A 144,179-nucleotide genomic window follows, 5' to 3' on the forward strand; every position below is an offset into this window, starting at 1 on the left:
GATCCTCTTGGCTAGTATTTTGGTGAGGATTTTTGCATCGATGTTCATCAAGGATATGGGTCTGTAATTCTCCTTTTTGACGGGATCTTTGTCTGGTTTGGGGATCAAGGTAACGGTGGCCTCGTAAAATGAGTTTGGAAGTTTTCCTTGCCTTTCTACCTTTGGGAACCGTTTCAGGAGACTAGGTATTATTTCTTCTTTAAATGTCTGATAGAATTCCCCTGGGAAGCCACCTGGCCCTGGGCTTTGGTTTCTTGGGAGATTTTTGATGACTGCTTCAATTGCCTTCGTGGTTATAGGACACTTTAGGTTTTCTATTTCTTCCTGGGTCAGTTTTGGTAGTTGACACATCTCTAGGAAGGCACCCATTTCTTCCAGGTAATCTAATTTGCTGCCATAGGGTTGCTCATATTATGTTCTTATCATTGTTTGTATTTCTTTGGTGTTGGTTGTGATCTCTCCTCTTTCATTCCTGATTTTGTTGATTTGGGTCATTTCTCTTTTCTTTTTGATCAGCCTGGCCAGGGGTTTATCAACCTTGTGAATTCTTTCAAAGAACCAGCTCCTAGTTCCGTTGATCTGTTCTCCTGTTCTTTTGGGTTCTAGTTCATTGATTTCTGCTCTGATCTTCATGATTTCTCTTCTCCTGCTGGGTTTAGGCTTTCTTTGCCGTTCTTTCTCCAGCTCCTTTAGGTGTAGGGTTAGGTTGTGTATTTGAGACCTTTCTTGTTTCTTGACAAAGCCTTGTATTGATATGTACTTTCCTCGCAGGACTGCCGTGGGTGTATCCCAACGATTTTGGGCAGTTGTGTTTTCATTTTCATTGGTTTCCATGAGTTTTTTAAAATCTTCTTTAATTTCCTGGTTGACCCATTCATTCTTTAGTAGGAGGCTCTTTAGCCTCCATTATTTGAGGTCTTTCCGACTTTCCTCTTGTGATTGAGTTCTAGTTTCAAACCATTGTGGTCTGAAAATGTGCAGGGAATGATGCCAATCTTTTGGTACCGGTTGAGACCTGATTTGGGACCTAGGATGTGATCCATTCTGGAGAATGTTCCATGGGCACTAGAGAAGAAAGTGTATTCCGTTGCTTTGGGATGGAACGTTCTGCATATGTCTGTGAAGTCCATTTGCTCCAGTGTGTCATTGCAAGTCTTTATTTCCTTGTTGATCTTTTGCTTAGATGATCTGGCCATTTCAGTCAGGGGGGTGTTAAAGTGCCCCACTATTATTGTATGGTTGTCAATGTGTTTCTTTGCTTTTCTTATTAATTGCCTTATATAATTGGATGCTCCCATGTTCGGGGCATAGATATTTACAATTGTTAGATCTTCTTGTTGGATAGACCCTTTAAGTAGGACATAGTGTCCTTCTTCATCTCTTATTACAGTCTTTGATTTTTATTGCTTTGTTAATCACCATGTACTACATCATTTGTTTTGGTGTAGTGTTCCATGATTCATTGTTTGTTCCTAACACACAGTGCTCCATGCGGAATGTGCCCTCTTTAATACCCATCACCAGGCTAACCCATCCCCCTACCCACCTCCCGTCTTGAAACCTCAGTTTGTTTTTCAGAGTCCATCATCTCTCCTGGTTCGTCTCCCCCTCTGACTAACTCCCCTTCATTCTTCCTCTCCTGCTATCTTCTCCTTTTTCTTTATTCTTAAAATATGTTGCGTTATTTGTTTCAGAAGTACAGATCTGTGATTCAACAGTCTTACACAATTCACAGCGCTCACCGTAGCTCATACCCTCCCCAATGTCTATCACCCAGCCACCCCATCCCTCCCACCCCCGACCACTCCAGCAACCCTCAGTTTGTTCCTGACATGAAGAATTCCTCATGTCAGTGAGGTCATATGATACATGTCTTTCTCTGATTGACGTATTTCACTAATCATCGGACCCTCCTGTTCCATCCACGTCGTTGCACATGGCAAGATCTCATTCCTTTGGATGGCTGCATAATATTCCATTGTGTATATGTATACCACCTCTTCTTTATCCATTCCTCTGTCGATGGACATCTTGGCTCTTTCCACAGTTTGGCTACTGTGGACATTGCTGCTATAAACAATGGGGTGCACGTACCGCTTCGGGTCCCTACCTTTGTATTTTTCGGGTAAATACCCAGGAGTGCCATTGCTGGATCGAATGGTAGCTCTAATTTCAACTGTTTGAGGAACCTCCATACTGTTTTCCAGAGGGGTTGCGCCAGCTTGCATTCCCACCAACACTGTAGGAGGGTTCCCCTTTCTCCACATCCCCGCCAACATCTGTCGTTCCCTGACTTGTTAATTTTAGCCCTTCTGACGGGTGTGAGGTGGTATCTCATTGAGGATTTGATTTGGAATTCCCTGATGCCGAGCCGTGTTGAGCACTTTTTCATGTGCCTGTTGGCCTTTTGGATGTCTTCTTTGGAAAAATGTCTGTTCATGGCTTCTGCCCATTTGTTGATTGGGTTATTTGTTCTTTGGCTTTGAGTTCGATAAGTTCTTTATAGATTTTGGATAGTAGCCCTTTATCTGATATGTCATTTGCAAATATTTTCTCCCATTGTGTCGGGTGTCTTTTGGTTTTGTGGACTGTTTCTTTTGCTGTGCCAAAGCTTTTTATCTTGATGAAATCCCAATAGTTCATTTTGGCCCTGGCTTCCCGTGCCTTTGGTGATGTTTCTAGGAAGAAGTTGCTGCGGCTGACGTCGAAGAGCTTGCTACCTGTGTTCTCCTTTAGGATTTTGATGGACTCCTGTCTCACAGTGAGGTCTTTCACGCATTTGGAGCCTATTTTTGTGTGTGGTGTATGGAAATGGTCCAGTGTCATTCTTCTGCCTGTGGCTGTCCAATTTTCCCAACACCCGTTGTTGAAGAGGCTGTCTTTTTGCCATTGGACATTCTTTCCTGCTTTGTCAAAGGTAAGTTGACCATAGAGTTGAGGGTCCATTTCTGGGCTCTCAGTTCTGTTCCATGGATCTATGTGTCTGTTTTTGTGCCAGTACCATACTGTCTTGACGAGGACAGCTTTGTCATAGCGCTCGAAGTCCAGAATTCTGATGCCGCCAGCTTTGCTCTTCTTTTTCAATATTCCTCTGGCTATTCGGGGTCTCTTCTGGTTCCATTCAAAATTTAGGATTATTTGTTCCATTCCTTTGAAAAAAGTGGATGGTATTTTGATGGGGATTGCATTGAATGTGTAGATTGCTCTAGGGAGCATTGACCTCTTCACAATGTTGGTTCTCCCAATCCATGAGCATGGAACGTTTTTCCATTTCTTTGTGTCTTCTTCAATTTCATTCCTGAGTATTCTGTAGATTTCTGAGTACAGATCCTTTGCCTCTTTGGTTCAATTTATTCCTAGGTATCTTCTGGTTTTGGGTGCAATTGTGAATGGGATCGACTCCTTGATTTGTCTCTCTTCTGTCTTGTTGTTGGTGTAGAGGAATGCCACTGATTTCTGTGCATTGATTTTATAGCCTGCTCCTTGACTGAATTCCTGTGTGAGTTCTAGCAGTTTTGGGGTGGAGTCTTTGGGGTTTTCCACATAAAGTATCATATCATCTGCAAAGAGTGAGAGTTTGACTTCCTCTCTGCCGATTGGGATGCCTTTGATTTCTTTTTGTTGTCTGATTGCTGTGGCTAGGACTTCGAATACTATGTTGAGTAGCAGTGGTGAGAGTGGCTCTCCCTGCCGCGTTCCTGACCTTAGGGGAAAAGCTCTCAGCTTTTCCCCATTGAGAATGGTATTCGCTGTAGGTTTTTCGTAGATGGCTTTTATGATATTGAGGTATGTACCCTCTGTCCCTATACTCTGAAGAGTTTTGATCAAGAAAGGGTGCTGTACTTTGTCAAATGCTTTTTCTGCATCTATTGAGAGGATCCTATGATTCTTGTTCTTTCTTTTGTGAATGTATTTTATCACGATGATTGATTTGCGGATGTTGAACCAGCCTTGCGGCCCAGGGATAAATCCCACTTGGTCGTGGTGAATAGTCCTTTTAATGTACTGTTGGATCCTCTTGGCTAGTATTTTGGTGAGGATTTTTGCATCGATGTTCTTCAAGGATATGGGTCTGTAATTCTCCTTTTTGATGGGATCTTTGTCTGGTTTGGGGATCAAGGTAACGGTGGCCTCGTAAAATGAGTTTGGAAGTTTTCCTTGCCTTTCTACCTTTGGGAACCGTTTCAGGAGACTAGGTATTATTTCTTCTTTAAATGTCTGATAGAATTCCCCTGGGAAGCCACCTGGCCCTGGGCTTTGGTTTCTTGGGAGATTTTTGATGACTGCTTCAATTGCCTTCGTGGTTATAGGACACTTTAGGTTTTCTATTTCTTCCTGGGTCAGTTTTGGTAGTTGACACATCTCTAGGAAGGCACCCATTTCTTCCAGGTAATCTAATTTGCTGCCATAGGGTTGCTCATATTATGTTCTTATCATTGTTTGTATTTCTTTGGTGTTGGTTGTGATCTCTCCTCTTTCATTCCTGATTTTGTTGATTTGGGTCATTTCTCTTTTCTTTTTGATCAGCCTGGCCAGGGGTTTATCAACCTTGTGAATTCTTTCAAAGAACCAGCTCCTAGTTCCGTTGATCTGTTCTCCTGTTCTTTTGGGTTCTAGTTCATTGATTTCTGCTCTGATCTTCATGATTTCTCTTCTCCTGCTGGGTTTAGGCTTTCTTTGCCGTTCTTTCTCCAGCTCCTTTAGGTGTAGGGTTAGGTTGTGTATTTGAGACCTTTCTTGTTTCTTGACAAAGCCTTGTATTGATATGTACTTTCCTCGCAGGACTGCCGTGGGTGTATCCCAACGATTTTGGGCAGTTGTGTTTTCATTTTCATTGGTTTCCATGAGTTTTTTAAAATCTTCTTTAATTTCCTGGTTGACCCATTCATTCTTTAGTAGGAGGCTCTTTAGCCTCCATTATTTGAGGTCTTTCCGACTTTCCTCTTGTGATTGAGTTCTAGTTTCAAACCATTGTGGTCTGAAAATGTGCAGGGAATGATGCCAATCTTTTGGTACCGGTTGAGACCTGATTTGGGACCTAGGATGTGATCCATTCTGGAGAATGTTCCATGGGCACTAGAGAAGAAAGTGTATTCCGTTGCTTTGGGATGGAACGTTCTGCATATGTCTGTGAAGTCCATTTGCTCCAGTGTGTCATTGCAAGTCTTTATTTCCTTGTTGATCTTTTGCTTAGATGATCTGGCCATTTCAGTCAGGGGGGTGTTAAAGTGCCCCACTATTATTGTATGGTTGTCAATGTGTTTCTTTGCTTTTCTTATTAATTGCCTTATATAATTGGATGCTCCCATGTTCGGGGCATAGATATTTACAATTGTTAGATCTTCTTGTTGGATAGACCCTTTAAGTAGGACATAGTGTCCTTCTTCATCTCTTATTACAGTCTTTGATTTTTATTGCTTTGTTAATCACCATGTACTACATCATTTGTTTTGGTGTAGTGTTCCATGATTCATTGTTTGTTCCTAACACACAGTGCTCCATGCGGAATGTGCCCTCTTTAATACCCATCACCAGGCTAACCCATCCCCCTACCCACCTCCCGTCTTGAAACCTCAGTTTGTTTTTCAGAGTCCATCATCTCTCCTGGTTCGTCTCCCCCTCTGACTAACTCCCCTTCATTCTTCCTCTCCTGCTATCTTCTCCTTTTTCTTTATTCTTAAAATATGTTGCGTTATTTGTTTCAGAAGTACAGATCTCTGATTCAACAGTCTTACACAATTCACAGCGCTCACCGTAGCTCATACCCTCCCCAATGTCTATCACCCAGCCACCCCATCCCTCCCACCCCCGACCATTCCAGCAACCCTCAGTTTGTTCCTGACATGAAGAATTCCTCATGTCAGTGAGGTCATATGATACATGTCTTTCTCTGATTGACGTATTTCACTAATCATCGGACCCTCCTGTTCCATCCACGTCGTTGCACATGGCAAGATCTCATTCCTTTGGATGGCTGCATAATATTCCATTGTGTATATGTATACCACCTCTTCTTTATCCATTCCTCTGTCGATGGACATCTTGGCTATTTCCACAGTTTGGCTACTGTGGACATTGCTGCTATAAACAATGGGGGGCACGTACCGCTTCGGGTCCCTACCTTTGTATCTTTCGGGTAAATACCCAGGAGTGCCATTGCTGGATCGAATGGTAGCTCTAATTTCAACTGTTTGAGGAACCTCCATACTGTTTTCCAGAGGGGTTGCGCCAGCTTGCATTCCCACCAACACTGTAGGAGGGTTCCCCTTTCTCCACATCCCCGCCAACATCTGTCGTTCCCTGACTTGTTAATTTTAGCCCTTCTGACGGGTGTGAGGTGGTATCTCATTGAGGATTTGATTTGGAATTCCCTGATGCCGAGCCGTGTTGAGCACTTTTTCATGTGCCTGTTGGCCTTTTGGATGTCTTCTTTGGAAAAATGTCTGTTCATGGCTTCTGCCCATTTGTTGATTGGGTTATTTGTTCTTTGGCTTTGAGTTCGATAAGTTCTTTATAGATTTTGGATAGTAGCCCTTTATCTGATATGTCATTTGCAAATATTTTCTCCCATTGTGTCGGGTGTCTTTTGGTTTTGTGGACTGTTTCTTTTGCTGTGCCAAAGCTTTTTATCTTGATGAAATCCCAATAGTTCATTTTGGCCCTGGCTTCCCGTGCCTTTGGTGATGTTTCTAGGAAGAAGTTGCTGCGGCTGACGTCGAAGAGCTTGCTACCTGTGTTCTCCTTTAGGATTTTGATGGACTCCTGTCTCACAGTGAGGTCTTTCACGCATTTGGAGTCTATTTTTGTGTGTGGTGTATGGAAATGGTCCAGTGTCATTCTTCTGCCTGTGGCTGTCCAATTTTCCCAACACCCGTTGTTGAAGAGGCTGTCTTTTTGCCATTGGATATTCTTTCCTGCTTTGTCAAAGGTAAGTTGACCATAGAGTTGAGGGTCCATTTCTGGGCTCTCAGTTCTGTTCCATGGATCTATGTGTCTGTTTTTGTGCCAGTACCATACTGTCTTGACGAGGACAGCTTTGTCATAGCCCTCGAAGTCCAGAATTCTGATGCCGCCAGCTTTGCTCTTCTTTTTCAATATTCCTCTGGCTATTCGGGGTCTCTTCTGGTTCCATTCAAAATTTAGGATTATTTGTTCCATTCCTTTGAAAAAAGTGGATGGTATTTTGATGGGGATTGCATTGAATGTGTAGATTGCTCTAGGGAGCATTGACCTCTTCACAATGTTGGTTCTCCCAATCCATGAGCATGGAACGTTTTTCCATTTCTTTGTGTCTTCTTCAATTTCATTCCTGAGTATTCTGTAGATTTCTGAGTACAGATCCTTTGCCTCTTTGGTTCAATTTATTCCTAGGTATCTTCTGGTTTTGGGTGCAATTGTGAATGGGATCGACTCCTTGATTTGTCTCTCTTCTGTCTTGTTGTTGGTGTAGAGGAATGCCACTGATTTCTGTGCATTGATTTTATAGCCTGCTCCTTGACTGAATTCCTGTGTGAGTTCTAGCAGTTTTGGGGTGGAGTCTTTGGGGTTTTCCACATAAAGTATCATATCATCTGCAAAGAGTGAGAGTTTGACTTCCTCTCTGCCGATTGGGATGCCTTTGATTTCTTTTTGTTGTCTGATTGCTGTGGCTAGGACTTCGAATACTATGTTGAGTAGCAGTGGTGAGAGTGGCTCTCCCTGCCGCGTTCCTGACCTTAGGGGAAAAGCTCTCAGCTTTTCCCCATTGAGAATGGTATTCGCTGTAGGTTTTTCGTAGATGGCTTTTATGATATTGAGGTATGTACCCTCTGTCCCTATACTCTGAAGAGTTTTGATCAAGAAAGGGTGCTGTACTTTGTCAAATGCTTTTTCTGCATCTATTGAGAGGATCCTATGATTCTTGTTCTTTCTTTTGTGAATGTATTTTATCACGATGATTGATTTGCGGATGTTGAACCAGCCTTGCGGCCCAGGGATAAATCCCACTTGGTCGTGGTGAATAGTCCTTTTAATGTACTGTTGGATCCTCTTGGCTAGTATTTTGGTGAGGATTTTTGCATCGATGTTCATCAAGGATATGGGTCTGTAATTCTCCTTTTTGATGGGATCTTTGTCTGGTTTGGGGATCAAGGTAACGGTGGCCTCGTAAAATGAGTTTGGAAGTTTTCCTTGCCTTTCTACCTTTGGGAACCGTTTCAGGAGACTAGGTATTATTTCTTCTTTAAATGTCTGATAGAATTCCCCTGGGAAGCCACCTGGCCCTGGGCTTTGGTTTCTTGGGAGATTTTTGATGACTGCTTCAATTGCCTTCGTGGTTATAGGACACTTTAGGTTTTCTATTTCTTCCTGGGTCAGTTTTGGTAGTTGACACATCTCTAGGAAGGCACCCATTTCTTCCAGGTAATCTAATTTGCTGCCATAGGGTTGCTCATATTATGTTCTTATCATTGTTTGTATTTCTTTGGTGTTGGTTGTGATCTCTCCTCTTTCATTCCTGATTTTGTTGATTTGGGTCATTTCTCTTTTCTTTTTGATCAGCCTGGCCAGGGGTTTATCAACCTTGTGAATTCTTTCAAAGAACCAGCTCCTAGTTCCGTTGATCTGTTCTCCTGTTCTTTTGGGTTCTAGTTCATTGATTTCTGCTCTGATCTTCATGATTTCTCTTCTCCTGCTGGGTTTAGGCTTTCTTTGCCGTTCTTTCTCCAGCTCCTTTAGGTGTAGGGTTAGGTTGTGTATTTGAGACCTTTCTTGTTTCTTGACAAAGCCTTGTATTGATATGTACTTTCCTCGCAGGACTGCCGTGGGTGTATCCCAACGATTTTGGGCAGTTGTGTTTTCATTTTCATTGGTTTCCATGAGTTTTTTAAAATCTTCTTTAATTTCCTGGTTGACCCATTCATTCTTTAGTAGGAGGCTCTTTAGCCTCCATTATTTGAGGTCTTTCCGACTTTCCTCTTGTGATTGAGTTCTAGTTTCAAACCATTGTGGTCTGAAAATGTGCAGGGAATGATGCCAATCTTTTGGTACCGGTTGAGACCTGATTTGGGACCTAGGATGTGATCCATTCTGGAGAATGTTCCATGGGCACTAGAGAAGAAAGTGTATTCCGTTGCTTTGGGATGGAACGTTCTGCATATGTCTGTGAAGTCCATTTGCTCCAGTGTGTCATTGCAAGTCTTTATTTCCTTGTTGATCTTTTGCTTAGATGATCTGGCCATTTCAGTCAGGGGGGTGTTAAAGTGCCCCACTATTATTGTATGGTTGTCAATGTGTTTCTTTGCTTTTCTTATTAATTGCCTTATATAATTGGATGCTCCCATGTTCGGGGCATAGATATTTACAATTGTTAGATCTTCTTGTTGGATAGACCCTTTAAGTAGGACATAGTGTCCTTCTTCATCTCTTATTACAGTCTTTGATTTTTATTGCTTTGTTAATCACCATGTACTACATCATTTGTTTTGGTGTAGTGTTCCATGATTCATTGTTTGTTCCTAACACACAGTGCTCCATGCGGAATGTGCCCTCTTTAATACCCATCACCAGGCTAACCCATCCCCCTACCCACCTCCCGTCTTGAAACCTCAGTTTGTTTTTCAGAGTCCATCATCTCTCCTGGTTCGTCTCCCCCTCTGACTAACTCCCCTTCATTCTTCCTCTCCTGCTATCTTCTCCTTTTTCTTTATTCTTAAAATATGTTGCGTTATTTGTTTCAGAAGTACAGATCTCTGATTCAACAGTCTTACACAATTCACAGCGCTCACCGTAGCTCATACCCTCCCCAATGTCTATCACCCAGCCACCCCATCCCTCCCACCCCCGACCATTCCAGCAACCCTCAGTTTGTTCCTGACATGAAGAATTCCTCATGTCAGTGAGGTCATATGATACATGTCTTTCTCTGATTGACGTATTTCACTAATCATCGGACCCTCCTGTTCCATCCACGTCGTTGCACATGGCAAGATCTCATTCCTTTGGATGGCTGCATAATATTCCATTGTGTATATGTATACCACCTCTTCTTTATCCATTCCTCTGTCGATGGACATCTTGGCTATTTCCACAGTTTGGCTACTGTGGACATTGCTGCTATAAACAATGGGGTGCACGTACCGCTTCGGGTCCCTACCTTTGTATCTTTCGGGTAAATACCCAGGAGTGCCATTGCTGGATCGAATGGTAGCTCTAATTTCAACTGTTTGAGGAACCTCCATACTGTTTTCCAGAGGGGTTGCGCCAGCTTGCATTCCCACCAACACTGTAGGAGGGTTCCCCTTTCTCCACATCCCCGCCAACATCTGTCGTTCCCTGACTTGTTAATTTTAGCCCTTCTGACGGGTGTGAGGTGGTATCTCATTGAGGATTTGATTTGGAATTCCCTGATGCCGAGCCGTGTTGAGCACTTTTTCATGTGCCTGTTGGCCTTTTGGATGTCTTCTTTGGAAAAATGTCTGTTCATGGCTTCTGCCCATTTGTTGATTGGGTTATTTGTTCTTTGGCTTTGAGTTCGATAAGTTCTTTATAGATTTTGGATAGTAGCCCTTTATCTGATATGTCATTTGCAAATATTTTCTCCCATTGTGTCGGGTGTCTTTTGGTTTTGTGGACTGTTTCTTTTGCTGTGCCAAAGCTTTTTATCTTGATGAAATCCCAATAGTTCATTTTGGCCCTGGCTTCCCGTGCCTTTGGTGATGTTTCTAGGAAGAAGTTGCTGCGGCTGACGTCGAAGAGCTTGCTACCTGTGTTCTCCTTTAGGATTTTGATGGACTCCTGTCTCACAGTGAGGTCTTTCACGCATTTGGAGTCTATTTTTGTGTGTGGTGTATGGAAATGGTCCAGTGTCATTCTTCTGCCTGTGGCTGTCCAATTTTCCCAACACCCGTTGTTGAAGAGGCTGTCTTTTTGCCATTGGATATTCTTTCCTGCTTTGTCAAAGGTAAGTTGACCATAGAGTTGAGGGTCCATTTCTGGGCTCTCAGTTCTGTTCCATGGATCTATGTGTCTGTTTTTGTGCCAGTACCATACTGTCTTGACGAGGACAGCTTTGTCATAGCCCTCGAAGTCCAGAATTCTGATGCCGCCAGCTTTGCTCTTCTTTTTCAATATTCCTCTGGCTATTCGGGGTCTCTTCTGGTTCCATTCAAAATTTAGGATTATTTGTTCCATTCCTTTGAAAAAAGTGGATGGTATTTTGATGGGGATTGCATTGAATGTGTAGATTGCTCTAGGGAGCATTGACCTCTTCACAATGTTGGTTCTCCCAATCCATGAGCATGGAACGTTTTTCCATTTCTTTGTGTCTTCTTCAATTTCATTCCTGAGTATTCTGTAGATTTCTGAGTACAGATCCTTTGCCTCTTTGGTTCAATTTATTCCTAGGTATCTTCTGGTTTTGGGTGCAATTGTGAATGGGATCGACTCCTTGATTTGTCTCTCTTCTGTCTTGTTGTTGGTGTAGAGGAATGCCACTGATTTCTGTGCATTGATTTTATAGCCTGCTCCTTGACTGAATTCCTGTGTGAGTTCTAGCAGTTTTGGGGTGGAGTCTTTGGGGTTTTCCACATAAAGTATCATATCATCTGCAAAGAGTGAGAGTTTGACTTCCTCTCTGCCGATTGGGATGCCTTTGATTTCTTTTTGTTGTCTGATTGCTGTGGCTAGGACTTCGAATACTATGTTGAGTAGCAGTGGTGAGAGTGGCTCTCCCTGCCGCGTTCCTGACCTTAGGGGAAAAGCTCTCAGCTTTTCCCCATTGAGAATGGTATTCGCTGTAGGTTTTTCGTAGATGGCTTTTATGATATTGAGGTATGTACCCTCTGTCCCTATACTCTGAAGAGTTTTGATCAAGAAAGGGTGCTGTACTTTGTCAAATGCTTTTTCTGCATCTATTGAGAGGATCCTATGATTCTTGTTCTTTCTTTTGTGAATGTATTTTATCACGTTGATTGATTTGCGGATGTTGAACCAGCCTTGCGGCCCAGGGATAAATCCCACTTGGTCGTGGTGAATAGTCCTTTTAATGTACTGTTGGATCCTCTTGGCTAGTATTTTGGTGAGGATTTTTGCATCGATGTTCATCAAGGATATGGGTCTGTAATTCTCCTTTTTGATGGGATCTTTGTCTGGTTTGGGGATCAAGGTAACGGTGGCCTCATAAAATGAGTTTGGAAGTTTTCCTTGCCTTTCTACCTTTGGGAACCGTTTCAGGAGACTAGGTATTATTTCTTCTTTAAATGTCTGATAGAATTCCCCTGGGAAGCCACCTGGCCCTGGGCTTTGGTTTCTTGGGAGATTTTTGATGACTGCTTCAATTGCCTTCGTGGTTATAGGACACTTTAGGTTTTCTATTTCTTCCTGGGTCAGTTTTGGTAGTTGACACATCTCTAGGAAGGCACCCATTTCTTCCAGGTTACCTAATTTGCTGCCATAGGGTTGCTCATATTATGTTCTTATCATTGTTTGTATTTCTTTGGTGTTGGTTGTGATCTCTCCTCTTTTATTCCTGATTTTGTTGATTTGGGTCATTTCTCTTTTCTTTTTGATCAGCCTGGCCAGGGGTTTATCAACCTTGTGAATTCTTTCAAAGAACCAGCTCCTAGTTCCGTTGATCTGTTCTCCTGTTCTTTTGGGTTCTAGTTCATTGATTTCTGCTCTGATCTTCATGATTTCTCTTCTCCTGCTGGGTTTAGGCTTTCTTTACCGTTCTTTCTCCAGCTCCTTTAGGTGTAGGGTTAGGTTGTGTATTTGAGACCTTTCTTGTTTCTTGACAAAGGCTTGTATTGCTATCTACTTTCCTCGCAGGACTGCCGTGGGTGTATCCCAACGATTTTGGGCAGTTGTGTTTTCATTTTCATTGGTTTCCATGAGTTTTTTAAAATCTTCTTTAATTTCCTGGTTGACCCATTCATTCCTTAGTAGGAGGCTCTTTAGCCTCCATGTATTTGAGGTCTTTCCGACTTTCCTCTTGTGATTGAGTTCTAGTTTCAAAGCATTGTGGTCTGAAAATGTGCAGGGAATGATCCCAATCTTTTGGTACCGGTTGAGACCTGATTTGGGACCTAGGATGTGATCCATTCTGGAGAATGTTCCATGGGCACTAGAGAAGAAAGTGTATTCCGTTGCTTTGGGATGGAACGTTCTGCATATGTCTGTGAAGTCCATTTGCTCCAGTGTGTCATTGCAAGTCTTTATTTCCTTGTTGATCTTTTGCTTAGATGATCTGGCCATTTCAGTCAGGGGGGTGTTAAAGTGCCCCACTATTATTGTATTGTTGTCAATGTGTTTCTTTGCTTTTCTTATTAATTGCCTTATATAATTGGATGCTCCCATGTTCGGGGCATAGATATTTACAATTGTTAGATCTTCTTGTTGGATAGACCCTTTAAGTAGGACATAGTGTCCTTCTTCATCTCCTATTACAGTCTTTGTTTTTTATTGCTTTGTTAATCACCATGTACTACATCATTTGTTTTGGTGTAGTGTTCCTTGATTCATTGTTTGTTCCTAACACACAGTGCTCCATGCGGAATGTGCCCTCTTTAATACCCATCACCAGGCTAACCCATCCCCCTACCCACCTCCCGTCTTGAAACCTCAGTTTGTTTTTCAGAGTCCATCATCTCTCCTGGTTCGTCTCCCCCTCTGACTAACTCCCCTTCATTCTTCCTCTCCTGCTATCTTCTCCTTTTTCTTTATTCTTAAAATATGTTGCGTTATTTGTTTCAGAAGTACAGATCTGTGATTCAACAGTCTTACACAATTCACAGCGCTCACCGTAGCTCATACCCTCCCCAATGTCTATCACCCAGCCACCCCATCCCTCCCACCCCCGACCACTCCAGCAACCCTCAGTTTGTTCCTGACATGAAGAATTCCTCATGTCAGTGAGGTCATATGATACATGTCTTTCTCTGATTGACGTATTTCACTAATCATCGGACCCTCCTGTTCCATCCACGTCGTTGCACATGGCAAGATCTCATTCCTTTGGATGGCTGCATAATATTCCATTGTGTATCTGTATACCACCTCTTCTTTATCCATTCCTCTGTCGATGGACATCTTGGCTCTTTCCACAGTTTGGCTATTGTGGACATTGCGGCTATAAACAATGGGGTGCACGTACCGCTTCGGGTCCCTACCTTTGTATCTTTGGGGTAAATACCCAGGAGTGCCATTGCTGGATCGAATGGTAGCTCTAATTTCAACTGTTTGAGGAACCTCCATACTGTTTTCCAGAGGGGTTGCGCCAGCTTGCATTCCCACCAACACTGTAGGAGGGTTCCCCTTTCTCCACATCCCCGCCAACATCTGTCGTTCCCTGACTTCTTAATTTTAGCCCTTCTGACGGGTGTGAGGTGGTATCTCATTGAGGATTTGATTTGGATTTCCCTGATGCCGAGCCGTGTTGAGCACTTTTTCATGTGCCTGTTGGCCATTTGGATGTCTTCTTTGGAAAAATGTCTGTTCATGGCTTCTGCCCATTTGTTGATTGGGTTATTTGTTCTTTGGCTGTTGAGTTCGATAAGTTCTTTATAGATTTTGGATAGTAGCCCTTTATCTGATATGTCATTTGCAAATATTTTCTCCCATTGTGTCGGGTGTCTTTTGGTTTTGTGGACTGTTTCTTTTGCTGTGCCAAAGCTTTTTATCTTGATGAAATCCCAATAGTTCATTTTGGCCCTGGCTTCCCGTGCCTTTGGTGATGTTTCTAGGAAGAAGTTGCTGCGGCTGACGTCGAAGAGCTTGCTACCTGTGTTCTCCTTTAGGATTTTGATGGACTCCTGTCTCACAGTGAGGTCTTTCACGCATTTGGAGTCTATTTTTGTGTGTGGTGTATGGAAATGGTCCAGTGTCATTCTTCTGCATGTGGCTGTCCAATTTTCCCAACACCCGTTGTTGAAGAGGCTGTCTTTTTGCCATTGGACATTCTTTCCTGCTTTGTCAAAGGTAAGTTGACCATAGAGTTGAGGGTCCATTTCTGGGCTCTCGGTTCTGTTCCATGGATCTATGTGTCTGTTTTTGTGCCAGTACCATACTGTCTTGACGAGGACAGCTTTGTCATAGCGCTCGAAGTCCAGAATTGTGATGCCGCCCGCTTTGCTCTTCTTTTTCAATACTCCTCTGGCTATTCGGGGTCTCTTCTGGTTCCATTCAAAATTTAGGATTATTTGTTCCATTCCTTTGAAAAAAGTGGATGGTATTTTGATGGGGATTGCATTGAATGTTTAGATTGCTCTAGGGAGCATTGACCTCTTCACAATGTTGGTTCTCCCAATCCATGAGCATGGAACGTTTTTCCATTTCTTTGTGTCTTCTTTAATTTCATTCCTGAGTATTCTGTAGATTTCTGAGTACAGATCCTTTGCCTCTTTGGTTCAATTTATTCCTAGGTATCTTCTGGTTTTGGGTGCAATTTTGAATGGGATCGACTCCTTGATTTGTCTCTCTTCTGTCTTGTTGTTGGTGTAGAGGAATGCCACTGATTTCTGTGCATTGATTTTATAGCCTGCTCCTTGACTGAATTCCTGTGTGAGTTCTAGCAGTTTTGGGGTGGAGTCTTTGGGGTTTTCCACATAAAGTATCATATCATCTGCAAAGAGTGAGAGTTTGACTTCCTCTCTGCCGATTGGGATGCCTTTGATTTCTTTTTGTTGTCTGATTGCTGTGGCTAGGACTTCGAATACTATGTTGAGTAGCAGTGGTGAGAGTGGCTCTCCCTGCCGCGTTCCTGACCTTAGGGGAAAAGCTCTCAGCTTTTCCCCATTGAGAATGGTATTCGCTGTAGGTTTTTCGTAGATGGCTTTTATGATATTGAGGTATGTACCCTCTGTCCCTATACTCTGAAGAGTTTTGATCAAGAAAGGGTGCTGTACTTTGTCAAATGCTTTTTCTGCATCTATTGAGAGGATCCTATGATTCTTGTTCTTTCTTTTGTGAATGTATTTTATCACGTTGATTGATTTGCGGATGTTGAACCAGCCTTGCGGCCCAGGGATAAATCCCACTTGGTCGTGGTGAATAGTCCTTTTAATGTACTGTTGGATCCTCTTGGCTAGTATTTTGGTGAGGATTTTTGCATCGATGTTCATCAAGGATATGGGTCTGTAATTCTCCTTTTTGATGGGATCTTTGTCTGGTTTGGGGATCAAGGTAACGGTGGCCTCCTAAAATGAGTTTGGAAGTTTTCCTTGCCTTTCTACCTTTGGGAACCGTTTCAGGAGACTAGGTATTATTTCTTCTTTAAATGTCTGATAGAATTCCCCTGGGAAGCCACCTGGCCCTGGGCTTTGGTTTCTTGGGAGATCTTTGATGACTGCTTCAATTGCCTTCGTGGTTATAGGACTCTTTAGGTTTTCTATTTCTTCCTGGGTCAGTTTTGGTAGTTGACACATCTCTAGGAAGGCACCCATTTCTTCCAGGTTATCTAATTTGCTGCCATAGGGTTGCTCAAATTATGTTCTTATCATTGTTTGTATTTCTTTGGTGTTGGTTGTGATCTCTCCTCTTTCATTCCTGATTTTGTTGATTTGGGTCATTTCTCTTTTCTTTTTGATCAGCCTGGCCAGGGGTTTATCAACCTTGTGAATTCTTTCAAAGAACCAGCTCCTAGTTCCGTTGATCTGTTCTCCTGTTCTTTTGGGTTCTAGTTCATTGATTTCTGCTCTGATCTTCATGATTTCTCTTCTCCTGCTGGGTTTAGGCTTTCTTTGCCGTTCTTTCTCCAGCTCCTTTAGGTGTAGGGTTAGGTTGTGTATTTGAGACCTTTCTTGTTTCTTGACAAAGGCTTCTATTGATATGTACTTTCCTCGCAGGACTGCCGTGGGTGTATCCCAACGATTTTGGGCAGTTGTGTTTTCATTTTCATTGGTTTCCATGAGTTTTTTAAAATCTTCTTTAATTTCCTGGTTGACCCATTCATTCTTTAGTAGGAGGCTCTTTAGCCTCCATGTATTTGAGGTCTTTCCGACTTTCCTCTTGTGATTGAGTTCTAGTTTCAAACCATTGTGGTCTGAAAATGTGCAGGGAATGATGCCAATCTTTTGGTACCGGTTGAGACCTGATTTGGGACCTAGGATGTGATCCATTCTGGAGAATGTTCCATGGGCACTAGAGAAGAAAGTGTATTCCGTTGCTTTGGGATGGAACGTTCTGCATATGTCTGTGAAGTCCATTTGCTCCAGTGTGTCATTGCAAGTCTTTATGTCCTTGTTGATCTTTTGCTTAGATGATCTGGCCATTTCAGTCAGGGGGGTGTTAAAGTGCCCCACTATTATTGTATGGTTGTCAATGTGTTTCTTTGCTTTTCTTATTAATTGCCTTATATAATTGGATGCTCCCATGTTCGGGGCAGAGATATTTACAATTGTTAGATCTTCTTGTTGGATAGACCCTTTAAGTAGGACATAGTGTCCTTCTTCATCTCTAATTACAGACTTTGATTTTTATTGCTTTGTTAATCACCATGTACTACATCATTTGTTTTGGTGTAGTGTTCCATGATTCATTGTTTGTTCCTAACACACAGTGCTCCATGCGGAATGTGCCCTCTTTAATACCCATCTCCAGGCTAACCCATCCCCCTACCCACCTCCCGTCTTGAAACCTCAGTTTGTTTTTCAGAGTCCATCATCTCTCCTGGTTCGTCTCCCCCTCTGACTAACTCCCCTTCATTCTTCCTCTCCTGCTATCTTCTCCTTTTTCTTTATTCTTAAAATATGTTGCGTTATTTGTTTCAGAAGTACAGATCTGTGATTCAACAGTCTTACACAATTCACAGCGCTCACCGTAGCTCATACCCTCCCCAATGTCTATCACCCAGCCACCCCATCCCTCCCACCCCCGACCACTCCAGCAACCCTCAGTTTGTTCCTGACATTAAGAATTCCTCATGTCAGTGAGGTCATATGATACATGTCTTTCTCTGATTGACGTATTTCACTAATCATCGGACCCTCCTGTTCCATCCACGTCGTTGCACATGGCAAGATCTCATTCCTTTGGATGGCTGCATAATATTCCATTGTGTATATGTATACCACCTCTTCTTTATCCATTCCTCTGTCGATGGACATCTTGGCTCTTTCCACAGTTTGGCTACTGTGGACATTGCTGCTATAAACAATGGGGTGCACGTACCGCTTCGGGTCCCTACCTTTGTATCTTTGGGGTAAATACCCAGGAGTGCCATTGCTGGATCGAATGGTAGCTCTAATTTCAACTGTTTGAGGAACCTCCATACTCTTTTCCAGAGGGGTTGCGCCAGCTTGCATTCCCACCAACACTGTAGGAGGGTTCCCCTTTCTCCACATCCCCGCCAACATCTGTCGTTCCCTGACTTCTTAATTTTAGCCCTTCTGACGGGTGTGAGGTGGTATCTCATTGAGGATTTGATTTGGATTTCCCTGATGCCGAGCCGTGTTGAGCACTTTTTCATGTGCCTGTTGGCCATTTGGATGTCTTCTTTGGAAAAATGTCTGTTCATGGCTTCTGCCCATTTTTTGATTGGGTTATTTGTTCTTTGGCTGTTGAGTTCGATAAGTTCTTTATAGATTTTGGATAGTAGCCCTTTATCTGATATGTCATTTGCAAATATTTTCTCCCATTGTGTCGGGTGTCTTTTGGTTTTGTGGACTGTTTCTTTTGCTGTGCCAAAGCTTTTTATCTTGATGAAATCCCAATAGTTCATTTTGGCCCTGGCTTCCCGTGCCTTTGGTGATGTTTCTAGGAAGAAGTTGCTGCGGCTGACGTCGAAGAGCTTGCTACCTGTGTTCTCCTTTAGGATTTTGATGGACTCCTGTCTCACAGTGAGGTCTTTCACGCATTTGGAGTCTATTTTTGTGTGTGGTGTATGGAAATTGTCCAGTGTCATTCTTCTGCATGTGGCTGTCCAATTTTCCCAACACCCGTTGTTGAAGAGGCTGTCTTTTTGCCATTGGACATTCTTTCCTGCTTTGTCAAAGGTAAGTTGACCATAGAGTTGAGGGTCCATTTCTGGGCTCTCGGTTCTGTTCCATGGATCTATGTGTCTGTTTTTGTGCCAGTACCATACTGTCTTGACGAGGACAGCTTTGTCATAGCCCTCGAAGTCCAGAATTCTGATGCCGCCAGCTTTGCTCTTCTTTTTCAATATTCCTCTGGCTATTCGGGGTCTCTTCTGGTTCCATTCAAAATTTAGGATTATTTGTTCCATTCCTTTGAAAAAAGTGGATGGTATTTTGATGGGGATTGCATTGAATGTGTAGATTGCTCTAGGGAGCATTGACCTCTTCACAATGTTGGTTCTCCCAATCCATGAGCATGGAACGTTTTTCCATTTCTTTGTGTCTTCTTCAATTTCATTCCTGAGTATTCTGTAGATTTCTGAGTACAGATCCTTTGCCTCTTTGGTTCAATTTATTCCTAGGTATCTTCTGGTTTTGGGTGCAATTGTGAATGGGATCGACTCCTTGATTTGTCTCTCTTCTGTCTTGTTGTTGGTGTAGAGGAATGCCACTGATTTCTGTGCATTGATTTTATAGCCTGCTCCTTGACTGAATTCCTGTGTGAGTTCTAGCAGTTTTGGGGTGGAGTCTTTGGGGTTTTCCACATAAAGTATCATATCATCTGCAAAGAGTGAGAGTTTGACTTCCTCTCTGCCGATTGGGATGCCTTTGATTTCTTTTTGTTGTCTGATTGCTGTGGCTAGGACTTCGAATACTATGTTGAGTAGCAGTGGTGAGAGTGGCTCTCCCTGCCGCGTTCCTGACCTTAGGGGAAAAGCTCTCAGCTTTTCCCCATTGAGAATGGTATTCGCTGTAGGTTTTTCGTAGATGGCTTTTATGATATTGAGGTATGTACCCTCTGTCCCTATACTCTGAAGAGTTTTGATCAAGAAAGGGTGCTGTACTTTGTCAAATGCTTTTTCTGCATCTATTGAGAGGATCCTATGATTCTTGTTCTTTCTTTTGTGAATGTATTTTATCACGTTGATTGATTTGCGGATGTTGAACCAGCCTTGCGGCCCAGGGATAAATCCCACTTGGTCGTGGTGAATAGTCCTTTTAATGTACTGTTGGATCCTCTTGGCTAGTATTTTGGTGAGGATTTTTGCATCGATGTTCATCAAGGATATGGGTCTGTAATTCTCCTTTTTGATGGGATCTTTGTCTGGTTTGGGGATCAAGGTAACGGTGGCCTCATAAAATGAGTTTGGAAGTTTTCCTTGCCTTTCTACCTTTGGGAACCGTTTCAGGAGACTAGGTATTATTTCTTCTTTAAATGTCTGATAGAATTCCCCTGGGAAGCCACCTGGCCCTGGGCTTTGGTTTCTTGGGAGATTTTTGATGACTGCTTCAATTGCCTTCGTGGTTATAGGACACTTTAGGTTTTCTATTTCTTCCTGGGTCAGTTTTGGTAGTTGACACATCTCTAGGAAGGCACCCATTTCTTCCAGGTTACCTAATTTGCTGCCATAGGGTTGCTCATATTATGTTCTTATCATTGTTTGTATTTCTTTGGGGTTGGTTGTGATCTCTCCTCTTTCATTCCTGATTTTGTTGATTTGGGTCATTTCTCTTTTCTTTTTGATCAGCCTGGCCAGGGGTTTATCAACCTTGTGAATTCTTTCAAAGAACCAGCTCCTAGTTCCGTTGATCTGTTCTCCTGTTCTTTTGGGTTCTAGTTCATTGATTTCTGCTCTGATCTTCATGATTTCTCTTCTCCTGCTGGGTTTAGGCTTTCTTTACCGTTCTTTCTCCAGCTCCTTTAGGTGTAGGGTTAGGTTGTGTATTTGAGACCTTTCTTGTTTCTTGACAAAGGCTTGTATTGCTATCTACTTTCCTCGCAGGACTGCCGTGGGTGTATCCCAACGATTTTGGGCAGTTGTGTTTTCATTTTCATTGGTTTCCATGAGTTTTTTAAAATCTTCTTTAATTTCCTGGTTGACCCATTCATTCCTTAGTAGGAGGCTCTTTAGCCTCCATGTATTTGAGGTCTTTCCGACTTTCCTCTTGTGATTGAGTTCTAGTTTCAAAGCATTGTGGTCTGAAAATGTGCAGGGAATGATCCCAATCTTTTGGTACCGGTTGAGACCTGATTTGGGACCTAGGATGTGATCCATTCTGGAGAATGTTCCATGGGCACTAGAGAAGAAAGTGTATTCCGTTGCTTTGGGATGGAACGTTCTGCATATGTCTGTGAAGTCCATTTGCTCCAGTGTGTCATTGCAAGTCTTTATTTCCTTGTTGATCTTTTGCTTAGATGATCTGGCCATTTCAGTCAGGGGGGTGTTAAAGTGCCCCACTATTATTGTATTGTTGTCAATGTGTTTCTTTGCTTTTCTTATTAATTGCCTTATATAATTGGATGCTCCCATGTTCGGGGCATAGATATTTACAATTATTAGATCTTCTTGTTGGATAGACCCTTTAAGTAGGACATAGTGTCCTTCTTCATCTCCTATTACAGTCTTTGTTTTTTATTGCTTTGTTAATCACCATGTACTACATCATTTGTTTTGGTGTAGTGTTCCTTGATTCATTGTTTGTTCCTAACACACAGTGCTCCATGCGGAATGTGCCCTCTTTAATACCCATCACCAGGCTAACCCATCCCCCTACCCACCTCCCGTCTTGAAACCTCAGTTTGTTTTTCAGAGTCCATCATCTCTCCTGGTTCGTCTCCCCCTCTGACTAACTCCCCTTCATTCTTCCTCTCCTGCTATCTTCTCCTTTTTCTTTATTCTTAAAATATGTTGCGTTATTTGTTTCAGAAGTACAGATCTGTGATTCAACAGTCTTACACAATTCACAGCGCTCACCGTAGCTCATACCCTCCCCAATGTCTATCACCCAGCCACCCCATCCCTCCCACCCCCGACCACTCCAGCAACCCTCAGTTTGTTCCTGACATGAAGAATTCCTCATGTCAGTGAGGTCATATGATACATGTCTTTCTCTGATTGACGTATTTCACTAATCATCGGACCCTCCTGTTCCATCCACGTCGTTGCACATGGCAAGATCTCATTCCTTTGGATGGCTGCATAATATTCCATTGTGTATCTGTATACCACCTCTTCTTTATCCATTCCTCTGTCGATGGACATCTTGGCTCTTTCCACAGTTTGGCTATTGTGGACATTGCGGCTATAAACAATGGGGTGCACGTACCGCTTCGGGTCCCTACCTTTGTATCTTTGGGGTAAATACCCAGGAGTGCCATTGCTGGATCGAATGGTAGCTCTAATTTCAACTGTTTGAGGAACCTCCATACTGTTTTCCAGAGGGGTTGCGCCAGCTTGCATTCCCACCAACACTGTAGGAGGGTTCCCCTTTCTCCACATCCCCGCCAACATCTGTCGTTCCCTGACTTCTTAATTTTAGCCCTTCTGACGGGTGTGAGGTGGTATCTCATTGAGGATTTGATTTGGATTTCCCTGATGCCGAGCCGTGTTGAGCACTTTTTCATGTGCCTGTTGGCCATTTGGATGTCTTCTTTGGAAAAATGTCTGTTCATGGCTTCTGCCCATTTGTTGATTGGGTTATTTGTTCTTTGGCTGTTGAGTTCGATAAGTTCTTTATAGATTTTGGATAGTAGCCCTTTATCTGATATGTCATTTGCAAATATTTTCTCCCATTGTGTCGGGTGTCTTTTGGTTTTGTGGACTGTTTCTTTTGCTGTGCCAAAGCTTTTTATCTTGATGAAATCCCAATAGTTCATTTTGGCCCTGGCTTCCCGTGCCTTTGGTGATGTTTCTAGGAAGAAGTTGCTGCGGCTGACGTCGAAGAGCTTGCTACCTGTGTTCTCCTTTAGGATTTTGATGGACTCCTGTCTCACAGTGAGGTCTTTCACGCATTTGGAGTCTATTTTTGTGTGTGGTGTATGGAAATGGTCCAGTGTCATTCTTCTGCATGTGGCTGTCCAATTTTCCCAACACCCGTTGTTGAAGAGGCTGTCTTTTTGCCATTGGACATTCTTTCCTGCTTTGTCAAAGGTAAGTTGACCATAGAGTTGAGGGTCCATTTCTGGGCTCTCGATTCTGTTCCATGGATCTATGTGTCTGTTTTTGTGCCAGTACCATACAGTCTTGATGAGGACAGCTTTGTCATAGCGCTCGAAGTCCAGAATTGTGATGCCGCCCGCTTTGCTCTTCTTTTTCAATACTCCTCTGGCTATTCGGGGTCTCTTCTGGTTCCATTCAAAATTTAGGATTATTTGTTCCATTCCTTTGAAAAAAGTGGATGGTATTTTGATGGGGATTGCATTGAATGTTTAGATTGCTCTAGGGAGCATTGACCTCTTCACAATGTTGGTTCTCCCAATCCATGAGCATGGAACGTTTTTCCATTTCTTTGTGTCTTCTTTAATTTCATTCCTGAGTATTCTGTAGATTTCTGAGTACAGATCCTTTGCCTCTTTGGTTCAATTTATTCCTAGGTATCTTATGGTTTTGGGTGCAATTGTGAATGGGATCGACTCCTTGATTTGTCTCTCTTCTGTCTTGTTGTTGGTGTAGAGGAATGCCACTGATTTCTGTGCATTGATTTTATAGCCTGCTCCTTGACTGAATTCCTGTGTGAGTTCTAGCAGTTTTGGGGTGGAGTCTTTGGGGTTTTCCACATAAAGTATCATATCATCTGCAAAGAGTGAGAGTTTGACTTCCTCTCTGCCGATTGGGATGCCTTTGATTTCTTTTTGTTGTCTGATTGCTGTGGCTAGGACTTCGAATACTATGTTGAGTAGCAGTGGTGAGAGTGGCTCTCCCTGCCGCGTTCCTGACCTTAGGGGAAAAGCTCTCAGCTTTTCCCCATTGAGAATGGTATTCGCTGTAGGTTTTTCGTAGATGGCTTTTATGATATTGAGGTATGTACCCTCTGTCCCTATACTCTGAAGAGTTTTGATCAAGAAAGGGTGCTGTACTTTGTCAAATGCTTTTTCTGCATCTATTGAGAGGATCCTATGATTCTTGTTCTTTCTTTTGTGAATGTATTTTATCACGTTGATTGATTTGCGGATGTTGAACCAGCCTTGCGGCCCAGGGATAAATCCCACTTGGTCGTGGTGAATAGTCCTTTTAATGTACTGTTGGATCCTCTTGGCTAGTATTTTGGTGAGGATTTTTGCATCGATGTTCATCAAGGATATGGGTCTGTAATTCTCCTTTTTGATGGGATCTTTGTCTGGTTTGGGGATCAAGGTAACGGTGGCCTCCTAAAATGAGTTTGGAAGTTTTCCTTGCCTTTCTACCTTTGGGAACCGTTTCAGGAGACTAGGTATTATTTCTTCTTTAAATGTCTGATAGAATTCCCCTGGGAAGCCACCTGGCCCTGGGCTTTGGTTTCTTGGGAGATCTTTGATGACTGCTTCAATTGCCTTCGTGGTTATAGGACTCTTTAGGTTTTCTATTTCTTCCTGGGTCAGTTTTGGTAGTTGACACATCTCTAGGAAGGCACCCATTTCTTCCAGGTTATCTAATTTGCTGCCATAGGGTTGCTCAAATTATGTTCTTATCATTGTTTGTATTTCTTTGGTGTTGGTTGTGATCTCTCCTCTTTCATTCCTGATTTTGTTGATTTGGGTCATTTCTCTTTTCTTTTTGATCAGCCTGGCCAGGGGTTTATCAACCTTGTGAATTCTTTCAAAGAACCAGCTCCTAGTTCCGTTGATCTGTTCTCCTGTTCTTTTGGGTTCTAGTTCATTGATTTCTGCTCTGATCTTCATGATTTCTCTTCTCCTGCTGGGTTTAGACTTTCTTTGCCGTTCTTTCTCCAGCTCCTTTAGGTGTAGGGTTAGGTTGTGTATTTGAGACCTTTCTTGTTTCTTGACAAAGGCTTCTATTGATATGTACTTTCCTCGCAGGACTGCCGTGGGTGTATCCCAACGATTTTGGGCAGTTGTGTTTTCATTTTCATTGGTTTCCATGAGTTTTTTAAAATCTTCTTTAATTTCCTGGTTGACCCATTCATTCTTTAGTAGGAGGCTCTTTAGCCTCCATGTATTTGAGGTCTTTCCGACTTTCCTCTTGTGATTGAGTTCTAGTTTCAAACCATTGTGGTCTGAAAATGTGCAGGGAATGATGCCAATCTTTTGGTACCGGTTGAGACCTGATTTGGGACCTAGGATGTGATCCATTCTGGAGAATGTTCCATGGGCACTAGAGAAGAAAGTGTATTCCGTTGCTTTGGGATGGAACGTTCTGCATATGTCTGTGAAGTCCATTTGCTCCAGTGTGTCATTGCAAGTCTTTATGTCCTTGTTGATCTTTTGCTTAGATGATCTGGCCATTTCAGTCAGGGGGGTGTTAAAGTGCCCCACTATTATTGTATGGTTGTCAATGTGTTTCTTTGCTTTTCTTATTAATTGCCTTATATAATTGGATGCTCCCATGTTCGGGGCAGAGATATTTACAATTGTTAGATCTTCTTGTTGGATAGACCCTTTAAGTAGGACATAGTGTCCTTCTTCATCTCTAATTACAGACTTTGATTTTTATTGCTTTGTTAATCACCATGTACTACATCATTTGTTTTGGTGTAGTGTTCCATGATTCATTGTTTGTTCCTAACACACAGTGCTCCATGCGGAATGTGCCCTCTTTAATACCCATCTCCAGGCTAACCCATCCCCCTACCCACCTCCCGTCTTGAAACCTCAGTTTGTTTTTCAGAGTCCATCATCTCTCCTGGTTCGTCTCCCCCTCTGACTAACTCCCCTTCATTCTTCCTCTCCTGCTATCTTCTCCTTTTTCTTTATTCTTAAAATATGTTGCGTTATTTGTTTCAGAAGTACAGATCTGTGATTCAACAGTCTTACACAATTCACAGCGCTCACCGTAGCTCATACCCTCCCCAATGTCTATCACCCAGCCACCCCATCCCTCCCACCCCCGACCACTCCAGCAACCCTCAGTTTGTTCCTGACATTAAGAATTCCTCATGTCAGTGAGGTCATATGATACATGTCTTTCTCTGATTGACGTATTTCACTAATCATCGGACCCTCCTCTTCCATCCACGTCGTTGCACATGGCAAGATCTCATTCCTTTGGATGGCTGCATAATATTCCATTGTGTATATGTATACCACCTCTTCTTTATCCATTCCTCTGTCGATGGACATCTTGGCTCTTTCCACAGTTTGGCTACTGTGGACATTGCTGCTATAAACAATGGGGTGCACGTACCGCTTCGGGTCCCTACCTTTGTATCTTTGGGGTAAATACCCAGGAGTGCCATTGCTGAATCGAATGGTAGCTCTAATTTCAACTGTTTGAGGAACCTCCATACTGTTTTCCAGAGGGGTTGCGCCAGCTTGCATTCCCACCAACACTGTAGGAGGGTTCCCCTTTCTCCACATCCCCGCCAACATCTGTCGTTCCCTGACTTCTTAATTTTAGCCCTTCTGACGGGTGTGAGGTGGTATCTCATTGAGGATTTGATTTGGATTTCCCTGATGCCGAGCCGTGTTGAGCACTTTTTCATGTGCCTGTTGGCCATTTGGATGTCTTCTTTGGAAAAATGTCTGTTCATGGCTTCTGCCCATTTGTTGATTGGGTTATTTGTTCTTTGGCTGTTGAGTTCGATAAGTTCTTTATAGATTTTGGATAGTAGCCCTTTATCTGATATGTCATTTGCAAATATTTTCTCCCATTGTGTCGGGTGTCTTTTGGTTTTGTGGACTGTTTCTTTTGCTGTGCCAAAGCTTTTTATCTTGATGAAATCCCAATAGTTCATTTTGGCCCTGGCTTCCCGTGCCTTTGGTGATGTTTCTAGGAAGAAGTTGCTGCGGCTGACGTCGAAGAGCTTGCTACCTGTGTTCTCCTTTAGGATTTTGATGGACTCCTGTCTCACAGTGAGGTCTTTCACGCATTTGGAGTCTATTTTTGTGTGTGGTGTATGGAAATGGTCCAGTGTCATTCTTCTGCATGTGGCTGTCCAATTTTCCCAACACCCGTTGTTGAAGAGGCTGTCTTTTTGCCATTGGACATTCTTTCCTGCTTTGTCAAAGGTAAGTTGACCATAGAGTTGAGGGTCCATTTCTGGGCTCTCGGTTCTGTTCCATGGATCTATGTGTCTGTTTTTGTGCCAGTACCATACTGTCTTGACGAGGACAGCTTTGTCATAGCGCTCGAAGTCCAGAATTGTGATGCCGCCCGCTTTGCTCTTCTTTTTCAATACTCCTCTGGCTATTCGGGGTCTCTTCTGGTTCCATTCAAAATTTAGGATTATTTGTTCCATTCCTTTGAAAAAAGTGGATGGTATTTTGATGGGGATTGCATTGAATGTTTAGATTGCTCTAGGGAGAATTGACCTCTTCACAATGTTGGTTCTCCCAATCCATGAGCATGGAACGTTTTTCCATTTCTTTGTGTCTTCTTTAATTTCATTCCTGAGTATTCTGTAGATTTCTGAGTACAGATCCTTTGCCTCTTTGGTTCAATTTATTCCTAGGTATCTTATGGTTTTGGGTGCAATTGTGAATGGGATCGACTCCTTGATTTGTCTCTCTTCTGTCTTGTTGTTGGTGTAGAGGAATGCCACTGATTTCTGTGCATTGATTTTATAGCCTGCTCCTTGACTGAATTCCTGTGTGAGTTCTAGCAGTTTTGGGGTGGAGTCTTTGGGGTTTTCCACATAAAGTATCATATCATCTGCAAAGAGTGAGAGTTTGACTTCCTCTCTGCCGATTGGGATGCCTTTGATTTCTTTTTGTTGTCTGATTGCTGTGGCTAGGACTTCGAATACTATGTTGAGTAGCAGTGGTGAGAGTGGCTCTCCCTGCCGCGTTCCTGACCTTAGGGGAAAAGCTCTCAGCTTTTCCCCATTGAGAATGGTATTCGCTGTAGGTTTTTCGTAGATGGCTTTTATGATATTGAGGTATGTACCCTCTGTCCCTATACTCTGAAGAGTTTTGATCAAGAAAGGGTGCTGTACTTTGTCAAATGCTTTTTCTGCATCTATTGAGAGGATCCTATGATTCTTGTTCTTTCTTTTGTGAATGTATTTTATCACGTTGATTGATTTGCGGATGTTGAACCAGCCTTGCGGCCCAGGGATAAATCCCACTTGGTCGTGGTGAATAGTCCTTTTAATGTACTGTTGGATCCTCTTGGCTAGTATTTTGGTGAGGATTTTTGCATCGATGTTCATCAAGGATATGGGTCTGTAATTCTCCTTTTTGATGGGATCTTTGTCTGGTTTGGGGATCAAGGTAACGGTGGCCTCCTAAAATGAGTTTGGAAGTTTTCCTTGCCTTTCTACCTTTGGGAACCGTTTCAGGAGACTAGGTATTATTTCTTCTTTAAATGTCTGATAGAATTCCCCTGGGAAGCCACCTGGCCCTGGGCTTTGGTTTCTTGGGAGATCTTTGATGACTGCTTCAATTGCCTTCGTGGTTATAGGACTCTTTAGGTTTTCTATTTCTTCCTGGGTCAGTTTTGGTAGTTGACACATCTCTAGGAAGGCACCCATTTCTTCCAGGTTATCTAATTTGCTGCCATAGGGTTGCTCAAATTATGTTCTTATCATTGTTTGTATTTCTTTGGTGTTGGTTGTGATCTCTCCTCTTTCATTCCTGATTTTGTTGATTTGGGTCATTTCTCTTTTCTTTTTGATCAGCCTGGCCAGGGGTTTATCAACCTTGTGAATTCTTTCAAAGAACCAGCTCCTAGTTCCGTTGATCTGTTCTCCTGTTCTTTTGGGTTCTAGTTCATTGATTTCTGCTCTGATCTTCATGATTTCTCTTCTCCTGCTGGGTTTAGGCTTTCTTTACCGTTCTTTCTCCAGCTCCTTTAGGTGTAGGGTTAGGTTGTGTATTTGAGACCTTTCTTGTTTCTTGACAAAGGCTTGTATTGCTATCTACTTTCCTCGCAGGACTGCCGTGGGTGTATCCCAACGATTTTGGGCAGTTGTGTTTTCATTTTCATTGGTTTCCATGAGTTTTTTAAAATCTTCTTTAATTTCCTGGTTGACCCATTCATTCCTTAGTAGGAGGCTCTTTAGCCTCCATGTTTTGAGGTCTTTCCGACTTTCCTCTTGTGATTGAGTTCTAGTTTCAAAGCATTGTGGTCTGAAAATGTGCAGGGAATGATCCCAATCTTTTGGTACCGGTTGAGACCTGATTTGGGACCTAGGATGTGATCCATTCTGGAGAATGTTCCATGGGCACTAGAGAAGAAAGTGTATTCCGTTGCTTTGGGATGGAACGTTCTGCATATGTCTGTGAAGTCCATTTGCTCCAGTGTGTCATTGCAAGTCTTTATTTCCTTGTTGATCTTTTGCTTAGATGATCTGGCCATTTCAGTCAGGGGGGTGTTAAAGTGCCCCACTATTATTGTATTGTTGTCAATGTGTTTCTTTGCTTTTCTTATTAATTGCCTTATATAATTGGATGCTCCCATGTTCGGGGCATAGATATTTACAATTGTTAGATCTTCTTGTTGGATAGACCCTTTAAGTAGGACATAGTGTCCTTCTTCATCTCCTATTACAGTCTTTGTTTTTTATTGCTTTGTTAATCACCATGTACTACATCATTTGTTTTGGTGTAGTGTTCCTTGATTCATTGTTTGTTCCTAACACACAGTGCTCCATGCGGAATGTGCCCTCTTTAATACCCATCACCAGGCTAACCCATCCCCCTACCCACCTCCCGTCTTGAAACCTCAGTTTGTTTTTCAGAGTCCATCATCTCTCCTGGTTCGTCTCCCCCTCTGACTAACTCCCCTTCATTCTTCCTCTCCTGCTATCTTCTCCTTTTTCTTTATTCTTAAAATATGTTGCGTTATTTGTTTCAGAAGTACAGATCTGTGATTCAACAGTCTTACACAATTCACAGCGCTCACCGTAGCTCATACCCTCCCCAATGTCTATCACCCAGCCACCCCATCCCTCCCACCCCCGACCACTCCAGCAACCCTCAGTTTGTTCCTGACATGAAGAATTCCTCATGTCAGTGAGGTCATATGATACATGTCTTTCTCTGATTGACGTATTTCACTAATCATCGGACCCTCCTGTTCCATCCACGTCGTTGCACATGGCAAGATCTCATTCCTTTGGATGGCTGCATAATATTCCATTGTGTATCTGTATACCACCTCTTCTTTATCCATTCCTCTGTCGATGGACATCTTGGCTCTTTCCACAGTTTGGCTATTGTGGACATTGCGGCTATAAACAATGGGGTGCACGTACCGCTTCGGGTCCCTACCTTTGTATCTTTGGGGTAAATACCCAGGAGTGCCATTGCTGGATCGAATGGTAGCTCTAATTTCAACTGTTTGAGGAACCTCCATACTGTTTTCCAGAGGGGTTGCGCCAGCTTGCATTCCCACCGACACTGTAGGAGGGTTCCCCTTTCTCCACATCCCCGCCAACATCTGTCGTTCCCTGACATGTTAATTTTAGCCCTTCTGACGTGTGTGAGGTGGTGTCTCATTGAGGATTTGATTTGGATTTCCCTGATGCCGAGCCGTGTTGAGCACTTTTTCATGTGCCTGTTGGCCATTTGGATGTCTTCTTTGGAAAAATGTCTGTTCATGGCTTCTGCCCATTTGTTGATTGGGTTATTTGTTCTTTGGCTGTTGAGTTCGATAAGTTCTTTATAGATTTTGGATAGTAGCCCTTTATCTGATATGTCATTTGCAAATATTTTCTCCCATTGTGTCGGGAGTCTTTTGGTTTTGTGGACTGTTTCTTTTGCTGTGCCAAAGCTTATTATCTTGATGAAATCCCAATAGTTCATTTTGGCCCTGGCTTCCCGTGCCTTTGGTGATGTGTCTAGGAAGAAGTTGCTGCGGCTGACTTCGAAGAGCTTGCTACCTGTGTTCTCCTTTAGGATTTTGATGGACTCCTGTCTCACAGTGAGGTCTTTCACGCATTTGGAGCCTATTTTTGTGTGTGGTGTATGGAAATGGTCCAGTGTCATTCTTCTGCATGTGGCTGTCCAATTTTCCCAACACCCGTTGTTGAAGAGGCTGTCTTTTTGCCATTGGACATTCTTTCCTGCTTTGTCAAAGGTAAGTTGACCATAGAGTTGAGGGTCCATTTCTGGGCTCTCGATTCTGTTCCATGGATCTATGTGTCTGTTTTTGTGCCAGTACCATACTGTCTTGATGAGGACAGCTTTGTCATAGCGCTCGAAGTCCAGAATTGTGATGCCGCCCGCTTTGCTCTTCTTTTTCAATATTCCTCTGGCTCTTCGGGGTCTCTTCTGGTTCCATTCAAAATTTAGGATTATTTGTTCCATTCCTTTGAAAAAAGTGGATGGTGTTTTGATGGGGATTGCATTGAATGTGTAGATTGCTCTAGGGAGCATTGACCTCTTCACAATGTTGGTTCTCCCAATCCATGAGCATGGAACGTTTTTCCATTTCTTTGTGTCTTCTTCAATTTCATTCCTGAGTATTCTGTAGATTTCTGAGTACTGATCCTTTGCCTCCTTGGTTCAATTTATTCCTAGGTATCTTATGGTTTTGGGTGCAATTGTGAATGGGATCGACTCCTTGATTTGTCTCTCTTCTGTCTTGTTGTTGGTGTAGAGGAATGCCACTGATTTCTGTGCATTGATTTTATAGCCTGCTCCTTGACTGAATTCCTGTGTGAGTTCTAGCAGTTTTGGGGTGGAGTCTTTGGGGTTTTCCACATAAAGTATCATATCATCTGCAAAGAGTGAGAGTTTGACTTCCTCTCTGCCGATTGGGATGCCTTTGATTTCTTTTTGTTGTCTGAATGCTGTGGCTAGGACTTCGAATACTATGTTGAGTAGCAGTGGTGAGAGTGGCTCTCCCTGCCGCGTTCCTGACCTTAGGGGAAAAGCTCTCAGCTTTTCCCCATTGAGAATGATATTCGCTGTAGGTTTTTCGTAGATGGCTTTTATGATATTGAGGTATGTACCCTCTGTCCCTATACTCTGAAGAGTTTTGATCAAGAAAGGGTGCTGTACTTTGTCAAATGCTTTTTCTGCATCTATTGAGAGGATCCTATGATTCTTGTTCTTTCTTTTGTGAATGTATTTTATCACGTTGATTGATTTGCGGATGTTGAACCAGCCTTGCGGCCCAGGGATAAATCCCACTTGGTCGTGGTGAATAGTCCTTTTAATGTACTGTTGGATCCTCTTGGCTAGTATTTTGGTGAGGATTTTTGCATCGATGTTCATCAAGGATATGGGTCTGTAATTCTCCTTTTTGATGGGATCTTTGTCTGGTTTGGGGATCAAGGTAACGGTGGCCTCGTAAAATGAGTTTGGAAGTTTTCCTTTCCTTTCTACCTTTGGGAACCGTTTCAGGAGACTAGGTATTATTTCTTCTTTAAATGTCTGATAGAATTCCCCTGGGAAGCCACCTGGCCCTGGGCTTTGGTTTCTTGGGAGATTTTTGATGACTGCTTCAATTGCCTTCGTGGTTATAGGACACTTTAGGTTTTCTATTTCTTCCTGGGTCAGTTTTGGTAGTTGACACATCTCTAGGAAGGCACCCATTTCTTCCAGGTTATCTAATTTGCTGCCATAGGGTTGCTCATATTATGTTCTTATCATTGTTTGTATTTCTTTGGTGTTGGTTGTGATCTCTCCTCTTTTATTCCTGATTTTGTTGATTTGGGTCATTTCTCTTTTCTTTTTGATCAGCCTGGCCAGGGGTTTATCAACCTTGTGAATTCTTTCAAAGACCCAGCTCCTAGTTCCGTTGATCTGTTCTCCTGTTCTTTTGGGTTCTAGTTCATTGATTTCTGCTCTGATCTTCATGATTTCTCTTCTCCTGCTGGGTTTAGGCTTTCTTTACCGTTCTTTCTCCAGCTCCTTTAGGTGTAGGGTTAGGTTGTGTATTTGAGACCTTTCTTGTTTCTTGACAAAGGCTTGTATTGGTATGTACTTTCCTCGCAGGACTGCCGTGGGTGTATCCCAACGATTTTGGGCAGTTGTGTTTTCATTTTCATTGGTTTCCATGAGTTTTTTAAAATCTTCTTTAATTTCCTGGTTGACCCATTCATTCTTTAGTAGGAGGCTCTTTAGCCTCCATGTATTTGAGGTCTTTCCGACTTTCCTCTTGTGATTGAGTTCTAGTTTCAAAGCATTGTGGTCTGAAAATGTGCAGGGATGATCCCAATCTTCTGCTACCGGTTGAGACCTGATTTGGGACCTAGGATGTGATCCATTCTGGAGAATGTTCCATGGGCACTAGAGAAGAAAGTGTATTCCGTTGCTTTGGGATGGAACGTTCTGCATATGTCTGTGAAGTCCATTTGCTCCAGTGTGTCATTGCAAGTCTTTATTTCCTTGTTGATCTTTTGCTTAGATGATCTGGCCATTTCAGTCAGGGGGGTGTTAAAGTGCCCCACTATTATTGTATTGTTGTCAATGTGTTTCTTTGTTTTTCTTATTAATTGCCTTATATAATTGGATGCTCCCATGTTCGGGGCAGAGATATTTACAATTGTTAGATCTTCTTGTTGGATAGACCCTTTAAGTAGGAAATAGTGTCCTTCTTCATCTCTTATTACAGTCTTTGATTTTTATTGCTTTGTTAATCACAATGTACTACATCATTTGTTTTGGTGTAGTGTTCCATGATTCATTGTTTGTTCCTAACACACAGTGCTCCATGCGGAATGTGCCCTCTTTAATACCCATCACCAGTCTAACCCATCCCCCTACCCACCTCCCGTCTTGAAACCTCAGTTTGTTTTTCAGAGTCCATCATCTCTCCTGGTTCGTCTCCCCCTCTGACTAACTCCCCTTCATTCTTCCTCTCCTGCTATCTTCTCCTTTTTCTTTATTCTTAAAATATGTTGCGTTATTTGTTTCAGAAGTACAGATCTGTGATTCAACAGTCTTACACAATTCACAGCGCTCACCGTAGCTCATACACTCCCCAATGTCTATCACCCAGCTACCCCATCCCTCCCACCCCCGACCACTCCAGCAACCCTCAGTTTGTTCCTGACATTAAGAATTCCTCATGTCAGTGAGGTCATATGATACATGTCTTTCTCTGATTGACGTATTTCACTAATCATCGGACCCTCCTGTTCCATCCACGTCGTTGCACATGGCAAGATCTCATTCCTTTGGATGGCTGCATAATATTCCATTGTGTATATGTATACCACCTCTTCTTTATCCATTCCTCTGTCGATGGACATCTTGGCTCTTTCCACAGTTTGGCTACTGTGGACATTGCTGCTATAAACAATGGGGTGCACGTACCGCTTCGGGTCCCTACCTTTGTATCTTTGGGGTAAATACCCAGGAGTGCCATTGCTGGATCGAATGGTAGCTCTAATTTCAACTGTTTGAGGAACCTCCATACTGTTTTCCAGAGGGGTTGCGCCAGCTTGCATTCCCACCAACACTGTAGGAGGGTTCCCCTTTCTCCACATCCCCGCCAACATCTGTCGTTCCCTGACTTCTTAATTTTAGCCCTTCTGACGGGTGTGAGGTGGTATCTCATTGAGGATTTGATTTGGAATTCCCTGATGCCGAGCCGTGTTGAGCACTTTTTCATGTGCCTGTTGGCCATTTGGATGTCTTCTTTGGAAAAATGTCTGTTCATGGCTTCTGCCCATTTGTTGATTGGGTTATTTGTTCTTTGGCTGTTGAGTTCGATAAGTTCTTTATAGATTTTGGATAGTAGCCCTTTATCTGATATGTCATTTGCAAATATTTTCTCCCATTGTGTCGGGTGTCTTTTGGTTTTGTGGACTGTTTCTTTTGCTGTGCCAAAGCTTTTTATCTTGATGAAATCCCAATAGTTCATTTTGGCCCTGGCTTCCCGTGCCTTTGGTGATGTTTCTAGGAAGAAGTTGCTGCGGCTGACGTCGAAGAGCTTGCTACCTATGTTCTCCTTTAGGATTTTGATGGACTCCTGTCTCACAGTGAGGTCTTTCACGCATTTGGAGTCTATTTTTGTGTGTGGTGTATGGAAATGGTCCAGTGTCATTCTTCTGCATGTGGCTGTCCAATTTTCCCAACACCCGTTGTTGAAGAGGCTGTCTTTTTGCCATTGGACATTCTTTCCTGCTTTGTCAAAGGTAAGTTGACCATAGAGTTGAGGGTCCATGTCTGGGCTCTCGGTTCTGTTCCATGGATCTATGTGTCTGTTTTTGTGCCAGTACCATACTGTCTTGACGAGGACAGCTTTGTCATAGCGCTCGAAGTCCAGAATTGTGATGCCGCCCGCTTTGCTCTTCTTTTTCAATACTCCTCTGGCTATTCGGGGTCTCTTCTGGTTCCATTCAAAATTTAGGATTATTTGTTCCATTCCTTTGAAAAAAGTGGATGGTATTTTGATGGGGATTGCATTGAATGTGTAGATTGCTCTAGGGAGCATTGACCTCTTCACAATGTTGGTTCTCCCAATCCATGAGCATGGAACGTTTTTCCATTTCTTTGTGTCTTCTTTAATTTCATTCCTGAGTATTCTGTAGATTTCTGAGTACAGATCCTTTGCCTCTTTGGTTCAATTTATTCCTAGGTATCTTATGGTTTTGGGTGCAATTGTGAATGGGATCGACTCCTTGATTTGTCTCTCTTCTGTCTTGTTGTTGGTGTAGAGGAATGCCACTGATTTCTGTGCATTGATTTTATAGCCTGCTCCTTGACTGAATTCCTGTGTGAGTTCTAGCAGTTTTGGGGTGGAGTCTTTGGGGTTTTCCACATAAAGTATCATATAGTCTGCAAAGAGTGAGAGTTTGACTTCCTCTCTGCCGATTGGGATGCCTTTGATTTCTTTTTGTTGTCTGATTGCTGTGGCTAGGACTTCGAATACTATGTTGAGTAGCAGTGGTGAGAGTGGCTCTCCCTGCCGCGTTCCTGACCTTAGGGGAAAAGCTCTCAGCTTTTCCCCATTGAGAATGGTATTCGCTGTAGGTTTTTCGTAGATGGCTTTTATGATATTGAGGTATGTACCCTCTGTCCCTATACTCTGAAGAGTTTTGATCAAGAAAGGGTGCTGTACTTTGTCAAATGCTTTTTCTGCATCTATTGAGAGGATCCTATGATTCTTGTTCTTTCTTTTGTGAATGTATTTTATCACGTTGATTGATTTGCGGATGTTGAACCAGCCTTGCGGCCCAGGGATAAATCCCACTTGGTCGTGGTGAATAGTCCTTTTAATGTACTGTTGGATCCTCTTGGCTAGTATTTTGGTGAGGATTTTTGCATCGATGTTCATCAAGGATATGGGTCTGTAATTCTCCTTTTTGATGGGATCTTTGTCTGGTTTGGGGATCAAGGTAACGGTGGCCTCCTAAAATGAGTTTGGAAGTTTTCCTTGCCTTTCTACCTTTGGGAACCGTTTCAGGAGACTAGGTATTATTTCTTCTTTAAATGTCTGATAGAATTCCCCTGGGAAGCCACCTGGCCCTGGGCTTTGGTTTCTTGGGAGATCTTTGATGACTGCTTCAATTGCCTTCGTGGTTATAGGACTCTTTAGGTTTTCTATTTCTTCCTGGGTCAGTTTTGGTAGTTGACACATCTCTAGGAAGGCACCCATTTCTTCCAGGTTATCTAATTTGCTGCCATAGGGTTGCTCAAATTATGTTCTTATCATTGTTTGTATTTCTTTGGTGTTGGTTGTGATCTCTCCTCTTTCATTCCTGATTTTGTTGATTTGGGTCATTTCTCTTTTCTTTTTGATCAGCCTGGCCAGGGGTTTATCAACCTTGTGAATTCTTTCAAAGAACCAGCTCCTAGTTCCGTTGATCTGTTCTCCTGTTCTTTTGGGTTCTAGTTCATTGATTTCTGCTCTGATCTTCATGATTTCTCTTCTCCTGCTGGGTTTAGGCTTTCTTTGCCGTTCTTTCTCCAGCTCCTTTAGGTGTAGGGTTAGGTTGTGTATTTGAGACCTTTCTTGTTTCTTGACAAAGGCTTGTATTGATATGTACTTTCCTCGCAGGACTGCCGTGGGTGTATCCCAACGATTTTGGGCAGTTGTGTTTTCAGTTTCATTGGTTTCCATGAGTTTTTTAAAATCTTCTTTAATTTCCTGGTTGACCCATTCATTCTTTAGTAGGAGGCTCTTTAGCCTCCATGTATTTGAGGTCTTTCCGACTTTCCTCTTGTGATTGAGTTCTAGTTTCAAAGCATTGTGGTCTGAAAATGTGCAGGGAATGATGCCAATCTTTTGGTACCGGTTGAGACCTGATTTGGGACCTAGGATGTGATCCATTCTGGAGAATGTTCCATGGGCACTAGAGAAGAAAGTGTATTCCGTTGCTTTGGGATGGAACGTTCTGCATATGTCTGTGAAGTCCATTTGCTCCAGTGTGTCATTGCAAGTCTTTATTTCCTTGTTGATCTTTTGCTTAGATGATCTGGCCATTTCAGTCAGGGGGGTGTTAAAGTGCCCCACTATTATTGTATGGTTGTCAATGTGTTTCTTTGCTTTTCTTATTAATTGCCTTATATAATTGGATGCTCCCATGTTCGGGGCAGAGATATTTACAATTGTTAGATCTTCTTGTTGGATAGACCCTTTAAGTAGGACATAGTGTCCTTCTTCATCTCTTATTACAGTCTTTGATTTTTATTGCTTTGTTAATCACCATGTACTACATCATTTGTTTTTGTGTAGTGTTCCATGATTCATTGTTTGTTCCTAACACACAGTGCTCCATGCGGAATGTGCCCTCTTTAATACCCATCACCAGGCTAACCCATCCCCCTACCCACCTCCCGTCTTGAAACCTCAGTTTGTTTTTCAGAGTCCATCATCTCTCCTGGTTCGTCTCCCCCTCTGACTAACTCCCCTTCATTCTTCCTCTCCTGCTATCGTCTCCTTTTTCTTTATTCTTAAAATATGTTGCGTTATTTGTTTCAGTAGTACAGATCTGTGATTCAACAGTCTTACACAATTCACAGCGCTCACCGTAGCTCATACCCTCCCCAATGTCTATCACCCAGCCACCCCATCCCTCCCACCCCCGACCACTCCAGCAACCCTCCGTTTGTTCCTGACATTAAGAATTCCTCATGTCAGTGAGGTCATATGATACATGTCTTTCTCTGATTGACGTATTTCACTAATCATCGGACCCTCCTGTTCCATCCACGTCGTTGCACATGGCAAGATCTCATTCCTTTGGATGGCTGCATAATATTCCATTGTGTATATGTATACCACCTCTTCTTTATCCATTCCTCTGTCGATGGACATCTTGGCTCTTTCCACAGTTTGGCTATTGTGGACATTCCTGCTATAAACAATGGGGTGCACGTACCGCTTCGGGTCCCTACCTTTGTACCTTTCGGGTAAATACCCAGGAGTGCCATTGCTGGATCGAATGGTAGCTCTAATTTCAACTGTTTGAGGAACCTCCATACTGTTTTCCAGAGGGGTTGCGCCAGCTTGCATTCCCACCGACACTGTAGGAGGGTTCCCCCTTCTCCACATCCCCGCCAACATCTGTCGTTCCCTGACTTGTTAATTTTAGCCCTTCTGACGGGTGTGAGGTGGTATCTCATTGAGGATTTGATTTGGAATTCCCTGATGCCGAGCCGTGTTGAGCACTTTTTCATGTGCCTCTTGGCCTTTTGGATGTCTTCTTTGGAAAAATGTCTGTTCATGGCTTCTGCCCATTTGTTGATTGGGTTATTTGTTCTTTGGCTGTTGAGTTCGATAAGTTCTTTATAGATTTTGGATAGTAGCCCTTTATCTGATATGTCATTTGCAAATATTTTCTCCCATTGTGTCGGGTGTCTTTTGGTTTTGTGGACTGTTTCTTTTGCTGTGCCAAAGCTTTTTATCTTGATGAAATCCCAATAGTTCATTTTGGCCCTGGCTTCCCGTGCCTTTGGTGATGTTTCTAGGAAGAAGTTGCTGCGGCTGACGTCGAAGAGCTTGCTACCTGTGTTCTCCTTTAGGATTTTGATGGACTCCTGTCTCACAGTGAGGTCTTTCACGCATTTGGAGTCTATTTTTGTGTGTGGTGTATGGAAATGGTCCAGTGTCATTCTTCTGCATGTGGCTGTCCAATTTTCCCAACACCCGTTGTTGAAGAGGCTGTCTTTTTGCCATTGGACATTCTTTCCTGCTTTGTCAAAGGTAAGTTGACCATAGAGTTGAGGGTCCATTTCTGGGCTCTCGGTTCTGTTCCATGGATCTATGTGTCTGTTTTTGTGCCAGTACCATACTGTCTTGACGAGGACAGCTTTGTCATAGCGCTCGAAGTCCAGAATTCTGATGCCGCCCGCTTTGCTCTTCTTTTTCAATATTCCTCTGGCTATTCGGGGTCTCTTCTGGTTCCATTCAAAATTTAGGATTATTTGTTCCATTCCTTTGAAAAAAGTGGATGGTATTTTGATGGGGATTGCATTGAATGTGTAGATTGCTCTAGGGAGCATTGACCTCTTCACAATGTTGGTTCTCCCAATCCATGAGCATGGAACGTTTTTCCATTTCTTTGTGTCTTCTTCAATTTCATTCCTGAGTATTCTGTAGATTTCTGAGTACAGATCCTTTGCCTCTTTGGTTCAATTTATTCCTAGGTATCTTCTGGTTTTGGGTGCAATTGTGAATGGGATCGACTCCTTCATTTGTCTCTCTTCTGTCTTGTTGTTGGTGTAGAGGAATGCCACTGATTTCTGTGCATTGATTTTATAGCCTGCTCCTTGACTGAATTCCTGTGTGAGTTCTAGCAGTTTTGGGGTGGAGTCTTTGGGGTTTTCCACATAAAGTATCATATCATCTGCAAAGAGTGAGAGTTTGACTTCCTCTCTGCCGATTGGGATGCCTTTGATTTCTTTTTGTTGTCTGATTGCTGTGGCTAGGACTTCGAATACTATGTTGAGTAGCAGTGGTGAGAGTGGCTCTCCCTGCCGCGTTCCTGACCTTAGGGGAAAAGCTCTCAGGTTTTCCCCATTGAGAATGATATTCGGTGTAGGTTTTTCGTAGATGGCTTTTATGATATTGAGGTATGTACCCTCTGTCCCTATACTCTGAAGAGTTTTGATCAAGAAAGGGTGCTGTACTTTGTCAAATGCTTTTTCTGCATCTATTGAGAGGATCCTATGATTCTTGTTCTTTCTTTTGTGAATGTATTTTATCACGTTGATTGATTTGCGGATGTTGAACCAGCCTTGCGGCCCAGGGATAAATCCCACTTGGTCGTGGTGAATAGTCCTTTTAATGTACTGTTGGATCCTCTTGGCTAGTATTTTGGTGAGGATTTTTGCATCGATGTTCATCAAGGATATGGGTCTGTAATTCTCCTTTTTGATGGGATCTTTGTCTGGTTTGGGGATCAAGGTAACGGTGGCCTCCTAAAATGAGTTTGGAAGTTTTCCTTGCCTTTCTACCTTTGGGAACCGTTTCAGGAGACTAGGTATTATTTCTTCTTTAAATGTCTGATAGAATTCCCCTGGGAAGCCACCTGGCCCTGGGCTTTGGTTTCTTGGGAGATCTTTGATGACTGCTTCAATTGCCTTCGTGGTTATAGGACTCTTTAGGTTTTCTATTTCTTCCTGGGTCAGTTTTGGTAGTTGACACATCTCTAGGAAGGCACCCATTTCTTCCAGGTTATCTAATTTGCTGCCATAGGGTTGCTCAAATTATGTTCTTATCATTGTTTGTATTTCTTTGGTGTTGGTTGTGATCTCTCCTCTTTCATTCCTGATTTTGTTGATTTGGGTCATTTCTCTTTTCTTTTTGATCAGCCTGGCCAGGGGTTTATCAACCTTGTGAATTCTTTCAAAGAACCAGCTCCTAGTTCCGTTGATCTGTTCTCCTGTTCTTTTGGGTTCTAGTTCATTGATTTCTGCTCTGATCTTCATGATTTCTCTTCTCCTGCTGGGTTTAGGCTTTCTTTGCCGTTCTTTCTCCAGCTCCTTTAGGTGTAGGGTTAGGTTGTGTATTTGAGACCTTTCTTGTTTCTTGACAAAGGCTTGTATTGATATGTACTTTCCTCGCAGGACTGCCGTGGGTGTATCCCAACGATTTTGGGCAGTTGTGTTTTCATTTTCATTGGTTTCCATGAGTTTTTTAAAATCTTCTTTAATTTCCTGGTTGACCCATTCATTCTTTAGTAGGAGGCTCTTTAGCCTCCATGTATTTGAGGTCTTTCCGACTTTCCTCTTGTGATTGAGTTCTAGTTTCAAAGCATTGTGGTCTGAAAATGTGCAGGGAATGATGCCAATCTTTTGGTACCGGTTGAGACCTGATTTGGGACCTAGGATGTGATCCATTCTGGAGAATGTTCCATGGGCACTAGAGAAGAAAGTGTATTCCGTTGCTTTGGGATGGAACGTTCTGCATATGTCTGTGAAGTCCATTTGCTCCAGTGTGTCATTGCAAGTCTTTATTTCCTTGTTGATCTTTTGCTTAGATGATCTGGCCATTTCAGTCAGGGGGGTGTTAAAGTGCCCCACTATTATTGTATGGTTGTCAATGTGTTTCTTTGCTTTTCTTATTAATTGCCTTATATAATTGGATGCTCCCATGTTCGGGGCAGAGGTATTTACAATTGTTAGATCTTCTTGTTGGATAGACCCTTTAAGTAGGACATAGTGTCCTTCTTCATCTCTTATTACAGTCTTTGATTTTTATTGCTTTGTTAATCACCATGTACTACATCATTTGTTTTTGTGTAGTGTTCCATGATTCATTGTTTGTTCCTAACACACAGTGCTCCATGCGGAATGTGCCCTCTTTAATACCCATCACCAGGCTAACCCATCCCCCTACCCACCTCCCGTCTTGAAACCTCAGTTTGTTTTTCAGAGTCCATCATCTCTCCTGGTTCGTCTCCCCCTCTGACTAACTCCCCTTCATTCTTCCTCTCCTGCTATCGTCTCCTTTTTCTTTATTCTTAAAATATGTTGCGTTATTTGTTTCAGAAGTACAGATCTGTGATTCAACAGTCTTACACAATTCACAGCGCTCACCGTAGCTCATACCCTCCCCAATGTCTATCACCCAGCCACCCCATCCCTCCCACCCCCGACCACTCCAGCAACCCTCCGTTTGTTCCTGACATTAAGAATTCCTCATGTCAGTGAGGTCATATGATACATGTCTTTCTCTGATTGACGTATTTCACTAATCATCGGACCCTCCTGTTCCATCCACGTCGTTGCACATGGCAAGATCTCATTCCTTTGGATGGCTGCATAATATTCCATTGTGTATATGTATACCACCTCTTCTTTATCCATTCCTCTGTCGATGGACATCTTGGCTCTTTCCACAGTTTGGCTATTGTGGACATTCCTGCTATAAACAATGGGGTGCACGTACCGCTTCGGGTCCCTACCTTTGTACCTTTCGGGTAAATACCCAGGAGTGCCATTGCTGGATCGAATGGTAGCTCTAATTTCAACTGTTTGAGGAACCTCCATACTGTTTTCCAGAGGGGTTGCGCCAGCTTGCATTCCCACCGACACTGTAGGAGGGTTCCCCCTTCTCCACATCCCCGCCAACATCTGTCGTTCCCTGACTTGTTAATTTTAGCCCTTCTGACGGGTGTGAGGTGGTATCTCATTGAGGATTTGATTTGGAATTCCCTGATGCCGAGCCGTGTTGAGCACTTTTTCATGTGCCTCTTGGCCTTTTGGATGTCTTCTTTGGAAAAATGTCTGTTCATGGCTTCTGCCCATTTGTTGATTGGGTTATTTGTTCTTTGGCTGTTGAGTTCGATAAGTTCTTTATAGATTTTGGATAGTAGCCCTTTATCTGATATGTCATTTGCAAATATTTTCTCCCATTGTGTCGGGTGTCTTTTGGTTTTGTGGACTGTTTCTTTTGCTGTGCCAAAGCTTTTTATCTTGATGAAATCCCAATAGTTCATTTTGGCCCTGGCTTCCCGTGCCTTTGGTGATGTTTCTAGGAAGAAGTTGCTGCGGCTGACGTCGAAGAGCTTGCTACCTGTGTTCTCCTTTAGGATTTTGATGGACTCCTGTCTCACAGTGAGGTCTTTCACGCATTTGGAGTCTATTTTTGTGTGTGGTGTATGGAAATGGTCCAGTGTCATTCTTCTGCATGTGGCTGTCCAATTTTCCCAACACCCGTTGTTGAAGAGGCTGTCTTTTTGCCATTGGACATTCTTTCCTGCTTTGTCAAAGGTAAGTTGACCATAGAGTTGAGGGTCCATTTCTGGGCTCTCGGTTCTGTTCCATGGATCTATGTGTCTGTTTTTGTGCCAGTACCATACTGTCTTGACGAGGACAGCTTTGTCATAGCGCTCGAAGTCCAGAATTCTGATGCCGCCCGCTTTGCTCTTCTTTTTCAATATTCCTCTGGCTATTCGGGGTCTCTTCTGGTTCCATTCAAAATTTAGGATTATTTGTTCCATTCCTTTGAAAAAAGTGGATGGTATTTTGATGGGGATTGCATTGAATGTGTAGATTGCTCTAGGGAGCATTGACCTCTTCACAATGTTGGTTCTCCCAATCCATGAGCATGGAACGTTTTTCCATTTCTTTGTGTCTTCTTCAATTTCATTCCTGAGTATTCTGTAGATTTCTGAGTACAGATCCTTTGCCTCTTTGGTTCAATTTATTCCTAGGTATCTTCTGGTTTTGGGTGCAATTGTGAATGGGATCGACTCCTTCATTTGTCTCTCTTCTGTCTTGTTGTTGGTGTAGAGGAATGCCACTGATTTCTGTGCATTGATTTTATAGCCTGCTCCTTGACTGAATTCCTGTGTGAGTTCTAGCAGTTTTGGGGTGGAGTCTTTGGGGTTTTCCACATAAAGTATCATATCATCTGCAAAGAGTGAGAGTTTGACTTCCTCTCTGCCGATTGGGATGCCTTTGATTTCTTTTTGTTGTCTGATTGCTGTGGCTAGGACTTCGAATACTATGTTGAGTAGCAGTGGTGAGAGTGGCTCTCCCTGCCGCGTTCCTGACCTTAGGGGAAAAGCTCTCAGCTTTTCCCCATTGAGAATGGTATTCGCTGTAGGTTTTTCGTAGATGGCTTTTATGATATTGAGGTATGTACCCTCTGTCCCTATACTCTGAAGAGTTTTGATCAAGAAAGGGTGCTGTACTTTGTCAAATGCTTTTTCTGCATCTATTGAGAGGATCCTATGATTCTTGTTCTTTCTTTTGTGAATGTATTTTATCACGTTGATTGATTTGCGGATGTTGAACCAGCCTTGCGGCCCAGGGATAAATCCCACTTGGTCGTGGTGAATAGTCCTTTTAATGTACTGTTGGATCCTCTTGGCTAGTATTTTGGTGAGGATTTTTGCATCGATGTTCATCAAGGATATGGGTCTGTAATTCTCCTTTTTGATGGGATCTTTGTCTGGTTTGGGGATCAAGGTAACGGTGGCCTCCTAAAATGAGTTTGGAAGTTTTCCTTGCCTTTCTACCTTTGGGAACCGTTTCAGGAGACTAGGTATTATTTCTTCTTTAAATGTCTGATAGAATTCCCCTGGGAAGCCACCTGGCCCTGGGCTTTGGTTTCTTGGGAGATCTTTGATGACTGCTTCAATTGCCTTCGTGGTTATAGGACTCTTTAGGTTTTCTATTTCTTCCTGGGTCAGTTTTGGTAGTTGACACATCTCTAGGAAGGCACCCATTTCTTCCAGGTTATCTAATTTGCTGCCATAGGGTTGCTCAAATTATGTTCTTATCATTGTTTGTATTTCTTTGGTGTTGGTTGTGATCTCTCCTCTTTCATTCCTGATTTTGTTGATTTGGGTCATTTCTCTTTTCTTTTTGATCAGCCTGGCCAGGGGTTTATCAACCTTGTGAATTCTTTCAAAGAACCAGCTCCTAGTTCCGTTGATCTGTTCTCCTGTTCTTTTGGGTTCTAGTTCATTGATTTCTGCTCTGATCTTCATGATTTCTCTTCTCCTGCTGGGTTTAGGCTTTCTTTGCCGTTCTTTCTCCAGCTCCTTTAGGTGTAGGGTTAGGTTGTGTATTTGAGACCTTTCTTGTTTCTTGACAAAGGCTTGTATTGATATGTACTTTCCTCGCAGGACTGCCGTGGGTGTATCCCAACGATTTTGGGCAGTTGTGTTTTCATTTTCATTGGTTTCCATGAGTTTTTTAAAATCTTCTTTAATTTCCTGGTTGACCCATTCATTCTTTAGTAGGAGGCTCTTTAGCCTCCATGTATTTGAGGTCTTTCCGACTTTCCTCTTGTGATTGAGTTCTAGTTTCAAAGCATTGTGGTCTGAAAATGTGCAGGGAATGATGCCAATCTTTTGGTACCGGTTGAGACCTGATTTGGGACCTAGGATGTGATCCATTCTGGAGAATGTTCCATGGGCACTAGAGAAGAAAGTGTATTCCGTTGCTTTGGGATGGAACGTTCTGCATATGTCTGTGAAGTCCATTTGCTCCAGTGTGTCATTGCAAGTCTTTATTTCCTTGTTGATCTTTTGCTTAGATGATCTGGCCATTTCAGTCAGGGGGGTGTTAAAGTGCCCCACTATTATTGTATGGTTGTCAATGTGTTTCTTTGCTTTTCTTATTAATTGCCTTATATAATTGGATGCTCCCATGTTCGGGGCAGAGATATTTACAATTGTTAGATCTTCTTGTTGGATAGACCCTTTAAGTAGGACATAGTGTCCTTCTTCATCTCTTATTACAGTCTTTGATTTTTATTGCTTTGTTAATCACCATGTACTACATCATTTGTTTTTGTGTAGTGTTCCATGATTCATTGTTTGTTCCTAACACACAGTGCTCCATGCGGAATGTGCCCTCTTTAATACCCATCACCAGGCTAACCCATCCCCCTACCCACCTCCCGTCTTGAAACCTCAGTTTGTTTTTCAGAGTCCATCATCTCTCCTGGTTCGTCTCCCCCTCTGACTAACTCCCCTTCATTCTTCCTCTCCTGCTATCGTCTCCTTTTTCTTTATTCTTAAAATATGTTGCGTTATTTGTTTCAGAAGTACAGATCTGTGATTCAACAGTCTTACACAATTCACAGCGCTCACCGTAGCTCATACCCTCCCCAATGTCTATCACTCAGCCACCACATCCCTCCCACCCCCGACCACTCCAGCAACCCTCAGTTTGTTCCTGACATTAAGAATTCCTCATGTCAGTGAGGTCATATGATACATGTCTTTCTCTGATTGACGTATTTCACTAATCATCGGACCCTCCTGTTCCATCCACGTCGTTGCACATGGCAAGATCTCATTCCTTTGGATGGCTGCATAATATTCCATTGTGTATATGTATACCACCTCTTCTTTATCCATTCCTCTGTCGATGGACATCTTGGCTCTTTCCACAGTTTGGCTATTGTGGACATTCCTGCTATAAACAATGGGGTGCACGTACCGCTTCGGGTCCCTACCTTTGTACCTTTCGGGTAAATACCCAGGAGTGCCATTGCTGGATCGAATGGTAGCTCTAATTTCAACTGTTTGAGGAACCTCCATACTGTTTTCCAGAGGGGTTGCGCCAGCTTGCATTCCCACCGACACTGTAGGAGGGTTCCCCCTTCTCCACATCCCCGCCAACATCTGTCGTTCCCTGACTTGTTAATTTTAGCCCTTCTGACGGGTGTGAGGTGGTATCTCATTGAGGATTTGATTTGGAATTCCCTGATGCCGAGCCGTGTTGAGCACTTTTTCATGTGCCTCTTGGCCTTTTGGATGTCTTCTTTGGAAAAATGTCTGTTCATGGCTTCTGCCCATTTGTTGATTGGGTTATTTGTTCTTTGGCTGTTGAGTTCGATAAGTTCTTTATAGATTTTGGATAGTAGCCCTTTATCTGATATGTCATTTGCAAATATTTTCTCCCATTGTGTCGGGTGTCTTTTGGTTTTGTGGACTGTTTCTTTTGCTGTGCCAAAGCTTTTTATCTTGATGAAATCCCAATAGTTCATTTTGGCCCTGGCTTCCCGTGCCTTTGGTGATGTTTCTAGGAAGAAGTTGCTGCGGCTGACGTCGAAGAGCTTGCTACCTGTGTTCTCCTTTAGGATTTTGATGGACTCCTGTCTCACAGTGAGGTCTTTCACGCATTTGGAGTCTATTTTTGTGTGTGGTGTATGGAAATGGTCCAGTGTCATTCTTCTGCATGTGGCTGTCCAATTTTCCCAACACCCGTTGTTGAAGAGGCTGTCTTTTTGCCATTGGACATTCTTTCCTGCTTTGTCAAAGGTAAGTTGACCATAGAGTTGAGGGTCCATTTCTGGGCTCTCGGTTCTGTTCCATGGATCTATGTGTCTGTTTTTGTGCCAGTACCATACTGTCTTGACGAGGACAGCTTTGTCATAGCGCTCGAAGTCCAGAATTCTGATGCCGCCCGCTTTGCTCTTCTTTTTCAATATTCCTCTGGCTATTCGGGGTCTCTTCTGGTTCCATTCAAAATTTAGGATTATTTGTTCCATTCCTTTGAAAAAAGTGGATGGTATTTTGATGGGGATTGCATTGAATGTGTAGATTGCTCTAGGGAGCATTGACCTCTTCACAATGTTGGTTCTCCCAATCCATGAGCATGGAACGTTTTTCCATTTCTTTGTGTCTTCTTCAATTTCATTCCTGAGTATTCTGTAGATTTCTGAGTACAGATCCTTTGCCTCTTTGGTTCAATTTATTCCTAGGTATCTTCTGGTTTTGGGTGCAATTGTGAATGGGATCGACTCCTTCATTTGTCTCTCTTCTGTCTTGTTGTTGGTGTAGAGGAATGCCACTGATTTCTGTGCATTGATTTTATAGCCTGCTCCTTGACTGAATTCCTGTGTGAGTTCTAGCAGTTTTGGGGTGGAGTCTTTGGGGTTTTCCACATAAAGTATCATATCATCTGCAAAGAGTGAGAGTTTGACTTCCTCTCTGCCGATTGGGATGCCTTTGATTTCTTTTTGTTGTATGATTGCTGTGGCTAGGACTTCGAATACTATGTTGAGTAGCAGTGGTGAGAGTGGCTCTCCCTGCCGCGTTCCTGACCTTAGGGGAAAAGCTCTCAGCTTTTCCCCATTGAGAATGATATTCGCTGTAGGTTTTTCGTAGATGGCTTTTATGATATTGAGGTATGTACCCTCTGTCCCTATACTCTGAAGAGTTTTGATCAAGAAAGGGTGCTGTACTTTGTCAAATGCTTTTTCTGCATCTATTGAGAGGATCCTATGATTCTTGTTCTTTCTTTTGTGAATGTATTTTATCACGTTGATTGATTTGCGGATGTTGAACCAGCCTTGCGGCCCAGGGATAAATCCCACTTGGTCGTGGTGAATAGTCCTTTTAATGTACTGTTGGATCCTCTTGGCTAGTATTTTGGTGAGGATTTTTGCATCGATGTTCATCAAGGATATGGGTCTGTAATTCTCCTTTTTGATGGGATCTTTGTCTGGTTTGGGGATCAAGGTAACGGTGGCCTCATAAAATGAGTTTGGAAGTTTTCCTTGCCTTTCTACCTTTGGGAACCGTTTCAGGAGACTAGGTATTATTTCTTCTTTAAATGTCTGATAGAATTCCCCTGGGAAGCCACCTGGCCCTGGGCTTTGGTTTCTTGGGAGATTTTTGATGACTGCTTCAATTGCCTTCGTGGTTATAGGACACTTTAGGTTTTCTATTTCTTCCTGGGTCAGTTTTGGTAGTTGACACATCTCTAGGAAGGCACCCATTTCTTCCAGGTTATCTAATTTGCTGCCATAGGGTTGCTCATATTATGTTCTTATCATTGTTTGTATTTCTTTGGTGTTGGTTGTGATCTCTCCTCTTTTATTCCTGATTTTGTTGATTTGGGTCATTTCTCTTTTCTTTTTGATCAGCCTGGCCAGGGGTTTATCAACCTTGTGAATTCTTTCAAAGAACCAGCTCCTAGTTCCGTTGATCTGTTCTCCTGTTCTTTTGGGTTCTAGTTCATTGATTTCTGCTCTGATCTTCATGATTTCTCTTCTCCTGCTGGGTTTAGGCTTTCTTTACCGTTCTTTCTCCAGCTCCTTTAGGTGTAGGGTTAGGTTGTGTATTTGAGACCTTTCTTGTTTCTTGACAAAGGCTTGTATTGCTATCTACTTTCCTCGCAGGACTGCCGTGGGTGTATCCCAACGATTTTGGGCAGTTGTGTTTTCATTTTCATTGGTTTCCATGAGTTTTTTATAATCTTCTTTAATTTCCTGGTTGACCCATTCATTCCTTAGTAGGAGGCTCTTTAGCCTCCATGTATTTGAGGTCTTTCCGACTTTCCTCTTGTGATTGAGTTCTAGTTTCAAAGCATTGTGGTCAGAAAATGTGCAGGGAATGATCCCAATCTTTTGGTACCGGTTGAGACCTGATTTGGGACCTAGGATGTGATCCATTCTGGAGAATGTTCCATGGGCACTAGAGAAGAAAGTGTATTCCGTTGCTTTGGGATGGAACGTTCTGCATATGTCTGTGAAGTCCATTTGCTCCAGTGTGTCATTGCAAGTCTTTATTTCCTTGTTGATCTTTTGCTTAGATGATCTGGCCATTTCAGTCAGGGGGGTGTTAAAGTGCCCCACTATTATTGTATTGTTGTCAATGTGTTTCTTTCCTTTTCTTATTAATTGCCTTATATAATTGGATGCTCCCATGTTCGGGGTATAGATATTTACAATTGTTAGATCTTCTTGTTGGATAGACCCTTTAAGTAGGACATAGTGTCCTTCTTCATCTCCTATTACAGTCTTTGTTTTTTATTGCTTTGTTAATCACCATGTACTACATCATTTGTTTTGGTGTAGTGTTCCTTGATTCATTGTTTGTTCCTAACACACAGTGCTCCATGCGGAATGTGCCCTCTTTAATACCCATCACCAGGCTAACCCATCCCCCTACCCACCTCCCGTCTTGAAACCTCAGTTTGTTTTTCAGAGTCCATAATCTCTCCTGGTTCGTCTCCCCCTCTGACTAACTCCCCTTCATTCTTCCTCTCCTGCTATCTTCTCCTTTTTCTTTATTCTTAAAATATGTTGCGTTATTTGTTTCAGAAGTACAGATCTGTGATTCAACAGTCTTACACAATTCACAGCGCTCACCGTAGCTCATACCCTCCCCAATGTCTATCACCCAGCCACCCCATCCCTCCCACCCCCGACCACTCCAGCAACCCTCAGTTTGTTCCTGACATGAAGAATTCCTCATGTCAGTGAGGTCATATGATACATGTCTTTCTCTGATTGACGTATTTCACTAATCATCGGACCCTCCTGTTCCATCCACGTCGTTGCACATGGCAAGATCTCATTCCTTTTGATGGCTGCATAATATTCCATTGTGTATCTGTATACCACCTCTTCTTTATCCATTCCTCTGTCGATGGACATCTTGGCTCTTTCCACAGTTTGGCTATTGTGGACATTGCTGCTATAAACAATGGGGTGCACGTACCGCTTCGGGTCCCTACCTTTGTATCTTTGGGGTAAATACCCAGGAGTGCCATTGCTGGATCGAATGGTAGCTCTAATTTCAACTGTTTGAGGAACCTCCATACTGTTTTCCAGAGGGGTTGCGCCAGCTTGCATTCCCACGAAAACTGTAGGAGGGTTCCCCTTTCTCCACATCCCCGCCAACATCTGTCGTTCCCTGACATGTTAATTTTAGCCCTTCTGACGGGTGTGAGGTGGTGTCTCATTGAGGATTTGATTTGGATTTCCCTGATGCCGAGCCGTGTTGAGCACTTTTTCATGTGCCTGTTGGCCATTTGGATGTCTTCTTTGGAAAAATGTCTGTTCATGGCTTCTGCCCATTTGTTGATTGGGTTATTTGTTCTTTGGCTGTTGAGTTCGATAAGTTCTTTATAGATTTTGGATAGTAGCCCTTTATCTGATATGTCATTTGCAAATATTTTCTCCCATTGTGTCGGGTGTCTTTTGGTTTTGTGGACTGTTTCTTTTGCTGTGCCAAAGCTTTTTATCTTGATGAAATCCCAATAGTTCATTTTGGCCCTGGCTTCCCGTGCCTTTGGTGATGTGTCTAGGAAGAAGTTGCTGCGGCTGACGTCGAAGAGCTTGCTACCTGTGTTCTCCTTTAGGATTTTGATGGACTCCTGTCTCACAGTGAGGTCTTTCACGCATTTGGAGCCTATTTTTGTGTGTGGTGTATGGAAATGGTCCAGTGTCATTCTTCTGCATGTGGCTGTCCAATTTTCCCAACACCCGTTGTTGAAGAGGCTGTCTTTTTGCCATTGGACATTCTTTCCTGCTTTGTCAAAGGTAAGTTGACCATAGAGTTGAGGGTCCATTTCTGGGCTCTCGATTCTGTTCCATGGATCTATGTGTCTGTTTTTGTGCCAGTACCATACTGTCTTGATGAGGACAGCTTTGTCATAGCGCTCGAAGTCCAGAATTGTGATGCCGCCCGCTTTGCTCTTCTTTTTCAATATTCCTCTGGCTCTTCGGGGTCTCTTCTGGTTCCATTCAAAATTTAGGATTATTTGTTCCATTCCTTTGAAAAAAGTGGATGGTGTTTTGATGGGGATTGCATTGAATGTGTAGATTGCTCTAGGGAGCATTGACCTCTTCACAATGTTGGTTCTCCCAATCCATGAGCATGGAACGTTTTTCCATTTCTTTGTGTCTTCTTCAATTTCATTCCTGAGTATTCTGTAGATTTCTGAGTACTGATCCTTTGCCTCTTTGGTTCAATTTATTCCTAGGTATCTTCTGGTTTTGGGTGCAATTGTGAATGGGATCGACTCCTTGGTTTGTCTCTCTTCAGTCTTGTTGTTGGTGTAGAGGAATGCCACTGATTTCTGTGCATTGATTTTATAGCCTGCTCCTTGACTGAATTCCTGTGTGAGTTCTAGCAGTTTTGGGGTGGAGTCTTTTGGGTTTTCCACATAAAGTATCATATAGTCTGCAAAGAGTGAGAGTTTGACTTCCTCTCTGCCGATTGGGATGCCTTTGATTTCTTTTTGTTGTCTGATTGCTGTGGCTAGGACTTCGAATACTATGTTGAGTAGCAGTGGTGAGAGTGGCTCTCCCTGCCGCGTTCCTGACCTTAGGGGAAAAGCTCTCAGCTTTTCCCCATTGAGAATGATATTCGCTGTAGGTTTTTCGTAGATGGCTTTTATGATATTGAGGTATGTACCCTCTGTCCCTATACTCTGAAGAGTTTTGATCAAGAAAGGGTGCTGTACTTTGTCAAATGCTTTTTCTGCATCTATTGAGAGGATCCTATGATTCTTGTTCTTTCTTTTGTGAATGTATTTTATCACGTTGATTGATTTGCGGATGTTGAACCAGCCTTGCGGCCCAGGGATAAATCCCACTTGGTCGTGGTGAATAGTCCTTTTAATGTACTGTTGGATCCTCTTGGCTAGTATTTTGGTGAGGATTTTTGCATCGATGTTCATCAAGGATATGGGTCTGTAATTCTCCTTTTTGATGGGATCTTTGTCTGGTTTGGGGAACAAGGTAACGGTGGCCTCCTAAAATGAGTTTGGAAGTTTTCCTTGCCTTTCTACCTTTGGGAACCGTTTCAGGAGACTAGGTATTATTTCTTCTTTAAATGTCTGATAGAATTCCCCTGGGAAGCCACCTGGCCCTGGGCTTTGGTTTCTTGGGAGATCGTTGATGACTGCTTCAATTGCCTTCGTGGTTATAGGACTCTTTAGGTTTTCTATTTCTTCCTGGGTCAGTTTTGGTAGTTGACACATCTCTAGGAAGGCCCCCATTTCTTCCAGGTTATCTAATTTGCTGCCATAGCGTTGCTCATATTATGTTCTTATCATTGTTTGTGTTTCTTTGGTGTTGGTTGTGATCTCTCCTCTTTCATTCCTGATTTTGTTGATTTGGGTCATTTCTCTTTTCTTTTTGATCAGCCTGGCCAGGGGTTTATCAACCTTGTGAATTCTTTCAAAGAACCAGCTCCTAGTTCCGTTGATCTGTTCTCCTGTTCTTTTGGGTTCTAGTTCATTGATTTCTGCTCTGATCTTCATGATTTCTCTTCTCCTGCTGGGTTTAGGCTTTCTTTGCCGTTCTTTCTCCAGCTCCTTTAGCTGTAGGGTTAGGTTGTGTTTTTGAGACCTTTCTTGTTTCTTGACAAAGGCTTGTATTGCTATCTACTTTCCTCGGAGGACTGCCGTGGGTGTATCCCAACGATTTTGGGCAGTTGTGTTTTCATTTTCATTGGTTTCCATGAGTTTTTTAAAATCTTCTTTAATTTCCTGGTTGACCCATTCATTCTTTAGTAGGAGGCTCTTTAGCCTCCATGTATTTGAGTTCTTTCCGACTTTCCTCTTGTGATTGAGTTCTAGTTTCAAAGCATTGTGGTCTGAAAATGTGCAGGGAATGATCCCAATCTTTTGGTACCGGTTGAGACCTGATTTGGGACCTAGGATGTGATCCATTCTGGAGAATGTTCCATGGGCACTAAAGAAGAAAGTGTATTCCGTTGCTTTGGGATGGAACGTTCTGCATATGTCTGTGAAGTCCATTTGCTCCAGTGTGTCATTTCAAGTCTTTATTTCCTTGTTGATCTTTTGCTTAGATGATCTGGCCATTTCAGTCAGGGGGGTGTTAAAGTGCCCGACTATTATTGTATTGTTGTCAATGTGTTTCTTTGCTTTTCTTATTAATTGCCTTATATAATTGGATGCTCCCATGTTCGGGGCATAGATATTTACAATTGTTAGATCTTCTTGTTGGATAGACCCTTTAAGTAGGACATAGTGTCCTTCTTCATCTCTTATTACAGTCTTTGTTTTTTATTGCTTTGTTAATCACCATGTACTACATCATTTGTTTTGGTGTAGTGTTCCATGATTCATTGTTTGTTCCTAACACACGGTGCTCCATGCGGAATGCGCCCTCTTTAATACCCATCACTAGGCTAACCCATCCCCCTACCCACCTCCCGTCTTGAAACCTCAGTTTGTTTTTCAGAGTCCATCATCTCTCCTGGTTCGTCTCCCCGTCTGACTATCTCCCCTTCATTCTTCCTCTCCTGCTATCTTCTCCTTTTTCTTTATTCTTAAAATATGTTGCGTTATTTGTTTCAGAAGTACAGATCTGTGATTCAACAGTCTTACACAATTCACAGCGCTCACCGTAGCTCATACCCTCCCCAATGTCTATCACCCAGCCACCCCATCCCTCCCACCCCCGACCACTCCAGCAACCCTCAGTTTGTTCCTGACATTAAGAATTCCTCATATCAGTGAGGTCATATGATACATGTCTTTCTCTGATTGACGTATTTCACTAATCATCGGACCCTCCTGTTCCATCCACGTCGTTGCACATGGCAAGATCTCATTCCTTTGGATGGCTGCATAATATTCCATTGTGTATATGTATACCACCTCTTCTTTATCCATTCCTCTGTCGATGGACATCTTGGCTCTTTCCACAGTTTGGCTATTGTGGACATTGCTGCTATAAACAATGGGGTGCACGTACCGCTTCGGGTCCCTACCTTTATATCTTTGGGGTAAATACCCAGGAGTGCCATTGCTGGATCGAATGGTAGCTCTAATTTCAACTGTTTGAGGAACCTCCATACTGTTTTCCAGAGGGGTTGCGCCAGCTTGCATTCCCACCAACACTGTAGGAGGGTTCCCCTTTCTCCACATCCCCGCCAACATCTGTCGTTGCCTGACTTGTTAATTTTAGCCCTTCTGACGGGTGTGAGGTGGTGTCTCATTGAGGTTTTGATTTGGATTTCCCTGATGCCGAGCCGTGTTGAGCACTTTTTCATGTGCCTGTTGGCCATTTGGATGTCTTCTTTGGAAAAATGTCTGTTCATGGCTTCTGCCCATTTCTTGATTGGATTATTTGTTGTTTGGCTGTTGAGTTCGATTAGTTCTTTATAGATTTTGGATAGTAGCCCTTTATCTGATATGTCATTTGCAAATATTTTCTCCCATTGTGTCGGGTGTCTTTTGGTTTTGTGGACTGTTTCTTTTGCTGTGCCAAAGCTATTTATCTTGATGAAATCCCAATAGTTCATTTTGGCCCTGGCTTCCCGTGCCTTTGGTGATGTTTCTAGGAAGAAGTTGCTGCGGCTGACGTCGAAGAGCTTGCTACCTGTGTTCTCCTTTAGGATTTTGATGGACTCCTGTCTCACAGTGAGGTCTTTCACGCATTTGGAGTCTATTTTTGTGTGTGGTGTATGGAAATGGTCCAGTGTCATTCTTCTGCATGTGGCTGTCCAATTTTCCCAACACCCGTTGTTGAAGAGGCTGTCTTTTTGCCATTGGACATTCTTTCCTGCTTTGTCAAAGGTAAGTTGACCATAGAGTTGAGGGTCCATTTCTGGGCTCTGGATTCTGTTCCATGGATCTATGTGTCTGTTTTTGTGCCAGTACCATACAGTCTTGATGAGGACAGCTTTGTCATAGCGCTCGAAGTCCAGAATTGTGATGCCGCCCGCTTTGCTCTTCTTTTTCAATACTCCTCTGGCTATTCGGGGTCTCTTCTGGTTCCATTCAAAATTTAGGATTATTTGTTCCATTCCTTTGAAAAAAGTGGATGGTATTTTGATGGGGATTGCATTGAATGTGTAGATTGCTCTAGGGAGCATTGACCTCTTCACAATGTTGGTTCTCCCAATCCATGAGCATGGAACGTTTTTCCATTTCTTTGTGTCTTCTTCAATTTCATTCCTGAGTATTCTGTAGATTTCTGAGTACAGATCCTTTGCCTCTTTGGTTCAATTTATTCCTAGGTATCTTCTGGTTTTGGGTGCAATTGTGAATGGGATCGACTCCTTGATTTGTCTCTCTTCTGTCTTGTTGTTGGTGTAGAGGAATGCCACTGATTTCTGTGCATTGATTTTATAGCCTGCTCTTTGACTGAATACCTGTGTGAGTTCTAGAAGTTTTGGGGTGGAGTCTTTTGGGTTTTCCACATAAATTATCATATCATCTGCAAAGAGTGAGAGTTTGACTTCCTCTCTGCCGATTGGGATGCCTTTGATTTCTTTTTGTTGTCTGATTGCTGTGGCTAGGACTTCGAATACTATGTTGAGTAGCAGTGGTGAGAGTGGCTCTCCCTGCCGCGTTCCTGACCTTAGGGGAAAAGCTCTCAGCTTTTCCCCATTGAGAATGGTATTCGCTGTAGGTTTTTCGTAGATGGCTTTTATGATATTGAGGTATGTACCCTCTGTCCCTATACTCTGAAGAGTTTTGATCAAGAAAGGGTGCTGTACTTTGTCAAATGCTTTTTCTGCATCTATTGAGAGGATCCTATGATTCTTGTTCTTTCTTTTGTGAATGTATTTTATCACGTTGTTTGATTTGCGGATGTTGAACCAGCCTTGCGGCCCAGGGATAAATCCCACTTGGTCGTGGTGAATAGTCCTTTTAATGTACTGTTGGATCCTCTTGGCTAGTATTTTGGTGAGGATTTTTGCATCGATGTTCTTCAAGGATATGGGTCTGTAATTCTCCTTTTTGATGGGATCTTTGTCTGGTTTGGGGATCAAGGTAACGGTGGCCTCCTAAAATGAGTTTGGAAGTTTTCCTTGCCTTTCTACCTTTGGGAACCGTTTCAGGAGACTAGGTATTATTTCTTCTTTAAATGTCTGATAGAATTCCCCTGGGAAGCCACCTGGCCCTGGGCTTTGGTTTCTTGGGAGATTTTTGATGACTGCTTCAATTGCCTTCGTGGTTATAGGACACTTTAGGTTTTCTATTTCTTCCTGGGTCAGTTTTGGTAGTTGACACATCTCTAGGAAGGCACCCATTTCTTCCAGGTAATCTAATTTGCTGCCATAGGGTTGCTCATATTATGTTCTTATCATTGTTTGTATTTCTTTGGTGTTGGTTGTGATCTCTCCTCTTTTATTCCTGATTTTGTTGATTTGGGTCATTTCTCTTTTCTTTTTGATCAGCCTGGCCAGGGGTTTATCAACCTTGTGAATTCTTTCAAAGAACCAGCTCCTAGTTCCGTTGATCTGTTCTCCTGTTCTTTTGGGTTCTAGTTCATTGATTTCTGCTCTGATCTTCATGATTTCTCTTCTCCTGCTGGGTTTAGGCTTTCTTTACCGTTCTTTCTCCAGCTCCTTTAGGTGTAGGGTTAGGTTGTGTATTTGAGACCTTTCTTGTTTCTTGACAAAGGCTTGTATTGATATGTACTTTCCTCGCAGGACTGCCGTGGGTGTATCCCAACGATTTTGCCAGTTGTGTTTTCATTTTCATTGGTTTCCATGAGTTTTTTAAAATCTTCTTTAATTTCCTGGTTGACCCATTCATTCTTTAGTAGGAGGCTCTTTAGCCTCCATGTATTTGAGGTCTTTCCGACTTTCCTCTTGTGATTGATCTCTAGTTTCAAAGCATTGTGGTCTGAAAATGTGCAGGGAATGATCCCAATCTTTTGGTACCGGTTGAGACCTGATTTGGGACCTAGGATGTGATCCATTCTGGAGAATGTTCCATGGGCTCTAGAGAAGAAAGTGTATTCCGTTGCTTTGGGATGGAACGTTCTGCATATGTCTGTGAGGTCCATTTGCTCCAGTGTGTCATTGCAAGTCTTTATTTCCTTGTTGATCTTTTGCTTAGATGATCTGGCCATTTCAGTCAGGGGGGTGTTAAAGTGCCCCACTATTATTGTATTGTTGTCAATGTGTTTCTTTGCTTTTCTTATTAATTGCCTTATATAATTGGATGCTCCCATGTTCGGGGCATAGATATTTACAATTGTTAGATCTTCTTGTTGGATAGACCCTTTAAGTAGGACATAGTGCCCTTCTTCATCTCTTATTACAGACTTTGATTTTTATTGCTTTGTTAATCACCATGTACTACATCATTTGTTTTGGTGTAGTGTTCCATGATTCATTGTTTGTTCCTAACACACAGTGCTCCATGCGGAATGTGCCCTCTTTAATACCCATCACCAAGCTAACCCATCCCCCTACCCACCTCCCGTCTTGAAACCTCAGTTTGTTTTTCAGAGTCCATCATCTCTCCTGGTTCGTCTCCCCCTCTGACTAACTCCCCTTCATTCTTCCTCTCCTGCTATCTTCTCCTTTTTCTTTATTCTTAAAATATGTTGCGTTATTTGTTTCAGAAGTACAGATCTGTGATTCAACAGTCTTACACAATTCACAGCGCTCACCGTAGCTCATACCCTCCCCAATGTCTATCACCCAGCCACCCCATCCCTCCCACCCCCGACCACGCCAGCAACCCTCTGTTTGTTCCTGACATGAAGAATTCCTCATCTCAGTGAGGTCATATGATACATGTCTTTCTCTGATTGACGTATTTCACTAATCATCGGACCCTCCTGTTCCATCCACGTCGTTGCACATGGCAAGATCTCATTCCTTTGGATGGCTGCATAATATTCCATTGTGTATATGTATACCACCTCTTCTTTATCCATTCCTCTGTCGATGGACATCTTGGCTCTTTCCACAGTTTTGCTACTGTGGACATTGCTGCTATAAACAATGGGGTGCACGTACCGGTTCGGGTCCCTACCTTTGTATCTTTGGGGTAAATACCCAGGAGTGCCATTGCTGGATCGAATGGTAGCTCTAATTTCAACTGTTTGAGGAACCTCCATACTGTTTTCCAGAGGGGTTGCGCCAGCTTGCATTCCCACCAAAACTGTAGGAGGGTTCCCCTTTCTCCACGTCCCCGCCAACATCTGTCGTTCCCTGACTTGTTAATTTTAGCCCTTCTGACGTGTGTGAGGTGGTATCTCATTGAGGATTTGATTTGGAATTCCCTGATGCCGAGCCGTGTTGAGCACTTTTTCATGTGCCTGTTGGCCATTTGGATGTCTTCTTTGGAAAAATGTCTGTTCATGGCTTCTGCCCATTTGTTGATTGGGTTATTTGTTATTTGGCTGTTGAGTTCGATAAGTTCTTTATAGATTTTGGATAGTAGCCCTTTATCTGATATGTCATTTGCAAATATTTTCTCCCATTGTGTCGGGTGTCTTTTCGTTTTGTGGACTGTTTCTTTTGCTGTGCCAAAGCTTTTTATCTTGATGAAATCCCAATAGTTCATTTTGGCCCTGGCTTCCCGTGCCTTTGGTGATGTTTCTAGGAAGAAGTTGCTGCGGCTGACGTCGAAGAGCTTGCTACCTGTGTTCTCCTTTAGGATTTTGATGGACTCCTGTCTCACAGTTAGGTCTTTCACGCATTTGGAGTCTATTTTTGTGTGTGGTGTATGGAAATGGTCCAGTGTCATTCTTCTGCATGTGGCTGTCCAATTTTCCCAACACCCGTTGTTGAAGAGGCTGTCTTTTTGCCATTGGACATTCTTTCCTGCTTTGTCAAAGGTAAGTTGACCATAGAGTTGAGGGTCCATTTCTGGGCTCTCGGTTCTGTTCCATGGATCTATGTGTCTGTTTTTGTGCCAGTACCATACTGTCTTGACGAGGACAGCTTTGTCATAGCGCTCGAAGTCCAGAATTCTGATGCCGCCCGCTTTGCTCTTCTTTTTCAATATTCCTCTGGCTATTCGGGGTCTCTTCTGGTTCCATTCAAAATTTAGGATTATTCGTTCCATTCCTTTGAAAAAAGTGGATGGTATTTTGATGGGGATTGCATTGAATGTGTAGATTGCTCTAGGGAGCATTGACCTCTTCACAATGTTGGTTCTCCCAATCCATGAGCATGGAACGTTTTTCCATTTCTTTGTGTCTTCTTCAATTTCATTCATGAGTATTCTGTAGATTTCTGAGTACAGATCCTTTGCCTCCTTGGTTCAATTTATTCCTAGGTATCTTATGGTTTTGGGTGCAATTGTGAATGGGATCGACTCCTTGATTTGTCTCTCTTCTGTCTTGTTGTTGGTGTAGAGGAATGCCACTGATTTCTGTGCATTGATTTTATAGCCTGCTCTTTGACTGAATTCCTGTGTGAGTTCTAGCAGTTTTGGGGTGGAGTCTTTTGGGTTTTCCACATAAAGTATCATATCATCTGCAAAGAGTGAGAGTTTGACTTCCTCTCTGCCGATTGGGATGCCTTTGATTTCTTTTTGTTGTCTGATTGCTGTGGCTAGGACTTCGAATACTATGTTGAGTAGCAGTGGTGAGAGTGGCTCTCCCTGCCGCGTTCCTGACCTTAGGGGAAAAGCTCTCAGCTTTTCCCCATTGAGAATGGTATTCGCTGTAGGTTTTTCGTAGATGGCTTTTATGATATTGAGGTATGTACCCTCTGTCCCTATACTCTGAAGAGTTTTGATCAAGAAAGGGTGCTGTACTTTGTCAAATGCTTTTTCTGCATCTATTGAGAGGATCTTATGATTCTTGTTCTTTCTTTTGTGAATGTATTTTATCACGTTGATTGATTTGCGGATGTTGAACCAGCCTTGCGGCCCAGGGATAAATCCCACTTGGTCGTGGTGAATAGTCCTTTTAATGTACTGTTGGATCCTCTTGGCTAGTATTTTGGTGAGGATTTTTGCATCGATGTTCTTCAAGGATATGGGTCTGTAATTCTCCTTTTTGATGGGATCTTTGTCTGGTTTGGGGATCAAGGTAACGGTGGCCTCGTAAAATGAGTTTGGAAGTTTTCCTTGCCTTTCTACCTTTGGGAACCGTTTCAGGAGACTAGGTATTATTTCTTCTTTAAATGTCTGATAGAATTCCCCTGGGAAGCCACCTGGCCCTGGGCTTTGGTTTCTTGGGAGATTTTTGATGACTGCTTCAATTGCCTTCGTGGTTATAGGACACTTTAGGTTTTCTATTTCTTCCTGGGTCAGTTTTGGTAGTTGACACATCTCTAGGAAGGCACCCATTTCTTCCAGGTAATCTAATTTGCTGCCATAGGGTTGCTCATATTATGTTCTTATCATTGTTTGTATTTCTTTGGTGTTGGTTGTGATCTCTCCTCTTTCATTCCTGATTTTGTTGATTTGGGTCATTTCTCTTTTCTTTTTGATCAGCCTGGCCAGGGGTTTATCAACCTTGTGAATTCTTTCAAAGAACCAGCTCCTAGTTCCGTTGATCTCTTCTCCTGTTCTTTTGGGTTCTAGTTCATTGATTTCTGCTCTGATCTTCATGATTTCTCTTCTCCTGCTGGGTTTAGGCTTTCTTTGCCGTTCTTTCTCCAGCTCCTTTAGGTGTAGGGTTAGGTTGTGTATTTGAGACCTTTCTTGTTTCTTGACAAAGGCTTGTATTGATATGTACTTTCCTCGCAGGACTGCCGTGGGTGTATCCCAACGATTTTGGGCAGTTGTGTTTTCATTTTCATTGGTTTCCATGAGTTTTTTAAAATCTTCTTTAATTTCCTGGTTGACCCATTCATTCTTTAGTAGGAGGCTCTTTAGCCTCCATGTATTTGAGGTCTTTCCGACTTTCCTCTTGTGATTGAGTTCTAGTTTCAAAGCATTGTGGTCTGAAAATGTGCAGGGAATGATGCCAATCTTTTGGTACCGGTTGAGACCTGATTTGGGACCTAGGATGTGATCCATTCTGGAGAATGTTCCATGGGCACTAGAGAAGAAAGTGTATTCCGTTGCTTTGGGATGGAACGTTCTGCATATGTCTGTGAAGTCCATTTGCTCCAGTGTGTCATTGCAAGTCTTTATTTCCTTGTTGATCTTTTGCTTAGATGATCTGGCCATTTCAGTCAGGGGGGTGTTAAAGTGCCCCACTATTATTGTATGGTTGTCAATGTGTTTCTTTGCTTTTCTTATTAATTGCCTTATATAATTGGATGCTCCCATGTTCGGGGCATAGATATTTACAATTGTTAGATCTTCTTGTTGGATAGACCCTTTAAGTAGGACATAGTGTCCTTCTTCATCTCTTATTACAGTCTTTGTTTTTTATTGCTTTGTTAATCACCATGTACTACATCATTTGTTTTGGTGTAGTGTTCCATGATTCATTGTTTGTTCCTAACACACGGTGCTCCATGCGGAATGTGCCCTCTTTAATACCCATCACCAGGCTAACCCATCCCCCTACCCACCTCCCGTCTTGAAACCTCAGTTTGTTTTTCAGAGTCCATCATCTCTTCTGGTTCGTCTCCCCCTCTGACTAACTCCCCTTCATTCTTCCTCTCCTGCTATCTTCTCCTTTTTCTTTATTCTTAAAATATGTTGCGTTATTTGTTTCAGAAGTACAGATCTGTGATTCAACAGTCTTACACAATTCACAGCGCTCACCGTAGCTCATACCCTCCCCAATGTCTATCACCCAGCCACCCCATCCCTCCCACCCCCGACCACTCCAGCAACCCTCAGTTTGTTCCTGACATGAAGAATTCCTCATGTCAGTGAGGTCATATGATACATGTCTTTCTCTGATTGACGTATTTCACTAATCATCGGACCCTCCTGTTCCATCCACGTCGTTGCACATGGCAAGATCTCATTCCTTTGGATGGCTGCATAATATTCCATTGTGTATCTGTATACCACCTCTTCTTTATCCATTCCTCTGTCGATGGACATCTTGGCTCTTTCCACAGTTTGGCTACTGTGGACATTGCTGCTATAAAAAATGGGGTGCACGTACCGCTTCGGGTCCCTACCTTTGTATCTTTCGGGTAAATACCCAGGAGTGCCATTGCTGGATCGAATGGTAGCTCTAATTTCAACTGTTTGAGGAACCTCCATACTGTTTTCCAGAGGGGTTGCGCCAGCTTGCATTCCCACCAACACTGTAGGAGGGTTCCCCTTTCTCCACATCCCCGCCAACATCTGTCGTTCCCTGACTTGTTAATTTTAGCCCTTCTGACGGTTGTGAGGTGGTATCTCATTGAGGATTTGATTTGGAATTCCCTGATGCCGAGCCGTGTTGAGCACTTTTTCATGTGCCTGTTGGCCATTTGGATGTCTTCTTTGGAAAAATGTCTGTTCATGGCTTCTGCCCATTTGTTGATTGGGTTATTTGTTATTTGGCTGTTGAGTTCGATAAGTTCTTTATAGATTTTGGATAGTAGCCCTTTATCTGATATGTCATTTGCAAATATTTTCTCCCATTGGGTCGGGTGTCTTTTGGTTTTGTGGACTGTTTCTTTTGATGTGCCAAAGCTTTTTATCTTGATGAAATCCCAATAGTTCATTTTGGCCCTGGCTTCCCGTGCCTTTGTTGATGTTTCTAGGAAGAAGTTGCTGCGGCTGACGTCGAAGAGCTTGCTACCTGTGTTCTCCTTTAGGATTTTGATGGACTCCTGTCTCACAGTGAGGTCTTTCACGCATTTGGAGCCTATTTTTGTGTGTGGTGTATGGAAATGGTCCAGTGTCATTCTTCTGCATGTGGCTGTCCAATTTTCCCAACACCCGTTGTTGAAAAGGCTGTCTTTTTGCCATTGGACATTCTTTCCTGCTTTGTCAAAGGTAAGTTGACCATAGAGTTGAGGGTCCATTTCTGGGCTCTCGATTCTGTTCCATGGATCTATGTGTCTGTTTTTGTGCCAGTACCATACTGTCTTGATGAGGACAGCTTTGTCATAGCGCTCGAAGTCCAGAATTGTGATGCCGCCCGCTTTGCTCTTCTTTTTCAATATTCCTCTGGCTCTTCGGGGTCTCTTCTGGTTCCATTCAAAATTTAGGATTATTTGTTCCATTCCTTTGAAAAAAGTGGATGGTATTTTGATGGGGATTGCATTGAATGTGTAGATTGCTCTAGGGAGCATTGACCTCTTCACAATGTTGGTTCTCCCAATCCATGAGCATGGAACTTTTTTCCATTTCTTTGTGTCTTCTTCAATTTCATTCCTGAGTATTCTGTAGATTTCTGAGTACTGATCCTTTGCCTCTTTGGTTCAATTTATTCCTAGGTATCTTCTGGTTTTGGGTGCAATTGTGAATGGGATCGACTCCTTGGTTTGTCTCTCTTCTGTCTTGTTGTTGGTGTAGAGGAATGCCACTGATTTCTGTGCATTGATTTTATAGCCTGCTCCTTGACTGAATTCCTGTGTGAGTTCTAGCAGTTTTGGGGTGGAGTCTTTGGGGTTTTCCACATAAAGTATCATATCATCTGCAAAGAGTGAGAGTTTGACTTCCTCTCTGCCGATTGGGATGCCTTTGATTTCTTTTTGTTGTCTGATTGCTGTGGCTAGGACTTCGAATACTATGTTGAGTAGCAGTGGTGAGAGTGGCTCTCCCTGCCGCGTTCCTGACCTTAGGGGAAAAGCTCTCAGCTTTTCCCCATTGAGAATGATATTCGCTGTAGGTTTTTCGTAGATGGCTTTTATGATATTGAGGTATGTACCCTCTGTCCCTATACTCTGAAGAGTTTTGATCAAGAAAGGGTGCTGTACTTTGTCAAATGCTTTTTCTGCATCTATTGAGAGGATCCTATGATTCTTGTTCTTTCTTTTGTGAATGTATTTTATCACGTTGATTGATTTGCGGATGTTGAACCAGCCTTGCGGCCCAGGGATAAATCCCACTTGCTCGTGGTGAATAGTCCTTTTAATGTACTGTTGGATCCTCTTGGCTAGTATTTTGGTGAGGATTTTTGCATCGATGTTCATCAAGGATATGGGTCTGTAATTCTCCTTTTTGATGGGATCTTTGTCTGGTTTGGGGATCAAGGTAACGGTGGCCTCCTAAAATGAGTTTGGAAGTTTTCCTTGCCTTTCTACCTTTGGGAACCGTTTCAGGAGACTAGGTATTATTTCTTCTTTAAATGTCTGATAGAATTCCCCTGGGAAGCCACCTGGCCCTGGGCTTTGGTTTCTTGGGAGATCTTTGATGACTGCTTCAATTGCCTTCGTGGTTATAGGACTCTTTACGTTTTCTATTTCTTCCTGGGTCAGTTTTGGTAGTTGACACATCTCTAGGAAGGCACCCATTTCTTCCAGGTTATCTAATTTGCTGCCATAGGGTTGCTCAAATTATGTTCTTATCATTGTTTGTATTTCTTTGGTGTTGGTTGTGATCTCTCCTCTTTCCTTCCTGATTTTGTTGATTTGGGTCATTTCTCTTTTCTTTTTGATCCGCCTGGCCAGGGGTTTATCAACCTTGTGAATTCTTTCAAAGAACCAGCTCCTAGTTCCGTTGATCTCTTCTCCTGTTCTTTTGGGTTCTAGTTCATTGATTTCTGCTCTGATCTTCATGATTTCTCTTCTCCTGCTGGGTTTAGGCTTTCTTTGCCGTTCTTTCTCCAGCTCCTTTAGGTGTAGGGTTAGGTTGTGTATTTGAGACCTTTCTTGTTTCTTGACAAAGCCTTGTATTGATATGTACTTTCCTCGCAGGACTGCCGTGGGTGTATCCCAACGATTTTGGGCAGTTGTGTTTTCATTTTCATTGGTTTCCATGAGTTTTTTAAAATCTTCTTTAATTTCCTGGTTGACCCATTCATTCTTTAGTAGGAGGCTCTTTAGCCTCCATGTATTTGAGGTCTTTCCGACTTTCCTCTTGTGATTGAGTTCTAGTTTCAAACCATTGTGGTCTGAAAATGTGCAGGGAATGATGCCAATCTTTTGGTACCGGTTGAGACCTGATTTGGGACCTAGGATGTGATCCATTCTGGAGAATGTTCCATGGGCACTAGAGAAGAAAGTGTATTCCGTTGCTTTGGGATGGAACGTTCTGCATATGTCTGTGAAGTCCATTTGCTCCAGTGTGTCATTGCAAGTCTTTATTTCCTTGTTGATCTTTTGCTTAGATGATCTGGCCATTTCAGTCAGGGGGGTGTTAAAGTGCCCCACTATTATTGTATGGTTGTCAATGTGTTTCTTTGCTTTTCTTATTAATTGCCTTATATAATTGGATGCTCCCATGTTCGGGGCATAGATATTTACAATTGTTAGATCTTCTTGTTGGATAGACCCTTTAAGTAGGACATAGTGTCCTTCTTCATCTCTTATTACAGTCTTTGTTTTTTATTGCTTTGTTAATCACCATGTACTACATCATTTGTTTCGGTGTAGTGTTCCATGATTCATTGTTTGTTCCTAACACACAGTGCTCCATGCGGAATGTGCCCTCTTTAATACCCATCACCAGGCTAACCCATCCCCCTACCCACCTCCCGTCTTGAAACCTCAGTTTGTTTTTCAGAGTCCATCATCTCTCCTGGTTCGTCTCCCCCTCTGACTAACTCCCCTTCATTCTTCCTCTCCTGCTATCTTCTCCTTTTTCTTTATTCTTAAAATATGTTGCGTTATTTGTTTCAGAAGTACAGATCTGTGATTCAACAGTCTTACACAATTCACAGCGCTCACCGTAGCTCATACCCTCCCCAATGTCTATCACCCAGCCACCCCATCCCTCCCACCCCCGACCACTCCAGCAACCCTCAGTTTGTTCCTGACCTTAAGAATTCCTCATGTCAGTGAGGTCATATGATACATGTCTTTCTCTGATTGACGTATTTCAGTAATCATCGGACCCTCCTGTTCCATCCACGTCGTTGCACATGGCAAGATCTCATTCCTTTGGATGGCTGCATAATATTCCATTGTGTATATGTATACCACCTCTTCTTTATCCATTCCTCTGTCGATGGACATCTTGGCTCTTTCCACAGTTTGGCTATTGTGGACATTGCTGCTATAAACAATGGGGTGCACGTACCGCTTCGGGTCCCTACCTTTGTATCTTTGGGGTAAATACCCAGGAGTGCCATTGCTGGATCGAATGGTAGCTCTAATTTCAACTGTTTGAGGAACCTCCATACTGTTTTCCAGAGGGGTTGCGCCAGCTTGCATTCCCACCAACACTGTAGGAGGGTTCCCCTTTCTCCACATCCCCGCCAACATCTGTCGTTCCCTGACTTCTTAATTTTAGCCCTTCTGACGGGTGTGTGGTGGTATCTCATTGAGGATTTGATTTCGATTTCCCTGATGCCGAGCCGTGTTGACCACTTTTTCATGTGCCTGTTGGCCATTTGGATGTCTTCTTTGGAAAAATGTCTGTTCATGGCTTCTGCCCATTTGTTGATTGGGTTATTTGTTCTTTGGCTGTTGAGTTCGATAAGTTCTTTATAGATTTTGGATAGTAGCCCTTTATCTGATATGTCATTTGCAAATATTTTCTCCCATTGTGTCGGGTGTCTTTTGGTTTTGTGGACTGTTTCTTTTGCTGTGCCAAAGCTTTTTATCTTGATGAAATCCCAATAGTTCATTTTGGCCCTGGCTTCCCGTGCCTTTGGTGATGTTTCTAGGAAGAAGTTGCTGCGGCTGACGTCGAAGAGCTTGCTACCTGTGTTCTCCTTTAGGATTTTGATGGACTCCTGTCTCACAGTGAGGTCTTTCACGCATTTGGAGTCTATTTTTGTGTGTGGTGTATGGAAATGGTCCAGTGTCATTCTTCTGCATGTGGCTGTCCAGTTTTCCCAACACCCGTTGTTGAAGAGGCTGACTTTTTGCCATTGGACATTCTTTCCTGCTTTGTCAAAGGTAAGTTGACCATAGAGTTGAGGGTCCATTTCTGGGCTCTCGGTTCTGTTCCAAGGATCTATGTGTCTGTTTTTGTGCCAGTACCATACTGTCTTGATGAAGACAGCTTTGTCATAGCGCTCGAAGTCCAGAATTGTGATGCCGCCCGCTTTGCACTTCTTTTTCAATACTCCTCTGGCTCTTCGGGGTCTCTTCTGGTTCCATTCAAAATTTAGGATTATTTGTTCCATTCCTTTGAAAAAAGTGGATGGTATTTTGATGGGGATTGCATTGAATGTGTAGATTGCTCTAGGGAGCATTGACCTCTTCACAATGTTGGTTCTCCCAATCCATGAGCATGGAACATTTTTCCATTTCTTTGTGTCTTCTTCAATTTCATTCCTGAGTATTCTGTAGATTTCTGAGTACAGATCCTTTGCCTCTTTGGTTCAATTTATTCCTAGGTATCTTCTGGTTTTGGGTGCAATTGTGAATGGGATCGACTCCTTGATTTTTCTCTCTTCTGTCTTGTTGTTGGTGTAGAGGAATGCCACTGATTTCTGTGCATTGATTTTATAGCCTGCTCCTTGACTGAATCCCTGTGTGAGTTCTAGCAGTTTTGGCGTGGAGTCTTTGGGGTTTTCCACATAAAGTATCATATCATCTGCAAAGAGTGAGAGTTTGACTTCCTCTCTGCCGATTGGGATGCCTTTGATTTCTTTTTGTTGTCTGATTGCTGTGGCTAGGACTTCGAATGCTATGTTGAGTAGCAGTGGTGAGAGTGGCTCTCCCGGCCGCGTTCCTGACCTTAGGGGAAAAGCTCTCAGCTTTTCCCCATTGAGAATGATATTCCCTGTAGGTTTTTCGTAGATGGCTTTTATGATATTGAGGTATGTACCCTCTGTCCCTATACTCTGAAGAGTTATGATCAAGAAAGGGTGCTGTACTTTGTCAAATGCTTTTTCTGCATCTATTGAGAGGATCCTATGATTCTTGTTCTTTCTTTTGTGAATGTATTTTATCACGTTGATTGATTTGCGGATGTTGAACCAGCCTTGCGGCCCAGGGATAAATCCCACTTGGTCGTGGTGAATAGTCCTTTTAATGTACTGTTGGATCCTCTTGGCTAGTATTTTGGTGAGGGTTTTTGCATCGATGTTCATCAAGGATATGGGTCTGTAATTCTCCTTTTTGATGGGATCTTTGTCTGGTTTGGGGATCAAGGTAACGGTGGCCTCGTAAAATGTGTTTGGAAGTTTTCCTTGCCTTTCTACCTTTGGGAACCGTTTCAGGAGACTAGGTATTATTTCTCCTTTAAATGTCTGATAGAATTCCCCTGGGAAGCCACCTGGCCCTGGGCTTTGGTTTCTTGGGAGATCTTTGATGACTGCTTCAATTGCCTTCGTGGTTATAGGACTCTTTAGGTTTTCTATTTCTTCCTGGGTCAGTTTTGGTAGTTGACACATCTCTAGGAAGGCACCCATTTCTTCCAGGTTATCTAATTTGCTGCCATAGGTTTGCTCATATTATGTTCTTATCATTGTTTGTATTTCTTTGGTGTTGGTTGTGATCTCTCCTCTTTCATTCCTGATTTTGTTGATTTGGGTCATTTCTCTTTTCTTTTTGATCAGCCTGGCCAGGGGTTTATCAACCTTGTGAATTCTTTCAAAGAACCAGCTCCTAGTTCCGTTGATCTGTTCTCCTGTTCTTTTGGGTTCTAGTTCATTGATTTCTGCTCTGATCTTCATGATTTCTCTTCTCCTGCTGGGTTTAGGCTTTCTTTGCCGTTCTTTCTCCAGCTCCTTTAGGTGTAGGGTTAGGTTGTGTATTTGAGACCTTTCTTGTTTCTTGACAAAGGGTTGTATTGATATGTACTTTCCTCGCAGGACTGCCGTGGGTGTATCCCAACGATTTTGGGCAGTTGTGTTTTCATTTTCATTGGTTTCCATGAGTTTTTTAAAATCTTCTTTAATTTCCTGGTTGACCCATTCATTCTTTAGTAGGAGGCTCTTTAGCCTCCATGTATTTGAGGTCTTTCCGACTTTCCTCTTGTGATTGAGTTCTAGTTTCAAAGCATTGTGGTCTGAAAATGTGCAGGGAATGATCCCAATCTTCTGGTACCGGTTGAGACCTGATTTGGGACCTAGGATGTGATCCATTCTGGAGAATGTTCCATGGGCACTAGAGAAGAAAGTGTATTCCGTTGCTTTGGGATGGAACGTTCTGCATATGTCTGTGAAGTCCATTTGCTCCAGTGTGTCATTGCAAGTCTTTATTTCCTTGTTGATCTTTTGCTTAGATGATCTGGCCATTTCCGTCAGGGGGGTGTTAAAGTGCCCCACTATTATTGTATTGTTGTCAATGTGTTTCTTTGCTTTTCTTATTAATTGCCTTATATAATTGGATGCTCCCATGTTCGGGGCAGAGATATTTACAATTGTTAGATCTTCTTGTTGGATAGACCCTTTAAGTAGGACATAGTGTCCTTCTTCATCTCTTATTACAGTCTTTGTTTTTTATTGCTTTGTTAATCACCATGTACTACATCATTTGTTTTGGTGTAGTGTTCCATGATTCATTGTTTGTTCCTAACACACAGTGCTCCATGCGGAATGTGCCCTCTTTAATACCCATCACCAGGCTAACCCATCCCCCTACCCACCTCCCGTCTTGAAACCTCATCTCTCCTGGTTCGTCTCCCCGTCTGACTATCTCCCCTTCATTCTTCCTCTCCTGCTATCTTCTCCTTTTTCTTTATTCTTAAAATATGTTGCGTTATTTGTTTCAGAAGTACAGATCTGTGATTCAACAGTCTTACACAATTCACAGCGCTCACCGTAGCTCACACCCTCCCCAACGTCTATCACCCAGCCACCCCATCCCTCCCACCCCCGACAACTCCAGCAACCCTCAGTTTGTTCCTGACATTAAGAATTCCTCATGTCAGTGAGGTCATATGATACATGTCTTTCTCTGATTGACGTATTTCACTAATCATCGGACCCTCCTGTTCCATGCACGTCGTTGCACATGGCAAGATCTCATTCCTTTGGATGGCTGCATAATATTCCATTGTGTATATGTATACCACCTCTTCTTTATCCATTCCTCTGTCGATGGACATCTTGGCTCTTTCCACAGTTTGGCTATTGTGGACATTGCTGCTATAAACAATGGGGTGCACGTACCGCTTCGGGTCCCTACCTTTGTATCTTTGGGGTAAATACCCAGGAGTGCCATTGCTGGATCGAATGGTAGCTCTAATTTCAACTGTTTGAGGAACCTCCATACTGTTTTCCAGAGGGGTTGCGCCAGCTTGCATTCCCACCAACACTGTAGGAGGGTTCCCCTTTCTCCACATCCCCGCCAACATCTGTCGTTCCCTGACTTCTTAATTTTAGCCGTTCTGACGGGTGTGTGGTGGTATCTCATTGAGGATTTGATTTCGATTTCCCTGATGCCGAGCCGTGTTGACCACTTTTTCATGTGCCTGTTGGCCATTTGGATGTCTTCTTTGGAAAAATGTCTGTTCATGGCTTCTGCCCATTTGTTGATTGGGTTATTTGTTCTTTGGCTGTTGAGTTCGATAAGTTCTTTATAGATTTTGGATAGTAGCCCTTTATCTGATATGTCATTTGCAAATATTTTCTCCCATTGGGTCGGGTGTCTTTTCGTTTTGTGGACTGTTTCTTTTGCTGTGCCAAAGCTTTTTATCTTGATGAAATCCCAATAGTTCATTTTGGCCCTGGCTTCCCGTGCCTTTGGTGATGTTTCTAGGAAGAAGTTGCTGCGGCTGACGTCGAAGAGCTTGCTACCTGTGTTCTCCTTTAGGATTTTGATGGACTCCTGTCTCACAGTGAGGTCTTTCACGCATTTGGAGTCTATTTTTGTGTGTGGTGTATGGAAATGGTCCAGTGTCATTCTTCTGCATGTGGCTGTCCAGTTTTCCCAACACCCGTTGTTGAAGAGGCTGTCTTTTTGCCATTGGACATTCTTTCCTGCTTTGTCAAAGGTAAGTTGACCATAGAGTTGAGGGTCCATTTCTGGGCTCTCGATTCTGTTCGATGGATCTATGTGTCTGTTTTTGTGCCAGGACCATACTGTCTTGACGAGGACAGCTTTGTCATAGCGCTCGAAGTCCAGAATTGTGATGCCGCCTGCTTTGCTCTTCTTTTTCAATACTCCTCTGGCTATTCGGGGTCTCTTCTGGTTCCATTCAAAATTTAGGATTATTTGTTCCATTCCTTTGAAAAAAGTGGATGGTATTTTGATGGGGATTGCATTGAATGTGTAGATTGCTCTAGGGAGCATTGACCTCTTCACAATGTTGGTTCTCCCAATCCATGAGCATGGAACGTTTTTCCATTTCTTTGTGTCTTCTTCAATTTCATTCCTGAGTATTCTGTAGATTTCTGAGTACAGATCCTTTGCCTCTTTGGTTCAATTTATTCCTAGGTATCTTATGGTTTTGGGTGCAATTGTGAATGGGATCGACTCCTTGATTTGTCTCTCTTCTGTCTTGTTGTTGGTGTAGAGGATTGCCACTGATTTCTGTGCATTGATTTTATAGCCTGCTCCTTGACTGAATTCCTGTGTGAGTTCTAGCAGTTTTGGGGTGGAGTCTTGGGGGTTTTCCACATAAAGTATCATATCATCTGCAAAGAGTGAGAGTTTGACTTCCTCTCTGCCGATTGGGATGCCTTTGATTTCTTTTTTTTGTCTGATTGCTGTGGCTAGGACTTCGAATACTATGTTGAGTAGCAGTGGTGAGAGTGGCTCTCCCTGCCGCGTTCCTGACCTTTGAAAGAAAGAAAGAAAGAAAGAAAAGCTCTCAGCTTTTCCCCATTGAGAATGATATTCGCTGTAGGTTTTTCGTAGATGGCTTTTATGATATTGAGGTATGTACCCTCTGTCCCTATACTCTGAAGAGTTTTGATCAAGAAAGGGTGCTGTACTTTTTCAAATGCTTTTTCTGCATCTATTGAGAGGATCCTATGATTCTTGTTCTTTCTTTTGTGAATGTATTTTATCACGTTGATTGATTTGCGGATGTTGAACCAGCCTTGCGGCCCAGGGATAAATCCCACTTGGTCGTGGTGAATAGTCCTTTTAATGTACTGTTGGATCCTCTTGGCTAGTATTTTGGTGAGGATTTTTGCATCGATGTTCATCAAGGATATGGGTCCGTAATTCTCCTTTTTGATGGGATCTTTGTCTGGTTTGGGGATCAAGGTAACGGTGGCCTCATAAAATGAGTTTGGAAGTTTTCCTTGCCTTTCTACCTTTGGGAACCGTTTCAGGACACTAGGTATTATTTCTTCTTTAAATGTCTGATAGAATTCCCCTGGGAAGCCACCTGGCCCTGGGCTTTGGTTTCTTGGGAGATTTTTGATGACTGCTTCAATTGCCTTCGTGGTTATAGGACTCTTTAGGTTTTCTATTTCTTCCTGGGTCAGTTTTGGTAGTTGACACATCTCTAGGAAGGCACCCATTTCTTCCAGGTTATCTAATTTGCTGCCATAGGGTTGCTCATATTATGTTCTTATCATTGTGTGTATTTCTTTGGTGTTGGTTGTGATCTCTCCTCTTTCATTCCTGATTTTGTTGATTTGGGTCATTTCTCTTTTCTTTTTGATCAGCCTGGCCAGGGGTTTATCAACCTTGTGAATTCTTTCAAAGAACCAGCTCCTAGTTCCGTTGATCTGTTCTCCTGTTCTTTTGGGTTCTAGTTCATTGATTTCTGCTCTGATCTTCATGATTTCTCTTCTCCTGCTGGGTTTAGGCTTTCTTTGCCGTTCTTTCTCCAGCTCCTTTAGGTGTAGGGTTAGGTTGTGTATTTGAGACCTTTCTTGTTTCTTGACAAAGGCTTGTATTGCTATCTACTTTCCTCGCAGGACTGCCGTGGGTGTATCCCAAAGATTTTGGGCAGTTGTGTTTTCATTTTCATTGGTTTCCATGAGTTTTTTAAAATCTTCTTTAATTTCCTGGTTGACCCATTCATTCTTTAGTAGGAGGCTCTTTAGCCTCCATGTATTTGAGGTCTTTCCGACTTTCCTCTTGTGATTGAGTTCTAGTTTCAAAGCATTGTGGTCTGAAAATGTGCAGGGAATGATCCCAATCTTTTGGTACCGGTTGAGACCTGATTTGGGACCTAGGATGTGATCCATTCTGGAGAATGTTCCATGGGCACTAGAGAAGAAAGTGTATTCCGTTGCTTTGGGATGGAACGTTCTGCATATGTCTGTGAAGTCCATTTGCTCCAGTGTGTCATTGCAAATCTTTATTTCCTTGTGGATCTTTTGCTTAGATGATCTGGCCATTTCCGTCAGGGGTGTGTTAAAGTGCCCCACTATTATTGTATTGTTGTCAATGTGTTTCTTTGCTTTTCTTATTAATTGCCTTATATAATTGGATGCTCCCATGTTCGGGGTAGAGATATTTACAATTGTTAGATCTTCTTGATGGATAGACCCTTTAAGTAGGACATAGTGTCCTTCTTCATCTCTTATTACAGTCTTTGTTTTTTATTGCTTTGTTAATCACCATGTACTACATCATTTGTTTTGGTGTAGTGTTCCATGATTCATTGTTTGTTCCTAACACACAGTGCTAAATGCGGAATGTGTCCTCTTTAATACCCATCACCAGGCTAACCCATCTCACTACCCACCTCCCGTCTTGAAACCTCATCTCTCCTGGTTCGTCTCCCCGTCTGACTATCTCCCCTTCATTCTTCCTCTCCTGCTATCTTCTCCTTTTTCTTTATTCTTAAAATATGTTGCGTTATTTGTTTCACAAGTACAGATCTGTGATTCAACAGTCTTACACAATTCACAGCGCTCACCGTAGCTCATACACTCCCCAATGTCTATCACCCACCCACCCCATCCCTCCCACCCCCGACCACTCCAGCAACCCTCAGTTTGTTCCTGACATTAAGAATTCCTCATGTCAGTGAGGTCATATGATACATGTCTTTCTCTGATTGACGTATTTCACTAATCATCGGACCCTCCTGTTCCATCCACGTCGTTGCACATGGCAAGATCTCATTCCTTTGGATGGCTGCATAATATTCCATTGTGTATATGTATACCACCTCTTCTTTATCCATTCCTCTGTCGATGGACATCTTGGCTCTTTCCACAGTTTGGCTATTGTGGACATTGCTGCTATAAACAATGGGGTGCACGTACCGCTTCGGGTCCCTACCTTTGTATCTTTGGGGTAAATACCCAGGAGTGCCATTGCTGGATCGAATGGTAGCTCTAATTTCAACTGTTTGAGGAACCTCCATACTGTTTTCCAGAGGGGTTGCGCCAGCTTGCATTCCCACCAACACTGTAGGAGGGTTCCCCTTTCTCCACATCCCCGCCAACATCTGTCGTTCCCTGACTTGTTAATTTTAGCCCTTCTGACGGGTGTCAGGTGGTATCTCATTGAGGATTTGATTTGGATTTCCCTGATGCCGAGCCGTGTTGAGCACTTTTTCATGTGCCTGTTGGCCATTTGGATGTCTTCTTTGGAAAAATGTCTGTTCATGGCTTCTGCCCATTTGTTGATTGGGTTATTTGTTCTTTGGCTGTTGAGTTCGATAAGTTCTTTATAGATTTTGTATAGTAGCCCTTTATCTGATATGTCATTTGCAAATATTTTCTCCCATTGTGTCGGGTGTCTTTTGGTTTTGTGGACTGTTTCTTTTGCTGTGCCAAAGCTTTTTATCTTGATGAAATCCCAATAGTTCATTTTGGACCTGGCTTCCCGTCCCTCTCGTGATGTTTCTAGGAAGAAGTTGCTGCGGCTGACGTCGAAGAGCTTCCTACCTGTGTTCTCCTTTAGGATTTTGATGGACTCCTGTCTCACAGTGAGGTCTTTCACGCATTTGGAGTCTATTTCTGTGGGTGGTGTATGGAAATGGTCCAGTGTCATTCTTCTGCATGTGGCTGTCCAGTTTTCCCAACACCCGTTGTTGAAGAGGCTGTCTTTTTGCCATTGGACATTCTTTCCTGCTTTGTCAAAGGTAAGTTGACCATAGAGTTGAGGGTCCATTTCTGGGCTCTCGATTCTGTTCCATGGATCTATGTGTCTGTTTTTGTGCCAGTACCATACTGTCTTGATGAGGACAGCTTTGTCATAGCGCTCGAAGTCCAGAATTGTGATGCCGCCCGCTTTGCTCTTCTTTTTCAATACTCCTCTGGCTATTCGGGGTCTCTTCTGGTTCCATTCAAAATTTAGGATTATTTGTTCCATTCCTTTGAAAAAAGTGGATGGTATTTTGATGGGGATTGCATTGAATGTGTAGATTGCTCTAGGGAGCATTGACCTCTTCACAATGTTGGTTCTCCCAATCCATGAGCATGGAACCTTTTTCCATTTCTTTGTGTCTTCTTCAATTTCATTCCTGAGTATTCTGTAGATTTCTGAGTACAGATCCTTTGCCTCTTTGGTTCAATTTATTCCTAGGTATCTTCTGGTTTTGGGAGCAATTGTGAATGGGATCGACTCCTTGATTTGTCTCTCTTCTGTCTTGTTGTTGGTGTAGAGGAATGCCACTGATTTCTGTGCATTGATTTTATAGCCTGCTCCTTGACTGAATTCCTGTGTGAGTTCTAGCAGTTTTGGGGTGGAGTCTTTTGGGTTTTCCACATAAAGTATCTTATCATCTGCAAAGAGTGAGAGTTTGACTTCCTCTCTGCCGATTGGGATGCCTTTGATTTCTTTTTGTTGTCTGATTGCTGTGGCTAGGACTTCGAATACTATGTTGAGTAGCAGTGGTGAGAGTGGCTCTCCCTGCCGCGTTCCTGACCTTAGGGGAAAAGCTCTCAGCTTTTCCCCATTGAGAATGATATTCGCTGTAGGTTTTTCGTAGATGGCTTTTATGATATTGAGGTATGTACCCTCTGTCCCTATACTCTGAAGAGTTTTGATCAAGAAAGGGTGCTGTACTTTGTCAAATGCTTTTTCTGCATCTATTGAGAGGATCCTATGATTCTTGTTCTTTCTTTTGTGAATGTATTTTATCACGCTGATTGATTTGCGGATGTTGAACCAGCCTTGCGGCCCAGGGATAAATCCCACTTGGTCGTGGTGAATAGTCCTTTTAATGTACTGTTGGATCCTCTTGGCTAGTATTTTGGTGAGGATTTTTGCATCGATGTTCATCAAGGATATGGGTCTGTAATTCTCCTTTTTGATGGGATCTTTGTCTGGTTTGGGGATCAAGGTAACGGTGGCCTCATAAAATGAGTTTGGGGGTTTTCCTTGCCTTTCTACCTTTGGGAACCGTTTCAGGAGACTAGGTATTATTTCTTCTTTAAATGTCTGATAGAATTCCCCTGGGAAGCCACCTGGCCCTGGGCTTTGGTTTCTTGGGAGATTTTTGATGACTGCTTCAATTGCCTTCGTGGTTATAGGACTCTTTAGGTTTTCTATTTCTTCCTGGGTCTGTTTTGGTAGTTGACACATCTCTAGGAAGGCACCCATTTCTTCCAGGTTATCTAATTTGCTGCCATAGGGTTGCTCATATTATGTTCTTATCATTGTTTGTATTTCTTTGGTGTTGGTTGTGATCTCTCCTCTTTCATTCCTGATTTTGTTGATTTGGGTCATTTCTCTTTTCTTTTTGATCAGCGTGGCCAGGGGTTTATCAACCTTGTTAATTCTTTCAAAGAACCAGCTCCTAGTTCCGTTGATCTGTTCTCCTGTTCTTTTGGGTTCTAGTTCATTGATTTCTGCTCTGATCTTCATGATTTCTCTTCTCCTGCTGGGTTTAGGCTTTCTTTGCCGTTCTTTCTCCAGCTCCTTTAGGTGTAGGGTTAGGTTGTGTATTTGAGACCTTTCTTGTTTCTTGACAAAGGCTTGTATTGCTATCTACTTTCCTCGCAGGACTGCCGTGGGTGTATCCCAACGATTTTGGGCAGTTGTGTTTTCATTTTCATTGGTTTCCATGAGTTTTTTAAAATCTTCTTTAATTTCCTGGTTGACCCATTCATTCTTTAGTAGGAGGCTCTTTAGCCTCCATGTATTTGAGGTCTTTCCGACTTTCCTCTTGTGATTGAGTTCTAGTTTCAAAGCATTGTGGTCTGAAAATGTGCAGGGAATGATCCCAATCTTTTGGTACCGGTTGAGACCTGATTTGGGACCTAGGATGTGATCCATTCTGGAGAATGTTCCATGGGCACTAGAGAAGAAAGTGTATTCCGTTGCTTTGGGATGGAACGTTCTGCATATGTCTGTGAAGTCCATTTGCTCCAGTGTGTCATTGCAAATTTTATTTCCTTGTTGATCTTTTGCTTAGATGATCTGGCCCTTTCCGTCAGGGGGGTGTTAACGTGCCCCACTATTCTTGTATTGTTGTCAATGTGTTTCTTTGCTTTTCTTATTAATTGCCTTATATAATTGGATGCTCCCATGTTCGGGGCAGAGATATTTACAATTGTTAGATCTTCTTGTTGGATAGACCCTTTAAGTAGGATATAATGTCCTTCTTCATCTCTTATTACAGTCTTTGATTTTTATTGCTTTGTTAATCACCATGTACTACATCATTTGTTTTGGTGTAGTGTTCCATGATTCATTGTTTGTTCCTAATACACAGTGCTCCATGCGGAATGTGCCCTCTTTAATACCCATCACCAGGCTAACCCATCCCCCTACCCACCTCCCGTCTTGAAACCTCAGTTTGTTTTTCAGAGTCCATCATCTCTCCTGGTTCGTCTCCCCGTCTGACTATCTCCCCTTCATTCTTCCTCTCCTGCTATCTTTTCCTTTTTCTTTATTCTTAAAATATGTTGCGTTATTTGTTTCAGAAGTACAGATCTGTGATTCAACAGTCTTACACAATTCACAGCGCTCACCGTAGCTCATACCCTCCCCAATGTCTATCACCCAGCCACCCCATCCCTGCCACCCCCGAACACTCCAGCAACCCTCAGTTTGTTCCTGACATTAAGAATTCCTCATGTCAGTGAGGTCATATGATACATGTCTTTCTCTGATTGACGTATTTCACTAATCATCGGACCCTCCTGTTCCATCCACGTCGTTGCACATGGCAAGATCTCATTCCTTTGGATGGCTGCATAATATTCCATTGTGTATATGTATACCACCTCTTCTTTATCCATTCCTCTGTCGATGGACATCTTGGCTCTTTCCACAGTTTGGCTATTGTGGACATTGCTGCTATAAACAATGGGGTGCACGTACCGCTTCGGGTCCCTACCTTTGTATCTTGGGGTAAACCCCCAGGAGTGCCATTGCTGGATCAAATGGTAGCTCTAATTTCAACTGTTTGAGGAACCTCCATACTGTTTTCCAGAGGGGTTGCGCCAGCTTGCATTCCCACCAACACTGTAGGAGGGTTCCCCTTTCTCCACATCCCCGCCAACATCTGTCGTTCCCTGACTTGTTAATTTTAGCCCTTCTGACGGGTGTGAGGTGGTATCTCATTGAGGATTTGATTTGGATTTCCCTGATGCCGAGCCGTGTTGAGCACTTTTTCATGTGCCTGTTGGCCATTTGGATGTCTTCTTTGGAAAAATGTCTGTTCATGGCTTCTGCCCATTTGTTGATTGGGTTATTTGTTCTTTGGCTGTTGAGTTCGATAAGTTCTTTATAGATTTGGGATAGTAGCCCTTTATCTGATATGTCATTTGCAAATATTTTCTCCCATTGTGTCGGGTGTCTTTTGGTTTTGTGGACTCTTTCTTTTGCTGTGCCAAAGCTTTTTATCTTGATGAAATCCCAATAGTTCATTTTGGCCCTGGCTTCCCGTGCCTTTGGTGATGTTTCTAGGAAGAAGTTGCTGCGGCTGACGTCGAAGAGCTTGCTACCTGTGTTCTCCTTTAGGATTTTGATGGACTCCTGTCTCACAGTGAGGTCTTTCACGCATTTGGAGTCTATTTTTGTGTGTGGTGCATGGAAATGGTCCAGTGTCATTCTTCTGCATGTGGCTGTCCAATTTTCCCAACACCCGTTGTTGAAGAGGCTGTCTTTTTGCCATTGGACATTCTTTCCTGCTTTGTCAAAGGTAAGTTGACCATAGAGTTGAGGGTCCATTTCTGGGCTCTCGATTCTGTTCCATGGATCTATGTGTCTGTTTTTGTGCCAGTACCATACTGTCTTGACGAGGACAGCTTTGTCATAGCGCTCGAAGTCCAGAATTGTGATGCCGCCCGCTTTGCTCTTCTTTTTCAATACTCCTCTGTCTATTCGGGGTCTCTTCTGGTTCCATTCAAAATTTAGGATTATTTGTTCCATTCCTTTGAAAAATGTGGATGGTATTTTGATGGGGATTGCATTGAATGTGTAGATTGCTCTAGGGAGCATTGACCCCTTCACAATGTTGGTTCTCCCAATCCATGAGCATGGAACGTTTTTCCATTTCTTTGTGTCTTCTTCAATTTCATTCCTGAGTATTCTGTAGATTTCTGAGTACAGATCCTTTGCCACTTTGGTTCAATTTATTCCTAGGTATCTTCTGGTTTTGGGTGCAATTGTGAATGGGATCGACTCCTTGATTTGTCTCTCTTCTGTCTTGTTGTTGGTGTAGAGGAATGCCACTGATTTCTGTGCATTGATTTTATAGCCTGCTCCTTGACTGAATTCCTGTGTGAGTTCTAGCAGTTTTGGGGTGGAGTCTTTTGGGTTTTCCACATAAAGTATCGTATCATCTGCAAAGAGTGAGAGTTTGACTTCCTCTCTGCCGATTGGGATGCCTTTGATTTCTTTTTGTTGTCTGATTGCTGTGGCTAGGACTTCGAATACTATGTTGAGTAGCAGTGGTGAGAGTGGCTCTCCCTGCCGCGTTCCTGACCTTAGGGGAAAAGCTCTCAGCTTTTCCCCATTGAGAATGATATTCGCTGTAGGTTTTTCGTAGATGGCTTTTATGATATTGAGGTATGTACCCTCTGTCCCTATACTCTGAAGAGTTTTGATCAAGAAAGGGTGCTGTACTTTGTCAAATGCTTTTTCTGCATCTATTGAGAGGATCCTATGATTCTTGTTCTTTCTTTTGTGAATGTATTTTATCACGCTGATTGATTTGCGGATGTTGAACCAGCCTTGCGGCCCAGGGATAAATCCCACTTGGTCGTGGTGAATAGTCCTTTTAATGTACTGTTGGATCCTCTTGGCTAGTATTTTGGTGAGGATTTTTGCATCGATGTTCATCAAGGATATGGGTCTGTAATTCTCCTTTTTGATGGGATCTTTGTCTGGTTTGGGGATCAAGGTAACGGTGGCCTCATAAAATGAGTTTGGGGGTTTTCCTTGCCTTTCTACCTTTGGGAACCGTTTCAGGAGACTAGGTATTATTTCTTCTTTAAATGTCTGATAGAATTCCCCTGGGAAGCCACCTGGCCCTGGGCTTTGGTTTCTTGGGAGATTTTTGATGACTGCTTCAATTGCCTTCGTGGTTATAGGACTCTTTAGGTTTTCTATTTCTTCCTGGGTCTGTTTTGGTAGTTGACACATCTCTAGGAAGGCACCCATTTCTTCCAGGTTATCTAATTTGCTGCCATAGGGTTGCTCATATTATGTTCTTATCATTGTTTGTATTTCTTTGGTGTTGGTTGTGATCTCTCCTCTTTCATTCCTGATTTTGTTGATTTGGGTCATTTCTCTTTTCTTTTTGATCAGCCTGGCCAGGGGTTTATCAACCTTGTGAATTCTTTCAAAGAACCAGCTCCTAGTTCCGTTGATCTGTTCTCCTGTTCTTTTGGGTTCTAGTTCATTGATTTCTGCTCTGATCTTCATGATTTCTCTTCTCCTGCTGGGTTTAGGCTTTCTTTGCCGTTCTTTCTCCAGCTCCTTTAGGTGTAGGGTTAGGTTGTGTATTTGAGACCTTTCTTGTTTCTTGACAAAGGCTTGTATTGCTATCTACTTTCCTCGCAGGACTGCCGTGGGTGTATCCCAACGATTTTGGGCAGTTGTGTTTTCATTTTCATTGGTTTCCATGAGTTTTTTAAAATCTTCTTTAATTTCCTGGTTGACCCATTCATTCTTTAGTAGGAGGCTCTTTAGCCTCCATGTATTTGAGGTCTTTCCGACTTTCCTCTTGTGATTGAGTTCTAGTTTCAAAGCATTGTGGTCTGAAAATGTGCAGGGAATGATCCCAATCTTTTGGTACCGGTTGAGACCTGATTTGGGACCTAGGATGTGATCCATTCTGGAGAATGTTCCATGGGCACTAGAGAAGAAAGTGTATTCCGTTGCTTTGGGATGGAACGTTCTGCATATGTCTGTGAAGTCCATTTGCTCCAGTGTGTCATTGCAAATTTTATTTCCTTGTTGATCTTTTGCTTAGATGATCTGGCCCTTTCCGTCAGGGGGGTGTTAACGTGCCCCACTATTCTTGTATTGTTGTCAATGTGTTTCTTTGCTTTTCTTATTAATTGCCTTATATAATTGGATGCTCCCATGTTCGGGGCAGAGATATTTACAATTGTTAGATCTTCTTGTTGGATAGACCCTTTAAGTAGGATATAATGTCCTTCTTCATCTCTTATTACAGTCTTTGATTTTTATTGCTTTGTTAATCACCATGTACTACATCATTTGTTTTGGTGTAGTGTTCCATGATTCATTGTTTGTTCCTAATACACAGTGCTCCATGCGGAATGTGCCCTCTTTAATACCCATCACCAGGCTAACCCATCCCCCTACCCACCTCCCGTCTTGAAACCTCAGTTTGTTTTTCAGAGTCCATCATCTCTCCTGGTTCGTCTCCCCGTCTGACTATCTCCCCTTCATTCTTCCTCTCCTGCTATCTTCTCCTTTTTCTTTATTCTTAAAATATGTTGCGTTATTTGTTTCAGAAGTACAGATCTGTGATTCAACAGTCTTACACAATTCACAGCGCTCACCGTAGCTCATACCCTTCCCAATGTCTATCACCCACCCACCCCATCCCTCCCACCCCCGACCAGTCCAGCAACCCTCAGTTTGTTCCTGACATTAAGAATTCCTCATGTCAGTGAGGTCATATGATACATGTCTTTCTCTGATTGACGTATTTCACTAATCATCGGACCCTCCTGTTCCATCCACGTCGTTGCACATGGCAAGATCTCATTCCTTTGGATGGCTGCATAATATTCCATTGTGTATATGTATACCACCTCTTCTTTATCCATTCCTCTGTCGATGGACATCTTGGCTCTTTCCACAGTTTGGCTATTGTGGACATTGCTGCTATAAACAATGGGGTGCACGTACCGCTTCGGGTCCCTACCTTTGTATCTTTGGGGTAAATACCCAGGAGTGCCATTGCTGCATCGAATGGTAGCTCTAATTTCAACTGTTTGAGGAACCTCCATACTGTTTTCCAGAGGGGTTGCGCCAGCTTGCATTCCCACCAACACTGTAGGAGGGTTCCCCTTTCTCCACATCCCCGCCAACATCTGTCGTTCCCTGACTTCTTAATTTTAGCCCTTCTGACGGGTGTGAGGTGGTATCTCATTGAGGATTTGATTTCGATTTCCCTGATGCCGAGCCGTGTTGAGCACTTTTTCATGTGCCTGTTGGCCATTTGGATGTCTTCTTTGGAAAAATGTCTGTTCATGGCTTCTGCCCATTTGTTGATTGGGTTATTTGTTCTTTGGCTGTTGAGTTCGATAAGTTCTTTATAGATTTTCGATAGTAGCCCTTTATCTGATATGTCATTTGCAAATATTTTCTCCCATTGTGTCGGGTGTCTTTTGGTTTTGTGGACTGTTTCTTTTGCTGTGCCAAAGCTTTTTATCTTGATGAAATCCCAATAGTTCATTTTGGCCCTGGCTTCCCGTGCCTTTGGTGATGTTTCTAGGAAGAAGTTGCTGCGGCTGACGTCGAAGAGCTTGCTACCTGTGTTCTCCTTTAGGATTTTGATGGACTCCTGTCTCACAGTGAGGTCTTTCACGCATTTGGAGTCTATTTTTGTGGGTGGTGTATGGAAATGTTCCAGTGTCATTCTTCTGCATGTGGCTGTCCAATTTTCCCAACACCCGTTGTTGAAGAGGCTGTCTTTTTGCCATTGGACATTCTTTCCTGCTTTGTCAAAGGTAAGTTGACCATAGAGTTGAGGGTCCATTTCTGGGCTCTCGATTCTGTTCCATGGATCTATGTGTCTGTTTTTGTGCCAGTACCATACTGTCTTGACGAGGACAGCTTTGTCATAGCGCTCGAAGTCCAGAATTGTGATGCCGCCCGCTTTGCTCTTCTTTTTCAATACTCCTCTGGCTATTCGGGGTCTCTTCTGGATCCATTTAAATTTAGGATTATTTGTTCCATTCCTTTGAAAAAAGTGGATGGTATTTTGATGGGGATTGCATTGAATGTGTAGATTGCTCTAGGGAGCATTGACCTCTTCACAATGTTGGTTCTCCCAATCCATGAGCATGGAACGTTTTTCCATTTCTTTGTGTCTTCTTCAATTTCATTCCTGAGTATTCTGTAGATTTCTGAGTACAGATCCTTTGCCTCTTTGGTTCAATTTATTCCTAGGTATCTTATGGTTTTGGGTGCAATTGTGAATGGGATCGACTCCTTGATTTGTCTCTCTTCTGTCTTGTTGTTGGTGTAGAGGAATGCCACTGATTTCTGTTCATTGATGTTATAGCCTGCTCCTTGACTGAATTCCTGTGTGAGTTCTAGCAGTTTTGGGGTGGAGTCTTTGGGGTTTTCCACATAAAGTATCATATCATCTGCAAAGAGTGAGAGTTTGACTTCCTGTCTGCCGATTGGGATGCCTTTCATTTCTTTTTGTTGTCTGATTGCTGTGGCTAGGACTTCGAATACTATGTTGAGTAGCAGTGGTGAGAGTGGCTCTCCCTGCCGCGTTCCTGACCTTAGGGGAAAAGCTCTCAGCTTTTCCCCATTGAGAATGATATTCGCTGTAGGTTTTTCGTAGATGGCTTTTATGATATTGAGGTATGTACCCTCTGTCCCTATACTCTGAAGAGTTTTGATCAAGAAAGGGTGCTGTACTTTGTCAAATGCTTTTTCTGCATCTATTGAGAGGATCCTATGATTCTTGTTCTTTCTTTTGTGAATGTATTTTATCACGTTGATTGATTTGCGGATGTTGAACCAGCCTTGCGGCCCAGGGATAAATCCCACTTGGTCGTGGTGAATAGTCCTTTTAAGGTACTGTTGGATCCTCTTGGCTAGTATTTTGGTGAGGATTTTTGCATCGATGTACATCAAGGTTATGGGTCTGTAATTCTCCTTTTTGATGGGATCTTTGTCTGGTTTGGGGATCAAGGTAACGGTGGCCTCATAAAATGAGTTTGGAAGTTTTCCTTGCCTTTCTACCTTTGGGAACCGTTTCAGGAGACTAGGTATTATTTCTTCTTTAAATGTCTGATAGAATTCCCCTGGGAAGCCACCTGGCCCTGGGCTTTGGTTTCTTGGGAGATCTTTGATGACTGCTTCAATTGCCTTCGTGGTTATAGGACACTTTAGGTTTTCTATTTCTTCCTGGGTCAGTTTTGGTAGTTGACACATCTCTAGGAAGGCACCCATTTCTTCCAGGTTATCTAATTTGCTACCATAGGGTTGCTCATATTATGTTCTTATCATTGTTTGTATTTCTTTGGTGTTGGTTGTGATCTCTCCTCTTTCATTCCTGATTTTGTTGATTTGGGTCATTTCTCTTTTCTTTTTGATCAGCCTGGCCAGGGGTTTATCAACCTTGTGAATTCTTTCAAAGAACCAGCTCCTAGTTCCGTTGATCTGTTCTCCTGTTCTTTTGGGTTCTAGTTCATTGATTTCTGCTCTGATCTTCATGATTTCTCTTCTCCTGCTGGGTTTAGGCTTTCTTTGCCGTTCTTTCTCCAGCTCCTTTAGGTGTAGGGTTAGGTTGTGTATTTGAGACCTTTCTTGTTTCTTGACAAAGGCTTGTATTGCTATCTACTTTCTTCGCAGGACTGCCGTGGGTGTATCCCAACGATTTTGGGCAGTTGTGTTTTCATTTTCATTGGTTTCCATGAGTTTTTTAAAATCTTCTTTAATTTCCTGGTTGACCCATTCATTCTTTAGTAGGAGGCTCTTTAGCCTCCATGTATTTGAGTTCTTTCCGACTTTCCTCTTGTGATTGAGTTCTAGTTTCAAAGCATTGTGGTCTGAAAATGTGCAGGGAATGATCCCAATCTTTTGGTACCGGTTGAGACCTGATTTGGGACCTAGGATGTGATCCATTCTGGAGAATGTTCCATGGGCACTAGAGAAGAAAGTGTATTCCGTTGCTTTGGGATGGAACGTTCTGCATATGTCTGTGAAGTCCATTTGCTCCAGTGTGTCATTGCAAGTCTTTATTTCCTTGTTGATCTTTTGCTTAGATGATCTGGCCATTTCCGTCAGGGGGGGTGTTAAAGTGCCCCACTATTATTGTATTGTTGTCAATGTGTTTCTTTGCTTTTCTTATTAATTGCCTTATATAATTGGATGCTCCCATGTTCGGGGCATAGATATTTACAATTGTTAGATCTTCTTGTTGGATAGACCCTTTAAGTAGGACATAGTGTCCTTCTTCATCTCTTATTACAGTCTTTGTTTTTTATTGCTTTGTTAATCACCATGTACTACATCATTTGTTTTGGTGTAGTGTTCCATGATTCATTGTTTGTTCCTAACACACGGTGCTCCATGCGGAATGTGCCCTCTTTAATACCCATCACCAGGCTAACCCATCCCCCTACGCTCCTCCCGTCTTGAAACCTCAGTTTGTTTTTCAGAGTCCATCATCTCTCCTGGTTCGTCTCCCCGTCTGACTATCTCCCCTTCATTCTTCCTCTCCTGCTATCTTCTCCTTTTTCTTTATTCTTAAAATATGTTGCGTTATTTGTTTCAGAAGTACAGATCTGTGATTCAACAGTCTTACACAATTCACAGCGCTCACCGTAGCTCATACCCTCCCCAATGTCTATCACCCAGCCACCCCATCCCTCCCACCCCCGACCACTCCAGCAACCCTCAGTTTGTTCCTGACATGAAGAATTCCTCATATCAGTGAGGTCATATGATACATGTCTTTCTCTGATTGACGTATTTCACTAATCATCGGACCCTCCTGTTCCATCCACGTCGTTGCACATGGCAAGATCTCATTCCTTTGGATGGCTGCATAATATTCCATTGTGTATATGTATACCACCTCTTCTTTATCCATTCCTCTGTCGATGGACATCTTGGCTCTTTCCACAGTTTGGCTATTGTGGACATTGCTGCTATAAACAATGGGGTGCACGTACCGCTTCGGGTCCCTACCTTTGTATCTTTGGGGTAAATACCCAGGAGTGCCATTACTGGATCGAATGGTAGCTCTAATTTCAACTGTTTGAGGAACCTCCATACTGTTTTCCAGAGGGGTTGCGCCAGCTTGCATTCCCACCAACACTGTAGGAGGGTTCCCCTTTCTCCACATCCCCGCCAACATCTGTCGTTCCCTGACTTCTTAATTTTAGCCCTTCTGACGGGTGTGAGGTGGTGTCTCATTGAGGATTTGATTTGGATTTCCCTGATGCCGAGCCGTGTTGAGCACTTTTTCATGTGCCTGTTGGCCATTTGGATGTCTTCTTTGGAAAAATGTCTGTTCATGGCTTCTGCCCATTTGTTGATTGGGTTATTTGTTCTTTGGCTGTTGAGTTCGATAAGTTCTTTATAGATTTTGGATAGTAGCCCTTTATCTGATATGTCATTTGCAAATATTTTCTCCCATTGTGTCGGGTGTCTTTTGGTTTTGTGGACTGTTTCTTTTGCTGTGCCAAAGCTTTTTATCTTGATGAAATCCCAATAGTTCATTTTGGCCCTGGCTTCCCGTGCCTTTGGTGATGTTTCTAGGAAGAAGTTGCTGCGGCTGACGTCGAAGAGCTTGCTACCTGTGTTCTCCTTTAGGATTTTGATGGACTCCTGTCTCACAGTGAGGTCTTTCACGCATTTGGAGCCTATTTTTGTGTGTGGTGTATGGAAATGGTCCAGTGTCATTCTTCTGCATGTGGCTGTCCAATTTTCCCAACACCCGTTGTTGAAGAGGCTGTCTTTTTGCCATTGGACATTCTTTCCCGCTTTGTCAAAGGTAAGTTGACCATAGAGTTGAGGGTCCATTTCTGGGCTCTCGATTCTGTTCCATGGATCTATGTGTCTGTTTTTGTGCCAGTACCATACTGTCTTGATGAGGACAGCTTTGTCATAGCGCTCGAAGTCCAGAATTGTGATGCCGCCCGCTTTGCTCTTCTTTGTCAATACTCCTCTGGCTATTCGGGGTCTCTTCTGGTTCCATTCAAAATTTAGGATTATTTGTTCCATTCCTTTGAAAAAAGTGGATGGTATTTTGATGGGGATTGCATTGAATGTGTAGATTGCTCTAGGGAGCATTGACCTCTTCACAATGTTGGTTCTCCCAATCCAGGAGCATGGAACGTTTTTCCATTTCTTTGTGTCTTCTTCAATTTCATTCCTGAGTATTCTGTAGATTTCTGAGTACAGATCCTTTGCCTGTTTGGTTCAATTCATTCCTAGGTATCTTATGGTTTTGGGTGCAATTGTGAATGGGATCGACTCCTTGGTTTGTCTCTCTTCTGTCTTGTTGTTGGTGTAGAGGAATGCCACTGATTTCTGTGCATTGATTTTATAGCCTGCTCCTTGACTGAATTCCTGTGTGAGTTCTAGCAGTTTTGGGGTGGAGTCTTTGGGGTTTTCCACATAAAGTATCATATCATCTGCAAAGAGTGAGAGTTTGACTTCCTCTCTGCCGATTGGGATGCCTTTGATTTCTTTTTGTTGTCTGATTGCTGTGGCTAGGACTTCGAATACTATGTTGAGTAGCAGTGGTGAGAGTGGCTCTCCCTGCCGCGTTCCTGACCTTAGGGGAAAAGCTCTCAGCTTTTCCCCATTGAGAATGATATTCGCTGTAGGTTTTTCGTAGATGGCTTTTATGATATTGAGGTATGTACCCTCTGTCCCTATACTCTGAAGAGTTATGATCAAGAAAGGGTGCTGTACTTTGTCAAATGCTTTTTCTGCATCTATTGAGAGGATCCTATGATTCTTGTTCTTTCTTTTGTGAATGTATTTTATCACGTTGATTGATTTGCGGATGTTGAACCAGCCTTGCGGCCCAGGGATAAATCCCACTTGGTCGTGGTGAATAGTCCTTTTAATGTACTGTTGGATCCTCTTGGCTAGTATTTTGGTGAGGGTTTTTGCATCGATGTTCATCAAGGATATGGGTCTGTAATTCTCCTTTTTGATGGGATCTTTGTCTGGTTTGGGGATCAAGGTAACGGTGGCCACGTAAAATGAGTTTGGAAGTTTTCCTTGCCTTTCTACCTTTGGGAACCGTTTCAGGAGACTAGGTATTATTTCTCCTTTAAATGTCTGATAGAATTCCCCTGGGAAGCCACCTGGCCCTGGGCTTTGGTTTCTTGGGAGATTTTTGATGACTGCTTCAATTGCCTTCGTGGTTATAGGACTCTGTAGGTTTTCTATTTCTTCCTGGGTCAGTTTTGGTAGTTGACACATCTCTAGGAAGGCACCCATTTCTTCCAGGTTATCTAATTTGCTGCCATAGGGTTGCTCATATTATGTTCTTATCATTGTTTGTATTTCTTTGGTGTTGGTTGTGATCTCTCCTCTTTCATTCCTGATTTTGTTGATTTGGGTCATTTCTCTTTTCTTTTTGATCAGCCTGGCCAGGGGTTTATCAACCTTGTGAATTCTTTCAAAGAACCAGCTCCTAGTTCCGTTGATCTGTTCTCCTGTTCTTTTGGGTTCTAGTTCATTGATTTCTGCTCTGATCTTCATGATTTCTCTTCTCCTGCTGGGTTTAGGCTTTCTTTGCCGTTCTTTCTCCAGCTCCTTTAGGTGTAGGGTTAGGTTGTGTATTTGAGACCTTTCTTGTTTCTTGACAAAGGGTTGTATTGATATGTACTTTCCTCGCAGGACTGCCGTGGGTGTATCCCAACGATTTTGGGCAGTTGTGTTTTCATTTTCATTGGTTTCCATGAGTTTTTTAAAATCTTCTTTAATTTCCTGGTTGACCCATTCATTCTTTAGTAGGAGGCTCTTTAGCCTCCATGTATTTGAGGTCTTTCCGACTTTCCTCTTGTGATTGAGTTCTAGTTTCAAAGCATTGTGGTCTGAAAATGTGCAGGGAATGATCCCAATCTTCTGGTACCGGTTGAGACCTGATTTGGGACCTAGGATGTGATCCATTCTGGAGAATGTTCCATGGGCACTAGAGAAGAAAGTGTATTCCGTTGCTTTGGGATGGAACGTTCTGCATATGTCTGTGAAGTCCATTTGCTCCAGTGTGTCATTGCAAGTCTTTATTTCCTTGTTGATCTTTTGCTTAGATGATCTGGCCCTTTCCGTCAGGGGGGTTTTAAAGTGCCCCACTATTATTGTATTGTTGTCAATGTGTTTCTTTGCTTTTCTTATTAATTGCCTTATATAATTGGATGCTCCCATGTTCGGGGCAGAGATATTTACAATTGTTAGATCTTCTTGTTGGATAGACCCTTTAAGTAGGACATAGTGTCCTTCTTCATCTCTTATTACAGTCTTTGTTTTTTATTGCTTTGTTAATCACCATGTACTACATCATTTGTTTTGGTGTAGTGTTCCATGATTCATTGTTTGTTCCTAACACACAGTGCTCCATGCGGAATGTGCCCTCTTTAATACCCATCACCAGGCTAACCCATCCCCCTACCCACCTCCCGTCTTGAAACCTCATCTCTCCTGGTTCGTCTCCCCGTCTGACTATCTCCCCTTCATTCTTCCTCTCCTGCTATCTTCTCCTTTTTCTTTATTCTTAAAATATGTTGCGTTATTTGTTTCACAAGTACAGATCTGTGATTCAACAGTCTTACACAATTCACAGCGCTCACCGTAGCTCATACCCTCCCCAATGTCTATCACCCAGCCACCCCATCCCTCCCACCCCCGACCACTCCAGCAACCCTCAGTTTGTTCCTGACATTAAGAATTCCTCATGTCAGTGAGGTCATATGATACATGTCTTTCTCTGATTGACGTATTTCACTAATCATCGGACCCTCCTGTTCCATCCACGTCGTTGCACATGGCAAGATCTCATTCCTTTGGATGGCTGCATAATATTCCATTGTGTATATGTATACCACCTCTTCTTTATCCATTCCTCTGTCGATGGACATCTTGGCTCTTTCCACAGTTTGGCTATTGTGGACATTGCTGCTATAAACAATGGGGTGCACGTACCGCTTCGGGTCCCTACCTTTGTATCTTGGGGTAAACCCCCAGGAGTGCCATTGCTGGATCGAATGGTAGCTCTAATTTCAACTGTTTGAGGAACCTCCATACTGTTTTCCAGAGGGGTTGCGCCAGCTTGCATTCCCACCAACACTGTAGGAGGGTTCCCCTTTCTCCACATCCCCGCCAACATCTGTCGTTCCCTGACTTGTTAATTTTAGCCCTTCTGACGGGTGTGAGGTGGTATCTCATTGAGGATTTGATTTGGATTTCCCTGATGCCGAGCCGTGTTGACCACTTTTTCATCTGCCTGTTGGCCATTTGGATGTCTTCTTTGGAAAAATGTCTGTTCATGGCTTCTGCCCATTTGTTGATTGGGTTATTTGTTCTTTGGCTGTTGAGTTCGATAAGTTCTTTATAGATTTTGGATAGTAGCCCTTTATCTGATATGTCATTTGCAAATATTTTCTCCCATTGGTTCGGGTGTCTTTTGGTTTTGTGGACTGTTTCTTTTGCTGTGCCAAAGCTTTTTATCTTGATGAAATCCCAATAGTTCATTTTGGCCCCGGCTTCCCGTGCCTTTGGTGATGTTTCTAGGAAGAAGTTGCTGCGGCTGACGTCGAAGAGCTTGCTACCTGTGTTCTCCTTTAGGATTTTGATGGACTCCTGTCTCACAGTGAGGTCTTTCACGCATTTGGAGTCTATTTTTGTGTGTGGTGTATGGAAATGGTCCAGTGTCATTCTTCTGCATGTGGCTGTCCAGTTTTCCCAACACCCGTTGTTGAAGAGGCTGTCTTTTTGCCATTGGACATTCTTTCCTGCTTTGTCAAAGGTAAGTTGACCATAGAGTTGAGGGTCCATTTCTGGGCTCTCGATTCTGTTCCATGGATCTATGTGTCTGTTTTTGTGCCAGTACCATACTGTCTTGACGAGGACAGCTTTGTCATAGCGCTCGAAGTCCAGAATTGTGATGCCGACCGCTTTGCTCTTCTTTTTCAATACTCCTCTGGCTATTCGGGGTCTCTTCTGGTTCCATTCAAAATTTAGGATTATTTGTTCCATTCCTTTGAAAAAAGTGGATGGTATTTTGATGGGGATTGCATTGAATGTGTAGATTGCTCTAGGGAGCATTGACCTCTTCACAATGTTGGTTCTCCCAATCCATGAGCATGGAACGTTTTTCCATTTCTTTGTGTCTTCTTCAATTTCATTCCTGACTATTATGTAGATTTCTGAGTACAGATCCTTTGCCTCTTTGGTTCAATTTATTCCTAGGTATCTTATCGTTTTGGGTGCAATTGTGAATGGGATCGACTCCTTGATTTGTCTCTCTTCTGTCTTGTTGTTGGTGTAGAGGAATGCCACTGATTTCTGTGCATTGATTTTATAGCCTGCTCCTTGACTGAATTCCTGTGTGAGTTCTAGCAGTTTTGGGGTGGAGTCTTTTGGGTTTTCCACATAAAGTATCATATCATCTGCAAAGAGTGAGAGTTTGACTTCCTCTCTGCCGATTGGGATGCCTTTGATTTCTTTTTGTTGTCTGATTGCTGTGGCTAGGACTTCGAATACTATGTTGAGTAGCAGTGGTGAGAGTGGCTCTCCCTGCCGCGTTCCTGACCTTAGGGGAAAAGCTCTCAGCTTTTCCCCATTGAGAATGATATTCGCTGTAGGTTTTTCGTAGATGGCTTTTATGATATTGAGGTATGTACCCTCTGTCCCTATACTCTGAAGAGTTTTGATCAAGAAAGGGTGCTGTACTTTGTCAAATGCTTTTTCTGCATCTATTGAGAGGATCCTATGATTCTTGTTCTTTCTTTTTGAATGTATTTTATCACGTTGATTGATTTGCGGATGTTGAACCAGCCTTGCGGCCCAGGGATAAATCCCACTTTGTCGTGGTGAATAGTCCTTTTAATGTACTGTTGGATCCTCTTGGCTAGTATTTTGGTGAGGATTTTTGCATCGATGTTCATCAAGGATATGGGTCTGTAATTCTCCTTTTTGATGGGATCTTTGTCTGGTTTGGGGATCAAGGTAACGGTGGCCTCATAAAATGTGTTTGGAAGTTTTCCTTGCCTTTCTACCTTTGGGAACCGTTTCAGGAGACTAGGTATTATTTCTTCTTTAAATGTCTGATAGAATTCCCCTGGGAAGCCACCTGGCCTTGGGCTTTGGTTTCTTGGGAGATCGTTGATGACTGCTTCAATTGCCTTCGTGTTTATAGGATTCTTTAGGTTTTCTATTTCTTCCTGGGTCAGTTTTGGTAGTTGATACATCTCTAGGAAGGCACCCATTTCTTCCAGGTTATCTAATTTGCTGCCATAGCGTTGCTCATATTATGTTCTTATCATTGTTTGTATTTCTTTGGTGTTGGTTGTGATCTCTCCTCTTTCATTCCTGATTTTGTTGATTTGGGTCATTTCTCTTTTCTTTTTGATCAGCCTGGCCAGGGGTTTATCAACCTTGTGAATTCTTTCAAAGAACCAGCTCCTAGTTCCGTTGATCAGTTCTCCTGTTCTTTTGGTTTCTAGTTCATTGATTTCTGCTCTGATCTTCATGATTTCTCTTCTCCTGCTGGGTTTAGGCTTTCTTTGCCGTTCTTTCTCCAGCTCCTTTAGGTGTAGGGTTAGGTTGTGTATTTGAGACCTTTCTTGTTTCTTGACAAAGGCTTGTATTGCTATCTACTTTCCTAGCAGGACTGCCGTGGGTGTATCCCAACGATTTTGGGCAGTTGTGTTTTAATTTTCATTGGTTTCCATGAGTTTTTTAAAATCTTCTTTAATTTCCTGGTTGACCCATTCATTCTTTAGTAGGAGGCTCTTTAGCCTCCATGTATTTGAGTTCTTTCCGACTTTCCTCTTGTGATTGAGTTCTAGTTTCAAAGCATTGTGGTCTGAAAATGTGCAGGGAATGATCCCAATCTTTTGGTACCGGTTGAGACCTGATTTGGGACCTAGGATGTGATCCATTCTGGAGAATGTTCCATGGGCACTAGAGAAGAAAGTGTATTCCGTTGCTTTGGGATGGAACGTTCTGCATATGTCTGTGAAGTCCATTTGCTCCAGTGTGTCATTGCAAGTCTTTATTTCCTTGTTGATCTTTTGCTTAGATGATCTGGCCATTTCCGTCAGGGGGGTGTTAAAGTGCCCCACTATTATTGTATTGTTGTCAATGTGTTTCTTTGCTTTTCTTATTAATTGCCTTATATAATTGGATGCTCCCATGTTCGGGGCATAGATATTTACAATTGTTAGATCTTTTTGTTGGATAGACCCTTTAAGTAGGACATAGTGTCCTTCTTCATCTCTTATTACAGTCTTTGTTTTTTATTGCTTTGTTAATCACCATGTACTACATCATTTGTTTTGGTGTAGTGTTCCATGATTCATTGTTTGTTCCTAACACACAGTGATCCATGCGGAATGTGCCCTCTTTAATACCCATCACCAGGCTAACCCATCCCCCTACCCACCTCCCCTCTAGAACCCTCAGTATGTTTTTCAGAGTCCATCATCTCTCCTGGTTCGTCTCCCCCTCTGACTAACTCCCCTTCATTCTTCCTCTCCTGCTATCTTCTCCTTTTTCTTTATTCTTAAAATATGTTGCGTTATTTGTTTCAGAAGTACAGATCTGTGATTCAACAGTCTTACACAATTCACAGCGCTCACCGTAGCTCATACCCTCCCCAATGTCTATCACCCTGCCACCCCATCCCTCCCACCCCCGACCACTCCAGCAACCCTCAGTTTGTTCCTGACCTTAAGAATTCCTCATGTCAGTGAGGTCATATGATACATGTCTTTCTCTGATTGACGTATTTCACTAATCATCGGACCCTCCTGTTCCATCCACGTCGTTGCACATGGCAAGGTCTCATTCCTTTGGATGGCTGCATAATATTCCATTGTGTATATGTATACCACCTCTTCTTTATCCATTCGTCTGTCGATGGACATCTTGGCTCTTTCCACAGTTTGGCTATTGTGGACATTGCTGCTATAAACAATGGGGTGCACGTACCGCTTCGGGTCCCTACCTTTGTATCTTTGGGGTAAACCCCCAGGAGTGCCATTGCTGGATTGAATGGTAGCTCTAATTTCAACTGTTTGAGGAACCTGCATACTGTTTTCCAGAGGGGTTGCGCCAGCTTGCATTCCCACCAACACTGTAGGAGGGTTCCCCTTTCTCCACATCCCCGCCAACATCTGTCGTTCCCTGACGTGTTAATTTTAGCCCTTCTGACGGGTGTGAGGTGGTGTCTCATTGAGGTTTTGATCTGGATTTCCCAGATGCCGAGCCGTGTTGAGCACTTTTTCATGTGCCTGTTGGCCATTTGGATGTCTTCTTTGGAAAAATGTCTGTTCATGGCTTCTGCCCATTTGTTGATTGGGTTATTTGTTCTTTGGCTGTTGAGTTCGATAAGTTCTTTATAGATTTTGGATAGTAGCCCTTTATCTGATATGTCATTTGCAAATATTTTCTCCCATTGTGTCGGGTGTCTTTTGGTTTTGTGGACTGTTTCTTTTGCTGTGCCAAAGCTTTTTATCTTGATGAAATCCCAATAGTTCCTTTTGGCCCTGGCTTCCCGTGCCTTTGGTGATGTTTCTAGGAAGAAGTTGCTGCGGCTGACGTCGAAGAGCTTGCTACCTGTGTTCTCCTTTAGGATTTTGATGGACTCCTGTCTCACAGTGAGGTCTTTCACGCATTTGGAGCCTATTTTTGTGTGTGGTGTATGGAAATGGTCCAGTGTCATTCTTCTGCATGTGGCTGTCCAATTTTCCCAACACCCGTTGTTGAAGAGGCTGTCTTTTTGCCATTGGACATTCTTTCCTGCTTTGTCAAAGGTAAGTTGACCATAGAGTTGAGGGTCCATTTCTGGGCTCTCGATTCTGTTCCATGGATCTATGTGTCTGTTTTTGTGCCAGTACCATACTGTCTTGATGAGGACAGCTTTGTCATAGCGCTCGAAGTCCAGAATTGTGATGCCGCCCGCTTTGCTCTTCTTTTTCAATATTCCTCTGGCTCTTCGGGGTCTCTTCTGGTTCCATTCAAAATTTAGGATTATTTGTTCCATTCCTTTGAAAAAAGTGGATGGTATTTTGATGGGGATTGCATTGAATGTGTAGATTGCTCTAGGGAGCATTGACCTCTTCACAATGTTGGTTCTCCCAATCCATGAGCATGGAACGTTTTTCCATTTCTTTGTGTCTTCTTCAATTTCATTCCTGAGTATTCTGTAGATTTCTGAGTACAGATCCTTTGCCTCTTTGGTTCAATTTATTCCTAGGTATCTTCTGGTTTTGGGTGCAATTGTGAATGGGATCGACTCCTTGGTTTGTCTGTCTTCTGTCTTGTTGTTGGTGTAGAGGAATGCCACTGATTTCTGTGCATTGATTTTATAGCCTGCTCCTTGACTGAATTCCTGTGTGAGTTCTAGCAGTTTTGGGGTGGAGTCTTTGGGGTTTTCCACATAAAGTATCATATCATCTGCAAAGAGTGAGAGTTTGACTTCCTCTCTGCCGATTGGGATGCCTTTGATTTCTTTTTGTTGTCTGATTGCTGTGGCTAGGACTTCGAATACTATGTTGAGTAGCAGTGGTGAGAGTGGCTCTCCCTGCCGCGTTCCTGACCTTAGGGGAAAAGCTCTCAGCTTTTCCCCATTGAGAATGATATTCGCTGTAGGTTTTTCGTAGATGGCTTTTATGATATTGAGGTATGTACCCTCTGTCCCTATACTCTGAAGAGTTTTGATCAAGAAAGGGTGCTGTACTTTGTCAAATGCTTTTTCTGCATCTATTGAGAGGATCCTATGATTCTTGTTCTTTCTTTTGTGAATGTATTTTATCACGTTGATTGATTTGCGGATGTTGAACCAGCCTTGCGGCCCAGGGATAAATCCCACTTGGTCGTGGTGAATAGTCCTTTTAATGTACTGTTGGATCCTCTTGCCTAGTATTTTGGTGAGGATTTTTGCCTCGATGTTCATCAAGGATATGGGTCTGTAATTCTCCTTTTTGATGGGATCTTTGTCTGGTTTGGGGATCAAGGTAACGGTGGCCTCGTGAAATGAGTTTGGAAGTTTTCCTTGCCTTTCTACCTTTGGGAACCGTTTCAGGAGACTAGGTATTATTTCTTCTTTAAATGTCTGATAGAATTCCCCTGGGAAGCCACCTGGCCCTGGGCTTTGGTTTCTTGGGAGATTTTTGATGACTGCTTCAATTGCCTTCGTGGTTATAGGACTCTTTAGGTTTTCTATTTCTTCCTGGGTCAGTTTTGGTAGTTGACACATCTCTAGGAAGGCACCCATTTCTTCCAGGTTATCTAATTTGCTGCCATAGGGTTGCTCATATTATGTTCTTATCATTGTTTGTATTTCTTTGGTGTTGGTTGTGATCTCTCCTCTTTCATTCCTGATTTTGTTGATTTGGGTCATTTCTCTTTTCTTTTTGATCAGCCTGGCCAGGGGTTTATCAACCTTGTGAATTCTTTCAAAGAACCAGCTCCTAGTTCCGTTGATCTGTTCTCCTGTTCTTTTGGGTTCTAGTTCATTGATTTCTGCTCTGATCTTCATGATTTCTCTTCTCCTGCTGGGTTTAGGCTTTCTTTGCCGTTCTTTCTCCAGCTCCTTTAGGTGTAGGGTTAGGTTGTGTATTTGAGACCTTTCTTGTTTCTTGACAAAGGCTTGTATTGCTATCTACTTTCCTCGCAGGACTGCCGTGGGTGTATCCCAACGATTTTGGGCAGTTGTGTTTTCATTTTCATTGGTTTCCATGAGTTTTTTTAAATCTTCTTTAATTTCCTGGTTGACCCATTCATTCTTTAGTAGGAGGCTCTTTAGCCTCCATGTATTTGAGTTCTTTCCGACTTTCCTCTTGTGATTGAGTTCTAGTTTCAAAGCATTGTGGTCTGAAAATGTGCAGGGAATGATCCCAATCTTTTGGTACCGGTTGAGACCTGATTTGGGACCTAGGATGTGATCCATTCTGGAGAATGTTCCATGGGCACTAGAGAAGAAAGTGTATTCCGTTGCTTTGGGATGGAACGTTCTGCATATGTCTGTGAAGTCCATTTGCTCCAGTGTGTCATTGCAAGTCTTTATTTCCTTGTTGATCTTTTGCTTAGATGATCTGGCCATTTCCGTCAGGGGGGGTGTTAAAGTGCCCCACTATTATTGTATTGTTGTCAATGTGTTTCTTTGCTTTTCTTATTAATTGCCTTATATAATTGGATGCTCCCATGTTCGGGGCAGAGATATTTACAATTGTTAGATCTTCTTGTTGGATAGACCCTTTAAGTAGGACATAGTGTCCTTCTTCATCTCTTATTACAGTCTTTGTTTTTTATTGCTTTGTTAATCACCATGTACTACATCATTTGTTTTGGTGTAGTGTTCCATGATTCATTGTTTGTTCCTAACACACGGTGCTCCATGCGGAATGTGCCCTCTTTAATACCCATCACCAGGCTAACCCATCCCCCTACCCACCTCCCGTCTTGAAACCTCAGTTTGTTTTTCAGAGTCCATCATCTCTCCTGGTTCGTCTCCCCGTCTGACTATCTCCCCTTCATTCTTCCTCTCCTGCTATCTTCTCCTTTTTCTTTATTCTTAAAATATGTTGCGTTATTTGTTTCAGAAGTAGAGATCTGTGATTCAACAGTCTTACACAATTCACAGCGCTCACCCTAGCTCATACCCTCCCCAATGTCTATCACCCAGCCACCCCATCCCTCCCACCCCCGACCACTCCAGCAACCCTCAGTTTGTTCCTGACATGAAGAATTCCTCATATCAGTGAGGTCATATGATACATGTCTTTCTCTGATTGACGTATTTCACTAATCATCGGACCCTCCTGTTCCATCCACGTCGTTGCACATGGCAAGATCTCATTCCTTTGGATGGCTGCATAATATTCCATTGTGTATATGTATACCACCTCTTCTTTATCCATTCCTCTGTCGATGGACATCTTGGCTCTTTCCACAGTTTGGCTATTGTGGACATTGCTGCTATAAACAATGGGGTGCACGTACCGCTTCGGGTCCCTACCTTTGTATCTTTGGGGTAAATACCCAGGAGTGCCATTACTGGATCGAATGGTAGCTCTAATTTCAACTGTTTGAGGAACCTCCATACTGTTTTCCAGAGGGGTTGCGCCAGCTTGCATTCCCACCAACACTGTAGGAGGGTTCCCCTTTCTCCACATCCCCGCCAACATCTGTCGTTCCCTGACTTCTTAATTTTAGCCCTTCTGACGGGTGTGAGGTGGTGTCTCATTGAGGATTTGATTTGGATTTCCCTGATGCCGAGCCGTGTTGAGCACTTTTTCATGTGCCTGTTGGCCATTTGGATGTCTTCTTTGGAAAAATGTCTGTTCATGGCTTCTGCCCATTTGTTGATTGGGTTATTTGTTCTTTGGCTGTTGAGTTCGATAAGTTCTTTATAGATTTTGGATAGTAGCCCTTTATCTGATATGTCATTTGCAAATATTTTCTCCCATTGTGTCGGGTGTCTTTTGGTTTTGTGGACTGTTTCTTTTGCTGTGCCAAAGCTTTTTATCTTGATGAAATCCCAATAGTTCATTTTGGCCCTGGCTTCCCGTGCCTTTGGTGATGTTTCTAGGAAGAAGTTGCTGCGGCTGACGTCGAAGAGCTTGCTACCTGTGTTCTCCTTTAGGATTTTGATGGACTCCTGTCTCACAGTGAGGTCTTTCACGCATTTGGAGCCTATTTTTGTGTGTGGTGTATGGAAATGGTCCAGTGTCATTCTTCTGCATGTGGCTGTCCAATTTTCCCAACACCCGTTGTTGAAGAGGCTGTCTTTTTGCCATTGGACATTCTTTCCCGCTTTGTCAAAGGTAAGTTGACCATAGAGTTGAGGGTCCATTTCTGGGCTCTCGATTCTGTTCCATGGATCTATGTGTCTGTTTTTGTGCCAGTACCATACTGTCTTGATGAGGACAGCTTTGTCATAGCGCTCGAAGTCCAGAATTGTGATGCCGCCCGCTTTGCTCTTCTTTGTCAATACTCCTCTGGCTATTCGGGGTCTCTTCTGGTTCCATTCAAAATTTAGGATTATTTGTTCCATTCCTTTGAAAAAAGTGGATGGTATTTTGATGGGGATTGCATTGAATGTGTAGATTGCTCTAGGGAGCATTGACCTCTTCACAATGTTGGTTCTCCCAATCCAGGAGCATGGAACGTTTTTCCATTTCTTTGTGTCTTCTTCAATTTCATTCCTGAGTATTCTGTAGATTTCTGAGTACAGATCCTTTGCCTGTTTGGTTCAATTCATTCCTAGGTATCTTATGGTTTTGGGTGCAATTGTGAATGGGATCGACTCCTTGGTTTGTCTCTCTTCTGTATTGTTGTTGGTGTAGAGGAATGCCACTGATTTCTGTGCATTGATTTTATAGCCTGCTCCTTGACTGAATTCCTGTGTGAGTTCTAGCAGTTTTGGGGTGGAGTCTTTGGGGTTTTCCACATAAAGTATCATATCATCTGCAAAGAGTGAGAGTTTGACTTCCTCTCTGCCGATTGGGATGCCTTTGATTTCTTTTTGTTGTCTGATTGCTGTGGCTAGGACTTCGAATACTATGTTGAGTAGCAGTGGTGAGAGTGGCTCTCCCTGCCGCGTTCCTGACCTTAGGGGAAAAGCTCTCAGCTTTTCCCCATTGAGAATGATATTCGCTGTAGGTTTTTCGTAGATGGCTTTTATGATATTGAGGTATGTACCCTCTGTCCCTATACTCTGAAGAGTTTTGATCAAGAAAGGGTGCTGTACTTTGTCAAATGCTTTTTCTGCATCTATTGAGAGGATCCTATGATTCTTGTTCTTTCTTTTGTGAATGTATTTTATCACGTTGATTGATTTGCGGATGTTGAACCAGCCTTGCGGCCCAGGGATAAATCCCACTTGGTCGTGGTGAATAGTCCTTTTAATGTACTGTTGGATCCTCTTGGCTAGTATTTTGGTGAGGATTTTTGCATCGATGTTCATCAAGGATATGGGTCTGTAATTCTCCTTTTTGATGGGATCTTTGTCTGGTTTGGGGATCAAGGTAACGGTGGCCTCGTAAAATGAGTTTGGAAGTTTTCCTTGCCTTTCTACCTTTGGGAACCGTTTCAGGAGACTAGGTATTATTTCTTCTTTAAATGTCTGATAGAATTCCCCTGGGAAGCCACCTGGCCCTGGGCTTTGGTTTCTTGGGAGACCGTTGATGACTGCTTCAATTGCCTTCGTGGTTATAGGACTCTTTAGGTTTTCTATTTCTTCCTGGGTCAGTTTTGGTAGTTGACACATCTCTAGGAAGGCACCCATTTCTTCCAGGTTATCTAATTTGCTGCCATAGGGTTGCTCATATTATGTTCTTATCATTGTTTGTATTTCTTTGGTGTTGGTTGTGATCTCTCCTCTTTCATTCCTGATTTTGTTGATTTGGGTCATTTCTCTTTTCTTTTTGATCAGCCTGGCCAGGGGTTTATCAACCTTGTGAATTCTTTCAAAGAACCAGCTCCTAGTTCCGTTGATCTGTTCTCCTGTTCTTTTGGGTTCTAGTTCATTGATTTCTGCTCTGATCTTCATGATTTCTCTTCTCCTGCTGGGTTTAGGCTTTCTTTGCCGTTCTTTCTCCAGCTCCTTTAGGTGTAGGGTTAGGTTGTGTATTTGAGACCTTGCTTGTTTCTTGACAAAGGCTTGTATTGATATGTACTTTCCTCGCAGGACTGCCGTGGGTGTATCCCAACGATTTTGGGCAGTTGTGTTTTCATTTTCATTGGTTTCCATGAGTTTTTTAAAATCTTCTTTAATTTCCTGGTTGACCCATTCATTCCTTAGTAGGAGGCTCTTTAGCCTCCATGTATTTGAGGTCTTTCCGACTTTCCTCTTGTGATTGAGTTCTAGTTTCAAAGCATTGTGGTCTGAAAATGTGCAGGGAATGATCGCAATCTTCTGGTACCCGTTGAGACATGATTTGGGACCCAGGATGTGATCCATTCTGGAGAATGTTCCATGGGCACTAGAGAAGAAACTCTATTCCGTTGCTTTGGGATGGAACGTTCTGCATATGTCTGTGAAGTCCATTTGCTCCAGTGTGTCATTGCAAGTCTTTATTTCCTTGTTGATCTTTTGCTTAGATGATCTGGCCATTTCAGTCAGGGGGGTGTTAAAGTGCCCCACTATTATTGTATTGTTGTCAATGTGTTTCTTTGCTTTTCTTATTAATTGCCTTATATAATTGGATGCTCCCATGTTCGGGGCATAGATATTTACAATTGTTAGATCTTCTTGTTGGATAGACCCTTTAAGTAGGACATAGTGTCCTTCTTCATCTCTTATTACAGTCTTTGTTTTTTATTGCTTTGTTAATCACCATGTACTACATCATTTGTTTTGGTGTAGTGTTCCATGATTCATTGTTTGTTCCTAACACACAGTGCTCCATGCGGAATGTGCCCTCTTTAATACCCATCACCAGGCTAACCCATCCCCCTACCCACCTCCCGTCTTGAAACCTCAGTTTGTTTTTCAGAGTCCATCATCTCTCCTGGTTCGTCTCCCCCTCTGACTAACTCCCCTTCATTCTTCCTCTCCTGCTATCTTCTCCTTTTTCTTTATTCTTAAAATATGTTGCGTTATTTTTTTCAGAAGTACAGATCTGTGATTCAACAGTCTTACACAATTCACAGCGCTCACCGTAGCTCATACCCTCCCCAATGTCTATCACCCAGCCACCCCATCCCTCCCACCCCCGACCACTCCAGCAACCCTCAGTTTGTTCCTGACCTTAAGAATTCCTCATGTCAGTGAGGTCATATGATACATGTCTTTCTCTGATTGACGTATTTCACTAATCATCGGACCCTCCTGTTCCATCCACGTCGTTGCACATGGCAAGATCTCATTCCTTTGGATGGCTGCATAATATTCCATTGTGTATATGTATACCACCTCTTCTTTATCCATTCCTCTGTCGATGGACATCTTGGCTCTTTCCACAGTTTGGCTATTGTGGACATTGCTGCTATAAACAATGGGGTGCACGTACCGCTTCGGGTCCCTACCTTTGTATCTTTGGGGTAAATACCCAGGAGTGCCATTGCTGGATCGAATGGTAGCTCTAATTTCAACTGTTTTAGGAACCTCCATACTGTTTTCCAGAGGGGTTGCGCCAGCTTGCATTCCCACCAACACTGTAGGAGGGTTCCCCTTTCTCCACATCCCCGCCAACATCTGTCGTTCCCTGACTTCTTAATTTTAGCCCTTCTGACGGGTGTGAGGTGGTGTCTCATTGAGGATTTGATTTGGATTTCCCTGATGCCGAGCCGTGTTGAGCACTTTTTCATGTGCCTGTTGGCCATTTGGATGTCTTCTTTGGAAAAATGTCTGTTCATGGCTTCTGCCCATTTGTTGATTGGGTTATTTGTTCTTTGGCTGTTGAGTTCGATAAGTTCTTTATAGATTTTGGATAGTAGCCCTTTATCTGATATGTCATTTGCAAATATTTTCTCCCATTGTGTCGGGTGTCTTTTGGTTTTGTGGACTGTTTCTTTTGCTGTGCCAAAGCTTTTTATCTTTATGAAATCCCAATAGTTCATTTTGGCCCTGGCTTCCCGTGCCTTTGGTGATGTTTCTAGGAAGAAGTTGCTGCGGCTGACGTCGAAGAGCTTGCTACCTGTGTTCTCCTTTAGGATTTTGATGGACTCCTGTCTCACAGTGAGGTCTTTCACGCATTTGGAGCCTATTTTTGTGTGTGGTGTATGGAAATGGTCCAGTGTCATTCTTCTGCATTTGGCTGTCCAATTTTCCCAACACCCGTTGTTGAAGAGGCTGTCTTTTTGCCATTGGACATTCTTTCCTGCTTTGTCAAAGGTAAGTTGACCATAGAGTTGAGGGTCCATTTCTGGGCTCTGGATTCTGTTCCATGGATCTAGGTGTCTGTTTTTGTGCCAGTACCATACTGTCTTGATGAGGACAGCTTTGTCATAGCGCTCGAAGTCCAGAATTGTGATGCCGCCCGCTTTGCTCTTCTTTTTCAATACTCCTCTGGCTATTCGGAGTCTCTTCTGGTTCCATTCAAAATTTAGGATTATTTGTTCCATTCCTTTGAAAAAAGTGGATGGTATTTGATGGGGATTGCATTGAATGTGTAGATTGCTCTAGGGAGCATTGACCTCTTCACAATGTTGGTTCTCCCAATCTATGAGCATGGAACGTTTTTCCATTTCTTTGTGTCTTCTTCAATTTCATTCCTGAGTATTCTGTAGATTTCTGAGTACAGATCCTTTGCCTCTTTGGTTGAATTTATTCCTAGGTATCTTCTGGTTTTGGGTGCAATTGTGAATGGGATCGACTCCTTGGTTTGTCTCTCTTCTGTCTTGTTGTTGGTGTAGAGGAATGCCACTGATTTCTGTGCATTGATTTTATAGCCTGCTCCTTGACTGAATTCCTGTGTGAGTTCTAGCAGTTTTGGGGTGGAGTCTTTGGGGTTTTCCACATAAAGTATCATATCATCTGCAAAGAGTGAGAGTTTGACTTCCTCTCTGCCGATTGGGATGCCTTTGATTTCTTTTTGTTGTCTGATTGCTGTGGCTAGGACTTCGAATACTATGTTGAGTAGCAGTGGTGAGAGTGGCTCTCCCTGCCGCGTTCCTGACCTTAGGGGAAAAGCTCTCAGCTTTTCCCCATTGAGAATGATATTCGCTGTAGGTTTTTCGTAGATGGCTTTTATGATATTGAGGTATGTACCCTCTGTCCCTATACTCTGAAGAGTTTTGATCAAGTAAGGGTGCTGTACTTTGTCAAATGCTTTTTCTGCATCTATTGAGAGGATCCTATGATTCTTGTTCTTTCTTTTGTGAATGTATTTTATCACGTTGATTGATTTGCGGATGTTGAACCAGCCTTGCGGCCCAGGGATAAATCCCACTTGGTCGTGGTGAATAGTCCTTTTAATGTACTGTTGGATCCTCTTGGCTAGTATTTTGGTGAGGATTTTTGCATCGATGTTCATCAAGGATATGGGTCTGTAATTCTCCTTTTTGATGGGATCTTTGTCTGGTTTGGGGATCAAGGTAACGGTGGCCTCGTAAAATGAGTTTGGAAGTTTTCCTTGCCTTTCTACCTTTGGGAACCGTTTCAGGAGACTAGGTATTATTTCTTCTTTAAATGTCTGATAGAATTCCCCTGGGAAGCCACCTGGCCCTGGGCTTTGGTTTCTTGGGAGATTTTTGATGACTGCTTCAATTGCCTTCGTGGTTATAGGACTCTTTAGGTTTTCTATTTCTTCCTGGGTCAGTTTTGGTAGTTGACACATCTCTAGGAAGGCACCCATTTCTTCCAGGTTATCTAATTTGCTGCCATAGGGTTGCTCATATTATGTTCTTATCATTGTTTGTATTTCTTTGGTGTTGGTTGTGATCTCTCCTCTTTCATTCCTGATTTTGTTGATTTGGGTCATTTCTCTTTTCTTTTTGATCAGCCTGGCCAGGGGTTTATCAACCTTGTGAATTCTTTCAAAGAACCAGCTCCTAGTTCCGTTGATCTGTTCTCCTGTTCTTTTGGGTTCTAGTTCATTGATTTCTGCTCTGATCTTCATGATTTCTCTTCTCCTGCTGGGTTTAGGCTTTCTTTGCCGTTCTTTCTCCAGCTCCTTTAGGTGTAGGGTTAGGTTGTGTATTTGAGACCTTTCTTGTTTCTTGACAAAGGCTTGTATTGCTATCTACTTTCCTCGCAGGACTGCCGTGGGTGTATCCCAACGATTTTGGGCAGTTGTGTTTTCATTTTCATTGGTTTCCATGAGTTTTTTTAAATCTTCTTTAATTTCCTGGTTGACCCATTCATTCTTTAGTAGGAGGCTCTTTAGCCTCCATGTATTTGAGTTCTTTCCGACTTTCCTCTTGTGATTGAGTTCTAGTTTCAAAGCATTGTGGTCTGAAAATGTGCAGGGAATGATCCCAATTTTTTGGTACCGGTTGAGACCTGATTTGGGACTTAGGATGTGATCCATTCTGGAGAATGTTCCATGGGCACTAGAGAAGAAAGTGTATTCCGTTGCTTTGGGATGGAACGTTCTGCATATGTCTGTGAAGTCCATTTGCTCCAGTGTGTCATTGCAAGTCTTTATTTCCTTGTTGATCTTTTGCTTAGATGATCTGGCCATTTCCGTCAGGGGGGGTGTTAAAGTGCCCCACTATTATTGTATTGTTGTCAATGTGTTTCTTTGCTTTTCTTATTAATTGCCTTATATAATTGGATGCTCCCATGTTCGGGGCAGAGATATTTACAATTGTTAGATCTTCTTGTTGGATAGACCCTTTAAGTAGGACATAGTGTCCTTCTTCATCTCTTATTACAGGCTTTGTTTTTTATTGCTTTGTTAATCACCATGTACTACATCATTTGTTTTGGTGTAGTGTTCCATGATTCATTGTTTGTTCCTAACACACGGTGCTCCATGCGGAATGTGCCCTCTTTAATACCCCTCACCAGGCTAACCCATCCCCCTACGCTCCTCCCGTCTTGAAACCTCAGTTTGTTTTTCAGAGTCCATCATCTCTCCTGGTTCGTCTCCCCGTCTGACTATCTCCCCTTCATTCTTCCTCTCCTGCTATCTTCTCCTTTTTCTTTATTCTTAAAATATGTTGCGTTATTTGTTTCAGAAGTACAGATCTGTGATTCAACAGTCTTACACAATTCACAGCGCTCACCGTAGCTCATACCCTCCCCAATGTCTATCACCCAGCCACCCCATCCCTCCCACCCCCGACCACTCCAGCAACCCTCAGTTTGTTCCTGACATTAAGAATTCCTCATATCAGTGAGGTCATATGATACATGTCTTTCTCTGATTGACGTATTTCACTAATCATCGGACCCTCCTGTTCCATCCACGTCGTTGCACATGGCAAGATCTCATTCCTTTGGATGGCTGCATAATATTCCATTGTGTATATGTATACCACCTCTTCTTTATCCATTCCTCTGTCGATGGACATCTTGGCTCTTTCCACAGTTTGGCTATTGTGGACATTGCTGCTATAAACAATGGGGTGCACGTACCGCTTCGGGTCCCTACCTTTGTATCTTTGGGGTAAATACCCAGGAGTGCCATTGCTGGATCGAATGGTAGCTCTAATTTCAACTGTTTTAGGAACCTCCATACTGTTTTCCAGAGGGGTTGCGCCAGCTTGCATTCCCACCAACACTGTAGGAGGGTTCCCCTTTCTCCACATCCCCGCCAACATCTGTCGTTCCCTGACTTCTTAATTTTAGCCCTTCTGACGGGTGTGAGGTGGTGTCTCATTGAGGATTTGATTTGGATATCCCTGATGCCGAGCCGTGTTGAGCACTTTTTCATGTGCCTGTTGGCCATTTGGATGTCTTCTTTGGAAAAATGTCTGTTCATGGCTTCTGCCCATTTGTTGATTGGGTTATTTGTTCTTTGGCTGTTGAGTTCGATAAGTTCTTTATAGATTTTGGATAGTAGCCCTTTATCTGATATGTCATTTGCAAATATTTTCTCCCATTGTGTCGGGTGTCTTTTGGTTTTGTGGACTGTTTCTTTTGCTGTGCCAAAGCTTTTTATCTTGATGAAATCCCAATAGTTCATTTTGGCCCTGGCTTCCCGTGCCTTTGGTGATGTTTCTAGGAAGAAGTTGCTGCGGCTGACGTCGAAGAGCTTGCTACCTGTGTTCTCCTTTAGGATTTTGATGGACTCCTGTCTCACAGTGAGGTCTTTCACGCATTTGGAGCCTATTTTTGTGTGTGGTGTATGGAAATGGTCCAGTGTCATTCTTCTGCATTTGGCTGTCCAATTTTCCCAACACCCGTTGTTGAAGAGGCTGTCTTTTTGCCATTGGACATTCTTTCCTGCTTTGTCAAAGGTAAGTTGACCATAGAGTTGAGGGTCCATTTCTGGGCTCTGGATTCTGTTCCATGGATCTAGGTGTCTGTTTTTGTGCCAGTACCATACTGTCTTGATGAGGACAGCTTTGTCATAGCGCTCGAAGTCCAGAATTGTGATGCCGCTCGCTTTGCTCTTCTTTTTCAATACTCCTCTGGCTATTCGGAGTCTCTTCTGGTTCCATTCAAAATTTAGGATTATTTGTTCCATTCCTTTGAAAAAAGTGGATGGTATTTGATGGGGATTGCATTGAATGTGTAGATTGCTCTAGGGAGCATTGACCTCTTCACAATGTTGGTTCTCCCAATCTATGAGCATGGAACGTTTTTCCATTTCTTTGTGTCTTCTTCAATTTCATTCCTGAGTATTCTGTAGATTTCTGAGTACAGATCCTTTGCCTCTTTGGTTCAATTTATTCCTAGGTATCTTCTGGTTTTGGGTGCAATTGTGAATGGGATCGACTCCTTGGTTTGTCTCTCTTCTGTCTTGTTGTTGGTGTAGAGGAATGCCACTGATTTCTGTGCATTGATTTTATAGCCTGCTCCTTGACTGAATTCCTGTGTGAGTTCTAGCAGTTTTGGGGTGGAGTCTTTGGGGTTTTCCACATAAAGTATCATATCATCTGCAAAGAGTGAGAGTTTGACTTCCTCTCTGCCGATTGGGATGCCTTTGATTTCTTTTTGTTGTCTGATTGCTGTGGCTAGGACTTCGAATACTATGTTGAGTAGCAGTGGTGAGAGTGGCTCTCCCTGCCGCGTTCCTGACCTTAGGGGAAAAGCTCTCAGCTTTTCCCCATTGAGAATGATATTCGCTGTAGGTTTTTCGTAGATGGCTTTTATGATATTGAGGTATGTACCCTCTGTCCCTATACTCTGAAGAGTTTTGATCAAGAAAGGGTGCTGTACTTTGTCAAATGCTTTTTCTGCATCTATTGAGAGGATCCTATGATTCTTGTTCTTTCTTTTGTGAATGTATTTTATCACGTTGATTGATTTGCGGATGTTGAACCAGCCTTGCGGCCCAGGGATAAATCCCACTTGGTCGTGGTGAATAGTCCTTTTAATGTACTGTTGGATCCTCTTGGCTAGTATTTTGGTGAGGATTTTTGCATCGCTGTTCATCAAGGATATGGGTCTGTAATTCTCCTTTTTGATGGGATCTTTGTCTGGTTTGGGGATCAAGGTAACGGTGGCCTCGTAAAATGAGTTTGGAAGTTTTCCTTGCCTTTCTACCTTTGGGAACCGTTTCAGGAGACTAGGTATTATTTCTTCTTTAAATGTCTGATAGAATTCCCCTGGGAAGCCACCTGGCCCTGGGCTTTGGTTTCTTGGGAGATTTTTGATGACTGCTTCAATTGCCTTCGTGGTTATAGGACTCTTTAGGTTTTCTATTTCTTCCTGGGTCAGTTTTGGTAGTTGACACATCTCTAGGAAGGCACCCATTTCTTCCAGGTTATCTAATTTGCTGCCATAGGGTTGCTCATATTATGTTCTTATCATTGTTTGTATTTCTTTGGTGTTGGTTGTGATCTCTCCTCTTTCATTCCTGATTTTGTTGATTTGGGTCATTTCTCTTTTCTTTTTGATCAGCCTGGCCAGGGGTTTATCAACCTTGTGAATTCTTTCAAAGAACCAGCTCCTAGTTCCGTTGATCTGTTCTCCTGTTCTTTTGGGTTCTAGTTCATTGATTTCTGCTCTGATCTTCATGATTTCTCTTCTCCTGCTGGGTTTAGGCTTTCTTTGCCGTTCTTTCTCCAGCTCCTTTAGGTGTAGGGTTAGGTTGTGTATTTGAGACCTTGCTTGTTTCTTGACAAAGGCTTGTATTGCTATCTACTTTCCTCGCAGGACTGCCGTGGGTGTATCCCAACGATTTTGGGCAGTTGTGTTTTCATTTTCATTGGTTTCCATGAGTTTTTTAAAATCTTCTTTAATTTCCTGGTTGACCCATTCATTCTTTAGTAGGAGGCTCTTTAGCCTCCATGTATTTGAGTTCTTTCCGACTTTCCTCTTGTGATTGAGTTCTAGTTTCAAAGCATTGTGGTCTGAAAATGTGCAGGGAATGATCCCAATCTTTTGGTACCGGTTGAGACCTGATTTGGGACCTAGGATGTGATCCATTCTGGAGAATGTTCCATGGGCACTAGAGAAGAAAGTGTATTCCGTTGCTTTGGGATGGAACGTTCTGCATATGTCTGTGAAGTACATTTGCTCCAGTGTGTCATTGCAAGTCTTTATTTCCTTGTTGATCTTTTGCTTAGATGATCTGGCCATTTCCGTCAGGGGGGGTGTTAAAGTGCCCCACTATTATTGTATTGTTGTCAATGTGTTTCTTTGCTTTTCTTATTAATTGCCTTATATAATTGGATGCTCCCATGTTCGGGGCAGAGATATTTACAATTGTTAGATCTTCTTGTTGGATAGACCCTTTAAGTAGGACATAGTGTCCTTCTTCATCTCTTATTACAGGCTTTGTTTTTTATTGCTTTGTTAATCACCATGTACTACATCATTTGTTTTGGTGTAGTGTTCCATGATTCATTGTTTGTTCCTAACACACGGTGCTCCATGCGGAATGTGCCCTCTTTAATACCCATCACCAGGCTAACCCATCCCCCTACGCTCCTCCCGTCTTGAAACCTCAGTTTGTTTTTCAGAGTCCATCATCTCTCCTGGTTCGTCTCCCCGTCTGACTATCTCCCCTTCATTCTTCCTCTCCTGCTATCTTCTCCTTTTTCTTTATTCTTAAAATATGTTGCGTTATTTGTTTCAGAAGTACAGATCTGTGATTCAACACTCTTACACAATTCACAGCGCTCACCGTAGCTCATACCCTCCCCAATGTCTATCACCCAGCCACCCCATCCCTCCCACCCCCGACCACTCCAGCAACCCTCAGTTTGTTCCTGACATTAAGAATTCCTCATATCAGTGAGGTCATATGATACATGTCTTTCTCTGATTGACGTATTTCACTAATCATCGGACCCTCCTGTTCCATCCACGTCGTTGCACATGGCAAGATCTCATTCCTTTGGATGGCTGCATAATATTCCATTGTGTATATGTATACCACCTCTTCTTTATCCATTCCTCTGTCGATGGACATCTTGGCTCTTTCCACAGTTTGGCTATTGTGGACATTGCTGCTATAAACAATGGGGTGCACGTACCGCTTCGGGTCCCTACCTTTGTATCTTTGGGGTAAATACCCAGGAGTGCCATTGCTGGATCGAATGGTAGCTCTAATTTCAACTGTTTGAGGAACCTCCATACTGTTTTCCAGAGGGGTTGCGCCAGCTTGCATTCCCACCAACACTGTAGGAGGGTTCCCCTTTCTCCACATCCCCGCCAACATCTGTCGTTCCCTGACTTCTTAATTTTAGCCCTTCTGACGGGTGTGAGGTGGTGTCTCATTGAGGATTTGATTTGGATTTCCCTGATGCCGAGCCGTGTTGAGCACTTTTTCATGTGCATGTTGGCCATTTGGATGTCTTCTTTGGAAAAATGTCTGTTCATGGCTTCTGCCCATTTGTTGATTGGGTTATTTGTTATTTGGCTGTTGAGTTCGATAAGTTCTTTATAGATTTTGGATAGTAGCCCTTTATCTGATATGTCATTTGCAAATATTTTCTCCCATTGTGTCGGGTGTCTTTTGGTTTTGTGGACTGTTTCTTTTGCTGTGCCAAAGCTTTTTATCTTGATGAAATCCCAATAGTTCATTTTGGCCCTGGCTTCCCGTGCCTTTGGTGATGTTTCTAGGAAGAAGTTGCTGCGGCTGACGTCGAAGAGCTTGCTACCTGTGTTCTCCTTTAGGATTTTGATGGACTCCTGTCTCACAGTGAGGTCTTTCACGCATTTGGAGCCTATTTTTGTGTGTGGTGTATGGAAATGGTCCAGTGTCATTCTTCTGCATGTGGCTGTCCAATTTTCCCAACACCCGTTGTTGAAGAGGCTGTCTTTTTGCCATTGGACATTCTTTCCCGCTTTGTCAAAGGTAAGTTGACCATAGAGTTGAGGGTCCATTTCTGGGCTCTCGATTCTGTTCCATGGATCTATGTGTCTGTTTTTGTGCCAGTACCATACTGTCTTGATGAGGACAGCTTTGTCATAGCGCTCGAAGTCCAGAATTGTGATGCCGCCCGCTTTGCTCTTCTTTGTCAATACTCCTCTGGCTATTCGGGGTCTCTTCTGGTTCCATTCAAAATTTAGGATTATTTGTTCCATTCCTTTGAAAAAAGTGGATGGTATTTTGATGGGGATTGCATTGAATGTGTAGATTGCTCTAGGGAGCATTGACCTCTTCACAATGTTGGTTCTCCCAATCCAGGAGCATGGAACGTTTTTCCATTTCTTTGTGTCTTCTTCAATTTCATTCCTGAGTATTCTGTAGATTTCTGAGTACAGATCCTTTGCCTGTTTGGTTCAATTCATTCCTAGGTATCTTATGGTTTTGGGTGCAATTGTGAATGGGATCGACTCCTTGGTTTGTCTCTCTTCTGTCTTGTTGTTGGTGTAGAGGAATGCCAGTGATTTCTGTGCATTGATTTTATAGCCTGCTCCTTGACTGAATTCCTGTGTGAGTTCTAGCAGTTTTGGGGTGGAGTCTTTGGGGTTTTCCACATAAAGTATCATATCATCTGCAAAGAGTGAGAGTTTGACTTCCTCTCTGCCGATTGGGATGCCTTTGATTTCTTTTTGTTGTCTGATTGCTGTGGCTAGGACTTCGAATACTATGTTGAGTAGCAGTGGTGAGAGTGGCTCTCCCTGCCGCGTTCCTGACCTTAGGGGAAAAGCTCTCAGCTTTTCCCCATTGAGAATGATATTCGCTGTAGGTTTTTCGTAGATGGCTTTTATGATATTGAGGTATGTACCCTCTGTCCCTATACTCTGAAGAGTTTTGATCAAGAAAGGGTGCTGTACTTTGTCAAATGCTTTTTCTGCATCTATTGAGAGGATCCTATGATTCTTGTTCTTTCTTTTGTGAATGTATTTTATCACGTTGATTGATTTGCGGATGTTGAACCAGCCTTGCGGCCCAGGGATAAATCCCACTTGGTCGTGGTGAATAGTCCTTTTAATGTACTGTTGGATCCTCTTGGCTAGTATTTTGGTGAGGATTTTTGCATCGATGTTCATCAAGGATATGGGTCTGTAATTCTCCTTTTTGATGGGATCTTTGTCTGGTTTGGGGATCAAGGTAACGGTGGCCTCGTAAAATGAGTTTGGAAGTTTTCCTTGCCTTTCTACCTTTGGGAACCGTTTCAGGAGACTAGGTATTATTTCTTCTTTAAATGTCTGATAGAATTCCCCTGGGAAGCCACCTGGCCCTGGGCTTTGGTTTCTTGGGAGACCGTTGATGACTGCTTCAATTGCCTTCGTGGTTATAGGACTCTTTAGGTTTTCTATTTCTTCCTGGGTCAGTTTTGGTAGTTGACACATCTCTAGGAAGGCACCCATTTCTTCCAGGTTATCTAATTTGCTGCCATAGGGTTGCTCATATTATGTTCTTATCATTGTTTGTATTTCTTTGGTGTTGGTTGTGATCTCTCCTCTTTCATTCCTGATTTTGTTGATTTGGGTCATTTCTCTTTTCTTTTTGATCAGCCTGGCCAGGGGTTTATCAACCTTGTGAATTCTTTCAAAGAACCAGCTCCTAGTTCCGTTGATCTGTTCTCCTGTTCTTTTGGGTTCTAGTTCATTGATTTCTGCTCTGATCTTCATGATTTCTCTTCTCCTGCTGGGTTTAGGCTTTCTTTGCCGTTCTTTCTCCAGCTCCTTTAGGTGTAGGGTTAGGTTGTGTATTTGAGACCTTGCTTGTTTCTTGACAAAGGCTTGTATTGATATGTACTTTCCTCGCAGGACTGCCGTGGGTGTATCCCAACGATTTTGGGCAGTTGTGTTTTCATTTTCATTGGTTTCCATGAGTTTTTTAAAATCTTCTTTAATTTCCTGGTTGACCCATTCATTCCTTAGTAGGAGGCTCTTTAGCCTCCATGTATTTGAGGTCTTTCCGACTTTCCTCTTGTGATTGAGTTCTAGTTTCAAAGCATTGTGGTCTGAAAATGTGCAGGGAATGATCGCAATCTTCTGGTACCCGTTGAGACATGATTTGGGACCCAGGATGTGATCCATTCTGGGGAATGTTCCATGGGCACTAGAGAAGAAAGTGTATTCCGTTGCTTTGGGATGGAACGTTCTGCATATGTCTGTGAAGTCCATTTGCTCCAGTGTGTCATTGCAAGTCTATATTTCCTTGTTGATCTTTTGCTTAGATGATCTGGCCATTTCAGTCAGGGGGGTGTTAAAGTGCCCCACTATTATTGTATTGTTGTCAATGTGTTTCTTTGCTTTTCTTATTAATTGCCTTATATATTTGGATGCTCCCATGTTCGGGGCATAGATATTTACAATTGTTAGATCTTCTTGTTGGATAGACCCTTTAAGTAGGACATAGTGTCCTTCTTCATCTCTTATTACAGTCTTTGTTTTTTATTGCTTTGTTAATCACCATGTACTACATCATTTGTTTTGGTGTAGTGTTCCATGATTCATTGTTTGTTCCTAACACACAGTGCTCCATGCGGAATGTGCCCTCTTTAATACCCATCACCAGGCTAACCCATCCCCCTACGCTCCTCCCGTCTTGAAACCTCAGTTTGTTTTTCAGAGTCCATCATCTCTCCTGGTTCGTCTCCCCCTCTGACTAACTCCCCTTCATTCTTCCTCTCCTGCTATCTTCTCCTTTTTCTTTATTCTTAAAATATGTTGCGTTATTTGTTTCAGAAGTACAGATCTGTGATTCAACAGTCTTACACAATTCACAGCGCTCACCGTAGCTCATACCCTCCCCAATGTCTATCACCCAGCCACCCCATCCCTCCCACCCCCGACCACTCCAGCAACCCTCAGTTTGTTCCTGACCTTAAGAATTCCTCATGTCAGTGAGGTCATATGATACATGTCTTTCTCTGATTGACGTATTTCACTAATCATCGGACCCTCCTGTTCCATCCACGTCGTTGCACATGGCAAGATCTCATTCCTTTGGATGGCTGCATAATATTCCATTGTGTATATGTATACCACCTCTTCTTTATCCATTCCTCTGTCGATGGACATCTTGGCTCTTTCCACAGTTTGGCTATTGTGGACATTGCTGCTATAAACAATGGGGTGCACGTACCGCTTCGGGTCCCTACCTTTGTATCTTTGGGGTAAATACCCAGGAGTGCCATTGCTGGATCGAATGGTAGGTCTAATTTCAACTGTTTTAGGAACCTCCATACTCTTTTCCAGAGGGGTTGCGCCAGCTTGCATTCCCACCAACACTGTAGGAGGGTTCCCCGTTCTCCACATCCCCGCCAACATCTGTCGTTCCCTGACTTCTTAATTTTAGCCCTTCTGACGGGTGTGAGGTGGTGTCTCATTGAGGATTTGATTTGGATTTCCCTGATGCCGAGCCGTGTTGAGCACTTTTTCATGTGCCTGTTGGCCATTTGGATGTCTTCTTTGGAAAAATGTCTGTTCATGGCTTCTGCCCATTTGTTGATTGGGTTATTTGTTCTTTGGCTGTTGAGTTCGATAAGTTCTTTATAGATTTTGGATAGTAGCCCTTTATCTGATATGTCATTTGCAAATATTTTCTCCCATTGTGTCGGGTGTCTTTTGGTTTTGTGGACTGTTTCTTTTGCTGTGCCAAAGCTTTTTATCTTTATGAAATCCCAATAGTTCATTTTGGCCCTGGCTTCCCGTGCCTTTGGTGATGTTTCTAGGAAGAAGTTGCTGCGGCTGACGTCGAAGAGCTTGCTACCTGTGTTCTCCTTTAGGATTTTGATGGACTCCTGTCTCACAGTGAGGTCTTTCACGCATTTGGAGCCTATTTTTGTGTGTGGTGTATGGAAATGGTCCAGTGTCATTCTTCTGCATTTGGCTGTCCAATTTTCCCAACACCCGTTGTTGAAGAGGCTGTCTTTTTGCCATTGGACATTCTTTCCTGCTTTGTCAAAGGTAAGTTGACCATAGAGTTGAGGGTCCATTTCTGGGCTCTGGATTCTGTTCCATGGATCTAGGTGTCTGTTTTTGTGCCAGTACCATACTGTCTTGATGAGGACAGCTTTGTCATAGCGCTCGAAGTCCAGAATTGTGATGCCGCCCGCTTTGCTCTTCTTTTTCAATACTCCTCTGGCTATTCGGAGTCTCTTCTGGTTCCATTCAAAATTTAGGATTATTTGTTCCATTCCTTTGAAAAAAGTGGATGGTATTTGATGGGGATTGCATTGAATGTGTAGATTGCTCTAGGGAGCATTGACCTCTTCACAATGTTGGTTCTCCCAATCTATGAGCATGGAACGTTTTTCCATTTCTTTGTGTCTTCTTCAATTTCATTCCTGAGTATTCTGTAGATTTCTGAGTACAGATCCTTTGCCTCTTTGGTTCAATTTATTCCTAGGTATCTTCTGGTTTTGGGTGCAATTTTGAATGGGATCGACTCCTTGGTTTGTCTCTCTTCTGTCTTGTTGTTGGTGTAGAGGAATGCCACTGATTTCTGTGCATTGATTTTATAGCCTGCTCCTTGACTGAATTCCTGTGTGAGTTCTAGCAGTTTTGGGGTGGAGTCTTTGGGGTTTTCCACATAAAGTATCATATCATCTGCAAAGAGTGAGAGTTTGACTTCCTCTCTGCCGATTGGGATGCCTTTGATTTCTTTTTGTTGTCTGATTGCTGTGGCTAGGACTTCGAATACTATGTTGAGTAGCAGTGGTGAGAGTGGCTCTCCCTGCCGCGTTCCTGACCTTAGGGGAAAAGCTCTCAGCTTTTCCCCATTGAGAATGGTATTCGCTGTAGGTTTTTCGTAGATGGCTTTTATGATATTGAGGTATGTACCCTCTGTCCCTATACTCTGAAGAGTTTTGATCAAGAAAGGGTGCTGTACTTTGTCAAATGCTTTTTCTGCATCTATTGAGAGGATCCTATGATTCTTGTTCTTTCTTTTGTGAATGTATTTTATCACGTTGATTGATTTGCGGATGTTGAACCAGCCTTGCGGCCCAGGGATAAATCCCACTTGGTCGTGGTGAATAGTCCTTTTAATGTACTGTTGGATCCTCTTGGCTAGTATTTTGGTGAGGATTTTTGCATCGCTGTTCATCAAGGATATGGGTCTGTAATTCTCCTTTTTGATGGGATCTTTGTCTGGTTTGGGGATCAAGGTAACGGTGGCCTCGTAAAATGAGTTTGGAAGTTTTCCTTGCCTTTCTACCTTTGGGAACCGTTTCAGGAGACTAGGTATTATTTCTTCTTTAAATGTCTGATAGAATTCCCCTGGGAAGCCACCTGGCCCTGGGCTTTGGTTTCTTGGGAGATTTTTGATGACTGCTTCAATTGCCTTCGTGGTTATAGGACTCTTTAGGTTTTCTATTTCTTCCTGGGTCAGTTTTGGTAGTTGACACATCTCTAGGAAGGCACCCATTTCTTCCAGGTTATCTAATTTGCTGCCATAGGGATGCTCATATTATGTTCTTATCATTGTTTGTATTTCTTTGGTGTTGGTTGTGATCTCTCCTCTTTCATTCCTGATTTTGTTGATTTGGGTCATTTCTCTTTTCTTTTTGATCAGCCTGGCCAGGTGTTTATCAACCTTGTGAATTCTTTCAAAGAACCAGCTCCTAGTTCCGTTGATCTGTTCTCCTGTTCTTTTGGGTTCTAGTTCATTGATTTCTGCTCTGATCTTCATGATTTCTCTTCTCCTGCTGGGTTTAGGCTTTCTTTGCCGTTCTTTCTCCAGCTCCTTTAGGTGTAGGGTTAGGTTGTGTATTTGAGACCTTTCTTGTTTCTTGACAAAGGCTTGTATTGCTATCTACTTTCCTCGCAGGACTGCCGTGGGTGTATCCCAACGATTTTGGGCAGTTGTGTTTTCATTTTCATTGGTTTCCATGAGTTTTTTTAAATCTTCTTTAATTTCCTGGTTGACCCATTCATTCTTTAGTAGGAGGCTCTTTAGCCTCCATGTATTTGAGTTCTTTCCGACTTTCCTCTTGTGATTGAGTTCTAGTTTTAAAGCATTGTGGTCTGAAAATGTGCAGGGAATGATCCCAATCTTTTGGTACCGGTTGAGACCTGATTTGGGACCTAGGATGTGATCCATTCTGGAGAATGTTCCATGGGCACTAGAGAAGAAAGTGTATTCCGTTGCTTTGGGATGGAACGTTCTGCATATGTCTGTGAAGTCCATTTGCTCCAGTGTGTCATTGCAAGTCTTTATTTCCTTGTTCATCTTTTGCTTAGATGATCTGGCCATTTCCGTCAGGGGGGGTGTTAAAGTGCCCCACTATTATTGTATTGTTGTCAATGTGTTTCTTTGCTTTTCTTATTAATTGCCATATATAATTGGATGCTCCCATGTTCGGGGCAGAGATATTTACAATTGTTAGATCTTCTTGTTGGATAGACCCTTTAAGTAGGACATAGTGTCCTTCTTCATCTCTTATTACAGTCTTTGTTTTTTATTGCTTTGTTAATCACCATGTACTACATCATTTGTTTTGGTGTAGTGTTCCATGATTCATTGTTTGTTCCTAACACACAGTGCTCCATGCGGAATGTGCCCTCTTTAATAACCATCACCAGGCTAACCCATCCCCCTACGCTCCTCCCGTCTTGAAACCTCAGTTTGTTTTTCAGAGTCCATCATCTCTCCTGGTTCGTCTCCCCGTCTGACTATCTCCCCTTCATTCTTCCTCTCCTGCTATCTTCTCCTTTTTCTTTATTCTTAAAATATGTTGCGTTATTTGTTTCAGAAGTACAGATCTGTGATTCAACAGTCTTACACAATTCACAGCGCTCACCGTAGCTCATACCCTCCCCAATGTCTATCACCCAGCCTCCCCATCCCTCCCACCCCCGACCACTCCAGCAACCCTCAGTTTGTTCCTGACATTAAGAATTCCTCATGTCAGTGAGGTCATATGATACATGTCTTTCTCTGATTGACGTATTTCACTAATCATCGGACCCTCCTGTTCCATCCACGTCGTTGCACATGGCAAGATCTCATTCCTTTGGATGGCTGCATAATATTCCATTGTGTATATGTATACCACCTCTTCTTTATCCATTCCTCTGTCGATGGACATCTTGGCTCTTTCCACAGTTTGGCTATTGTGGACATTGCTGCTATAAACAATGGGGTGCACGTACCGCTTCGGGTCCCTACCTTTGTATCTTTGGGGTAAATACCCAGGAGTGCCATTGCTGGATCGAATGGTAGCTCTAATTTCAACTGTTTGAGGAACCTCCATACTGTTTTCCAGAGGGGTTGCGCCAGCTTGCATTCCCACCAACACTGTAGGAGGGTTCCCCTTTCTCCACATCCCCGCCAACATCTGTCGTTCCCTGACTTCTTAATTTTAGCCCTTCTGACGGGTGTGAGGTGGTGTCTCATTGAGGATTTGATTTGGATTTCCCTGATGCCGAGCCGTGTTGAGCACTTTTTCATGTGCCTGTTGGCCATTTGGATGTCTTCTTTGGAAAAATGTCTGTTCATGGCTTCTGCCCATTTGTTGATTGGGTTATTTGTTCTTTGGCTGTTGAGTTCGATAAGTTCTTTATAGATTTTGGATAGTAGCCCTTTATCTGATATGTCATTTGCAAATATTTTCTCCCATTGTGTCGGGTGTCTTTTGGTTTTGTGGACTGTTTCTTTTGCTGTGCCAAAGCTTTTTATCTTGATGAAATCCCAATAGTTCCTTTTGGCCCTGGCTTCCCGTGCCTTTGGTGATGTTTCTAGGAAGAAGTTGCTGCGGCTGACGTCGAAGAGCTTGCTACCTGTGTTCTCCTTTAGGATTTTGATGGACTCCTGTCTCACAGTGAGGTCTTTCACGCATTTGGAGCCTATTTTTGTGTGTGGTGTATGGAAATGGTCCAGTGTCATTCTTCTGCATGTGGCTGTCCAATTTTCCCAACACCCGTTGTTGAAGAGGCTGTCTTTTTGCCATTGGACATTCTTTCCTGCTTTGTCAAAGGTAAGTTGACCATAGAGTTGAGGGTCCATTTCTGGGCTCTCGATTCTGTTCCATGGATCTATGTGTCTGTTTTTGTGCCAGTACCATACTGTCTTGATGAGGACAGCTTTGTCATAGCGCTCGAAGTCCAGAATTGTGATGCCGCCCGCTTTGCTCTTCTTTGTCAATACTCCTCTGGCTATTCGGGGTCTCTTCTGGTTCCATTCAAAATTTAGGATTATTTGTTCCATTCCTTTGAAAAAAGTGGATGGTATTTTGATGGGGATTGCATTGAATGTGTAGATTGCTCTAGGGAGCATTGACCTCTTCACAATGTTGGTTCTCCCAATCCATGAGCATGGAACGTTTTTCCATTTCTTTGTGTCTTCTTCAATTTCATTCCTGAGTATTCTGTAGATTTCTGAGTACAGATCCTTTGCCTCTTTGGTTCAATTTATTCCTAGGTATCTTATGGTTTTGGGTGCAATTGTGAATGGGATCGACTCCTTGATTTGTCTCTCTTCTGTCTTGTTGTTGGTGTAGAGGAATGCCCCTGATTTCTGTGCATTGATTTTATAGCCTGCTCCTTGACTGAATTCCTGTGTGAGTTCTATCAGTTTTGGGGTGGAGTCTTTGGGGTTTTCCACATAAAGTATCATATCATCTGCAAAGAGTGAGAGTTTGACTTCCTCTCTGCCGATTGGGATGCCTTTGATTTCTTTTTGTTGTCTGATTGCTGTGGCTAGGACTTCGAATACTATGTTGAGTAGCAGTGGTGAGAGTGGCTCTCCCTGCCGCGTTCCTGACCTTAGGGGAAAAGCTCTCAGCTTTTCCCCATTGAGAATGATATTCGCTGTAGGTTTTTCGTAGATGGCTTTTATGATATTGAGGTATGTACCCTCTGTCCCTATACTCTGAAGAGTTTTGATCAAGAAAGGGTGCTGTACTTTGTCAAATGCTTTTTCTGCATCTATTGAGAGGATCCTATGATTCTTGTTCTTTCTTTTGTGAATGTATTTTATCACGTTGATTGATTTGCGGATGTTGAACCAGCCTTGCGGCCCAGGGATAAATCCCACTTGGTCGTGGTGAATAGTCCTTTTAATGTACTGTTGGATCCTCTTGGCTAGTATTTTGGTGAGGATTTTTGCCTCGATGTTCATCAAGGATATGGGTCTGTAATTCTCCTTTTTGATGGGATCTTTGTCTGGTTTGGGGATCAAGGTAACGGTGGCCTCGTGAAATGAGTTTGGAAGTTTTCCTTTCCTTTCTACCTTTGGGAACCGTTTCAGGAGACTAGGTATTATTTCTTCTTTAAATGTCTGATAGAATTCCCCTGGGAAGCCACCTGGCCCTGGGCTTTGGTTTCTTGGGAGATTTTTGATGACTGCTTCAATTGCCTTCGTGGTTATAGGACTCTTTAGGTTTTCTATTTCTTCCTGGGTCAGTTTTGGTAGTTGACACATCTCTAGGAAGGCACCCATTTCTTCCAGGTTATCTAATTTGCTGCCATAGGGTTGCTCATATTATGTTCTTATCATTGTTTGTATTTCTTTGGTGTTGGTTGTGATCTCTCCTCTTTCATTCCTGATTTTGTTGATTTGGGTCATTTCTCTTTTCTTTTTGATCAGCCGGGCCAGGGGTTTATCAACCTTGTGAATTCTTTCAAAGAACCAGCTCCTAGTTCCGTTGATCTGTTCTCCTGTTCTTTTGGGTTCTAGTTCATTGATTTCTGCCCTGATCTTCATGATTTCTCTTCTCCTGCTGGGTTTAGGCTTTCTTTGCCGTTCTTTCTCCAGCTCCTTTAGGTGTAGGGTTAGGTTGTGTATTTGAGACCTTTCTTGTTTCTTGACAAAGGCTTGTATTGCTATCTACTTTCCTCGCAGGACTGCCGTGGGTGTATCCCAACGATTTTGGGCAGTTGTGTTTTCATTTTCATTGGTTTCCATGAGTTTTTTTAAATCTTCTTTAATTTCCTGGTTGACCCATTCATTCTTTAGTAGGAGGCTCTTTAGCCTCCATGTATTTGAGGTCTTTCCGACTTTCCTCTTGTGATTGAGTTCTAGTTTCAAAGCATTGTGGTCTGAAAATGTGCAGGGAATGATCCCAATCTTTTGGTACCGGTTGAGACCTGATTTGGGACCTAGGATGTGATCCATTCTGGAGAATGTTCCATGGGCACTAGAGAAGAAAGTGTATTCCGTTGCTTTGGGATGGAACGTTCTGCATATGTCTGTGAAGTCCATTTGCTCCAGTGTGTCATTGCACGTCTTTATTTCCTTGTTGATCTTTTGCTTAGATGATCTGGCCATTTCCGTCAGGGGGGTGTTAAAGTGCCCCACTATTATTGTATTGTTGTCAAAGTGTTTCTTTGTTTTTCTTATTAATTGCCTTATATAATTGGATGCTCCCATGTTCGGGGCAGAGATATTTACAATTGTTAGATCTTCTTGTTGGATAGACCCTTTAAGTAGGACATAGTGTCCTTCTTCATCTCTTATTACAGTCTTTGTTTTTTATTGCTTTGTTAATCACCATGTACTACATCATTTGTTTTGGTGTAGTGTTCCATGATTCATTGTTTGTTCCTAACACACAGTGCTCCATGCGGAATGTGCCCTCTTTAATACCCATCACCAGGCTAACCCATCCCCCTACGCTCCTCCCGTCTTGAAACCTCAGTTTGTTTTTCAGAGTCCATCATCTCTCCTGGTTCGTCTCCCCGTCTGACTATCTCCCCTTCATTCTTCCTCTCCTGCTATCTTCTCCTTTTTCTTTATTCTTAAAATATGTTGCGTTATTTGTTTCAGAAGTACAGATCTGTGATTCAACAGTCTTACACAATTCACAGCGCTCACCGTAGCTCATACCCTCCCCAATGTCTATCACCCAGCCACCCCATCCCTCCCACCCCCGACCACTCCAGCAACCCTCAGTTTGTTCCTGACATTAAGAATTCCTCATGTCAGTGAGGTCATATGATACATGTCTTTCTCTGATTGACGTATTTCACTAATCATCGGACCCTCCTGTTCCATCCACGTCGTTGCACATGGCAAGATCTCATTCCTTTGGATGGCTGCATAATATTCCATTGTGTATATGTATACCACCTCTTCTTTATCCATTCCTCTGTCGATGGACATCTTGGCTCTTTCCACAGTTTGGCTATTGTGGACATTGCTGCTATAAACAATGGGGTGCACGTACCGCTTCGGGTCCCTACCTTTGTATCTTTGGGGTAAATACCCAGGAGTGCCATTGCTGGATCGAATGGTAGCTGTAATTTCAACTGTTTGAGGAACCTCCATACTGTTTTCCAGAGGGGTTGCGCCAGCTTGCATTCCCACCAACACTGTAGGAGGGTTCCCCTTTCTCCACATCCCCGCCAACATCTGTCGTTCCCTGACATGTTAATTTTAGCCCTTCTGACGGGTGTGAGGTGGTGTCTCATTGAGGATTTGATTTGGATTTCCCTGATGCCGAGCCGTGTTGAGCACTTTTTCATGTGCCTGTTGGCCATTTGGATGTCTTCTTTGGAAAAATGTCTGTTCATGGCTTCTGCCCATTTGTTGATTGGGTTATTTGTTCTTTGGCTGTTGAGTTCGATAAGTTCTTTATAGATTTTGGATAGTAGCCCTTTATCTGATATGTCATTTGCAAATATTTTCTCCCATTGTGTCGGGTGTCTTTTGGTTTTGTGGACTGTTTCTTTTGCTGTGCCAAAGCTTTTTATCTTGATGAAATCCCAATCGTTCCTTTTGGCCCTGGCTTCCCGTGCCTTTGGTGATGTTTCTAGGAAGAAGTTGCTGCGGCTGACGTCGAAGAGCTTGCTACCTGTGTTCTCCTTTAGGATTTTGATGGACTCCTGTCTCACAGTGAGGCCTTTCACGCATTTGGAGCCTATTTTTGTGTGTGGTGTATGGAAATGGTCCAGTGTCATTCTTCTGCATGTGGCTGTCCAATTTTCCCAACACCCGTTGTTGAAGAGGCTGTCTTTTTGCCATTGGACATTCTTTCCCGCTTTGTCAAAGGTAAGTTGACCATAGAGTTGAGGGTCCATTTCTGGGCTCTCGATTCTGTTCCATGGATCTATGTGTCTGTTTTTGTGCCAGTACCATACTGTCTTGATGAGGACAGCTTTGTCATAGCGCTCGAAGTCCAGAATTGTGATGCCGCCCGCTTTGCTCTTCTTTGTCAATACTCCTCTGGCTATTCGGGGTCTCTTCTGGTTCCATTCAAAATTTAGGATTATTTGTTCCATTCCTTTGAAAAAAGTGGATGGTATTTTGATGGGGATTGCATTGAATGTGTAGATTGCTCTAGGGAGCATTGACCTCTTCACAATGTTGGTTCTCCCAATCCATGAGCATGGAACGTTTTTCCATTTCTTTGTGTCTTCTTCAATTTCATTCCTGAGTATTCTGTAGATTTCTGAGTACAGATCCTTTGCCTCTTTGGTTCAATTTATTCCTAGGTATCTTATGGTTTTGGGTGCAATTGTGAATGGGATCGACTCCTTGATTTGTCTCTCTTCTGTCTTGTTGTTGGTGTAGAGGAATGCCCCTGATTTCTGTGCATTGATTTTATAGCCTGCTCCTTGACTGAATTCCTGTGTGAGTTCTATCAGTTTTGGGGTGGAGTCTTTGGGGTTTTCCACATAAAGTATCATATCATCTGCAAAGAGTGAGAGTTTGACTTCCTCTCTGCCGATTGGGATGCCTTTGATTTCTTTTTGTTGTCTGATTGCTGTGGCTAGGACTTCGAATACTATGTTGAGTAGCAGTGGTGAGAGTGGCTCTCCCTGCCGCGTTCCTGACCTTAGGGGAAAAGCTCTCAGCTTTTCCCCATTGAGAATGATATTCGCTGTAGGTTTTTCGTAGATGGCTTTTATGATATTGAGGTATGTACCCTCTGTCCCTATACTCTGAAGAGTTTTGATCAAGAAAGGGTGCTGTACTTTGTCAAATGCTTTTTCTGCATCTATTGAGAGGATCCTATGATTCTTGTTCTTTCTTTTGTGAATGTATTTTATCACGTTGATTGATTTGCGGATGTTGAACCAGCCTTGCGGCCCAGGGATAAATCCCACTTGGTCGTGGTGAATAGTCCTTTTAATGTACTGTTGGATCCTCTTGGCTAGTATTTTGGTGAGGATTTTTGCCTCGATGTTCATCAAGGATATGGGTCTGTAATTCTCCTTTTTGATGGGATCTTTGTCTGGTTTGGGGATCAAGGTAACAGTGGCCTCGTGAAATGAGTTTGGAAGTTTTCCTTTCCTTTCTACCTTTGGGAACCGTTTCAGGAGACTAGGTATTATTTCTTCTTTAAATGTCTGATAGAATTCCCCTGGGAAGCCACCTGGCCCTGGGCTTTGGTTTCTTGGGAGATTTTTGATGACTGCTTCAATTGCCTTCGTGGTTATAGGACTCTTTAGGTTTTCTATTTCTTCCTGGGTCAGTTTTGGTAGTTGACACATCTCTAGGAAGGCACCCATTTCTTCCAGGTTATCTAATTTGCTGCCATAGGGTTGCTCATATTATGTTCTTATCATTGTTTGTATTTCTTTGGTGTTGGTTGTGATCTCTCCTCTTTCATTCCTGATTTTGTTGATTTGGGTCATTTCTCTTTTCTTTTTGATCAGCCGGGCCAGGGGTTTATCAACCTTGTGAATTCTTTCAAAGAACCAGCTCCTAGTTCCGTTGATCTGTTCTCCTGTTCTTTTGGGTTCTAGTTCATTGATTTCTGCCCTGATCTTCATGATTTCTCTTCTCCTGCTGGGTTTAGGCTTTCTTTGCCGTTCTTTCTCCAGCTCCTTTAGGTGTAGGGTTAGGTTGTGTATTTGAGACCTTTCTTGTTTCTTGACAAAGGCTTGTATTGCTATCTACTTTCCTCGCAGGACTGCCGTGGGTGTATCCCAACGATTTTGGGCAGTTGTGTTTTCATTTTCATTGGTTTCCATGAGTTTTTTTAAATCTTCTTTAATTTCCTGGTTGACCCATTCATTCTTTAGTAGGAGGCTCTTTAGCCTCCATGTATTTGAGGTCTTTCCGACTTTCCTCTTGTGATTGAGTTCTAGTTTCAAAGCATTGTGGTCTGAAAATGTGCAGGGAATGATCCCAATCTTTTGGTACCGGTTGAGACCTGATTTGGGACCTAGGATGTGATCCATTCTGGAGAATGTTCCATGGGCACTAGAGAAGAAAGTGTATTCCGTTGCTTTGGGATGGAACGTTCTGCATATGTCTGTGAAGTCCATTTGCTCCAGTGTGTCATTGCACGTCTTTATTTCCTTGTTGATCTTTTGCTTAGATGATCTGGCCATTTCCGTCAGGGGGGTGTTAAAGTGCCCCACTATTATTGTATTGTTGTCAAAGTGTTTCTTTGTTTTTCTTATTAATTGCCTTATATAATTGGATGCTCCCATGTTCGGGGCAGAGATATTTACAATTGTTAGATCTTCTTGTTGGATAGACCCTTTAAGTAGGACATAGTGTCCTTCTTCATCTCTTATTACAGTCTTTGTTTTTTATTGCTTTGTTAATCACCATGTACTACATCATTTGTTTTGGTGTAGTGTTCCATGATTCATTGTTTGTTCCTAACACACAGTGCTCCATGCGGAATGTGCCCTCTTTAATACCCATCACCAGGCTAACCCATCCCCCTACGCTCCTCCCGTCTTGAAACCTCAGTTTGTTTTTCAGAGTCCATCATCTCTCCTGGTTCGTCTCCCCGTCTGACTATCTCCCCTTCATTCTTCCTCTCCTGCTATCTTCTCCTTTTTCTTTATTCTTAAAATATGTTGCGTTATTTGTTTCAGAAGTACAGATCTGTGATTCAACAGTCTTACACAATTCACAGCGCTCACCGTAGCTCATACCCTCCCCAATGTCTATCACCCAGCCACCCCATCCCTCCCACCCCCGACCACTCCAGCAACCCTCAGTTTGTTCCTGACATTAAGAATTCCTCATGTCAGTGAGGTCATATGATACATGTCTTTCTCTGATTGACGTATTTCACTAATCATCGGACCCTCCTGTTCCATCCACGTCGTTGCACATGGCAAGATCTCATTCCTTTGGATGGCTGCATAATATTCCATTGTGTATATGTATACCACCTCTTCTTTATCCATTCCTCTGTCGATGGACATCTTGGCTCTTTCCACAGTTTGGCTATTGTGGACATTGCTGCTATAAACAATGGGGTGCACGTACCGCTTCGGGTCCCTACCTTTGTATCTTTGGGGTAAATACCCAGGAGTGCCATTGCTGGATCGAATGGTAGCTGTAATTTCAACTGTTTGAGGAACCTCCATACTGTTTTCCAGAGGGGTTGCGCCAGCTTGCATTCCCACCAACACTGTAGGAGGGTTCCCCTTTCTCCACATCCCCGCCAACATCTGTCGTTCCCTGACATGTTAATTTTAGCCCTTCTGACGGGTGTGAGGTGGTGTCTCATTGAGGATTTGATTTGGATTTCCCTGATGCCGAGCCGTGTTGAGCACTTTTTCATGTGCCTGTTGGCCATTTGGATGTCTTCTTTGGAAAAATGTCTGTTCATGGCTTCTGCCCATTTGTTGATTGGGTTATTTGTTCTTTGGCTGTTGAGTTCGATAAGTTCTTTATAGATTTTGGATAGTAGCCCTTTATCTGATATGTCATTTGCAAATATTTTCTCCCATTGTGTCGGGTGTCTTTTGGTTTTGTGGACTGTTTCTTTTGCTGTGCCAAAGCTTTTTATCTTGATGAAATCCCAATCGTTCCTTTTGGCCCTGGCTTCCCGTGCCTTTGGTGATGTTTCTAGGAAGAAGTTGCTGCGGCTGACGTCGAAGAGCTTGCTACCTGTGTTCTCCTTTAGGATTTTGATGGACTCCTGTCTCACAGTGAGGCCTTTCACGCATTTGGAGCCTATTTTTGTGTGTGGTGTATGGAAATGGTCCAGTGTCATTCTTCTGCATGTGGCTGTCCAATTTTCCCAACACCCGTTGTTGAAGAGGCTGTCTTTTTGCCATTGGACATTCTTTCCCGCTTTGTCAAAGGTAAGTTGACCATAGAGTTGAGGGTCCATTTCTGGGCTCTCGATTCTGTTCCATGGATCTATGTGTCTGTTTTTGTGCCAGTACCATACTGTCTTGATGAGGACAGCTTTGTCATAGCGCTCGAAGTCCAGAATTGTGATGCCGCCCGCTTTGCTCTTCTTTGTCAATACTCCTCTGGCTATTCGGGGTCTCTTCTGGTTCCATTCAAAATTTAGGATTATTTGTTCCATTCCTTTGAAAAAAGTGGATGGTATTTTGATGGGGATTGCATTGAATGTGTAGATTGCTCTAGGGAGCATTGACCTCTTCACAATGTTGGGTCTCCCAATCCATGAGCATGGAACGTTTTTCCATTTCTTTGTGTCTTCTTCAATTTCATTCCTGAGTATTCTGTATATTTCTGAGTACAGATCCTTTGCCTCTTTGGTTCAATTTATTCCTAGGTATCTTCTGGTTTTGGGTGCAATTGTGAATGGGATCGACTCCTTGATTTGTCTCTCTTCTGTCTTGTTGTTGGTGTAGAGGAATGCCACTGATTTCTGTGCATTGATTTTATAGCCTGCTCTTTGACTGAATTCCTGTGTGAGTTCTAGCAGTTTTGGGGTGGAGTCTTTTGGGTTTTCCACATAAAGTATCATATCATCTGCAAAGAGTGAGAGTTTGACTTCCTCTCTGCCGATTGGGATGCCTTTGATTTCTTTTTGTTGTCTGATTGCTGTGGCTAGGACTTCGAATACTATGTTGAGTAGCAGTGGTGAGAGTGGCTCTCCCTGCCGCGTTCCTGACCTTAGGGGAAAAGCTCTCAGCTTTTCCCCATTGAGAATGGTATTCGCTGTAGGTTTTTCGTAGATGGCTTTTATGATATTGAGGTATGTACCCTCTGTCCCTATACTCTGAAGAGTTTTGATCAAGAAAGGGTGCTGTACTTTGTCAAATGCTTTTTCTGCATCTATTGAGAGGATCCTATGATTCTTGTTCTTTCTTTTGTGAATGTATTTTATCACGTTGATTGATTTGCGGATGTTGAACCAGCCTTGCGGCCCAGGGATAAATCCCACTTGGTCGTGGTGAATAGTCCTTTTAATGTACTGTTGGATCCTCTTGGCTAGTATTTTGGTGAGGATTTTTGCATCGATGTTCTTCAAGGATATGGGTCTGTAATTCTCCTTTTTGATGGGATCTTTGTCTGGTTTGGTGATCAAGGTAACGGTGGCCTCGTAAAATGAGTTTGGAAGTTTTCCTTGCCTTTCTACCTTTGGGAACCGTTTCAGGAGACTAGGTATTATTTCTTCTTTAAATGTCTGATAGAATTCCCCTGGGAAGCCACCTGGCCCTGGGCTTTGGTTTCTTGGGAGATTTTTGATGACTGCTTCAATTGCCTTCGTGGTTATAGGACACTTTAGGTTTTCTATTTCTTCCTGGGTCAGTTTTGGTAGTTGACACATCTCTAGGAAGGCACCCATTTCTTCCAGGTAATCTAATTTGCTGCCATAGGGTTGCTCATATTATGTTCTTATCATTGTTTGTATTTCTTTGGTGTTGGTTGTGATCTCTCCTCTTTCATTCCTGATTTTGTTGATTTGGGTCATTTCTCTTTTCTTTTTGATCAGCCTGGCCAGGGGTTTATCAACCTTGTGAATTCTTTCAAAGAACCAGCTCCTAGTTCCGTTGATCTCTTCTCCTGTTCTTTTGGGTTCTAGTTCATTGATTTCTGCTCTGATCTTCATGATTTCTCTTCTCCTGCTGGGTTTAGGCTTTCTTTGCCGTTCTTTCTCCAGCTCCTTTAGGTGTAGGGTTAGGTTGTGTATTTGAGACCTTTCTTGTTTCTTGACAAAGCCTTGTATTGATATGTACTTTCCTCGCAGGACTGCCGTGGGTGTATCCCAACGATTTTGGGCAGTTGTGTTTTCATTTTCATTGGTTTCCATGAGTTTTTTAAAATCTTCTTTAATTTCCTGGTTGACCCATTCATTCTTTAGTAGGAGGCTCTTTAGCCTCCATGTATTTGAGGTCTTTCCGACTTTCCTCTTGTGATTGAGTTCTAGTTTCAAACCATTGTGGTCTGAAAATGTGCAGGGAATGATGCCAATCTTTTGGTACCGGTTGAGACCTGATTTGGGACCTAGGATGTGATCCATTCTGGAGAATGTTCCATGGGCACTAGAGAAGAAAGTGTATTCCGTTGCTTTGGGATGGAACGTTCTGCATATGTCTGTGAAGTCCATTTGCTCCAGTGTGTCATTGCAAGTCTTTATTTCCTTGTTGATCTTTTGCTTAGATGATCTGGCCATTTCAGTCAGGGGGGTGTTAAAGTGCCCCACTATTATTGTATGGTTGTCAATGTGTTTCTTTGCTTTTCTTATTAATTGCCTTATATAATTGGATGCTCCCATGTTCGGGGCATAGATATTTACAATTGTTAGATCTTCTTGTTGGATAGACCCTTTAAGTAGGACATAGTGTCCTTCTTCATCTCTTATTACAGTCTTTGATTTTTATTGCTTTGTTAATCACCATGTACTACATCATTTGTTTTGGTGTAGTGTTCCATGATTCATTGTTTGTTCCTAACACACAGTGCTCCATGCGGAATGTGCCCTCTTTAATACCCATCACCAGGCTAACCCATCCCCCTACCCACCTCCCGTCTTGAAACCTCAGTTTGTTTTTCAGAGTCCATCATCTCTCCTGGTTCGTCTCCCCCTCTGACTAACTCCCCTTCATTCTTCCTCTCCTGCTATCTTCTCCTTTTTCTTTATTCTTAAAATATGTTGCGTTATTTGTTTCAGAAGTACAGATCTGTGATTCAACAGTCTTACACAATTCACAGCGCTCACCGTAGCTCATACCCTCCCCAATGTCTATCACCCAGCCACCCCATCCCTCCCACCCCCGACCACTCCAGCAACCCTCAGTTTGTTCCTGACATTAAGAATTCCTCATGTCAGTGAGGTCATATGATACATGTCTTTCTCTGATTGACATATTTCACTAATCATCGGACCCTCCTGTTCCATCCACGTCGTTGCACATGGCAAGATCTCATTCCTTTGGATGGCTGCATAATATTCCATTGTGTATATGTATACCACCTCTTCTTTATCCATTCCTCTGTCGATGGACATCTTGGCTCTTTCCACAGTTTGGCTATTGTGGACATTGCTGCTATAAACAATGGGGTGCACGTACCGCTTCGGGTCCCTACCTTTGTATCTTTCGGGTAAATACCCAGGAGTGCCATTGCTGGATCGAATGGTTGCTCTAATTTCAACTGTTTGAGGAACCTCCATACTGTTTTCCAGAGGGGTTGCGCCAGCTTGCATTCCCACCAACACTGTAGGAGGGTTCCCCTTTCTCCACATCCCCGCCAACATCTGTCGTTCCCTGACTTGTTAATTTTAGCCCTTCTGACGGGTGTGAGGTGGTATCTCATTGAGGATTTGATTTGGAATTCCCTGATGCCGAGCCGTGTTGAGCACTTTTTCATGTGCCTGTTGGCCTTTTGGATGTCTTCTTTGGAAAAATGTCTGTTCATGGCTTCTGCCCATTTGTTGATTGGGTTATTTGTTCTTTGGCTGTTGAGTTCGATAAGTTCTTTGTAGATTTTGGATAGTAGCCCTTTATCTGATATGTCATTTGCAAATATTTTCTCCCATTGTGTCGGGTGTCTTTTGGTTTTGTGGACTGTTTCTTTTGCTGTGCCAAAGCTTTTTATCTTGATGAAATCCCAATAGTTCCTTTTGGCCCTGGCTTCCCGTGCCTTTGGTGATGTTTCTAGGAAGAAGTTGCTGCGGCTGACGTCGAAGAGCTTGCTACCTGTGTTCTCCTTTAGGATTTTGATGGACTCCTGTCTCACAGTGAGGTCTTTCACGCATTTGGAGTCTATTTTTGTGTGTGGTGTATGGAAATGGTCCAGTGTCATTCTTCTGCATGTGGCTGTCCAATTTTCCCAACACCCGTTGTTGAAGAGGCTGTCTTTTTGCCATTGGACATTCTTTCCTGCTTTGTCAAAGGTAAGTTGACCATAGAGTTGAGGGTCCATTTCTGGGCTCTCGGTTCTGTTCCATGGATCTATGTGTCTGTTTTTGTGCCAGTACCATACTGTCTTGACGAGGATAGCTTTGTCATAGCGCTCGAAGTCCAGAATTCTGATGCCGCCCGCTTTGCTCTTCTTTTTCAATACTCCTCTGGCTATTCGGGGTCTCTTCTGGTTCCATTCAAAATTTAGGATTATTTGTTCCATTCCTTTGAAAAAAGTGGATGGTATTTTGATGGGGATTGCATTGAATGTGTAGATTGCTCTAGGGAGCATTGACCTCTTCACAATGTTGGTTCTCCCAATCCATGAGCATGGAACGTTTTTCCATTTCTTTGTGTCTTCTTCAATTTCATTCCTGAGTATTCTGTAGATTTCTGAGTACAGATCCTTTGCCTCTTTGGTTCAATTTATTCCTAGGTATCTTATGGTTTTGGGTGCAATTGTGAATGGGATCGACTCCTTGATTTGTCTCTCTTCTGTCTTGTTGTTGGTGTAGAGGAATGCCACTGATTTCTGTGCATTGATTTTATAGCCTGCTCCTTGACTGAATTCCTGTGTGAGTTCTAGCAGTTTTGGGGTGGAGTCTTTGGGGTTTTCCACATAAAGTATCATATCATCTGCAAAGAGTGAGAGTTTGACTTCCTCTCTGCCGATTGGGATGCCTTTGATTTCTTTTTGTTGTCTGATTGCTGTGGCTAGGACTTCGAATACTATGTTGAGTAGCAGTGGTGAGAGTGGCTCTCCCTGCCGCGTTCCTGACCTTAGGGGAAAAGCTCTCAGCTTTTCCCCATTGAGAATGATATTCGCTGTAGGTTTTTCGTAGATGGCTTTTATGATATTGAGGTATGTACCCTCTGTCCCTATACTCTGAAGAGTTTTGATCAAGAAAGGGTGCTGTACTTTGTCAAATGCTTTTTCTGCATCTATTGAGAGGATCCTATGATTCTTGTTCTTTCTTTTGTGAATGTATTTTATCACGTTGATTGATTTGCAGATGTAGAACCAGCCTTGCGGCCCAGGGATAAATCCCACTTGGTCGTGGTGAATAGTCCTTTTAATGTACTGTTGGATCCTCTTGCCTAGTATTTTGGTGAGGATTTTTGCATCGATGTTCATCAAGGATATGGGTCTGTAATTCTCCTTTTTGATGGGATCTTTGTCTGGTTTTGGGATCAAGGTAACGGTGGCCTCATAAAATGAGTTTGGAAGTTTTCCTTGCCTTTCTACCTTTGGGAACCGTTTCAGGAGACTAGGTATTATTTCTTCTTTAAATGTCTGATAGAATTCCCCTGGGAAGCCACCTGGCCCTGGGCTTTGGTTTCTTGGGAGATTTTTGATGACTGCTTCAATTGCCTTCGTGGTTATAGGACTCTTTAGGTTTTCTATTTCTTCCTGGGTCAGTTTTGGTAGTTGACACATCTCTAGGAAGGCACCCATTTCTTCCAGGTTATCTAATTTGCTGCCATAGGGTTGCTCATATTATATTCTTATCATTGTTTGTATTTCTTTGGTGTTGGTTGTGATCTCTCCTCTTTCATTCCTGATTTTGTTGATTTGGGTCATTTCTCTTTTCTTTTTGATCAGCCTGGCCAGGGGTTTATCAACCTTGTGAATTCTTTCAAAGAACCAGCTCCTAGTTCCGTTGATCTGTTCTCCTGTTCTTTTGGGTTCTAGTTCATTGATTTCTGCTCTGATCTTCATGATTTCTCTTCTCCTGCTGGGTTTAGGCTTTCTTTGCCGTTCTTTCTCCAGCTCCTTTAGGTGTAGGGTTAGGTTGTGTATTTGAGACCTTTCTTGTTTCTTGACAAAGGCTTGTATTGCTATCTACTTTCCTCGCAGGACTGCCGTGGGTGTATCCCAACGATTTTGGGCAGTTGTGTTTTCATTTTCATTGGTTTCCATGAGTTTTTTAAAATCTTCTTTAATTTCCTGGTTGACCCATTCATTCTTTAGTAGGAGGCTCTTTACCCTCCATGTATTTGAGTTCTTTCCGACTTTCCTCTTGTGATTGAGTTCTAGTTTCAAAGCATTGTGGTCTGAAAATGTGCAGGGAATGATCCCAAACTTTTGGTACCGTTTGAGACCTGATTTGGGACCTAGGATGTGATCCATTCTGGAGAATGTTCCATGGGCACTAGAGAAGAAAGTGTATTCCGTTGCTTTGGGATGGAACGTTCTGCATATGTCTGTGAAGTCCATTTGCTCCAGTGTGTCATTGCAAGTCTTTATTTCCTTGTTGATCTTTTGCTTAGATGATCTGGCCATTTCAGTCAGGGGGGTTTTAAAGTGCCCCACTATTATTGTATTGTTGTCAATGTGTTTCTTTGCTTTTCTTATTAATTGCCTTATAAAATTGGATGCTCCCATGTTCGGGGCATAGATATTTACAATTGTTAGATCTTCTTGTTGGATAGACCCTTTAAGTAGGACATAGTGTCCTTCTTCATCTCTTATTACAGTCTTTGATTTTTATTGCTTTGTTAATCACCATGTACTACATCATTTGTTTTGGTGTAGTGTTCCATGATTCATTGTTTGTTCCTAACACACAGTGCTCCATGCGGAATGTGCCCTCTTTAATATCCGTCACCAGGCTAACCCATCCCCCTACGCTCCTCCCGTCTTGAAACCTCAGTTTGTTTTTCAGAGTCCATCATCTCTCCTGGTTCGTCTCCCCCTCTGACTAACTCCCCTTCATTCTTCCTCTCCTGCTATCTTCTCCTATTTCTTTATTCTTAAAATATGTTGCGTTATTTGTTTCAGAAGTACAGATCTGTGATTCAACAGTCTTACACAATTCACAGCGCTCACCGTAGCTCATACCCTCCCCAATGTCTATCACCCAGCCACCCCATCCCTCCCACCCCCGACCACTCCAGCAACCCTCAGTTTGTTCCTGACATTAAGAATTCCTCATGTCAGTGAGGTCATATGATACATGTCTTTCTCTGATTGACGTATTTCACTAATCATCGGACCCTCCTGTTCCATCCACGTCGTTGCACATGGCAAGATCTCATTCCTTTGGATGGCTGCATAATATTCCATTGTGTATATGTATACCACCTCTTCTTTATCCATTCCTCTGTCGATGGACATCTTGGCTCTTTCCACAGTTTGGCTATTGTGGACATTGCTGCTATAAACAATGGGGTGCACGTACCGCTTCGGGTCCCTACCTTTGTATCTTTCGGGTAAATACCCAGGAGTGCCATTGCTGGATCGAATGGTAGCTCTAATTTCAACTGTTTGAGGAACCTCCATACTGTTTTCCAGAGGGGTTGCGCCAGCTTGCATTCCCACGAACACTGTCGGAGGGTTCCCCTTTCTCCACATCCCCGCCAACATCTGTCGTTCCCTGACATGTTAATTTTAGCCCTTCTGACGGGTGTGAGGTGGTGTCTCATTGAGGATTTGATTTGGATTTCCCTGATGCCGAGCCGTGTTGAGCACTTTTTCATGTGCCTGTTGGCCATTTGGATGTCTTCTTTGGAAAAATGTCTGTTCATGGCTTCTGGCATTTGTTGATTGGGTTATTTGTTCTTTGGCTGTTGAGTTCGATAAGTTCTTTATAGATTTTGGATAGTAGCCCTTTATCTGATATGTCATTTGCAAATATTTTCTCCCATTGTGTCGGGTGTCTTTTGGTTTTGTGGACTGTTCCTTTTGCTGTGCCAAAGCTTTTTATCTTGATGAAATCCCAATAGTTCATTTTGGCCCTGGCTTCCCGTGCCTTTGGTGATGTGTCTAGGAAAAGTTGCTGCGGCTGACGTCGAAGAGCTTGCTACCTGTGTTCTCCTTTAGGATTTTGATGGACTCCTGTCTCACAGTGAGGTCTTTCACGCATTTGGAGCCTATTTTTGTGTGTGGTGTATGGAAATGGTCCAGTGTCATTCTTCTGCATGTGGCTGTCCAATTTTCCCAACACCCGTTGTTGAAGAGGCTGTCTTTTTGCCATTGGACATTCTTTCCTGCTTTGTCAAAGGTAAGTTGACCATAGAGTTGAGGGTCCATTTCTGGGCTCTCGATTCTGTTCCATGGATCTATGTGTCTGTTTTTGTGCCAGTACCATACTGTCTTGATGAGGACAGCTTTGTCATAGCGCTCGAGTCCAGAATTGTGATGCCGCCCGCTTTGCTCTTCTTTTTCAATATTCCTCTGGCTCTTCGGGGTCTCTTCTGGTTCCATTCAAAATTTAGGATTATTTGTTCCATTCCTTTGAAAAAAGTGGATGGTATTTTGATGGGGATTGCATTGAATGTGTAGATTGCTCTAGGGAGCATTGACCTCTTCACAATGTTGGTTCTCCCAATCCATGAGCATGGAACGTTTTTCCATTTCTTTGTGTCTTCTTCAATTTCATTCCTGAGTATTCTGTAGATTTCTAAGTACTGATCCTTTGCCTCTTTGGTTCAATTTATTCCTAGGTATCTTCTGGTTTTGGGTGCAATTGTGAATGGGATCGACTCCTTCATTTGTCTCTCTTCTGTCTTGTTGTTGGTGTAGAGGAATGCCACTGATTTCTGTGCATTGATTTTATAGCCTGCTCCTTGACTGAATTCCTGTGTGAGTTCTAGCAGTTTTGGGGTGGAGTCTTTTGGGTTTTCCACATAAAGTATCATATCATCTGCAAAGAGTGAGAGTTTGACTTCCTCTCTGCCGATTGGGATGCCTTTGATTTCTTTTTGTTGTCTGATTGCTGTGGCTAGGACTTCGAATACTATGTTGAGTAGCAGTGGTGAGAGTGGCTCTCCCTGCCGCGTTCCTGACCTTAGGGGAAAAGCTCTCAGCTTTTCCCCATTGAGAATGATATTCGCTGTAGGTTTTTCGTAGATGGCTTTTATGATATTGAGGTATGTACCCTCTGTCCCTATACTCTGAAGAGTTTTGATCAAGAAAGGGTGCTGTACTTTGTCAAATGCTTTTTCTGCATCTATTGAGAGGATCCTATGATTCTTGTTCTTTCTTTTGTGAATGTATTTTATCACGTTGATTGATTTGCGGATGTTGAACCAGCCTTGCGGCCCAGGGATAAATCCCACTTGGTCGTGGTGAATAGTCCTTTTAATGTACTGTTGGATCCTCTTGGCTAGTATTTTGGTGAGGATTTTTGCATCGATGTTCATCAAGGATATTGGTCTGTAATTCTCCTTTTTGATGGGATCTTTGTCTGGTTTGGGGATCAAGGTAACGGTGGCCTCGTAAAATGAGTTTGGAAGTTTTCCTTTCCTTTCTACCTTTGGGAACCGTTTCAGGAGACTAGGTATTATTTCTTCTTTAAATGTCTGATAGAATTCCCCTGGGAAGCCACCTGGCCCTGGGCTTTGGTTTCTTGGGAGATTTTTGATGACTGCTTCAATTGCCTTCGTGGTTATAGGACACTTTAGGTTTTCTATTTCTTCCTGGGTCAGTTTTGGTAGTTGACACATCTCTAGGAAGGCACCCATTTCTTCCAGGTTATCTAATTTGCTGCCATAGGGTTGCTCATATTATGTTCTTATCATTGTTTGTATTTCTTTGGTGTTGGTTGTGATCTCTCCTCTTTTATTCCTGATTTTGTTGATTTGGGTCATTTCTCTTTTCTTTTTGATCAGCCTGGCCAGGGGTTTATCAACCTTGTGAATTCTTTCAAAGAACCAGCTCCTAGTTCCGTTGATCTGTTCTCCTGTTCTTTTGGGTTCTAGTTCATTGATTTCTGCTCTGATCTTCATGATTTCTCTTCTCCTGCTGGGTTTAGGCTTTCTTTACCGTTCTTTCTCCAGCTCCTTTAGGTGTAGGGTTAGGTTGTGTATTTGAGACCTTTCTTGTTCCTTGACAAAGGCTTGTATTGATATGTACTTTCCTCGCAGGACTGCCGTGGGTGTATCCCAACGATTTTGGGCAGTTGTGTTTTCATTTTCATTGGTTTCCATGAGTTTTTTAAAATCTTCTTTAATTTCCTGGTTGACCCATTCATTCTTTAGTAGGAGGCTCTTTAGCCTCCATGTATTTGAGGTCTTTCCGACTTTCCTCTTGTGATTGAGTTCTAGTTTCAAACCATTGTGGTCTGAAAATGTGCAGGGAATGATGCCAATCTTTTGGTACCGGTTGAGACCTGATTTGGGACCTAGGATGTGATCCATTCTGGAGAATGTTCCATGGGCACTAGAGAAGAAAGTGTATTCCGTTGCTTTGGGATGGAACGTTCTGCATATGTCTGTGAAGTCCATTTGCTCCAGTGTGTCATTGCAAGTCTTTATTTCCTTGTTGATCTTTTGCTTAGATGATCTGGCCATTTCAGTCAGGGGGGTGTTAAAGTGCCCCACTATTATTGTATGGTTGTCAATGTGTTTCTTTGCTTTTCTTATTAATTGCCTTATATAATTGGATGCTCCCATGTTCGGGGCATAGATATTTACAATTGTTAGATCTTCTTGTTGGATAGACCCTTTAAGTAGGACATAGTGTCCTTCTTCATCTCTTATTACAGTCTTTGATTTTTATTGCTTTGTTAATCACCATGTACTACATCATTTGTTTTGGTGTAGTGTTCCATGATTCATTGTTTGTTCCTAACACACAGTGCTCCATGCGGAATGTGCCCTCTTTAATATCCGTCACCAGGCTAACCCATCCCCCTACCCACCTCCCGTCTTGAAACCTCAGTTTGTTTTTCAGAGTCCATCATCTCTCCTGGTTCGTCTCCCCCTCTGACTAACTCCCCTTCATTCTTCCTCTCCTGCTATCTTCTCCTATTTCTTTATTCTTAAAATATGTTGCGTTATTTGTTTCAGAAGTACAGATCTGTGATTCAACAGTCTTACACAATTCACAGCGCTCACCGTAGCTCATACCCTCCCCAATGTCTATCACCCAGCCACCCCATCCCTCCCACCCCCGACCACTCCAGCAACCCTCAGTTTGTTCCTGACATTAAGAATTCCTCATGTCCGTGAGGTCATATGATACATGTCTTTCTCTGATTGACGTATTTCACTAATCATCGGACCCTCCTGTTCCATCCACGTCGTTGCACATGGCAAGATCTCATTCCTTTGGATGGCTGCATAATATTCCATTGTGTATATGTATACCACCTCTTCTTTATCCATTCCTCTGTCGATGGACATCTTGGCTCTTTCCACAGTTTGGCTATTGTGGACATTGCTGCTATAAACAATGGGGTGCACGTACCGCTTCGGGTCCCTACCTTTGTATCTTTCGGGTAAATACCCAGGAGTGCCATTGCTGGATCGAATGGTAGCTCTAATTTCAACTGTTTGAGGAACCTCCATACTGTTTTCCAGAGGGGTTGCGCCAGCTTGCATTCCCACGAACACTGTCGGAGGGTTCCCCTTTCTCCACATCCCCGCCAACATCTGTCGTTCCCTGACATGTTAATTTTAGCCCTTCTGACGGGTGTGAGGTGGTGTCTCATTGAGGATTTGATTTGGATTTCCCTGATGCCGAGCCGTGTTGAGCACTTTTTCATGTGCCTGTTGGCCATTTGGATGTCTTCTTTGGAAAAATGTCTGTTCATGGCTTCTGGCATTTGTTGATTGGGTTATTTGTTCTTTGGCTGTTGAGTTCGATAAGTTCTTTATAGATTTTGGATAGTAGCCCTTTATCTGATATGTCATTTGCAAATATTTTCTCCCATTGTGTCGGGTGTCTTTTGGTTTTGTGGACTGTTCCTTTTGCTGTGCCAAAGCTTTTTATCTTGATGAAATCCCAATAGTTCATTTTGGCCCTGGCTTCCCGTGCCTTTGGTGATGTGTCTAGGAAGAAGTTGCTGCGGCTGACGTCGAAGAGCTTGCTACCTGTGTTCTCCTTTAGGATTTTGATGGACTCCTGTCTCACAGTGAGGTCTTTCACGCATTTGGAGCCTATTTTTGTGTGTGGTGTATGGAAATGGTCCAGTGTCATTCTTCTGCATGTGGCTGTCCAATTTTCCCAACACCCGTTGTTGAAGAGGCTGTCTTTTTGCCATTGGACATTCTTTCCTGCTTTGTCAAAGGTAAGTTGACCATAGAGTTGAGGGTCCATTTCTGGGCTCTCGATTCTGTTCCATGGATCTATGTGTCTGTTTTTGTGCCAGTACCATACTGTCTTGATGAGGACAGCTTTGTCATAGCGCTCGAAGTCCAGAATTGTGATGCCGCCCGCTTTGCTCTTCTTTTTCAATATTCCTCTGGCTCTTCGGGGTCTCTTCTGGTTCCATTCAAAATTTAGGATTATTTGTTCCATTCCTTTGAAAAAAGTGGATGGTATTTTTATGGGGATTGCATTGAATGTGTAGATTGCTCTAGGGAGCATTGACCTCTTCACAATGTTGGTTCTCCCAATCCATGAGCATGGAACGTTTTTCCATTTCTTTGTGTCTTCTTCAATTTCATTCCTGAGTATTCTGTAGATTTCTGAGTACTGATCCTTTGCCTCTTTGGTTCAATTTATTCCTAGGTATCTTCTGGTTTTGGGTGCAATTGTGAATGGGATCGACTCCTTGGTTTGTCTCTCTTCTGTCTTGTTGTTGGTGTAGAGGAATGCCACTGATTTCTGTGCATTGATTTTATAGCCTGCTCCTTGACTGAATTCCTGTGTGAGTTCTAGCAGTTTTGGGGTGGAGTCTTTTGGGTTTTCCACATAAAGTATCATATCATCTGCAAAGAGTGAGAGTTTGACTTCCTCTCTGCCGATTGGGATGCCTTTGATTTCTTTTTGTTGTCTGATTGCTGTGGCTAGGACTTCGAATACTATGTTGAGTAGCAGTGGTGAGAGTGCCTCTCCCTGCCGCGTTCCTGACCTTAGGGGAAAAGCTCTCAGCTTTTCCCCATTGAGAATGATATTCGCTGTAGGTTTTTCGTAGATGGCTTTTATGATATTGAGGTATGTACCCTCTGTCCCTATACTCTGAAGAGTTTTGATCAAGAAAGGGTGCTGTACTTTGTCAAATGCTTTTTCTGCATCTATTGAGAGGATCCTATGATTCTTGTTCTTTCTTTTGTGAATGTATTTTATCACGTTGATTGATTTGCGGATGTTGAACCAGCCTTGCGGCCCAGGGATAAATCCCACTTGGTCGTGGTGAATAGTCCTTTTAATGTACTGTTGGATCCTCTTGGCTAGTATTTGGTGAGGATTTTTGCATCGATGTTCATCAAGGATATGGGTCTGTAATTCTCCTTTTTGATGGGATCTTTGTCTGGTTTGGGGATCAAGGTAACGGTGGCCTCCTAAAATGAGTTTGGAAGTTTTCCTTGCCTTTCTACCTTTGGGAACCGTTTCAGGAGACTAGGTATTATTTCTTCTTTAAATGTCTGATAGAATTCCCCTGGGAAGCCACCTGGCCCTGGGCTTTGGTTTCTTGGGAGATCTTTGATGACTGCTTCAATTGCCTTCGTGGTTATAGGACTCTTTAGGTTTTCTATTTCTTCCTGGGTCAGTTTTGGTAGTTGACACATCTCTAGGAAGGCACCCATTTCTTCCAGGTTATCTAATTTGCTGCCATAGGGTTGCTCAAATTATGTTCTTATCATTGTTTGTATTTCTTTGGTGTTGGTTGTGATCTCTCCTCTTTCATTCCTGATTTTGTTGATTTGGGTCATTTCTCTTTTCTTTTTGATCAGCCTGGCCAGGGGTTTATCAACCTTGTGAATTCTTTCAAAGAACCAGCTCCTAGTTCCGTTGATCTGTTCTCCTGTTCTTTTGGGTTCTAGTTCATTGATTTCTGCTCTGATCTTCATGATTTCTCTTCTCCTGCTGGGTTTAGGATTTCTTTGCCGTTCTTTCTCCAGCTCCTTTAGGTGTAGGGTTAGGTTGTGTATTTGAGACCTTTCTTGTTTCTTGACAAAGGCTTGTATTGATATGTACTTTCCTCGCAGTACTGCCGTGGGTGTATCCCAAAGATTTTGGGCAGTTGTGTTTTCATTTTCATTGGTTTCCATGAGTTTTTTAAAATCTTCTTTAATTTCCTGGTTGACCCATTCATTCTTTAGTAGGAGGCTCTTTAGCCTCCATGTATTTGAGGTCTTTCCGACTTTCCTCTTGTGATTGAGTTCTAGTTTCAAACCATTGTGGTCTGAAAATGTGCAGGGAATGATGCCAATCTTTTGGTACCGGTTGAGACCTGATTTGGGACCTAGGATGTGATCCATTCTGGAGAATGTTCCATGGGCACTAGAGAAGAAAGTGTATTCCGTTGCTTTGGGATGGAACGTTCTGCATATGTCTGTGAAGTCCATTTGCTCCAGTGTGTCATTGCAAGTCTTTATTTCCTTGTTGATCTTTTGCTTAGATGATCTGGCCATTTCAGTCAGGGGGGTGTTAAAGTGCCCCACTATTATTGTATTGTTGTCAATGTGTTTCTTTGCTTTTCTTATTAATTGCCTTATATAATTGGATGCTCCCATGTTCGGGGCATAGATATTTACAATTGTTAGATCTTCTTTTTGGATAGACCCTTTAAGTAGGACATAGTGTCCTTCTTCATCTCTTATTACAGTCTTTGTTTTTTATTGCTTTGTTAATCACCATGTACTACATCATTTGTTTTGGTGTAGTGTTCCATGATTCATTGTTTGTTCCTAACACACGGTGCTCCATGCGGAATGTGCCCTCTTTAATACCCATCACCAGGCTAACCCATCCCCCTACCCACCTCCCGTCTTGAAACCTCAGTTTGTTTTTCAGAGTCCATCATCTCTCCTGGTTCGTCTCCCCCTCTGACTAACTCCCCTTCATTCTTCCTCTCCTGCTATCTTCTCCTTTTTCTTTATTCTTAAAATATGTTGCGTTATTTGTTTCAGAAGTACAGATCTGTGATTCAACAGTCTTACACAATTCACAGCGCTCACCGTAGCTCATACCCTCCCCAATGTCTATCACCCAGCCACCCCATCCCTCCCACCCCCGACCACTCCAGCAACCCTCAGTTTGTTCCTGACATTAAGAATTCCTCATGTCAGTGAGGTCATATGATACATGTCTTTCTCTGATTGACGTATTTCACTAATCATCGGACCCTCCTGTTCCATCCACGTCGTTGCACATGGCAAGATCTCATTCCTTTGGATGGCTGCATAATATTCCATTGTGTATATGTATACCACCTCTTCTTTATCCATTCCTCTGTCGATGGACATCTTGGCTCTTTCCACAGTTTGGCTATTGTGGACATTGCTGCTATAAACAATGGGGTGCACGTACCGCTTCGGGTCCCTACCTTTGTATCTTTGGGGTAAATACCCAGGAGTGCCATTGCTGGATCGAATGGTAGCTCTAATTTCAACTGTTTGAGGAACCTCCATACTGTTTTCCAGAGGGGTTGCGCCAGCTTGCATTCCCACCGACACTGTAGGAGGGTTCGCCTTTCTCCACATCCCCGCCAACATCTGTCGTTCCCTGACTTGTTAATTTTAGCCCTTCTGACGGGTGTGAGGTGGTATCTCATTGAGGATTTGATTTGGAATTCCCTGATGCCGAGCCGTGTTGAGCACTTTTTCATGTGCCTGTTGGCCTTTTGGATGTCTTCTTTGGAAAAATGTCTGTTCATGGCTTCTGCCCATTTGTTGATTGGGTTATTTGTTCTTTGGCTGTTGAGTTCGATAAGTTCTTTATAGATTTTGGATAGTAGCCCTTTATCTGATATGTCATTTGCAAATATTTTCTCCCATTGTGTCGGGTGTCTTTTGGTTTTGTGGACTGTTTCTTTTGCTGTGCCAAAGCTTTTTATCTTGATGAAATCCCAATAGTTCATTTTGGCCCTGGCTTCCCGTGCCTTTGGTGATGTTTCTAGGAAGAAGTTGCTGCGGCTGACGTCGAAGAGCTTGCTACCTGTGTTCTCCTTTAGGATTTTGATGGACTCCTGTCTCACAGTGAGGTCTTTCACGCATTTGGAGTCTATTTTTGTGTGTGGTGTATGGAAATGGTCCAGTGTCATTCTTCTGCATGTGGCTGTCCAATTTTCCCAACACCCGTTGTTGAAGAGGCTGTCTTTTTGCCATTGGACATTCTTTCCTGCTTTGTCAAAGGTAAGTTGACCATAGAGTTGAGGGTCCATTTCTGGGCTCTCGGTTCTGTTCCATGGATCTATGTGTCTGTTTTTGTGCCAGTACCATACTGTCTTGACGAGGACAGCTTTGTCATAGCGCTCGAAGTCCAGAATTCTGATGCCGCCCGCTTTGCTCTTCTTTTTCAATATTCCTCTGGCTATTCGGGGTCTCTTCTGGTTCCATTCAAAATTTAGGATTATTTGTTCCATTCCTTTGAAAAAAGTGGATGGTATTTTGATGGGGATTGCATTGAATGTGTAGATTGCTCTAGGGAGCATTGACCCCTTCACAATGTTGGTTCTCCCAATCCATGAGCATGGAACGTTTTTCCATTTCTTTGTGTCTTCTTCAATTTCATTCCTGAGTATTCTGTAGATTTCTGAGTACAGATCCTTTGCCTCTTTGGTTCAATTTATTCCTAGGTATCTTCTGGTTTTGGGTGCAATTGTGAATGGGATCGACTCCTTGATTTTTCTCTCTTCTGTCTTGTTGTTGGTGTAGAGGAATGCCACTGATTTCTGTGCATTGATTTTATAGCCTGCTCCTTGACTGAATTCCTGTGTGAGTTCTAGCAGTTTTGGGGTGGAGTCTTTGGGGTTTTCTACATAAAGTATCATATCATCTGCAAAGAGTGAGAGTTTGACTTCCTCTCTGCCGATTGGGATGCCTTTGATTTCTTTTTGTTGTCTGATTGCTGTGGCTAGGACTTCGAATACTATGTTGAGTAGCAGTGGTGAGAGTGCCTCTCCCTGCCGCGTTCCTGACCTTAGGGGAAAAGCTCTCAGCTTTTCCCCATTGAGAATGATATTCGCTGTAGGTTTTTCGTAGATGGCTTTTATGATATTGAGGTA

The sequence above is a fragment of the Eumetopias jubatus genome, unplaced genomic scaffold, assembly GCF_037043125.1.
Source record: "Eumetopias jubatus isolate StellerSeaLion01/CBP00866 unplaced genomic scaffold, mEumJub1_p1.0 scaffold_22, whole genome shotgun sequence".
NCBI lineage: Eukaryota > Metazoa > Chordata > Mammalia > Carnivora > Otariidae > Eumetopias > Eumetopias jubatus.